This window comes from Ahaetulla prasina, chromosome 15 (genome assembly GCF_028640845.1).
Source record: "Ahaetulla prasina isolate Xishuangbanna chromosome 15, ASM2864084v1, whole genome shotgun sequence".
Taxonomy (NCBI): domain Eukaryota; kingdom Metazoa; phylum Chordata; class Lepidosauria; order Squamata; family Colubridae; genus Ahaetulla; species Ahaetulla prasina.
Genome location: NC_080553.1, coordinates 11,009,107 through 11,150,000, shown reverse-complemented (window position 1 = coordinate 11,150,000; position 140,894 = coordinate 11,009,107). Strand labels below are relative to the sequence as shown.

The 140,894-nt window shown below is 46.1% G+C and overlaps 7 protein-coding genes across 8 annotated transcripts in view; 4 read left to right on the top strand and 3 right to left on the bottom strand.

Annotated features, from left to right (window-relative positions):
* Positions 1 to 786, top strand: part of LOC131185851 (testis-specific serine/threonine-protein kinase 1-like) — a 1,029-nt gene extending 243 nt beyond the window's left edge. Inside the window, exon 1 of the mRNA XM_058158782.1 lies at positions 1 to 786. This exon is cut by the window's left edge and continues 243 nt beyond it. Coding sequence (XP_058014765.1) covers positions 1 to 786 — 786 coding nt within the window.
* A 6,742-nt stretch (positions 787 to 7,528) lies between these two features.
* Positions 7,529 to 8,555, top strand: LOC131185760 (testis-specific serine/threonine-protein kinase 1-like). Its single transcript, XM_058158598.1, has one exon. It carries the CDS (start codon positions 7,539 to 7,541, stop codon positions 8,553 to 8,555), a length of 1,017 nt encoding a protein of 338 aa, XP_058014581.1. The 5' UTR covers positions 7,529 to 7,538.
* Positions 8,556 to 13,005: 4,450 nt separating this feature from the next.
* Positions 13,006 to 16,621, top strand: LOC131185759 (testis-specific serine/threonine-protein kinase 1-like). Its single transcript, XM_058158597.1, has one exon. It carries the CDS (start codon positions 13,537 to 13,539, stop codon positions 14,695 to 14,697), a length of 1,161 nt encoding a protein of 386 aa, XP_058014580.1. The 5' UTR covers positions 13,006 to 13,536; the 3' UTR covers positions 14,698 to 16,621.
* Positions 16,622 to 19,466: 2,845 nt separating this feature from the next.
* On the bottom strand, positions 19,467 to 35,660 carry ESS2 (ess-2 splicing factor homolog). Its single transcript, XM_058158596.1, has 10 exons — positions 35,413 to 35,660; positions 33,298 to 33,466; positions 31,840 to 31,935; positions 30,080 to 30,249; positions 27,447 to 27,567; positions 26,338 to 26,471; positions 24,407 to 24,509; positions 22,701 to 22,810; positions 21,481 to 21,596; positions 19,467 to 20,147 (listed from the first exon to the last, which is right to left on the bottom strand). The coding sequence occupies exons 1-10, from the start codon at positions 35,566 to 35,568 to the stop codon at positions 19,862 to 19,864; spliced, it is 1,461 nt and encodes a 486-aa protein (XP_058014579.1). The 5' UTR covers positions 35,569 to 35,660; the 3' UTR covers positions 19,467 to 19,861.
* A 4,033-nt stretch (positions 35,661 to 39,693) lies between these two features.
* GSC2 (goosecoid homeobox 2) lies at positions 39,694 to 44,309 on the bottom strand. Its single transcript, XM_058158781.1, has 3 exons — positions 44,006 to 44,309; positions 41,037 to 41,287; positions 39,694 to 39,817 (listed from the first exon to the last, which is right to left on the bottom strand). Exons 1-3 carry the CDS (start codon positions 44,307 to 44,309, stop codon positions 39,713 to 39,715), a joined length of 660 nt encoding a protein of 219 aa, XP_058014764.1. The 3' UTR covers positions 39,694 to 39,712.
* Positions 44,310 to 49,920: 5,611 nt separating this feature from the next.
* On the top strand, positions 49,921 to 100,553 carry LOC131185770 (thyroid adenoma-associated protein homolog). Of its 2 annotated transcripts, none has more exons than XM_058158615.1 (31): positions 49,921 to 50,135; positions 53,335 to 53,515; positions 54,300 to 54,382; positions 54,926 to 54,953; positions 56,203 to 56,351; positions 57,269 to 57,391; positions 59,110 to 59,257; positions 60,229 to 60,374; positions 61,747 to 61,828; positions 64,127 to 64,263; positions 65,778 to 65,975; positions 67,277 to 67,985; positions 68,625 to 68,777; positions 69,904 to 70,013; positions 70,790 to 70,950; positions 71,919 to 72,076; positions 72,443 to 72,628; positions 75,717 to 75,871; positions 77,036 to 77,179; positions 78,086 to 78,190; positions 79,122 to 79,322; positions 80,750 to 80,900; positions 83,397 to 83,649; positions 84,935 to 85,171; positions 87,130 to 87,343; positions 89,187 to 89,393; positions 90,335 to 90,561; positions 92,422 to 92,598; positions 95,232 to 95,510; positions 96,585 to 96,790; positions 98,391 to 100,553. In XM_058158615.1, the coding sequence occupies exons 3-31, from the start codon at positions 54,356 to 54,358 to the stop codon at positions 98,657 to 98,659; spliced, it is 5,340 nt and encodes a 1,779-aa protein (XP_058014598.1). In that variant the 5' UTR covers positions 49,921 to 50,135; positions 53,335 to 53,515; positions 54,300 to 54,355; the 3' UTR covers positions 98,660 to 100,553. The 2 variants fall into 2 exon arrangements, with proteins under 2 accessions (XP_058014598.1, XP_058014597.1); XM_058158614.1 differs by having other exon boundaries at positions 54,296 to 54,382.
* Positions 100,554 to 103,692: 3,139 nt separating this feature from the next.
* Positions 103,693 to 137,135, bottom strand: SLC25A1 (solute carrier family 25 member 1). The gene is made up of 9 exons (XM_058158480.1): positions 136,877 to 137,135; positions 115,612 to 115,719; positions 114,733 to 114,832; positions 111,571 to 111,709; positions 110,985 to 111,069; positions 110,725 to 110,829; positions 109,347 to 109,462; positions 107,111 to 107,184; positions 103,693 to 105,734 (listed from the first exon to the last, which is right to left on the bottom strand). The coding sequence occupies exons 1-9, from the start codon at positions 136,995 to 136,997 to the stop codon at positions 105,620 to 105,622; spliced, it is 963 nt and encodes a 320-aa protein (XP_058014463.1). The 5' UTR covers positions 136,998 to 137,135; the 3' UTR covers positions 103,693 to 105,619.
* Positions 137,136 to 140,894: the final 3,759 nt, after the last annotated feature.

Below are 140,894 nucleotides of genomic sequence, written 5' to 3'. Positions count from 1 at the left end.
AGCTCCTTCGCCAAAGTGAAATCGGCTTACTCGGAGCGCCTGAAAATCAATGTGGCAGTGAAGATCACCGACAGGAGGAAAGTTCCCAACGAGTTCCTGGAGAAATTTCTCCCACGGGAGCTGGAGATCTTGTCGACCGTGAACCACTGCTCCATCATCAAAATCTACGAGATTTTCGAGACGGCTGGGAAAGTCTACATCGTGATGGAACTTGGTGTCCAGGGGGATTTATTAGAGTTTATTAAGAGCAACCGGGGACTGCCCGAGGAAGTGGCCTGCCGGATGTTCCGCCAGCTGTGTTGCGCCGTCAAATACTGCCACGACTTAGACGTGGTCCACCGCGACCTGAAGTGCGACAATATCCTGCTCGACAAGGACATGAACGTCAAGCTGTCGGATTTCGGCTTCTCCAAGCGGTGTTTCCGAGACGGGAACGGGAAAATCTTACCCAGCGAGACGTTCTGCGGCTCGGCGGCTTACGCCGCTCCGGAGGTCATCCAGGGGATTCCTTATCACCCCAAAGTTTACGACATGTGGAGCTTAGGGGTGATCCTCTACGTCATGGTCTCCGGGTTCATGCCGTACGACGATTCGAACGTCAAACGGATGCTCCGTCTGCAAAAGGAGCACCGGATCCTGTTCCCCGAATTTCTGAGCCTGGAATGCAAAGATCTCATTTTCCACATGCTCCAGCCGGATGTCTCTCACCGACTACGGGTCGAAGAAGTTCTGAACCACCCTTGGGTGCAAGGCAAACACCTGAAACCCTTCAAATTGCGAGATTAGCCAGATTGGTAAAATGCAAACCTAAAATGTTATCCGGAATACTTATCGCTTTGCAGAATGCAGTAAACCCGACAAATCTTTTTCCTTCAGCGGCCCTGGCGGTTATTCTCCTTATTACATCCTTTTCTCTCTTTATTTTATGCGCACAGCAGAGGTGGTATTTCAGCAGGTTCTGACCAGTTCTGGAGAACCGGTAGAGGAAATTTTGAGGAGTTCGGCCAACCGGTAAATGCCACTTCTGGCTGGCCCCACCCCCATCTATTCTCTACCTCCCGAGTTCCAGCTGATCGGGAGGAAATGGAGATTTTACAGTATCCTTCCCCTAGAGTGGGGTGGGAATGGAGATTTTGCAGTATCCTTCCCCTGGAGTAGGGAGGGAATGGGGATTTTGCAGTATCCTTCCCCTGGAGTGGGGTTGGAATGGAGATTTTACAGTATCCTTCCCCTAGAGTGGGGTGGGAATGGAGATTTTGCAGTATCCTTCCCCTGGAGTAGGGAGGGAATGGGGATTTTGCAGTATCCTTCCCCTGGAGTGGGGTTGGAATGGAGATTTTACAGTATCCTTCCCCTGCTAGGCCCATCAAGCCATAACCACAGAACCGGTAGTAAAAAAGATTTGAATCCCACCACTGGTGCATAGGTAGTCCTGGACTTACAAATGTTCGTTTAGTGAACGTTCAACATTACTAACAGACTTGGACACTGGGCCTGAGGGATGAGGGAATAGAAGGGGAACTTACCAAATTTTCAGATGATGCTAAACTGGCAGGAATAGCCAACCCCTAGACGATAGGCTCAAGATCCAGATGGACTTGAACACTGGGCCTTATCTAACAAAATGAAATTCAGTGTAGAGAAAAGTAAAGTGTTAGGCAAGAAAAACCAAAAGTACACCTAGAGACTGGGTGAAACCTGGCTTAATAGCAGTGACTGTGAGAGGGATTTTGGAGTCTTAGTGGACAACCAGCTAAATATGAGCCAGCAGTGTACGGCGGCAGTCAAAAAAGACAATGCGATCCTAAATTGCATTAACAGAGGGATACAATCAAGATCAAGTGAGGTACTAATCCACTGCCAGGAGAAGGGAATAGCTAAGGAACAAGGGTCGACTCAGAAGTAAAGCCACAGATGGATGGTGAATGGCCCTTCCCATAGGGAATAAAGATGAGTGAAGGGGAGGGGAGTTTGCAGGAGCCAATTAGTTCATTTGGGCGAAGATCAGTTCCTGCATTCTTGCCAAGTACTGTCTGTTACAGTGTGGAGTCTGAAAGATATCGGCCTGGCCACTCTCCAAGCCTGATAAAGGTCGGTCATTGTGAACTATCTTGAAAGACTGTGGGAGAGGAAAGACTTTGCTGGAGAGGAATTTAGAAGGTTGAGTCTTCTCAAGTTTGCATACCACACGAGTGACGATTCTCCTTGTTGCCGACTGCTTTTTGGAGAACCCCAAAATCCACGATAAATCACTCCAGTGGCGTGCATGTCTGCAGCTGGGTTTATGACGGCCCTCCTTTTAATCTAAGGTCCCTTCCGAATAATTTTGCAAAACTTAATGGAGAAGAAATGTCACCTTTAACGGGAGAGATTTAAGCATCTCCCTGCAGAGGCAGAGCAAATGTTCCTCATTATCTAAGACAGGTGGACATTTCAAAGCTCTCCTCCCAGGAGCTCTCAGAGACACCTCCTAGCTGAAATGGTTGCTTTCCCTAAAAAAGAATCGTTCCCCTCACAGGTTTGTTTATCAAAGCTTTGATGTACCCTCAAGGAGATGGGCTGTGTGCCTCATTGCTATGCAACTTTGGTTCCAACTGGGTGTATTCTCCTTGAAAGGGATCTTAAGGAAAGAAAACTATCAGGGCTAGTACGGGTTTTTGTTCCTGCATTCTCCAGGAAGTCCTTCAACTTACAACCATCGGTTTAGCGGCCGTTCAAAAGTTACAACGCTTGGGGGGGGAATTCTTACGACCACTTTTCACACACTTTTCAAGTTCCGATGGCCAGTTTTCACACATACAAACATTACGGCACCCCTACGATTGAAATTTGGATTCTTGTCAATGGGCATGGATTTGATGATGATGATGGAGCGTTTGTTACCTCATCAGTGTCAGACCTGGCCCGATCTGATGCCTTAGAAAAGAAAGACCCTCGACTCCCATTTGGCTAAAGCAAAGAGTTCTTTTACTAAGGATGTTGGTTGCACTACAGTCAAGCCAGCTCTGAAATCTACTGCGCTTGTTAGATATAAAAATAAGGTGTAGGTTTGCCCCCGGTCCATCCCTCCCCCCATGATCAGTATTTTTCCAGCCAACTGGAGCTCGCCAAGATGTTTTGAAAATGCCAAGATGTTCAGGGGTAATTTGCATATTTCTCATGAGATGCAAGTACAAACAGGATCCGGCTGTTCTGGTTCTTATCACCTGTCATTCCTCCCATCCTGATTTCCTATCATGTACACATAAAGCTTTATTGCTCTCTCATCCTTCCCCCTCCTTCTTGTTGTGGTCCACCAGCAGCCTCCAAGCTGGCAATGGAGTCAAACAGCAATGAGACTGAGGAAGAACACGGGCCAGCCCTGGAGGCTGGGAAAGGCCTGGATGAGGCTCTGCATCGGAGGCAGAAGTGGGGCCGGGGTCATCGGGGAATGAGGTGTGGACTCTGGAACCTCCAGAGGCTGACAGTAGTGAGGCAGAGGAACAGGAGGAGCCTGTTCCTAATGCATGCATGAGAAGAGCTGCCAGAAGGCAAGAGCAGCTCAAGCAAAGAGGACGACTCGGGAATAGGGCCAAGAGATGATTGGCCCCTCCCACAAGGCTTAAAAAGACCAGCAACGGCGTTTGGGCTCTTTGCCGGAAAACAACGTTGATAGCTTTGCCTTGTTGCATTTGTTTTGTATCGGTGTCTTCTGAAATTTTGCCAAGAAAGGCCTTTGGCAGTTTGCCTAATTGGACCAAGTTTTGCGATAGGACTGAGGAATTGTGTTGGGAGGAATTTGCTTTAATTTAGTTGGACTACGCTGAGAATGAAGTAATTCTCAGCTGTTCGAATAAAATTTGTTTGTTTTTACACTGACTGAGTTTCCTACTACCTACTTGGGCTTGGTTCACAACACTTCTTCCCTCTTTCATCCTTCTTTTTTTTCTGGCAGGATCCTGACACAAAGTCAATAGGGGACACCAGATTCCCTAATAACCACGTGACCAGTGGCGGTATTCAACCGGCTCGGACCAGTTTGGGCGAACCTGTGGGTGGGCGAGCCTGCCCACCCACTCACCCAGGCGCTATGCTGTCCCATTTAGCTACATTTTCTAAGCCACATGCATGCGCGCAAGCTGCGCATGAGAGCAAAGCACATGCACTGAAGACTATGCACCCATGTTCACATTTTCGGTGCGCGGCGAACCGGCGGAAAAATTATGTGAAACCCACCTCTGCACATGACTCACTTAAGTGGAGGGATTCCCTTAACAACCATGGTAAAAAGGTCAACATAAGGTCCAAGATTCTTTGTTAAGCGAGACCACCTTGGAATTCTGGTCCCAATTGTAGTCATAAGGGAAGGAGGCGCTGAACTGTGTTTGTGACAAAAGTGATGTGGAAAAACGAAGACCTATTAACCTCGTAAAATATTGACCAAGCCTTAAGTTCCTACCGTAATTGACCTTATATTCATACATTTCGTTCATACGGTATATAAATTCTTACTGGGTTTATAAAAGCTTGGTTGAGAATATGAAGTCAGAACCATGGACAGTTCTCTCCACAGCAAATTTTGGGTGATTTTACAGATTCTTTTTGGATTCAAACTCTCTTCTTCAATTCAGCAAAATTCCCCAGTGTAATTTACCAGTGGAATTTATAAGGTTGTGAGCATTTGCACAACCTCCATAAAAAGAACCTAAATGAGCCAAATGATAGAGGGGAAAAAAATTAACTGAGCTCTGAAAGACTGGGTTAACTGAGGACCACCAGAGAAACAAAATATAGACAGTCATTAAAACTTTTTTTAAAAAAGTGGAAATGGGTAGATTTCCCATTTTCCAAGCTCAGTTACATAAAAAGGTTCCCCTCGCACATATGTGCTAGTCATTCCCGACTCTACGGGACAGTGCTCATCTCCGTTTCAAAGCTGAAGAGCCAGCGCTGTCCGAAGATGTCTCCGTGGTCATGTGGCCAGCATCACTCAATGCCAAAGGCGCACAGAACGATGCTACCTTCCCACCAAAAGTGGCCTCTATTTTTCTACTTGCATTTTTTATGTGCTTTCGAACTGCTAGGTTGGCAGAACTGCTGGGACAGGTAACGGGAGCTCACCCCGTTACGCGGCACTAGGGATTCGAACTGCTGAACTGCCAACCTTTCAATCAACAAGCTCAGCGTCTTACCCACTAAGCCACCGCATCAGTTACATATCATCTATCTATTTTAAAAAAGCTTTAAAATCTATTCCATGTTGTAAGTACTATCAAAATGGCCCAAAGGTGCTTTTTTCAAGAGGCAACTGGACTTTCTTTGTTTTTCCTTGAAGACATTTCGCTTCTCATCCAAGAAGCTTCTTCAAAGACATTTTTTAAAGTTCAGTTGCCTCTTGAAAAAGGACCTTTGGGACAACTGTGACTTGGATGACTGAGAATCTCCAGAGACACGCAGTATCGAAATATTTCAATTCTTTTGTGTTTTGTGGCCCTCGTTTTTGTGTTACTATTTGTTATCCTACACATATACACACTATAAAGCCTTAGTAAGACCATACCTAGAACATTGCATCCAGGTTTGGTCACCACACTATAAACAAGATGTTGAGACTCTAGAAAGAGTGCAGAGAAGAGCAACCAAGATGATTAGGGGACTGGAGGCTAAAGCATACGATGAACGGTTGCAGGAACTGGGCATGGCTAGTCTAGTGAAGAGAAGGACCAGGGGAGACAGGATAACAGCCTTCCAATATTTGAGGGGCTGCCACAGAGAGGTGGGGGTCAAGATATTTTCCAAAGCACCTGAAGGCCACACAAGGAATAATGGATGGAAACTGAACAAGGAGAGATTTAACCTGGAAATGAGGAGAAATTTTCTGACAGAGAGCAATCAAGCAATGGAACAGAAGTTGCCTTCAGAAGTTGTGGGAGCTTCATCTCTGGAAGCTTTCAAGAAGAGACTGGACTGCCATCTGTCAGAAACAGTGTAGGGTCTCCTGCTTGGGCGGGGTTGGGGGGTTGGATTAGATGACCTACAAGGTCCCTTCCAACTCTTTATTAATCTGAATCTGACTTCCTTACATCACTCCCTCTAGTTCTTTGAATGCGATGCTTTAAACCAAGGGGTGTCCAAACTTGGCAACTTTTAAGACTCATGGACTTCAACTCCCAGAATTCCTCAGCCAGCTTTGCTCTGAGTTGAAGTCCACAAGTCTTAAAGTTGCCAAGTTTGGACACCCCTTGGTTTAAACTAAATATAGCTCTCAGCTCAATTTGGGTTCCAGTTTCTAAAACTCAAGTGAAGATGTATCTGTGCCATCCTTCCTTATATCTGCCAGCAGGAACAGATGCTGTTGTGCCTCGTCCTCCCTCCTCTCCTCAGCCGGGCCCCTCCCGTCTCCTCCCGGGCCTGCTATCAGACTCCGAGTCTGATAATGAAGATGAATGGCCTGTCATGCCTCCAGCCCCCAGTCCTGACCCCATGCCCGGACAGGATGTCAGGAATGAACAAACAAACCTCACTCATACAGGCGTGTGTTCCTTTGGCTCAGCCATCAGAGGAAGTCAGCCACGGATTGGAATTACTCGGGCCTATTCCTTCTGACCCCTCCCTTTCTCAAACAGCAGAAGACAATTCAAAGTGGGAGGATCCTCGCTTCCGGAGATCTGAGAGGTGACGCCAGCAGAAGGAAGGGAGGGGCAGGCCTGGATAAATGCTGAGTCATGAAGCCACACCCCACAGCCTATATAAAGGACCTGCTTTTGGCATTCCAACCTTGAGTCAAGCAAAGTCTCATCTAGTTTGCTGAAGTCACAACTTGGACTCCTGCCTGCCCTGAGAAACCTAGAAGGGATTTGGCAAAGCTGCAGAGGCTTCGTTGCCACGCTTGATACGGACTTCCTAGACCCGGTCGTCGGAGGGGGAGTGGGACACGACAGATGCTTTGGTCTTTTTCAGATCAAACCAATGCCATGCCCTATCTTGATATCAACGTGTCCTAAAATGTTTTTTTTAAAAAAAACACCCAAAGAAAAGTAAGATTATGTTGGATCGGTTACCCAGTTTGGTCCTCCCCAACTCTAGAGTTCTAAAACAAAAGTTTGGGGATGCAGACGACCGAGAACAGCAAAAGGAGATCAATGTGTCTGTGGACAATCAGGAGGTTGTGAGTTCAATCCTAGGTAGAGGCAGATGTAGGGTCTCCTGCTTGGGCAGGGGGTTGGATTAGATGACCTGCAAGGTCCCTTCCAACTCTGTTAATCTGTTAATCTGGTACATACCCTTGTCTGATCCTCTTAGGAAGTTCATCCCTTCTCCACCATGTCACCATGATGTAGGGTCTTCTCGTTTTGCTCCCAAGCTGACTAGTTTATCTTCAGTCAGGACCAAACGTGGCTTGGCTTTGTGACATCACGGAAGGAGGTTAAGAATTCTGCTGCCTTCAACTTAAGGAGAGAAACACCATTCTGAAACATATAGAAATCTGGACGGAAAGGGGGCAGCTGAGGGTAGGTTATGCCCGGTCAACTTGAAGCTCAGGGTTGCCTCCAGAGACGATGGATGACGCCGAGGTCCTTAAAAAGAGAGGCTACATTATGGGTATCAACCTCGGAGAAGGTTCGTACGCAAAAGTGAAATCCGCTTATTCAGAACGGTTGAAGTGTAACGTGGCAGTCAAGATCATCGATAAGAAGAAAGCTCCCCGAGACTTCTTGGAGAGGTTTCTCCCACGAGAGATTGAGATGTTGGCCAGGGTGAAGCATCACGCCATTGTCAAGACCTACGAAATCTTCGAGACCTCCGAAGGGAAAGTGTACATCGTCACCGAACTCGGGGTCCAAGGAGACCTGTTGGAGTTTATCAAGAAGAAAGGAGCCATTCCCGAAGAGATTGCCCGTAAGATGTTCAACCAATTAGCCAGTGCCATTAAATACTGCCACGAGTTGGACATCGTCCACCGGGACTTGAAATGTGAGAACTTGCTCCTGGATAAAGAATACAACATCAAATTGACGGATTTTGGCTTCTCCAAACGCCTGTCTCGGGACGACGACGGGCGGGTCATTCTTAGCAAAACCTTCTGCGGGTCTGCCGCCTACGCGTCTCCCGAAGTGCTCCAGGGCATCCCCTACCAGCCCAAGATTTACGACATCTGGAGCATGGGCGTCGTCTTGTTCATCATGGTTTGCGGCTCCATGCCTTACGACGAGTCCAACATTAAAAAAATGCTCAAGCTACAGAAGGAGCACAGAGTCCATTTTCCCCGGTCCAAAATCCTCTCGGTGGAATGCAAGGACCTCATCTACCACATGCTCCAGCCTGACGTGACTCGACGGCTGTGCATCGATGAGGTTTTGATGCACGTCTGGATGCAGGAACCCAAAGCCGCTTCGGACTCCATGCTGACCAAATCGGGCGAGAGCTCGCAACATCAGAACCAGATCCGATCCCTCTTCGGCAAGGAAAGCATTTCGCAGCCTTCGGATAACGAACAAGTGAAACAAGAAATACGACACGAGGATCTGGAGAATCTAGACAATATCTCTGACCAGATGCAAAGGACTTCCCTTTGAAAGGAAGACGTCCACTCGAGTTATCTCTCCCCTCCCCCCCACCTCCCAAAAAAAAAAAAAGATTTCCAAGTTCAATTTATTTCTTTTAAAGGGCTACGTCCTGGACAGTTTTGAAAAAAAAAAAGAGAGAGACAAAGGGTTGGATGGGGCAACAGGAATGTTTGGAGCCCTTTCACGTTATTTTGGAAAGATCCAGGACCTCGTAACATCTCTGTATTTCTATATTTCTTACTTGCACAAAATCAGAATGAGTTTCCTCCTCGGTTAAATCTTTTCTCCCTAGGGAAGATTATAGACAGACCCATGGATTGGAAATAGCGGGGGACGGGACGGGAGCAATCTGGACCGTGGTCTCTCTAAAATTCGTAACTGGTGTTTATGCTGCCATAAAAATCTACTGTATCACATCTGTGAGCCTGAAGACCCATCTTGTTATAGCATCGGCCAATGTCTTGTGCTCTTTATTTTTTTGGGGGGGTGGGAGGGTTTACACCTTTCATGTAGCAGCTTCTTTCAACAGCCCCCACCCAAAAAAAGCCTTGAGGTACGTAAATGGCCTCTGCGTGCTTGTTTTAAAACGTAAAATGGTCACGCCTCCCTCGAGTCCAGCTTGGCTCCTTGGAGACTTCATTGGTTGCTTCCTTACAGAAAAATGTGATGGTCCTGAGTTTTAATTTCCCAGTCTGGTTTCTGGAAATGTTTGGTACCCTGCTCGTTTTTTGACTCCATTAGCAGGCCATTATACAATTCCTCCTCCTCCTCCTCCACTTAGTCCCTCTCCCTCTCATCTTTCTCCTCCTCCTCTTCTTAGTCCTTCTGCTCCTCCTCCTTCCTTCTCATCCTCTCCTCTATCTCCTCCTTCTTTTTAGTCTTTCTCCTCCTTCCCCATCTCCTCCTCCTCTTCTTAGTCCTCCTCCATCTCTTCCTCATCTTTCTCCTCCTTCTCTTTAGCCCTTCTCCTCATCTCTTCTTTCTCCTTCTCTTCTTAGTCCTTCTGCTCATCTTTCCCCTCCTCCTCTTCCTCTCCTTTCTCCTCCTTCTCCATCTCCTCCTCCTCTTCCTCTTCTTAGTCCTTCTCCTCCTCCATCTCATCTTCTTTCTCCTTCTCTTCTTAGTCCTTCTCCTCCTTCTCCATCTCCTTCTCTTCCTCTTCCTCCTCATCCCTCCCCCTCTTCCTCATTATCAGTCAACAGCTCTCTGGCTACCCGTGCTTCTTTGCTCATGATCGTTATTATATTCTTATCCTGCCTTTTTAATAGATAAGCCAAGGTAGCAAATATAACTAATACTCCTATGGTGATAATGATGTCTTGTCTCAGAATTCAATAGAAATATGGGAAGCCAAAGAGATACCTAAGCTAGTATAAAGAGAATAAGGAAAAGCATCCAGCTTGGGGGTTTTGGGAGTTTGAAGTCCACAAGTTTTAAACTGGTCGTCCCAGAGGTGTTTATTCAAAAAACTGAGCTTTCCTTGTTTTTTCTTCAAGACATTTCACTTCTCATCCGAGAAGCTTCTTCAATTCTGACTGAACAGTGGAGGATGGATGACTTTATATTCTTTGCGGTCATCCGGTTGTTAGCACTCCCTCTGAGAGTCCTTCCATCCTCCACCATACAGTCAGAACTGAAGAAGCTTCTCGGATGAGAAGTGAAACCTTTTTCAAGAGGAAAAAAAAAACCCAAGGAAGTCCAGTTGCCTTTTTTGAAAAAAGCACTTTTGGGACCACCATGACCTGGGTGACTGAGAATCTCCAGAGACTTTTAAAGGGGTCAGTTTGGGAAGAACTGGATTAGGTACCCGTTCCTTCCAAACAGCATGTTGCTAATTTGAACAGTGGCTCCGTTGCCTGGAGAAATTCAGGGCTGAGCAAAGGGGAAATGAAGTTGATGTCAGAAAGATGATTTTGGCAAAACTGAAAGGCAATTTGTGAAGACACGATGCCACGCAAGATGACGCAAGTCCCGAGAAATTTTAAATGTATGCAATATAAGTGAAGTTTGTTTATTCTCATTTAAGGAGAAAGTCTCGCAAGGGCGAAAAATGGTCGTTAAGTCCCAGTAGTGGAATTCAGCCGGTTCTATCCGGTTCTAGCGAACCAGTAGGGGCGACTGCGGGAGGCTTTGCCCACACGCCCAGACGTAATCACACCCCATTTATCCACGTTTTTGACGCTCTGCGCATGTGCGGAAGGCCCTGTGCATGCACGTAGGTGGCGCGTGCGAGTGAGGCGAGCTTTTTCAATGCCATTGTAACTTTGGCCACTAAATGAACTGTTACAAGTCAAGGACTACTTGCATAACAGTCTGGCTGATCAGATGCAGTTTGAAAGTTCACGCACATTGCAAGCTAATCTTTCTCCTTCAGTGTTATTCGGCATTTAAAAGATGTTCCTTGTGATCCTGGAGATAGCCCAGAACCATGAATGCTGATGTCCATTGGAGGCTGACCCGCTGATCTACTCCTCTTTCAAAATCATCCGAATTCGTGGTCATCTCCCATAATGGCAGTCCCAACGATGCACATAAAAAAAATTCCTTTTATACTTTTATTTGTGTGGGTTCATGGCTCATGCAATCCATCCAGTGGTGGACTTCAGCCGGTTCGTACCAGTTCGGCGAACAGGTAGCGGCGACTTTGGGTGGGCCTGACCACCCGCCCGGACGTAATGCCATCCTATTTAACCACGTTTTCGAGGCCAGGCACATACATAGAAGGCACGCGCGCATGCAAAGTGCATGCGCAGAAGGCACGCATGCACGCAGGCAAGCAAAGCGCATGCGCAGAAGACCGGGCGCATGCGTGTGAATTGAGTGTATGTGCGATGAACTGGTGGTAAGAATATTGGAAGCCCACCATTGAATCTGCCCCTTCCCCCCCCCCCAAAAAAAAAACCCCAGGCAAGATTTATTTGCAATTTTAATGAAAGCAGAGACCCTTGGAAAAAGTAACTCAATGAGGATAATGTATTTCTTTCATCTTCACCTAAAAGAACAAAAGTTGCTTAAAGATAACAAGTGATGAAATGGTATTCTAGAGGATTCCCTGCTTGAGCACAGGGTTGGACTAGATTACAGGGGTTCCAACCTTGGCAACTTTAAGACTCGTGGACTTCAACTCCCAGAATCTGGGAGTTGAAGTCCATGAGTCTTAAAGTTGCGAAAGTTGGAGGCCTCTGGACTAGAAGACCTCCAAGGTCCCTTCTACCTGTCATGCTGTTCTGTTGTTAATGTTTGTCACAAATTCGAGAGAATTTTAAAATCTGTTGTGTTATTTCAGAATAACTTAACAATGAAGATTAGTGTTTATCTTGGACATATTTCATCAATTCTTCTCAGAATTTACAAGCAAGCTAAATTAAATCTTGAGAAGGTAATTCAGAATGTGAGCAACTAAGGTAAAGGTAAAGGTTCCCCTCGCACATATGAGCTAGTCGTTCTCGACTCTAAGGGGCGGTGCTCATCTCTGTTTCGAAGACGAAGAGCCAGCACTGTCCGAAGACAGCCTCCATGGTCATGTGGCCGGCATGACTCAATGCCAAAGGCGCACAGAACGTTGTTACCTTCCCACCAAAGGTGGTCCCTGTTTTTCTATTTGCATTTTTTACCTGCTTTCAAACTGCTAGGTTGGCAGAAGCTGGGACAAGTCACGGGAGCTCACTCCGGTACGCGGCACTAGGGATTCGAACCTCTGAACTGCCGACCTTTCAATCGACAAGTTCAGCATCTTAGCCACCGAGCTCCACATCATTATAAACCAACCAATTAAACAGTAAACTTTAAAAAGCCAATTTGCAGGAAATTCCAGATATTTTCACACAGGTCGTTGCAGTGCTGTTTTAAATTCTCAGCAGAATTTTAAAAGCAAGCAACAAAGCATAGAATGAGATCTTTAAAAACTCTGTGAACATTTAAAGATGGTTTATCTCAATGAGGCCGAGCAACAGTGCCCCTGCCATGGGCTTGGGAGGTTATATGGGTCCCAGCAGTGGAGCCCAATTCACCCAGTATTTCTCTCTGCTGTAACTATAACAGGCTATAACCAAATAACTGTTGGAAGGGACCTTGGAGGCCTTCTAGTCCAACCCCCTGCTCAGGCAGGAAACCCTACACCACTTCAGACAAATGGTTATCCAACATCTTCTTAAAAACTTCCAGTGTTAGAGCAGCCACAACTTCTGGAGGCAAGTTGTTCCACTGATTAATTGTTCTCACTGTCAGGAAATTTCTCCTTAGTTCTAGGTTGTTTCTCTCCTTGATTAGTTTCCATCCGTTACTTCTTGTCCTGCCCTCAGGTGCTTTGGAGACCAGCACCGGCGTTTGAGCTTTGCCGGAAAACAACGTTGTAGCTGCATCTTCTGCTTCGTCTACGTCTTTGTTTTTGCGGCTTCTGGACGAAGGGCCTTTGGTAGTTTGCCTAATTGGACTAAGGTTTGTTAGATAACTGAGGAATTTGTGTTGGGAGGCATTTGTTTTACTTTGAGTTGAACGACACTGGGAATGAAGTAATTCCCAGCTGTTTGAATAAAGTTTGTTTGTTTCTCCACGGACTAAGTTTATTACTACCTACCTGGGCCTGGGTCACAACAATACCTGTGCGTTTGGTTTTTCTTGCCTCAGTGTAAAACCTTACTTTTCTCTACACTGAATTTCATTTTGTTAGATAGGACCTGCTGTTCAAGCCTGCCGAGATCCTTCTGGATCTTGAGACTATTTTCTGGACTATTGGCGATTCCTGCCAGCTTGGCGTCATCTGGAAATCTCATGAGTCCCGCTTCTATCCCCTCGTCCCAATGAGGCCGAACAAGAATGCTCTTGCCATTGGCTTGGAGGTTCCCTGGCTCCAGGCAATGAAGATCCATTTGCCCAGTATTTCTCTCGGCTTTATGAGGTCACATGGAAACAGCATCTTTTAAACAATGCCCAAGGTTCCATTCCAATCAGCCTCTAAGAGCTTCCACAGCAGGAAACGGATCATCCCCCGATGACCACACGCCATGGAACAGACACTAAATGGCTGAACGCATACGTCAACCATGTGACCAAACTTCTCATAACCACGGCCTACAGCATCATGGACGATGCTGCTATCCTTAAAAAGAGAGGCTACATCATGGGCGGGAATTTAGGGGAAGGATCCTACGCCAAAGTGAAATCTGCCTACTCGGAACGGCTGAAGTTCGATGTAGCGATCAAAATCATCGACCGGAAGAAAGCGCCTCCAGATTTCCTGGAGCGGTTCCTGCCGAGAGAAATTGACATCTTGGCCAAAGTTAACCACCACTCCATCATCAAAACCTACGAGATCTTCGAGACCTCCAATGGCAAAGTCTACATCGTGATGGAGCTCGGCATCCAGGGCGACTTGCTGGAATTCATCAAGCTGAAAGGGGAGATGCCCGAAGACATCGCTCGCAAGATGTTCCGTCAACTGTGCACCGCCATTAAATATTGCCACGACAGCGATATCGTGCACCGGGATTTGAAATGCGAAAATCTTCTACTCGACAAAGATTACCACATTAAACTTTCAGACTTTGGTTTCGCCAAACGCCTGGTTCGGGACGAAGACGGCAAAGTTATTTACAGCAAAACATTCTGCGGTTCCGCTGCTTACGCCGCCCCGGAGGTCCTGCAGGGAATCCCTTACGAGCCCAAAATTTACGACATGTGGAGTCTGGGTGTTATCCTCTACATCATGGTCTGCGGCTCCATGCCTTACGACGACTCAAACATCCGGAAAATGTTACGGTTGCAGAAGGAGCACAGGGTGCATTTCCCCAAATCCAAAAACCTGACCATCGAATGCAAAGATCTCATTTATCGCATGCTTCAACCCGACGTGTCCCGACGGTTGCGCATCGAAGAGGTTTTAAGTCACATATGGATGCAGCCCGGCAAAATCAAAGCGCTGTCGGCCACGTCCATCGGAAAGAACGGAGAGAGCTCGCGGAGCACGGCCGAGCAAAAGACGGAGCACCGATCCGAACGGGAGAAGAACCCCAAAAGCGAATCGAAACAGACCATCGCCTCCACCGTGGCTCCTCGGCTGGAAGCGGTTGAAGAAGTGGAGGAAGTCATCGAAGGAGACAAGCGCGACGAAGAAGAGGAGAAGATTGCAGAAGAGTTTGAAAGGAACCTTTGACGTTCTTCCTTCGACAGACGCCCTCACCCCAAAGCAGCAAGACCCCTCGCATAAGAGGTAGCCTAGCTAACCGACTGGAGAGAGCGGTGTGTGGAATAAAGATAGGAGCTAAACCGGAGGACGCGATCTGAAACTAAAGGCCGCATACTGAACGAGTCTTTCTGAATCAGCACCTTATTGTAGGCTAAAAGGCCGTTTTATTAAATATTTTTTTAAATGGATAAAAACGCTGGGCTGTAGCTGGCAACTACGGATGAATCTTACCCAGACATGCAGAAAGGCAGGAAGATGTGGTTCAACTCCAGGAATGGGACAACTCTCCGTGGCCAACTCTCCGCGGCTAACTCGCCAGAGGATAATTCAATAATTCAATTTAACATTTAAAATATATATATATATTAAAACATATTTTAATGTTCGTCATTCACATTTCATTTTGTCCCTCCTTTGCCATCCTTGCTTTAATGATTCTATAGTCCCATTTCTTCGATATTTAGTGTAACTCTGGTCCTGCGGCGAGTTGGCCCGAGGAGAATTGGCCATGGTATTTTTAGGTGCTCCGTCACTGGAGGTTTTTAAGAAGAGATTGGACAGACACCTATCTGAAATGGTATACGGCCGTGATGGCGAACCTACGACACGTGTGGCAGGCTGCACATGTGTGCTGTTGCCAGCTGGTTTTCTGATTTCCGGCGCGCCAGCTGATCTTCACGTGTACCGGAGCACCGGAAACCCGAACACCAGCTAGCCGGGTGCATGCACGTGCCGGCACCTGGTCTTGGGGTTTCCGGCGGGCATGTTTCGCGTGCACCGGAGTGCTGGAAACCCAAAGACTAGCTGGCCAGCTGGTCTTCAGGTTTCCGGTGCTCCAGCACATGCATGCACATTCCGGTTTGGGCACTCAGTGCCGAAAAGTTCACCCTCACTGGTATAGGGTCTCCTGCTTGAGCATGTTGTGACCCAGACCCAAGTAGATAGTAATAAACTTAGTCCGTGGAGAAACAAACAAACTTTATTCGAATAGCTGGGAATTACTTCATTCCCAGCGTCGTTCAACTCAAAGTAAAACAAATGCCTCCCAACACAAATTCCTCAGTTATCTAACAAACCTTAGTCCAATTAGGCAAACTACCAAAGGCCCTTCGTCCAGAAGCCGCATAAACAAAGACGCAGATGAAGCAGAAGACGCAGCTACAACGTTGTTTTCCGGCAAAGGCCAAAACGCCAGTGGTGGTCTATTTTAAGCCTTACGGCCAATCATCTCTTGGCCCTATTCCTGAGTTGTCCTCTTTGCTTGAGCTGCTCTTGCCTTTGCAGCTCTTCTCATGCGTGCATTAGGAACAGGCTCCTCCTGTTCCTCTGCCTCACTACTCTCAGTCTCTGGAGGCTCTGGAGTCCGCACCTCACTTCCCGATGGCCCTGGCCTCACCTCAGCCTCATCGCTGTCCGACTCCGTTGCCAACTCCGTAGGCTGCTGACAGACCACAACAGAGCAGGGGGTTGGACTAGAAGACCTCCAAGGTTCCTTCCAGTTCTATTCTGATTGAAATACACTTTACCCACTTTGAAAGCCCCATTCACAAAAGAGACATGATCCTGTGACCTCTAACAGCAATTGCATAGAATTCCTTCCAGTTTCTAGCAAAAAAATAACCACCACCAACCATTGGGGAAAATGGTTCACTTAACGGCCAAAGTCGTTGCTTAATGCATGCTGCAAAAAAATGTCCCCATAAAAAAAAGGGGGTCTGGTCACATGAGGCCTTGGCTTACAATCACAATGACTTACAATCTTAATTCTGGGACTACTTGAGTAGTCCTTGATTTATGACCACCAATTGAGCCCAACATTTCTGTTGCCAGGCAACAGCTGTTCAGTGAGTTTGGCTCCATTTTATGACCTTCCTTGCTGCAGTTGTTAAGTTAGTAAGACGGCCGTTAAGTGAATCTGGCTTCTCCATTAACTTTGCTTGTCAGAAGGCCGCCAAAGGGAATAACATGACCCCAGCACACCGCAGCTGTCATAAATATCGAATCAGTGGCCAAGTGTCTGAATGTTGATCCCATGACCATGATGAACGCGGCAACAGTCATAAGTGTGAAAAACAAGTCATTTTTTTTCAGCGTCATTCAAATGGTCACCAAACAAACTATTGGTTAAGTTGAGGACTACCTGAACAGACAGACGTTCGAAAGGGATCTATCCCAATCCCTAGCTGCCGGAGTTTGTGTGCCACAAGAGCGGGGGATCGACTAAATTCACGCAGATTGGCTTCCAGGAAAATACGACAATCTGGAGTTAAAACGTACGAAGGATAGGTGTGCAATCTGCCGTTCGTAATTTTAATGCAGAGTGTTGTCTTTGTATGCTTCAACCAAGAGTCAAACGGGGACATTGTGCGACTCCTGTTTTAATTTGTTATATTAACGAACTTATCCAAGCCCTGATCAAATCTACAACAGCTCACAATTCTTTTCTGCTGTTTTATATTTACTGTAACCTGAAGACGCCCCCTAAGAGATCTTTGCCCATCAGAGCAAAATATCACAAAGCAACAACTCAAAAATTAAAATGTGGAATTTATTCAGTATAGCGTTAGTTGTTCTCATCCCTAGAATATCGGCCCCGTCCAAAAACGGAGTATGTTAAAAGTATTGTGGCCCACCAGCAGCCAGCAGAGCTGGCAGCAGATTCGGACAGTGAGGAGATTGGGGAGGAATGTGGGCCAGTCCTGGAGTCTGGGGAAGGCTCTGAGTTGGAGGCAGAGCGGGGGCCAAGGCCATGTGGTAGTTCTTTGCTGCCTCCGGAGTCTGACATCAGTGAGGCAGAAGAACAGCGTGAGCCTGTTCCCAGTGTGCACATGCGCAGAGCTGCCAGGAGATAGGAACAATTAAGGAAACAGGGTCGACTTGGGAGTAAGGCTTGGAGATGATTGGCCCCTCCCATAAGACATAAAAGAGAAGCGAACGGGACATGAGCTTTTGCAGGAAGCAATTAGTTCATCTGGCCGATTCAAGATTTGAAGCGTCTTTTTGTGACTCTGTGCCAAGTTTGGCTTTGCCCTGCGTCTGGAAACTAGCTCTCTGGCACCGTTCCACGTGAGATAGGTGAGGGTTGATAACCTTCCTCTGCAAGACTGCTTATCAAGCCTTGCGGACTGTAAAACGAAAGTAATTTACGTACGAATTAAAGAGGTTTGCAGGGACAACGTTTGTGCTGTTTAATTTCTAAGGAAGCTTAGGTCAGAACAAAAAGGCAGCTTTATACGTAGGTGTTTATTCTCGGTCCTTCCATCGAAGAAGTTCGATTTCTTATTTTTTAAGAGGCAGACATAAAAACGCTCTAATCTCGTAAGGAGGAGAATAAACAAATTATTCAAAGCCAAAGGACGGGAGTCTCCTGGAATGGCAACGATAGCTGCAAGAGTTCCACCTTGCTTGCGTTTTTCACCAACTGGACTATAGGAGTTTTTAGTACGTGTCATCCGTCCCCCCCTCCCCTTGCTGGGGTCAATCTTCAATAATTGCTGCCCCTTTTTCAGTATCTCAATTTGGCTTTGAAACTTTTTTAGCAGACTTTCAGAAATCTTGCCCGGCTTTAAATATCCTTTTTTATTATTATTTTTGTTTAAGGCTGGACTGGATCCAAATACAGGCAGACACCGATAAGCCTTCTCAACACAAGATAGACCTGATCAACAGGATTCCGACCCATGTTTTAGAGCCCGTAAGGTTAAGAAACCAGAGCTATCCCCCACTTTCGAGGCGCAAGCAAGCCTCTCAGGATCTCTGTAGGAGAGGAATGAAGGAATCTTGATACCTTTGCTTTCTATAAAGCAAATTCTTTCTCAGCTCCCAGGCCAAGAGAAATATTGCAGGCCTTTGGTCAGTCTCTAAGCCAAGAACCTGCTACCAAGCTTAACCAGGTGTGGATACGTTGCCAGCTGCACCAGGCCATGGGATTGCCAAGGCAGCAGCATACAACACCCCTACCTGGAAACTAGTTTGTTCGTTCTCTCTCTTCCCCCCCCCCTCTTTCTCCCCCACTTTTCTTTCTCTTTCTCCCACTCTTTCTTTTTCTCTCCTTCTCTCCCCTCTCATTCTTTTTCTTTCTCCTCCATTTCTTTTTTCCCCCTTCTCTCCCCTACTCTTTCTCCCCTTTCTTTTTCTCTCTCCCCTCTTTCTTTCTTTCCTTCCTTTTCTTTTCTCTCCTTTTCTTTCTCTCCTTTTCTTTTCTCTCATTCTTCCCCTCCCTTTCTCTCTCCCCCCACCTGAGTTTTTCACCTCGCAACAATGGGTGCCAGTTCTCTCATTCCGTTTTGTCTTTTGTCTCTTCCCACTCTCTCCCCTTTCTTTCTCTTTCTTTCTCTCCTCCACTTTCTCCCCTTTCTTTTTCTCACTCTCCCTTTCTTTCTCACTCTTCCCCCTCCCTTTCTTTTTCTCTCTTCCCACTCTTCCCCTTTCTCTCTCCCCTTTTTCTTTCTCCTTTTCTCTCTCTTTCTCTCCCTTTCTTTCGCCCCTTTCTCTCCCCCTTTCTTTTCTCTCACTCTCCCCTTTCTTTTCTCTCTTCCCACTCTTTCCTTTCTCCCTTTCTTTTCTCTCATTCTCTCCCTCTTTTCTTTCTCCCTTTCTTTCTCCCCCCTTTGCTCTTTATCTCATTCACTCTCTCCGCCCCTCTCTCTTTTTCTCTCACTCTCTCCCCTTTCTTTCTCTTTCTCTCATTCTCTCCCCCCTCTCTCCCTTTCTTCCCCCCCCCCCCAGTCTTTCACCTTGCAACAATAGGTGCCAAAGTCACACCACGATCCAGATTCCTGCCGGTCTTGAAGTGAAGTTTGTCTTTAATCAAGAGGAGAGCACCCCGATGCAAACCAGCAAACGGCCTTCAAAAGGGCCGGCGCAGCGCAAGCAGTTCAGGTTACCGTCTTCCTGGGCAATCGATCCAAAAGCTTGAACCAATTTTCAACTCCAAAACCTTAGTTTCCATCCGCTACCTTCTCACTGGCTAGCCAGGATTAGGGGCAACCCAGGAGTTCAAAGGCAGGAAGGAACCTGAGCAAACATCTCCTGGTGCTTTCGGCCAACGGTCGGCGTTATATCTTCGGCAGTCTTGGTATATTGGGCCACTTCTGAGTTTCCCCCCTCACCCCCAACAAAGAGCACAGGGTCAAAAGAAGTCCGACGCTTTACGCCTTTTGGGCAGCTGCAACAGGTTGTCCGTAATAGAGGTGGGATCCTGAGCCACGGGGGTCTGGGAGAGCGTCCTGGAGGTTGGGGTGACTGTGGGGGTCTGCAGGGCAGCAGAAGGGGTCTTGTAGCCGGGGGTTCTCACATGGGCAGGGGACGGGGTGTAACTGGCCCGGAGAGCTTTGTCCGTGAACTTGCTAGCAGTGCGGTTTACTAGGCGTTGCAAGGCGGGAGACATAGCCGGGCTGAGTCCTTTCGGAGTGAGGCTGGAAGGGGGAAAAAAAGGAAAAACAAAATTAAGCACTTCTGTTGTGTCTGCGCCCCTCGAGCCGGGCCTGCTGCCAGAAAGTGACTTGGACAGTGAGGGGGAAGGGCCGTCAGGACTTACCTTGGGAGCACCGGCTTCCCTGGCTCAGCTCCAGGAGCCAGAGGCAGGCCAGGTGGAGGAGATAACGAGGTGTCCGTCCCCTGACTCTTCCCCCCCCTGGCCACGCCTCCAGACCCAGCTGATGGCAATCAGGCCTGGCTGGACCCTAGGTTTCGTAGGCAGGAGAGGCGGGAACAACAGAAGCAGGGGTGGGGCAGGCCTAGGAAGTGCTGAATCATGGAGCCACACCCCACAGGATATAAAAGGCAGCCAGAGCTGCTGTGTCTCTTTGTAACAGGGAAATCCACTGATTAAGAGCTGAAGCTTGTTTCTAGGTGACTCACCAGCGTCGTGGAAGATAACGGAGGCTCTTGGCAGACGCTGGCTATTCTGCTGCCAGAGCTGATAGTGACAGCTAATTAAGCCATCATTCAGACGGAGACGAGGGAGGACAGAACAACTTCAGATAAGAGGTTCTATTAAGCATTGGTCTGCCCGCAGCTAGGATGGTGTGATGGTGCAGTGGTTAGAAATACAGTAGGGCAGGCGGACTTTACCCCACAGCCTGGAGTTCAATCCTGACCGGCTACAGGTTGACTCATCCTTCTATCCTTCCGAGGTTGGTAAAACAAAGACCCAGATTATTGGAGGCAAATATGTTGATACTGTAAAACCGCTTAGAGAGGGCTGGAAAGCACTGTGAAACGGTATATGTCTAAGGGCTATTGCTATTGTTCTTCCTTCCTTCCTTTCTTCCATCCATCCATCCATCCTCCCTCCATCCACCGTACACGGTGGTTAAAATGCAGCATTGCAGGCTAACTCTGCCCACAGCCAGGAGTTTGATCCTGACCGGCTCAAAGTTGACTCAGCCTTCCATCCTTCCGAGGGGGGTAAAATGAGGACCCAGATTGTTGGGGGCCATATGCCGATTCTGTAAACCACTTAGAGAGGGCTGTAAAGCACTGTGAAGTGGTATATAAGTCTAAGTGCTATTGCTATCCCCTCTCCTCCCCTCCTCTCCTCTCCTCTTTCCTTTCGTTAGAATATAGTACTGCAGGCTAACTCACTGCTCACTCCAGGAATTCGGTTCAAGGTTGACTCAGTTTTCCATCCTTCCCAGGTCAGTTAAATGATGACCCAGACTGTTGGGGGCAAGAGGCTGACTCTGTAAAACCGCTTAGAGAGGGCTGTCGAGAGCTGTGAGTGTGCTACCTTGACGGATCGCTTACCTGGCAAGGTTTTCTGTGACTCTCCTCAAGGCTTCTTGTTTCTTGGCTCTGTTTTTAGCAGCTGCCTCGTTGGCCATCTTAAGCCCCAGCCTCTCTCGGCGCCCGGGTTCCAGGATCTGTGGAAAAAAAACCCAGCTGATTGGGAGTCCGATCCTTCCGACCGTAGCTTAATCCTCCTTACCCTTTTCTCATTGGCTGAGAAAGCCGAAAAAGGAAGTCTGAAGCAGCTCTGGAACCTATTTTCCCAAACTCTTCCACAAAAAGCGCCATCCAAATCAGGGCGTATTAAGAGTCAGGTGTCGCTGCACCGACTCAACTATTTAAGTTAATGGGGAAGCCAGATTCGTTTAACAACCGTGTTACTAAACGAACAGTTGCGGTGATTCGCTTAGCGACTGTGGCAAAAAAGTAAAACAAGAGGCAAAACTCACTTAAACAAACATCTTGCTAAGCAACAAAATTTGGAGGGCTCATTTGTGGTTGCAATTTGACGGCTACCTGTATAGGGATAAGGTTCAAATGGTGTTCTGACCTAGGCTCCCTTAAAAAGCGGGAAGCAGAGTCTTGGTCCCGGCAAACCCCCTTTTATTTACAGGACTGTGAATGCCATTCATTCACAGTCAGCAAGGCTTCTCCGAACAGTTTTTCAAAGGAATATTTATCAACACAGACCTTATCTCGCTTGGCAGGCTGCCACGTAACTTGTTTTCAAATGCAGTACAAGGCAAAACTTGGCACAGAGAGTCATGAAGAAAAATTGCCACTCTTGAAATGACTGAACAAACTAATGGTTTCCTGCAAAAGCCCCCTCCCCATTCACTCCTCCTTTGTTTCCTATGGGAGGGGACAATCATCTCTAAGGTGTGGCTTTACTCCTGAGTTGACCCTGCTTTCTGAGTTGTTCTTGTCTTCTGGCAGCTCTGCGCATGAGCACACTGGGAAAGAGCTCCAGCTGTTTCTCTGCCTTGCTGCTGTCTAGCTCCCCCTCTGCCTCCGATGCAGAGCCCTCGTCCGAGCTTTCCCCAGCTTCCAGGACTGGCCCATGTTCCTCCCCAACCTCCTCACTGTCCAACTCTGCTGCCAGCTTTGCTAGCCGCCGCTGGCCACAACAGATGTCGCTGTACTGACTCAACTATTTTGGGGGCTCAATTGTGGTCATAATTTGATGGCTACCTGTATAGGGATAAGACTCCAATGGAATGTTTTAGAACTTGAAATACCTTAAAAGCCGGTCCTGGCGTCCGGTCAACATAGGGTGTGTCAGAGCCTTCCAGCCGCAAAGGGGTGCTTTCTATCTCCCCCCAGGTCATAAGAGGAGAGTCATTCACACCTAGAAAGACACATTGGCCAATCAGTGTACTTGATGTGGCAGAAAACCATTGGCTTGCCCGTCTAAACACTAGTGTGCTTGACTCAAATTATTTGGGGTGAGGGATCCCTCTCCTTACAGAGCAGTTGGAAGAGACATGATTACAAAAGAGAAGATATTGAATCCTAAAAATAAATAAATAAATAAAAGCAATCCTTTTGAGGAGCCCTTGGTGCTCTCTGAGCTTGGTTGTTTGCTTGCAGATGTTTCATTACCCAGACTAGGTAACATCATCAGTGCTAGAAGGGAGTGGAGTTTGTGGAGGAGGAGGAGGAGGAGGAGGAGGAAGAGGAGGAGGAGGAGAAGGACCACCACCATGGAGTCCTTGGTGCTCTCTGAGCTTGGTTGTTTTTTTGCAGACATTTCATGACCCAAATTAGGTAACATCATCAGTAGCAAACCCCACTCCCTTGTAGCACTGATGATGTTGCCTCGTTTGGGTCGTGAAACGTCTGCAAGAAAACCACCAAGCTCAGAGAGCACCAAGGAACTCCCGCGTCAACCCTGAGCTACAAATATTCTCCTTCATTAGTACAGTCCTTTTGTTCTCACATAGATATGAAAGAAGGCGAAAAAAACCCAGAGCTTAAATACAAGTTCTGTCAAAGGACATCCGGTAGTGTGTGTGTGTGTGTGTATATATGTATATGTATGTGGGTAGAGATACATTGATAGATAGATAGATAGATAGATAGATAGATAGATAGATAGATAGATAGATAGATAGATAGATAGATGATAGATAGATAGATAAGGTAGGTAGGTAGGTAGATTAGATAGATAGATAGATAGATAGAGATAGATAGATAGATAGATAGATAGATAGATAGATAGATAGATAGATAGATAGATAGATGATAGATAGATAGATAGATAGATAGATAGATAGATAGATAGATAGAGTAGGTAGGTAGGTAGTTTAGATAGATAGATAGATAGATAGATAGATAGATAGATAGATAGATAGATAGATAGATAGATAGATAGATAGATAGATAGATAGATAGATAGATAGATAGATAGATAGATAGAGTAGGTAGGTCGGTAGTTTAGATAGATAGATAGATAGATAGATAGATAGATAGATAGATAGATAGATAGATAGATAGATAGATAGACAGACAGACAGACAGACAGACAGACGGACGGATGGATAGATTAGTTAGGTAGGTAGGTAGATTGGATAGGTAGGTAGGTAGATAGATAGATAGATATAAATAGAGAGAGAGAGAGAGAGAGAGAGAGATGTGTGTATATGTACATATGGTATGTATGTATGTATTTAGCACATCATGAATCAAAAGGTAATGATTTACAGAGAGTCCTTGACTTAACAACCATTCGTTTAGGGACTGGTTACAAAGGCACAGGGAAAAAAAAGAAAGATTTATGCCAGCCTACATATTACAACTGCCACTGCATGCGATCAAAATTCAGGTGCATGTATTTATAACAGTTGCAGGATTGTAGGGTTACGGGATCACCATTTGCAACCCTGTGTGTATGTGTGTGTGTGTAAAAAAAAAATAACACAACAAAAAGGATTTTCTTACTTACCCGGAGCGGGGGAGGGCGTGGCCACAAATCCGTATCCGTTTACCTTCGGAGATTCCTGGGGAATAAGCTCCTTCCCGTCGGGCCCCACTTTGCCTTGTTTGTACTGGGATTAACAAGAGAGGAAATAACGCTTAGCGTTAATTATAGAGTGCGTTAAAAGGTGCAGCCTGCCACCCTGCAAAAGTGGGAGGAAAGAGCTGAAAAGGCTCCGACTGTTAAAAACACAAAACACATTTCGGTAAATGGAATTAAAGCAGAGGAACCAATTTCCCCCCCCCCAGGTAAACTAGAATGTTCAGAAACTCTTTCGTTCTTTCTTTCTCTCTTTCCTTTTTTTCCTTCCTTCTTTTTCCTCAACTATTTTCTCTCATCCCCTTCCTTCCTTCCTTCCAGCTTCTTCCCCTTCCTCATTTTACCATTTTCTCTCCTCCCCATCCTTCCTTCTTCTGCTTACCATTTTCCCTCCTCCATCTCCTTATTTCCTTCCTTGCTTCCTTCCTTTGCTCCTCCATCTCCTTCCTTCCTTTCTTCCATCTTCTTCTCCTTCCTCAGCTTACCATTTTCTCTCCTCCCATTCCTTCCTTCTTCTGCTTACCATTTCCCCTTCCTTCCTTCCTTCCTTCATTCATTCCCCTTCTCTTGTCTTCTGTCAGGAAATTGTAATTTGCCTAACTAGTCGGCCAGGCAATATATAAACTAACTATGTATGTTTGCAGTAAGAAAGGCATGATATTGCTTTAAGGCTATGCTGCATCACGCAAGCATCCTGATTGGTTGAGCTCTGTAGCCAATGTATAAAAGGACTACTAAATTATGACTTGTTGGGGATCTACAGAGATGCTACAGCATTGTAAGCTGATGACATGCTGCAACTGTTTATTTGAGCTTTATGATCGTTGCTTGATCATGGCTAGTTACTGATTCCTCAAGATACTGACTGTTGTGAATTGAACTGTGTTTTGCCGAACTGAAAGACCTCGTTTGTTGTGCAAGTCTACGTTGGTAAGAAAACTTGGTATTTGTAACATCCCTGACTGACTGACTGACTTTATATGGGTATGGCCTGGAATTGTTTTTGGACTATGACTTTGCCTCTTTCCCTAAAAGTAAAGGAATATCAAACTCCAGTTTGTCTGCAAATGACTGTTATTGTCTACAACCAGTCTCAAGTCATTTTCATGCGTAGGGTACTCTGCTCAACAGTCCACAACCTTGGCTGTGAACCCAGATTACCCTTAACATCTTCCCTTCGCATTCTGCCATTATTTCTTGTCTGATCCGATCTGTTTCCTTCGCCAGTTCGAAAGAGCAGAAACAGCCCTCTTACTGTTGTGCCTCGTCCTCCTCAGCCAGGCCCCTCCCGTCTCCTCCCGGGCCTGTTATCAGACTCCAGGAGTTTGATAATGATGATGAACGGCCTGTCATGCCTCCAGCCCCCGGCCCTGGCCCCATGCCCGGAGAGGAGTCAAGGAGTGAAAACAGAAATCCAATACAGCTCATTCATACTGTGTGTGTTCCTTCCACGCAGCCGTCAGAGCAGGAAGTCAGCCAAGTGGTGCAATTACCCGGACCTGCTCCCTCTGACCCCTCGCTTTCCCAGAAGCTGCCAGCAGATCCAGCTGAAGACAATTCAGAGTGGGAGGACCCTGGCTTCCGGCGATCTGAGAGGCGACGCCAGCAGAAGGAAGGGTGGAGCAGGCCTGGATAAATGCTGAGTCATGGAGCCACACCCCACAGCCTATATAAAGGACCTGCTTTTGGCATTCCAACCTTGAGTCAAGCAAAGTCTCATCTAGTTTGCTGAAGTCACAACTTGGACTCCTGCCTGCCCTGAGAAACCTCGAAGGAATTTGGCAAGGCTGCAGAGGCTTCGTTGCCACGCTTGATACGAACTTCCTAGACCTGGTCGTTGGAGGGGGAGGGGGACCCACCTGAGCATTGAGGGCTGCTGCCTGCTGAAGCTGGCTCTTGCTCACTGCCTGGCTGAAGGGATCCTTCAAGAAACGTGTGTTCCTATGAGCGACCTCGCGTGGCTTTTTAAACACCTCTTCCTCATCGGGAACTCCTGAAAAAGACGCAGCGCTTTCATTACTCACCATCCTGCCAATCAGGGGGGACGCGGCCTGACCCTTTTTCTCCAGCGGAAGGGCAGAAGTGAGCAAAGAGCGAGACAACCTCAAGCCCACAGAACAGAGACATAGCCCCTCATAGTTAAGACTGTCTGCTGGTGATCGACCCAAAGTCACTCGGCTAGCTTTCATAGCTTAGACAGGACTAGAATTCACCATCTCCTGGTGATTGACCCAAAGTCACACAGCCGGCTTTCATAGCTAAGGCAGGACTAGAACTCACCGTCTCCTGGTGATCGACCCTAAGTCACTCAGCTAGCTTTCATAGCTTAGGCAGGACTAGAATTCACCTTCTCCTGATGATTGACCCAAAGTCACTCGGCTAGCTTTCATAGCTTAGGCAGGACTAGAATTCACCTTTCCTCTGATAATTGACCATAAGTCACCCAGCCAGTTTTCATAGCTAAAGCAGGACGACAACTCGGGAGTAGGGCCAAGAGATGACTGGCCCCTCCCGTAAGGCTTAAAACAGACCAGCAACGGCGTTTGGGCTTTTTGCCGGAAAATAACGTTGGTAGCTTCGTCTACGTCTTGCCTTTATTTTTGTGACTTCTGAACGTTTGCCAAGAAAGGCCTTTGGCAGTTTGCCTAATTGGACCAAGGTTTGCGATAGGACTGAGGAATTTGTGTCGGGAGGCATTTGTTTTACTTTAGAGTTGAACGACGCTGGGAATGAAGTAATTCCCAGCTGTTCGAATAAAGTTTGTTTTTCCACGGATTAAGATTATTACTACCTACCTGGGGCCTGGGTCACAACACCTGGTGCCTTAACTACCAGACCAAACTTGGCTGTCTTAACAAGTAACAAAGAGTAAGCAATGTAAGCTTGGGGGTGGGGGGAACACCATTATTACCCAGCTCCCCTTTTTACAACAAACAGACCTTGTCAGGAGGAGCACAAGCAGCCTCACCTGGTGGATAATACATCAGCGAGTTCTTTGCTTTGTATTCCCACGTCTCTACTCCGGCTTTGCCACTCCCCAGGGCCTGCTGCTCCTCCAGCGACGGGAGAGCTAGCTGCTCCTGATGCCGCTGAAATGACAAGAGAAAAACACCATCAGCTGCAAGCACGAACGGAAGAGAGGATGCACGCCCAGTGATCTTGCCATGTATCTAGGAGTAAATTAATATTTTTAGCGTTTTGAGCCTTTCCAGCCGTCTCCTCCACAGAGCCCAACTGTGTATCCTGCGTGCAGTTAGGTCAGACAAGGAAAGCCTCAGGGCCTCCTCCCCCCCAGAGTGGGTTTACTTCTCGAAGGTAATTGCACACGGCTTTCGAGGGGCCAAGGGCTGTGAGATTAGAACTTCGAATTAGAACGGCAGAAAAAACTATGGCTACCAACCTGCCTTCCATTGAGGACCTGCACTACTCAAAAAGAGGGCTGTGAAAATATTTACAGACCCCTCGCATCTGGACATAAACTGTTTCAACTCCTACCCTCAAAACGACACTACAGAGCAGTGCACACCAGAACAACTAGACACAAGGACAGTTTTTTCTTGAACGCCATCACCCTGCTAAACAAATAATTCCCTCAACACTGTCAAACTAAGTCTGCACTACTATTAATCTTCTCATTGTTCCCACCACCTATCACCTTCCACTTATGACTGTATGACTGTAACTTTGCTGCTTGTATCCTTACGATTTATACTAATATTGATTGTCTCCTGATTGCTTATTTGTACCCTATGACAATCATTAAGTGTACCTTATGATTCTTGATAAACGTATCTTTTCTTTTATGTACACTGAGAGCATATGCACCAAGACTAATTCCTTGTGTGTCCAATCACACTTGGCCAATAAAAAAAATTCTATTTTTCTATTCTATTCTATGCAAAGTCAAAGGGATGATACAATGTGTGCAGGTAGTTTTCTCAGGCGCACGGGTTGGGCTGAGAATTGTCTAGGGCCTTGGGAGAAAATAGAATTTTCGGGGGGGGGGGTGGTGGTTGTTGGTTAATTGTTATTTATTAGTTGGAAAGGATTTGTTTGGGTAAACAGGGTGACAGGGAGCTGCACAAAAAGGCAGTCGGAAACCACAGGTTGTCTGTTGTGCAAAATAAGACGGTATTACTTTTCTACAACTTAAAACTCCACTTTTGAAAAGAAATGGTGTGGCGCTACTGTCATCTTGTCATCAAAGTGAGGAATAAAAGAAAAGCAAGTTGAGAAAGTCAGCTGGTGGTGAAGGCACCAAGCTAGAAACCAGGAAGCAGTGAGTTCTAGTCTCACTTTAGGCATGAAAGCCGGCTGGGTGACTTTGGACCAATCACCAGGAGACAGTGAGTTCTAGTCCCACCTTAGGCATGAAAGCCGGCTGGGTGACTTTGGACCAATCACCAGGAGACAGTGAGTTCTAGTCCCACCTTAGGCATGAAAGCCAGCTGGGTGACTTTGGACCAACCAGCAGGAGACAGTGAGTTCTAGTCCCATTTTAGGCATGAAAGCCGGCTGGGTGACTTTGGGCCATCTTTAATAAATGCAGAACAACAACAAAAATCTTATATAGAGAAAGCTGCTCCTTACCTGGGCGAATTCCTCTTCGGCTTCGTAAAGCCAATAATGCTTCGCTTTCTCCTTCTCTTTGGCCACTTCCATGATCTGCTCAAAGGAAGCATTATCCTCGCTGGTGTGTTTGGCCAAGAAGTTGTCCAAACAGGGCAGGGAGTCTTTGTTTTCTTCCTCCTCCGTTTCTCCTGAGAAATAAAGAAAATGCAATTGGGAAAGGAAAGAAAAGATCCGGACACGCTAAGAAGCTCAAGTTCTTTGAAAGATCAGATCCTCTAAACCAGGGATGTCCAAACTTGGCCCTTTGAAGAGTGGTGGACTTCAACTCCCACAATTCCCCAGCCAGCTTTGCTGGCTGAGGGACTCTGGGAGTTGAAGTCCACAAGTCTTAAAGGGACCAAGTTTGGACACCCCTGGTCTAGGGCCTTGGGAGAAAATAGAATTTTCGGGGGGGGGGGGTGTTGGTTAATTGTTATTTATTAGTTGGAAAGGATTTGTTTGGGTAAACAGGGAGCTGCACAAAAAGGCAGTCGGAAACCACAGGTTGTCTGTTGTGCAAAATAAGACGGTATTACTTTTCTACAACTTAAAACTGTCCACTTTTGAAAAGAAATGGTGTGGCGCTACTGTCATCTTGTCATCAAAGTGAAGAATAAAAGAAAAGCAAGTTTAGAGAGCCAGCTGGTGGTGAAGGCACCAAGCTAAAAACCAGGAAGCAGTGAGTTCTAGTCTCACTTTAGGCATGAAAGCCAGCTGGGTGACTTTGGACCGATCACCAGGAGACAGTGAGTTCTAGTCCCACCTTAGGCATGAAAGCCGGCTGGGTGACTTTGGACCAATCACCAGGACACAGTGAGTTCTAGTCCCACCTTAGGCATGAAAGCCAGCTGGGTGACTTTGGACCAACCAGCAGGAGACAGTGAGTTCTAGTCCCATTTTAGGCATGAAAGCCGGCTGGGTGACTTTGGGCCATCTTTAATAAATGCAGAACAACAACAAAAATCTTATATAGAGAAAGCTGCTCCTTACCTGGGCAAATTCCTCTTCGGCTTCATAAAGCCAATAATGCTTCGCTTTCTCCTTCTCTTTGGCCACTTCCATGATCTGCTCAAAGGAAGCATTATCCTCGCTGGTGTGTTTGGCCAAGAAGTTGTCCAAACAGGGCAGGGAGTCTTTGTTTTCTTCCTCCTCCGTTTCTCCTGAGAAATAAAGAAAATGCCATTGGGAAAGGAAAGAAAAGATCCGGACACGCTAAGAAACTCAAGTTCTTTGAAAGATCAGATCCTCTAAACCAGGGATGTCCAAACTTGGCCCTTTGAAGAGTGGTGGACTTCAACTCCCAGAATTCCCCAGCCAGCAACCTGCTCATATTTATAGCTCATGCTAGCTGGGGAATTCTGGGAGTTGAAATCCACCATTCTTCAAGGGGCCAAGTTTGGATAACCCTGCTCTAAGCTGTGGGAACATAAAGAAGTGTTGTGGTCCGCCAGCAGCCTGCGGACCTGGCAGCGGAGTCAGACAGTGAGGAGGTTGGGGAGGACAATGGGCCAGTCCTGGAGTCAGGGAAAGGCCCAGATGAGGGCTCTGCTTCGGAGGCAGAGACGGGGCCAGGGCCATCTGGAAGCAATGCGCGGACTCCAGAGCCTCCAGAGGCAGACAGCAGAGAGGCAGAGGAACAGGAGAAGCTTGTTCCTAGTGCACGCATGTGAAGAGCTGCCAGAAGGCAAGAACAGCTAAAGCAAAAAGGACAACTTGGGAGTAAGGCCAGGAGATTTATTTATTTATTTATTATTTATTATTTAGACTTTTATACCGCCCTTCTCCCGAAGGACTCAGGGCGGTGTACAGCCAAATTAAAATATACAATCTACAATATTAAAACAACAAATTAAAATAACATATTATATAACGGCCGAAAATTTTAAAAATTTAAATGTAAAACCGTCCAATTGACCCCAATAAAACACAGTACCCCAATTTAAAATCACCAAAATTCAGATTTCAAAATTTAAAAATTAAAAGTTAAAAATTAAGAATTATGATTTGTCCCTCCATAAGGCTTAAAAGAACAGCAATGAGCGTTGGGTTCTTCGTGGAAAAGCAACGTTGATTCCATTGCTTCTTGTCAGCGTCTCTTGAACTTTGTGGGGGTTTTGCCAAGAAAAGCCTCTGGCAGGTTGCCAAAGACAACAAAGGTTGGTGATACGGTCGAAGGACTATTTATGAAGAATTTGTTTTGGACTAAGCTGAGAATGGATTAATTCTCAGCTGCTTTAATAAAATAAGTTTATTCAGGACTAATTGTGTTTGGTAATCAATACTTGAGTCCCATGGGCTCAAGGTTGACTCAGCTTTCCATCCTTCCGCGGTCGGTAAAATGAGGACCCAGATTGTTGGGGGCAAGAGGCTGACTCTGTAAACCACTTAGAGAGGGCGGTAAAAGCATTGTGAAGCAGTATTTAAGTCTAAGTGATCTTCTTTCTCTCCCTCTCTCCAGTGGTTAGAATGCAGGATTGCAGGCTGATTCTACCCACAGCCAGGAGTTCGAGTCCCATGGGCTCAAGGTTGACTCAGCTTTCCATCCTTCCGAGGTGGGTAAAATGAGGACCCAGATTGTTGTGGGCCATAGGCTGACTCTGTAAACTGCTTAGAGGGGGCTGGAAAGCACTGTGAAGCGGTATAGAAGTCTAAGTGCTACTGATAATTTCTAGTCATTGGAACATCCCTCTCAAAGTCAAACCCAAAGGGCCGTACATGGAACAATCAAAGGTACTAATCAAATTACTTACCTTCATCAAGAGATTTCACGGTGAACTTGGGCTTACTCAACACGGAAGGATCACCGGGGTGAACTTCGGGGGTTTCAAAGGTTGCCGGGGTGACATCTGTCTCAAGGAACACAAAAACACAGATTTATAAAATATAGAAAGTTTATTGCTCTGAAACTTCTAATCCCCATTGAAAAAAATCCCAAAACACTCAATTTCGGCTCGCCTAATGATGTTTTGGGACTGAGGGCAGGCGAATTACCAGGCCAAGTTTCGTTTCTTGGTGGGAAAAAAAAATCAAGGTAGCACTCCAATAAATTGGTAATTAGTTATACATCGACTGGTGTCTTCAAATGACAATGTCCCTTCAAAGAAAAACTACGAGCAAATTTGATTTGCAGTAGGACACACACTATGGATCATCATTGTTCAGGATTGACTCTTTTTATGTTTGTTGAATTTATGTTCTGCCCTTTTTCAGGGGACTCAAGAAATGCATTGGGCTTAAAACCTAGGTCTCTCCAATCTTAAGCCAGTATACTGACCACTATATGGCAGTGGTTATCTTCTCTATTCTGATACACTGGATGTTATTTGCTCTATCACCCCTTTATTAATTGGAGTGGCCCATATTTTTTGGAGTATAAGATGCATCTTAGTTTTTGGGGAGGAAAATAAGAAAAAAGCTAATTGGCCTCCCGGAATACCCCGTCAGCTGTTCCCAGAGGTGAATTTTAGCAACAGGTTCCTTGGTTGGGAGCTCTGTGCCTTGCTTTTTTTTCCTGCCTGTGAAACTCCATTTCAGAAAAAACTTTTTTTTCTGCCTCTGAAAGCCTCCAAAACAGAACTTCAGAAAAAAAGCCTCTGAAGCTCTGTTTGGAGGCTTCTTTTCTGAAGCTCTGTTCGGGGGCTTCTTTTCTGAAGCTCTCTTTGGGGGCTTCTTTTCTGAAACTCTCTTTGGGGGCTTCTTTTCTGAAGCTTCTTTCAGCTTCTGAAACTTCCGTTTGAGAAGCTGTGTGGGCTACATTCGGCGTATAAGACGCACCCAGCTGCTCTTCCGGTTTCCGGCGCGTGCATGTGCACCAGCCAGCTGGTCTTCGCGCATGCATGTGTGCCAGTAACCGAAAGACCAGGTGGGCAGTGCGCATGCTCATGCCGGGAACCGGAAGAGGAGCCGCCCGATGCGCGCATGCGGGCGGTTGCTCTTCTGGTTTCCGACACATGGGTACGCACTCCCGTTTCGGCACTCAGTGCCGAAAACATTCACCAACACTGTCCTAGGAGGTCAAATATGGATCGGCCATCGGGACCAGAGGTGAACAGTCCCAGTTAAAAGGGCAACGAATGCACCCTTGGGAGACCTGAAGGCCAGGCGAGGGACAGATCCTCGTGGAGAAACTATGGAGTGGCTAGGAACCAAAAATGACTCGATGGCACAATGAATCGACTCCCATCAACCGATCGGGCATTCATATTTACAAGGTGCAGGAGTATCTCTGGCAGCTTTGCCCAGGGAGGAGCCAAACTTGATGGCTATCTGTCTCATCTTCTCCAAATCGCCGCTCTCTTCGGCCTCCAGGTATTCCTTCTGGGCACGCAGCTTCTCGACATCGGGGAAAAAATCCCTCTGGATGATTTTTTCCAGGCTCTGAAAAAAACCCAATAATGTTCCTCAGTAAATATTTAAAACAAGAGACATTTGGATGACACAGTTCTGAAGTCTTATCTTTTGACCCTTTAAGGTGTAAAAGGACCTCTGGTGGCTCAACAGACTAAGCAGTCTGTTATTAACACAGCTGCTTGCAATTACTGCAGGTTCAAGTCCCACCAGGCCCAAGGTTGACTCAGCCTTCCATCCTTTGTAAGGTAGGTAAAATGAGGACCCAGATTGTTGGGGGCAATAAATGTATATATTGTATATATATATATATAATATACAAATGGATGAAGACTATTGCTTAACACAGTGTAAGCTGCCCTGAGTCTTCGGAGAAGGGCGGGATATAAATTCAAATAAAATAAAATAAAATAAAATAAAATAAATAAAACCCTTTTTAAAAAAGAGGTTCAACAAGCAATATAAACTACAAAATATAAATATATTTTATAATTTATATATAGTATATAATTTATATATTTTATAAAATATAAATATTTAGTCTTTTGAATTTTGCACTACTTTAATCTTGGGAGATGTGTTAATCACTCTTAACTGCCATAAAAACAATCAGAAAAACATGGATGGAGACATGATCTAGACTAGTGCCCTTAAAAGCAGGGGGTTGGCCTAGATGACCTGAAGTTTGCAGAAGACACAACAGTGATTGGTCTCATTCAAGACAACGATGAATCTACATAAAGGCGGGAGGTTGAACAACTAGCCTTGCGGTGCAACCACAACAATCTTGAACTAAATACACTCAAAACTGTAGAAATTGTGGTGGATTTTAGAAGAAAACCTCCTATACTTCCACCTCTTACAATACTACACAACACAGTATCAACAGTAGAGAACTTCAAATTTCTAGGTTCTACCATATCTCAAGACTTAAAACGGACAGCGAACATCAAAAAAGCACAACAAAGAATGTTCTTTCTGCGCCAACTCAGAAAACTCAAACTGCCCACGGAGCTGCTGATCTAGTTCTACAGGGGAATGATTGAGTCTGTCATCTGCACCTCCATAACTGTCTGGTTTGGTTCTGCTACCCAGCAAGACAGACACAGACTTCAGAGGATAATCAGAACCGCAAAAAAAGCAGTTGCTACTAACCTGACTTCCATTGAGGACCTGGATGCTGCACGAGTCAAAAAGAGGGCTGTGAAAATATTTACAGACCCTTCACATCCTGGCCAATAATCTGTTTCAACTCCTACCCTCAAAACGATGCTATAGAGCACTGCACACCAGAACAACTAGACACAAGAACAGTTTCTTTCCGAACGCCATCACTCTGCTAAACAAATAATTCCCTCAACACTGTCAAACTATTCACTAAGTCTGCACTACTATTAATCTTCTCATTAGTAACCTTGACTATCACTAAGTGTATCTTTTTATTCTTGACGAATGTATTTTTTTTTATGTACGCTGAGAGCATATGCATCAAAGACAAATTCCTTGTGTGTCCAATCACACTTGGCCAATAAAAAATTCTATTCTATTCTATTCTGTTCTACTTAAAATATTTATTTATTTTATAAATATGTGTATGTGTATGTGTGTATATATATATTCAAGTCGTTTATAAATATTTATACCAATAACTCAAGTCCTCCGACTTGAATTGTTTTTATTTTAAAATGTTTATTTGCTTAACATTTATTTATTTGCTTGTATGTGCACTGAGAGCCTACGCACCAAAGACAAATTCCTTGTGTGTCCCATCACCCTTAGCCAATAAAAGAATTCTATCCTATTCATTTTCCTCCTCTCCCCCCTCTCCCGCCTCCGCACGACGACCCTGCGAGGTAGGCCAGGAGGGGGGAGAAAAAAAGAGCTCTGGGCCCCCAATCAGGCGGGAAAGCGCCCGAAGGCTGAGCGGCAACGGCCAGCCGGGTCCTTCGAAGGCCTGCCCGGCCTTGTCCCCTCACCTGAATGTAGGAATCCTCGTCCAGGACCCTCTTGGGGCACTTGGGGGCTTCCTGGGGCGCCTCCTTCCGCAGAGCTACGGCGGAAGCCTCGGCCTGGACGGGCACCAGCGCCTGGGCCGAACCGCCGCACCCCGCCGGGTCCCCCGGAGGCTCCATGACGCCCCGCGAATCGTCTCCCGTAGCAACGCAAGCGAGGCCCGGGCCGCCACGGGCTCTCACTTCCGGAAATACAGCCACTTCCGGAGGCACACCGGAAGCGCTTCCCCGTACGTACGCCGTTCCGGCGTGCGCACCGAGGCCGCGCCCCCGCCCGAAGGGGTGGCCAACGTAGCGTGTGGGACCGCCTCCTCGCGACGTCAGGACGTCCATGATATAGAGGTAAGGCAAAGGGGCAGCGCGCCGTCGATTCCGGTTCTGTTCGCAGCTGCAGCGGAGCGGGAAGGTGTGAGTGGCTTGGGACCGACTGACCGAGTCTACCCTGCAGGGTCGTCGTTTAGCTGATCTTAAAATCAGACCCCTAATTTCACCTCTTCCCCCCCCCAAAAAAAAAAGCCAAATGAGAGGGGGGGATTTGCGCCTCTGCCATCACTACACATCTCTTATTATTGATTGATCAATTTATTTCTATTTCTATTTTTTAAATATTTTTTTTTAATATATACATTTTCCTTTGTTATACATCACGTTTCCATTTCTGCAACGACGGTCCGTATCAAATCTCTTTTGAGTAGTCATAATATTATACACCCTAATTATAGCCATTATTCTCATAATATATACAATATAATATTCACTTCTGAAACCTCTATAGAATTTTATCAGTAATCAAATATAATCCAATAATAATATTGCTTATACTGTTACACTTAAACCCAGCTGCTGTGGCTTAGAATTTGAGCTCTTGCCTGAAAATCAGGAGGTTGTGAGTTTGATCCTAGGTAGAGGCAGATGTAGGGTCTCCAGCTTGGGCAGGGGGCTGGACTAGATGACCTGCAAGGTCCCTTTTAAATCTGTAAATATCTATATATACAATTAGCTCTATTTTATTAAGGTAAAGGTTCCCTTCGCGCATACATGCTAGTCATTCCCGACTCTAGGGGGTGGTGCTCATCTCCGTTTCAAAGCCAAAGAGCCGGCGCTGTCCGAAGACGTCTCTATCGTTATGTGGCCGGCAAAGCCAAAGGTGCACGGAACGCTGTTCCCTTCCCACCAAAGGTGGTTCCTATTTTTCTACTTGCATTTTTTACCTGCTTTCGAACTGCTAGGTTGGCAGAAGCTGGGACAAGTAACGGGAGCTCACCCCGTTACACGGCAGCACTAGGGATTCGAACCGCCGAACTGCCGACCTTTCAATTGTCAAGGTCAGCGTCTTAACCACTGAGCCACTGCGTCCCTATTTTATTAATGATCCTTAATTATAAATTTACTAACTTCTGCTTCTATTTTCTAACCATTTATCAAACAGGTCCCATGTTTTTCCTTACCCTCTTTATCCATAATTTTTATCGTTAAGCTGTCCATTTCGGCACAGCCTAATATTTTCTTTATTACATTTTCATCTATAGGTCTACTTTTGTTTTTCCAGTTTTGCGTATACGTAATTCTCCCTGCTGTTATTACATGTAATGTTAAATATATGATTCTTTTATTGTATTTTCCCAGTAGCATAGCTAGTAAGAACAATTCCGGTTGTTCATTTCTTCTAACCAATGATTTATTTCTATTCCTATTCCTATAAAGCGAGCAAGTCGGAAAGAAGCGGCAAGCAGGCAAGTGGGCGATTGGGTGGGCATTGGGCGGGGGGGCAAGTGGGCAATTGGGTGGGCATGGGCGGGGGGGCGGATCTCCGAACCACCCGCTGCCTTCGCTACCGGAATGGCCGATCTGGTCTGAACCGGTGTTGTGTCTTGCCCGCTCTCACAGCAGCCGGGGCCTTCTTATCTGCTCCCGAACACGGAGGAATGTATGCTCCCAGCCCCAGTCCTGGCTCCATGCCCAGACAAGCTGAAGAGGAGGGGGCACCTCCCGGTCCAAGCCCTGGCTCCATGCCCAAGCAGGCTGCAGAGGAGGGAGCATCCCCCGGCCCCAGCCCTGGCTCCATGCTCAGGCAAACGGAGCAGCTAGACCCCTCCCCCTCGCCCACAGCATGTGAGCCTGAGGAAAGTTTATTTCCAACAGCTGCTGATTGGAGTGACCCTCGCATCAGAAGACTGGATAGGCGGAGGCAACAGAGAGAAGGGAGGGGCAGGCCTTAATGAGTGCTGAGTCATGGAGCCACACCCCATGGCCTATATAAAGGATCTGCTTTCTGGCAGTCTCTGAGTCAGGCAAAGTCGAACTTATCTTGCTGAAGTCACTTTCTGGTCTCCTGCCTGCTCTGAGGACTTTGCTAGGACTTTGGGCAGAGCTGCAGAGGCACGCCTGATTTGGATTTCCCTGACCCAGCCGTCAGCGGAGGAGTGGGACACGACAACCGGGAACATTTCACCCTTGATCAAATCTGGACATCCAACAATTGAAAGAAGCTGTGATTGACAGGGGAACACGGAGAGGACTGGCCTAGAAAATCTCCAAGAATCACACACACCGCTAAATGGTTTAAAACAGCAACAAACGTACACGAAAGGAAAACAAAAGACAACGTTCATTTTTCTTTATTTTTTATTTGTCTGCCTGTGTAGCAATGGAGTGTTTTGTTTTTAAAGAGCTGGGCTGAAAACAGATAAAACTGAAGCTACATCGACTGGCGGGAAGCGTTAGCTAGAAACATCGACTTTGCAAAATATTTTGTGTTTAAACCTTACTCGGGGCTTTTGGGTTGGTTGGCTAGCAAAGCAACTACCGGTTCTCGACTTACAGCTACCCGTTTAGCGACTGTTGGAAGTTACAATGTCACTGAAAAAAAATAACAGAAGGGCAGAGTTGGAAAGGGACCCTGGAGGTCTTCTAGTCCAACCCCCTGCTCAAGCAGGAGCTCCTATCGCATTTCAGGCTGTTGAATCTCTTATGACTTATGACTGGTCCTTGCACTTATGACCATCACGTGATCACTATTCAAATGCTTGCATACGGCAAATATTTATAACAGACTCCAGTATCTTGTTTGTAACCTTCCCAACCTGCTCCCAACAAGCAAAGCCAACGGGGGAGGGTGGCTTCACTTAACAACTTCACGATCCACTTAACAACCACGGCATGAAAAAGGTTGTAAAATCAGGCGTGGCTCACTTAATGGCTGCCCTGCTTAGCAATGGAAATTCTGATCCCGGTTGTCGTCATAAGGACCTTTCGCCGGGAACTGAAAACTTATTTATTTATCCAAGCAGGACTGGCCTGATTTTTAAATTCTAAATTTTAAATTTTAAATTTTTCAATTGTAATTATTATATTGGGTATTTTATATGGTCAATTGGACGGTTTTAATTTCGGCCTTTTATTGAATAAGTTTTTTAATTGTTATTTTAGTGTGTATATAAAATCGTTTTAATGAAGGCTGTACACCGCCCTGAGTCCTTCGGGAGAAGGGCGGTATAAAAGTTTAATTAAATAAAATAAAATAAATAAATAAATAAGTAGAGGACAAGTATGTCAGGCAAGCAGGGAAGTGAATCGTAATTTAATCGTAATTCATGTCAATCGCTCGGGGTGATTGCTAACTGCTTACTAGAGAAGAAATAAATGCAGGTAATTGACTCAACTTACGACCACAACTGAGCCCAGAATTTATGTTGCTAAGTGAGACATTTGTTAAGTGAATTGGCCCCATTATATGAGCTTTCTGGCCACGGTCGTTAAGTGAATCCTTGCAGCTGATAAGGTAGTAACCTAGTTTTTAAGTGACTCCCCACTGACTTTGCTTTTCAGGAGGTCGCAAAAGGGGATCACGTGACCTTCCCCTCCCCCCCGGGACACTGCAACCGTCATAAATATGAGTCAATTGCCAAGCATCCGAATGTTGATCCTGTGACCATGACGGTTGTAAATCAAGGACTGTAATCTACTGAGCTATCATGGCATGGAACCCAACGGTCGTAAGTGTGATAAACCGACCTAAGTCACTTTTTTCAGTGCCATCGTAACATCGAACGGCCACTAAACGAACGGTTGTAAATCAAGGACTGTAATCTACTGAGCTATCATGGCACGGAACCCAACAATTACAAGTTAAATCATGTATAATGACTGAACATCTGATGGATCGATCAGTCGTGGTTAACCAAAAAGGACTCGGGTGGGATATGTGAACTCGGCTAACCTATAGCTTGTTCCCTTATTGATAACCTGGGTTCGAACCCGTCCGTTAACAGTTCTCTTCGGAAGACATCTTGGCTCCAGGAAGGATCAGGGACGAAGCCGTCGCTCTTTTCTGATGTCTCCATTTGGCTCGGCGGTTTTTAAACCAAACCTGTGTGTTGACAACAAGGAGAATGACATTATGCCATTCACCACATTTAATACGTTTTTATATGAATTCATTTTTAAAAAAAAACAAAACCAGAAAAGCATAAACTTAAGTACAAAGTGACTTTGTGGTGGCTCAGTGGCTAAGACGCTCAGCTTGTCGATCGAAAGGTCGGCAGTTCAGCGGTTCGAGTCCCTAGTGCTGCGTAACGGGGTGAGCTCCCGTGACTTGTCCCAGCTTCTGCCAACCTAGCCGTTTGAAAGCACGTAAAAAAATGCAAGTAGAAAAACAGGAACCACCTTTGCTGGGAAAGAAACAGCGTTCCGTGCGCCTTTGGTGTTGAGTCATGCCGGCCACATGACCACGGAGACATCTTCCGACAATGCTGGCTCTTCAGCTTTGAAACAGAGATGAGCAGTGCCCCGTAGAATCGGCAACGACTAGCACATATGTGCGAGGGGAACCTTTACCTTTAACTTATGATTTCATTTCAAAACTTGTATTGGTTTCTACTCAAAGTGAGATTTTGATGATTAATGTTAAACTAATGTGAATATAATGTAATATAATATGAATATAAGGGATGCGGTGGCTCAGAGTCTAAGACGCTGAGCTTGTCGATTGAAAGATTGGCAGTTCAGTGATTCGAATCCCTAGTGCCACGTAATGGGGTGAGCTCCCGTGACTTGTCCCAGCTTCTGCCAACCTAGCAGTTCAAAAGCAGGTAAAAAATGCAAGTAGAAAAATAGGGACCACCTTTGGTGGGAAGGGAACAGCGTTCCATGCGCTTTTGGCGGTTAGTCATGCCGGTCACATGACCACAGAGATACCTTTGGACAGCGCTGGCTCTTCGGCTTTGAGACAGAGATGAACACCGCCCCCTAGAGTCAGGAACGACTGCGAGGGGAACTTTTACCTTTTTAAGCACAAAGTGGAACCACATAACGGTTGTAAAATACGGAATCAATACACGTAGTCCTCAATTTATGACAGTTTGTTTAGTGATGGCACCAGGAAAAAGGGGCTTATTGGGCCACTTTTCACACGTGTGGGGACTCCTGGGTGGGGCTGGGCAGGGCGGGCGGGGCCAGCCAGGAGTGGGATTTGTGGGGGGGGCTCTCTGAACTGCACAGAATCTTAGCTAGAGGTTCTTCCGAACCCCTGCGTACCCTCAGCAGCCACACCCCTCCTTGTTGTCCCCGATCCCCACCCTGAAAGTTACCTCAACTCTCTCCTCCTTCAGGTGGATCTGGCTGGCTAAGTGTTCTCTGGTGATCACATCTGGATATTGATTCTTATGGAACAGGGTCTCCAAAGCCTGAAGCTGGTCCTCCGTGAAGATGGTCCGATGTCTCCGAGTCCGTCGCTGGATCTGCTGGAAGCTTTGAAGCTCACTCGGGCTGCCGCGGTGATTCCTGCAAGGCCTGGCCAGGGGGTAGAAGAGCCTCATGGGCCACGCGTACCTGGTGTCCCCTAGAAGGAAGGACGATCGGTTGGGTTGGTCTCCAGGGATGCTGTGAACCAGTCCATTGGTCTCAAGGTATGCGGAGAGAGAGGGCCATCTGCTTATCTGTGGAGTGTGGTCTTGGAGTGGTGGCGTGGCCTAGAGGTGCAGCTCTCGCCTCACAATCAGGAGGCTGTGAGTTCGATCCTAGGTAGAGGCAGATATTTCTCTCTCTGGGCACAATGAGAATATATCTGCCGAACAAAACTCCGCACTGGCAACAGGAAAGGTATCCGGCCATGAAAACATTCTGCTAGCTCTGTTCAGTTGCCCAGATGCCACCCCACAAGGGATTATGGGGTCGTTAAATGAAGATGAAGATGATGATGATGATGATATGGAGGGTAGTCTTCTCCCCAGCTCAAGAGAGATGCTTTCTCTGCTTATCTGTGGAGGGTGGTCTTGGAGTGGTGCGGTGGCCTAGTGGTGGAGCTCTCGCCTCAAAATCAGGAGGCTGTGAGTTCGATCCTAGGTAGAGGCAGATATTTTTCTCTCTGGGCACAATGAGAATATATCTGCCAAACAAAACTCTGCATTGGCGACAGGAAGGGCATCTGGCCATGAAAACACTCTGCTAGCTCCATTCAGTTGCCCAGACTCCACCCTACAAGGGATTATGGGGTCATTAAAAGATGATGATGATGATGATGATGATGATGATGATGATGTGGAGGGTGGTCTTCTTCCCAGCTCTGCTTATCTAGGGAGGGTGGTCTTCACATCAGCTCAAGAAGGAAAGATGATTTTACAGGTAGTCCTCGACTTACGGCCACAATTGACCCTAAAATTTCTGTTGCTGACCGAGACGTTCGTTAAATGAATCATGTCCTATTTTACGACCTTTCTTGCCAGAGTTTGTGAATCACTGCAGGTCATTAAGTTAGTCACACGGTTGTTAAGTGAATCTGGCATCCCCGTTTGACTTTGCTTGTCAGAAGGTCGCAAAAGGGGATCACAAGACCCCGTCGTAACTACGAGTCACTTGCCAAGCGTCCGAATTTTGATCACGTGACCATGGAGATGCTGCAATGGTCATAACTAGGAAAAACGGTCATCGGTCATTTTTTTTTCAATTCTGTCATAACTTCAAACTAAGTTGTAAGTTGAGGACTACCTGTACTAAGTCTGAAATATGACAAATTTTCCAGGAAGGCTACAGATGGGTGCCAAGAGATGAAATATGGACACAACCCAACAACTCTCTCATTTCCCCCCTATACACACACATATCAAAAAAACCCAAGGAAATTTGCTTGAATGAACTAAGGAAACAGAAAACACACACACACACACACCTTGGAAGAACAACAGCAAAGCCTCTCGATCTCACTCACTCATACACAGGCACACTCATTGATATATTGATCTGAGAGCCTATGCACCAAGACAAATTCCTTGTGTGTCCAATCACACTTGGCCAATAAAATTCTATTCTATTCTATTCTATTCTCACGCACACATAAAAAAAAAAAATCCCAAAGGAAATTCGTTTGAACGCACTAAAGAAACAGGCATCTTTGGACAAAAACTTTTAGGAAACTCCCAGACTGATTTTTGACCTCGGAGTCCTGATTCTCCGATAAAGTTGGGCTAGAGGGAGCTGTACCCCCAATGGCAGCCCCCTACCCTTACAGGGCCCCCCCCCTTGATCTCATTCACCCACATACACACACACTCACACACATCCCAAAACCCCAAGGAAATTCACTTTAAAGAAACTAAAACAAGACATCTTTGGAACAGACAAAAACTTTTAGGAAACTCCCAGACTGATTTTTGAGCCTCGGAGTCCTGAGTTCTCCAATAAAGTTGGGCTAGAGGAAGCTGGCCCCCCCCAATGGCAGCCCCCTACCCTCACAGCCCCCCCCCTTGATCTCATTCACACATACAGACACACGCACACACATAAAAAAAACCCAAGAAAATTCCCTTGAAAGAACTAAAGAAACAGACAAAGCTGTACACCAATGGCAGCCCCCTACCCTCACAGCCCCCCCTCCTTGATCTCATTCACAAATATACACACACATTCACACATATCCAAAAACCCCAAGTTGTAATTCACTTAAATGAACTAAACAAACAGACATCTTTGGACAAAAAACTTTTAGGAAACTCCCAGACTGATTTTTGAGCCTCGGAGTCCTGAGTTCTCCAATAAAGTTTTGGGGGTTTTTTTTGAATTTATATCCCGCCCTTCTCCGAAGACTCAGGGTGGCTTACATTGTGTTAAGGAATAGTCTTCATCCATTTGTATATTATATACAAAGTCAACTTTTATTGCCCCCAACAATCTGGGTCCTCATTTTACCTACCTTATAAAGGATGGAAGGCTGAGTCAACCAAGTTGGGCTAGAGGGAGCTGCCCCCCCCAAAGGAAGACCCCTACCCTCACAGCCCCACCACCACCACTCCTTGATCTTATTCACACATACAGACACACACACACATCAAAAAAAACAAAAACCCAAGGAAATTCCCTTGAAAGAACTAAAGAAACAGACATCTTTGGACAAAAACTTTTAGGAAACTTCAAGACTGATTTTTGACCTTGGAGCCTTGGTTCCCCAATAAAGTTGGCCTAGAGAGAGCTGGCCCCACAGTGGCAGCTCCCCACACGCAACCTCACAGCCTCCCCACCCACCCTCCAAATCTTTTGCACCTCACCCTCCAACCAAAATCCTCACCCAGCCAATTTGCGCCCTCTTGCCAGGTGCGGACTTGCTCCCTGGCGCAGCAGCAACAGCCGCACCACGACGACCCGACTGGTTCTGCTTCTTCCGTCTCCTCTTCCTCGCTGGTGGCCAGATTCCCCCAAAAGCACAAGGTTTTGGGGTCCTGCTGCTCCCAAATACCTCGGAAACAGAAGGGGAAGAGGACGGGGGCTCGGCTCTCCGCCGAGCCCGACAGGATGCTCTCGATGGTGAAAGAGCAGGGCTTCTTCTGGCGACTCTTCTCCAGCTCAGGCGCTGAAGGAACTTCGGTGGACATCTTTCTCCGTGGTATCACAGCTACATCTGAGGGACCGAAGGGGATACGGCTGCTGCTTTATCATCGGTTGGGAAATTTGCCACCCCCCCAAAAAATGGAAAGGGGAGACAAGGCATGGATGTTCATCGGAAGGGGAACTTGCCTCCTCTTTGAGGAGTCCCAACTGTCCTTTCCTCACCGCTTGTCTCTCCGTAATCTAGTTAGTTGCTTTATAAAAGAGTGGTAAATATATACACACACACACACATACACATCCTCGCTCATGGTCCTTTAATCCTTCTTGGATAGCCCCCAGCTCTGAAAAGCCGGAATAAAATAAATTCAAGCTAATCTTGACAGCTTTGTGAAGGGTTAGGGTGGATCTAAGATTTAGCTAATCCCGCAGGAATGACTGGGTGGAAATCTGATTTCTCAATCTCAAACAGCAGGATGAAGTTGGTTTATGATGTCCATTGTATGGCAAAGCTTGTCTTTTTTTTTTTTTTTAGAGGGGCGGGTGAGCGGACGAGAGAGAAAAGCTATTTCTCAGGCCCCAGAAATGGCCCTAGAAGGATTAGCGCCTTGGAGGAAAAAAAACAGGAAAGAAAAGAAGAAGAAGAGAAAAAGGGAAAGCAAATTATCTTTTTTTGTTGTTGTTTCTTTTGACCCTAGGAAAGGCTTTCTTGCCAAAAGACACAACCGTCATATCGCACAATATAAGGAGTCCGAGATTGGGGGCTGGGGCTGCAGGGGGTGGGGGGGAGAATTGGATAAATGAATTTAGCTTTACAAGAGGAAGCCGACAATATTAGCAGCAGCCAAGAACTTGCAAAATAGAAGTCGTCATTTTTGGGGTTTTTTTAATCTCTCTTGAAAGTCAACGTATTGGTGACTTGGACTTGGAACCCAGGCAAAAGTTGGATATTATCCGTGTTTCTGGCGGGGCATCAATTCCACTGATTTTTCTCCGTTTTGTAGACTAAACAGGAAGCCCCGTTAATGGGACATTAGGTTGGTTAGGAATTCCAGATTATGCTACTAGGCGTGTAGGCCTGGAGTAGAAGAAAAAAACATTAGGGAGAGGGCAAGAGAAAGGGATCTAGAGTTGAGATTAAGGGAGATAGAAGGAGGGGAGGATAGAAAATGAAAGGATGAATGGATGAAGACAGATAAGAGAGCACGTGCAAGAGAGATACGATGATAGAGAGAGAGAGAGAGAGACAGACAGACAGACAGGATGATAATGATGGATGGATGGATGGATAGATAGATAGATAGTGATAATGTGTATATGTGTACATATGAATACACACACACACACACACACACACACACATGTAACTGTGAGAGGGATCTTGGAGTCCTAGTGGACAACCACTTAAATATGAGCCAACAGTGTGCGGCAGCTGCCAAAAAAGCCAACACAGTTCTGGGCTGCATAAACAGAGGGATAGAATCAAGTTCATGTGAAGTGTTAATACCACTTTATAATGCCTTGGTAAGGCTACACTTGGAATACTGCATCCAGTTCTGGTCGCCACAATGTAAAAAAGACGTAGAGACTCTAGAACAATGGTTCTCAACCTTTATAGTGCTGTGACCCCTTTAATACAATTCCCCACGATGTGGCGACCCCAACCATAAAATTATTTTTGTTTTGAATTTATTGCGCCTGAAGCCGTAGTGGCTAGCGATCTGAACTGCTTGCGATTGCCTTGAGGACGGAGGCATTAAAGCGGAGACTCCTCCCATGTTAAGTTTATCGCGCCTGAAGCCAGATTAGGCTAGCGATTGGGAGTGATTGCAGCTGGCTTGAGAGGGAGACATCAGAGCAAAGATTTCTCTCTTTTTTAATTCATTGCGCCTGAAGCCGAATTCGGCTAGCGATTTGAAGAGCGTGCAGCTGGCTTGTGGAGTCAACCATTGGAGCGCGATTCTTCGACTCATAAGTATACTTCCCATATTTCCGATGGTCTTAGGCGACCCCTGGCAAATCATCATTCGACCCCCAATGGGGTCCCGACCCACAGGTTGAGAACCGCTGCTCTAGAAAGAGTGCAGAGAAGAGCAACCAAGTGGATTAGGGGACTGGAGGCTAAAACATACGAAGAACGGTTGCAAGAACTGGGTAGGTCTAGTTTAATGAAAAGAAGGACCAGGGGAGACATGATGGCAGTCTGAGTAGGGCATGCCCACCATGACCATGTCCACCCAGCAACCGAGCAGAGAACCGGTTGCTAACATTTTTGAATCCCATCCCTGCCTCCAGAGCCCCTTCCAACTCTGTTATTCTGAAGGGGCCAATTTCCTTCCCGGGGACAGACCAGGGGTGGGATTCAGCCAGTTCGCACCTATTCGGGAGAACCGGTTGTTAACTTTCTAAGCAGCTCGGAGAACCGGTTGTTGGAAGAAATCTTATTTTGGTTTTTTCCACTTTACAGGGCTAATCCTGTAAGGAATTACAACATTCTGGTGTTGTTTCTAGCCTAATCTTTATTGCCCTGCTTACAGAAACTGCCTCTCTGGTTAACCCTTATTACATTGTAACAGCTAAGGCGAAGTGCCCATCGACGTAAGTGACGTTGAGTTGGCCGCCACAGCCACACGGTCACATGACCACTGAGTCACGCCTACCCAGCCGGTCATTAGGGCAGAGAACCGGTTGTTAAATTGTTTGAATCCCACCACTGGGACAGACTAGATAGCTTCCTAGACCCCATGTCATCTCTGTCTTTCTGCGAGGGTCCCAAAATTGGCTTCAAAGGAGGGGAATTTTAGCAGCATTTCTCCCAAGTTCAGGCTGATCAATTCTCTCCACCACCACCACCACCCGCCCCCACCTGTCACCATGACGGCTACCGAGACCTCATTCAACCAATCTTCATGTGCGTCTCCCCACCTATCTCACCATCCGGGCCTGGCGCATTTAGCCTCTTAGTCTCCTGTCTGATTGCTTTCTTTGATTTTTCCCCACAGCTTTCACTTTGGGAAAAATAGACCGGTAATGCTTCTTTTATCAAAGAATTATGGGGTTTAAGACCCAGATTTCCAGCAAGAGGCGTTTCGATAAGGGCCCCGGTAATCAAATCTAAATCATCTAGGGCTGCTTTTGTATCCAGGTTCCTCGGGAGGTGGGCGGGATGGAGGGGGATGTATTGATGTGGTGTTTATGGAGATAAAGATCTCCCTGAGCCATTCCATGTGTTGTTGTTGTTTTTTAAAGGAGAAAAAGAATAAAGGAGGAAAAAAACAAAAAACGAGGAGAATGTATAGACATGCGACAGACAATGGTGAGATAGGGAAGGAGGGAATTGAAAAAGAGCCTTTATCGGTTCGGTAAGAGGCGCTTAAAACCATTATGAGGATTAACCACAGTCGGAGAGAAAAGCAGAGAGTTAATCTGCTTTAGCTATTCATTTGTGAAAAGTGAATTTTATAGGTTCGATTCCCACCTTCCTCCTCCAAATAAATACAATAGCAATGCTACCTTTCCCCTGCACTCTTGTTCTCTTTTCTTTCTTTCTTTTTTCTTTTTTAATCTGACACAAATATCCACGCTGCCTGCAAAGCAAAGACCTCCAATCTTTTGGGCACCCGGGGACCGGTTCCATGGATAGAGGTTTTTTCCATGACTGGAGGGGCTTGGCTTATTTGCACGCGTCGGTTTCTGGCATACCATGGACCAGGGGTTGGAGCCCCATGCTGTAAAGGATGGGCATTGGAATCCAATGCAGCGGTACAGACATGGCTCACCCCTTTAACAGATTAACAAGGGAGGGACCTTGCAGATCATCTAGTCCAACCCCCCTGCCCAAACAGGAGACCCTACATCTGCCTCTACCTAGGATCGAACTCACAACCTCCTGATTGTGAGGGAAGAGCTCCACCTCAGGGCCACCGCCCCGCTCCTTTAAAAGCCGTATTTCTCCACTTCAAGAACTTGAAGATGGAGGAACTTCCAACTCCCAGAATTCCCCAGCCAGGCACACTTACGTGTGGGGAAAAACTCAGGGGGAAAAAAACCCCTAAGTTAAAAGCATTGTTACATTTTTGTAGCTTTCGGATACCGGCATCCTTGATAACATCCATTTAATCTTTTAATCAAACTATATGCATATACATTTCATATATTGCTAACTAATTTCTATATTCATTATGCTTTATAGCTATCTGTTACACATTATCTATTTCATTCCTCTATATAATATCTTCGCTTATGTTTATACATTTATACATTAATTTTAGATTCTTTCTCAAACCAGTTATACCATCTATTCCATGTTTCGTAATATAGCGTTTCCTTTCGGTCTTTTAATTCCATTAATTTATCTGCTTCTGTGCATTCTAGCACCTTTTTAATTATCGACTTTGATGGAGCAGATTTTGGCTTCCAATTTTGCGCAAATGAAATTCTGGCAGCCGTAATTGTGCGTAGTATGAAGGAGTAAATTTCTTTTCTAATCTTTGGTTTGATAATTCCCAATAAAAATAATTCAGGTTTCATGGCAATTCTCTCCCCTGTCATTTCCTCTATCCCATTTTGGATCGTTAACCAGTATGGTTTTGCCTTGGGACATGTCCACCACATGTGGAAGTATGTCCCGTGTTGATAGTTGCATTTCCAGCAATTCGGTGTATTTTTGGGGGATCTTGGCCAATCTCGCCGGGGGTAAATGCTACCTATAAAACATTTTGTAAGTATTTTCTTTACAGGCGGCTGACAACGTCAACTTATAATTTGTTCCCCATAATTTTTCCCAATTCTCTAATTCAATATGGAGTCCTAGTGGACAGCCATTTAGATATGAGCCAGCAGTGTGCAGCAGCTGCCAAAAAAGCCAACACAGTTCTGGGCTGCATCAACAGAGGGATAGAATCAAGATCACGTGAAGTGTTAATACCACTTTATAATGCCTTGGTAAGGCCACACTTGGAATATTGTATTCAGTTTTGGTTGCCAGTATGTAAAAAGGATGTGGAGACTCTAGAAAGAGTGCAGAGAAGAGCAACAAAGATGATTAGGGGACTGGAGGCTAAAGCATGAAGAACAGTTGCAGGAATTCTGTATGTCTAGTTTAATGAAAAGAAGGACTAGGGGAGACATGATAGCAGTCTTCCAATATATTAGGGGCTGCCATAAAGAAGAGGGAGTCAAGCTCTTCTCCAAAGCACCTGAGGGTAGAACAAGAAGCAATGGGTGGAAACTAATCAAGGAGAGAAGCAACTTAGAACTAAGGAGAAATTTCCTGACAGTTAGACCAATTAATCAGTGGAACAACTTGCCTGCAGACAATGGGGGGAAAAAATATTATACCCAAAAAATTTTGCCCAAATTATCATCGTTTCTTTCACCGTTTTAAACTGAAGGAGGCATTTATATATTTCGGTGATTGTTTTCTCTTCAGTCCCAGTTAATATCTTATCCATTTCTTGTTGGCCAGTTTGGAATCCATATGATTCGACGTCTTTCGAATAACTCGGTGAGTCTTTTTCTGTTCTGCTCACATCATTCGCATGGCATTTGTGGCCAGCACTGTCTCCACTAGCTGGAGCTGTCGTGCATGGAAGTTCAGCTTTTTCCGGTGTGTTGTCTTCTCGTTCAGATTCCTGCCCCACTCGGTGGTTAAAGCCATGTTGTGTTTCCCTGCAGAAAGTTAGGCATCTCCTTCTGGGTTCTTAGGGTGATGATCCGAGAGTGAGTGGCCTCCTCTTGCAAAGGATGAACTTCGCAATGCAGGAGCTTGAACGATGCGCAGCTTTTTACCAAAGCCTGGAAGGGACAGATCAGCTGCGGGAAACCAGCCGTCAAATCCTCCTCTTGCTAGAGAGCCTGCAGCAGTTTGCAAAGTAAGTGGAGTAGTCAATGAATGAGGTGGGTGCACAGGTGGGTGCGCATTTCGTTTTATTTTATTTCAAAGTGGGTTTAAAAACTAGAAGAGTTCTTCGCTCCTCCGAAAACAACAAAATACCTTATACCACCAGGCTTGAAATCCTGGGATTAGAAAATTTACAACTCCGTCGACTTCGACATGACCTGTGTTTAACACACAAAATCATCTATTGCAATATCCTTCCTGTAAAAGACTACTTCAGCTTCAATCGCAATATTACAAGAGCAAAAAATAGATTCAAGCTTAATGTCAACCGCTTCAAACTTGATTGCAGAAAATATGACTTCTGTAACAGAGTTGTTAACGCTTGGAACTCATTACCTGACTCCATAGTCTCTACTCAAAATCCCATAATCTTCAACCAAAAACTGTCTACTATTGACCTCACCCCATTCCTAAGAGGACTATAAGGGGCGTGCATAAGAGCACAAAAGTGCCTACCGTTCCTGTCCTATTGTTCCCTTTATTATATCAAATTAATATAGTTGATGCATATTTTTTACTTATATATATATATTTTCTTCAAGATATGTTGTTTTATTTATGACAATGTTTGTGTATACTGTTGTGACAAAATGAAATAAAAAATATATATGTAGGGTCAGGATTTTCCGGAAGCCAAGTCTTGGGGGGGGGGGTGTTTCTGCGTGGAATGTTCTCCTTACTCGCTTTCTATCAACTCGTGGTTTATAATTTAGCAGAATGTCCAATTCTATACAGGTAGCCCTCGATTTATGATCACAACAAAGCTGCAAATCCCTGTTGTTTAAGGAGAGTATAAAGGGGACACAGTGGCTCAGTGCCTAAGACGCTGAGCTTGTCGATCGAAAGGTCGGCAGTTCAGCGGTTCGAATCCCTAGCGCCGTGTGACGGGGTGAGCTCCCGTGACTTGTCCCAGCTTCTGCCAACCTAGCAGTTCGAAAGCAGGTAAAAAATGCAAGTTGAAAAATAGGGATCACCTTTGGTGGGAAGGGAACAGCGTTCCGTGCGCCTTTGGCGTTGAGTCATGCCGGCCATATGACCACGGAGACGTCTTCGGACAGCGCTGGCTCTTCGGCTTTGAAACGGAGATGAGCACCGCCCCCTAGAGTCGGGAACGACTAGCACATATGTGCGAGGGGAACCTTTACTTTTAAATTAAAGGAGGCCTTTGTTGAGTTTCGCCCCATTTTACAACCTTTCTCTCATTAAGGGAATTGCTGCGGTTGCGGTGGTTAAGTGATTTTAGACTCCTTCGTAATTTGACAATTTTCTTATCTTTCCTCCTTTCCTTCTCTTATGGGTATCTATGATTTATCGCTTGTATCTTGCGATTTATGATCGATGATTAACCACTTTGTTCTTCGTATTGTACACTGAGAGCTAATACCCTGGAGAGAAATTTCTTGTGTGTCCGATCACACTTTTTTTTTTTTTTGCATTTATATCCCGCCCTTCTCCGAAGACTCAGGGCGGCTTACACTGTGTTAAGCAATAGTCTTCATCCATTTGTATATTATATACAAAGTCAACTTTTATTGCCCCCAACAATCTGGGTCCTCATTTTACCTACCTTATAAAGGATGGAAGGCTGAGTCAACCTTGGGCCTGGTGGGACTAGAACCTGCAGTAATTGCAGGCAGCTGTTGTTAATAACAGACTGTCTTAGCAGTCTGAGCCACAGAGGCCCAGTTGTTAAATTAGCAACACAGCGGTTAAGTGAACCTGCTTTTTTTTTAAAATTTGCATTTATATCCCGCCCTTCTCCGAAGACTCAGGGTGGCTTACACTATGTTAAGCAATAGTCTTCATCCATTTGTATATTATATACAAAGTCAACTTTTATTGCCCCCAACAATCTGGGTCCTCATTTTACCTACCTTATACTTGGCCAATAAGGAATATGTGTAGTCCTCGACTTACAACAATTCATTTAGTGACTGTTCGAAGTTACCACGGCAGGAGTCCGAAAGCTTGGAAGAGTAAATCTCTGGTCCCAGTGAACCGACCCAAATTCGATTTCACAATATTCCTATTCCTATATATATCAGTCTTCCTGTGATTTGTCTTTCAAATATCCCAGAATCCCTAGCCAGAAAGGCCAAATTATTCCAAGTTCTAAGAGTTGACATTTCAGTATACGGTATTTGAGCAATGTCCTAAAGGTCTTTTTTTCAAGAGGGAATTGTGACTTTCTGGTTTTTCTTTGAAGAGGTTTCGCATCTCATCTAAAAATCTTCTTCGCTTCTCATCCATATGGAATAGAATAGAATAGAATAGAATAGAATAGAATAGAATAGAATAGAATAGAATAGAATAGAGAATGGAATGGAATGGAATGAAATGGAATAAATAGAATAGAATAGAATAGAATAGAATAGAATAGAATAGAATAGAATAGAATAGAATAGAATAGAATAACATCTATCCTTCCTCTCCCACCCTCCCTCCCTCCTCCCTCCCTCTCTCTCTGTCTATCTATCTATCTATCTATCTATCTATCTATCTATCTATCTATCTATCTATCTTACAATAACAGAGTTGGAAGGGACCTTGGAGGTCTTCTAGTCCAACCCCCTGCTCAGACAGGAAACCCTGCACCACGTCAGACAAATGGTTATCCAATATCTCCTTAAAAACTTCCAGTGTTGGAGCATTCACAACTTCTGGAGGCAAGTCGTTCCACTGGTTAATTGTTCTCACTGTCAGGAAATTTCTCCTTAGTTCTAAGTTGCTTCTCTCCTGGATGAGTTTCCACCCATTGCTTCTCGTCCTGCCTTCAGGTGCTTTGGAGAATAGCTTGACTCCCTCTTCTTTGTGGCAGCCCCTGAGATCTTGGAAGACTTCTATCATGTCTCCCCTGGTCCTTCTTTTCATTAAACTAGACATACCCAGTTCCTGCAAGAAGCTTTCAGAGAGCTGAAGAAGCTTCTTGGAGGGGAAGCGAAATGTCTTCAAAGAAAAAGCCATGTCCAGTGGTCTCTTGAAAAAAAAAGCATCTTTGGGAAAACCATGACCTGGATGACTTGAGAATCTCCATAGATATTTGAGCAATGGATTGGTCTTCATTTGAAGTAAGATAGAAAAACGTGTTTTGGAGCAATTGTTGAAGCCAGATTTGATCCTTCATTGTGTTGACGAATTCTAACGGTGGGGTCGTTGTCTGCCTATCTTAGAGGCTCCATGAAGCGATGCAAAGAGAAAAACCTGGAGGAGGCTTCTCAGCTCTTGGCAAGACTGAGCAGAAGAAGACTGGGGGAATTGGATCGGGAGACCATGTTACCGTTGGTGCGTGGCGTGCTCAGGTGTCAAATGGAGACCACAACCAGCTCCAGCCTGTTCTGCCGACTTGAAAAGGTGCCCATATGCTCACTGAGGACATTGAGGTCATCTCATGAACACACTGGTGGGGCAGCGGGGTGGGGGGGGAGCAGCAAGAAGTGGGATTTGGGGGTTCTCCAAACTGCACAGAATCTTAGCTAGAGGTTCTCCTGAACCCCTGCAAACCCCCAACAGCCCACCTGTTGTGTCTGCACCCCCCGAGCCGGGGCCCCTGCCAGAAAGTGACTTGGAAAGTGAGGGGGAAGGGCTGTCAGGACTTACCTCGGGAGCACTGGCTTCCCTGGCTCAGCTCCAGGAGCCAGAGGCAGGCCAGGTGGAGGAGATAACAAGGCCTCCGTCCCCTGACTCTTTCCCCCCTCAGGCCATGCCTCCAGACCCGGCTGATGGCAATCAGGCCTGGCTGGACCCTAGGTTTCATAGGCAGGAGAGGCGGGAACAACAGAAGCAGGGGTGGGGCAGGCCTAGGAAGTGCTGAGTCATGGAGCCACACCCCACAGGATATAAAACCAGCTAGGGCTGCTATGCCTCTTCGTAGCAGGCAAATCAACTGCTTAACTAGAGCTGAAGTACTGTTTGTTCCTGGGTGACTCATCGGCATCAAGGGAGATAACAGAGTCACTTGGCAGACGCTCCCTAGTTTGCTACCAGAGCTGATAGTGCCGGCTAATTAAGCCATCACTCGGACGGAGGCGAGGGGGGACAGAACACCACCCCTGGTTGTATGGATGTGTGTGTGTGTGTGTGTGTGTATTCTAAGGTTGTGGTCCTTAGATTTTTTTTTCCCCTTCTCTGTAGATAGTTGGAAAACTATCGGAGCAGAACAAAACCTTGGTCTCTGAAGAGTTGAGGAGGCTGATGGATGGGCTGATTGAAGATGAAAAGGTAAAAATGGATGATGGGTTTTGGGTTCTGGTGCTTTGACCCTTCAATAGGTATCAGTTTCCCTTTGGACTTTTTATTTGGGCGATATAGTTTTCTTAGTTTCTCACCTTCTGTTTATGGGGTGCTCTCTGAGCTTGGTTGGTCTCTTGCAGATGTTTCGTAACCCAACTAGGTAACATCATCAGGGCTGGAAGAGAGGAGGAGGAGGAGGAGGGGGAAGGGCAGGGAGAAGACGATGACTATGGGATCTACGGGACTTGGAGCTCTCTGAGCTTGGTTGTTTTCTTGCAGACGTTTCATTACCGAACTAGGTATCATCATCAGTGCTAGAAAGGTGTGGGACATGGAGCAAAGTTAGAAAACAAGGCTATTTGAGCCTTGGTATCCTCTTGTTTTAGAAAAAGAAATAGCAAGGGAATCTTCTCCTTACCCAGAGCTTGCAAGAAGTTTAGGGCTGGGATGGTGAGAAAGAGATCTTGTGGCGACAAGTAATTTGAGTATGGAATCCCCTGAAAAATCTGATCCATTTTCTCTTCCTTTCAGCCGGCGTCTTCTGAGGTTCTCCAGACAGGTCAGTCTTCCAACACGTCCCTCTTTCCCAGTTACAAAATTTACGTCTGGCATTCCCAAGATGGATTAGAGTCAGTGTTTTCCTCCAAAGGAATGCAACTACGGATTGCAACCATTCGTTTAGACTCGCAGGGGTCTGCGACCTTAAACACTCAAAAGAGCCATTTGGACCCGTTTCCCACAGAAAAGAAAACACCGGGAGCCACAAAACCTGAGTGGGCATGGCCAACTCGATGTCACTCACTTCCACTGGTCACATGACCCCCCTCCCAGCCACGCCTACCCAGCCGGTCATTAGGGCAGAGAACCGGTTGTTAAAAAACACCGGGAACCATAAAAACTTTTTGATATCTCTCCCTCCCTCCCTCCCTCTCTATCCTCTCCCCCGCCCCACCCCGTATCTCTCTATCTCTGCCCTGGCCACTTCTCCATCCCCTGCTGTCACCCTTACCTTCTCAGGCCAGGCGAAGAGTGATTGCAAGGGGAGGGCAAGGGGCAGGGCTATGTCGTGTCCCACTCCTCCGCTGACGGCCGGGTCAGGGAAATCCGAATCAGGTGTGCCTCTGCAGCTCTGCCAAAGTCCTAGCAAAGTCCTCAAGGCAGGCAGGAGACCAGAAAGTGACTTCAGCAAGATATGTTTAGACTTTGCCTGACTCAGAGAATGCCAGAAAGCAGATCCTTTATATAGGCCATGGGGTGTGGCTCCATGACTCAGCACTTATCCAGGCCTGCCCCTCCCTTCCTTCTGTTGCCTCCGCCTATCAAGTCTTCTGACGCGAGGGTCACTCCAGTCGGCAGCTGTTGGTAATAAACCTTCCTCAGGCTCACATGCTGTGGAGGAGGGGGAGGGGTCTAGTTGCTCCGTTTGCCTGGGCATGGAGCCAGAGCTGGGGGCTGGAGGTATTTCTTCTTCCGTGTTCGGAAGCAGATAAGAAGACCCCGGCTGAGGTGAGATTGGACGAGACACAACAGGCTAGCCAATGGTGGGATTACCGACAGGGAGCCACAGCAGAGGGTCCAAGAGCCGCATGCGGCTCTGGAGCCGCAGGTTGCTGACACCCAATTTAGAGACTGATTAAAAGTTACAAAGACTCCTCTTTTAATAGACCCTCGGGCAACCTGAGGAGCATCCTTCATGGGTCAAAGTCTCCCACCTCCCTGGAGAGGTGTGTACTAATGCCAGCTCTTGCCCCGAGAAGGTGTGAATTCTTCTACAAAGCGGTAATCCAGCTTGTTCTTTGTTCCAATAGTAAGCCTCTTCATCGAAGAAAGTTCATTAGGACGCCAGTACTGGAAAAAGAATCTGATGAAACTCTTGAAAGCCATCGCTGCTACTTTTGATCTCCTTCTGCGCGATTCAAACTCCGGTCAGGTGGAGTGGCATTACGTCACAATAAAGGTAAAAAAAAAGGCAAGGTGTTATCACCTGGTTTGAAGATTTCTTATTTTTTTTAAAAAAACAAGTAGGGTCAGTGGTTGCCATTTGGCCCCTCCCAAAGTTAAAGTTTGAAGGGCAAGGTAGGCATTTAAATTTGGAACGCAGAACATAAAGTAATAAGGTTAGAAGGGACCCTGGAGGTCTTCTAGCCCAACCCGCTGCTCAAGCAGGAGACCTTATACCAGGGGTGAAATGCTCCCAGTTTGGATTGGATCAGCCAATCCGGTAGCGAGGGCAGCGGGTGGTTTGGAGAACTGGTAGCAAAAATCCCTGCCCCCCTGCCCATGCCCATCCAATGACCCGGTCGCCCACTTACCCGTTTGCCACTTCTTTTAAAAAATGCTTTTAAAAGGTAAAAAAAAAAAAAAGGCGCTGACGATCACAGCTGAGCTGTGATTGTCGATCCCCAAATTAAGTCCCGACTTTTGAGCACCCCTAAGGTTTGGAACGCAGTGGCTCAGTGGCTAAGACGCTAAGCTTGTTGATCGAATGGTCGGCAGTTCAGCGGTTCGAATCCCTGGTGTCGCGTAACAGGATGAGCTCCCGTGACTTGTCCCAGCTTCTGCCAACCTAGCAGCTCGAAAGCAGGTAAAAAATGCGAGTAGAAAAATAGGGACCACCTTTGGTAGGAAGGTAACAGTGTTCCGTGAGCCTTTGGCGTTTAATCATGCCGGCCACATGACCACGGAGACGTCTTCAGACAGCGCTGGCTCTTCAGCTTTGAAAAGGAGATGAGCACCGCCCCCTAGAGTCGGGAACCACTAGCACATAAGTGCGAAGGGAACATTTACCTTTAATGTTTGGAAATTGAACATTGAAAAAATTTGACACTCCCTACCTGTCCAATCTCCTTCTTTTTCTCCTCCTTGCTTCTTCAGCTTTGCCTGTATCTTTTCAAAGGGATGTCAGGGGAAATTCAGCCCCTTGTCTGGAATGAAACGGATGACAGAGAAATGCTGCAAAAGATCTTGAGATCCCTGGTGCATACCATCATGGATCAGGTGAGGATATCTGTCGGGTTAGGGATTTTTTTCTGTCTTCACTGTGAGTTGTATTGTGTTGGGGTGTGTATGTGTGCAGTGAGGGAGCTCAACCAATCTCATTGTACATATGCCCTGCACTGACAATAAAGATAAAGATTTGAATTTGACCAGGTCCACACATTAAGGTCCAAATAAATGGATTGATTGCTTATGTGCAGGAATCTTCTCAACTAAGCATTAGCACGTGTTAGGAGATAGATAATGGAATTCAATGGAATTCAATGGGTCAATGGAATTCAAGGGAGGTTGGACTTGGTTTGTGGCTACTACGGAATTCTAGGTTGATGCCTCTTTTAACGCCACCCCAGATTCTGCACGTTCTGTTTTAAACCCGTTCCAGGCTGCCAGGATCGCGACAGCGCATTGCCACCTCTGCCATTGTGTTTTCGACCTCTGCATGTCGCGTGTTTGGCCTCCTCGCACCACATTTTTGGCCTCTACGTGTCGCATTTTCAGCCTCCACACGCCCTGTTTTAGATCTGTTCCAGGCTGCGGGGATCACCACAGCACATCGCCATCTCTGTATGTCGTGTTTTTGGCCTCCGCACATCGCGTTTTCGGACGGTTTCAAGTGGCGGGGATCGGCCGAAAATGCGATGGGCAGAGGCCAAAAACGTGGCGCGAGGAAGCCAAAAACGTGATACACAGAGGCCGAAAACACAGAGCACAAAGCACAGAGGCGGCAATGTGCTGTGGTGATCCTGGCAGCCTGGAACGGGTCTAAAATAGAGCGTGCGGAGGCCAAAACGCAACACACAGAGGCCAAAAGCAATGCGCAGAGGCGGCAATGTGCTGTGGCGATCCTGGCAGCCTGGACGGGTCTAAAATAGGCGTGCGGAGGCCGGCGCAACACACAGAGTCCGAAAACACAATGCACAGAGGCGGCAATGTGCTGTGGTGATCCTGGCAGCCTGGAACGGGTCTAAAATAGAGCGTGCGGAGGCCGAAAACGCAACACACAGAGGCCAAAAACGCAATGCGCAGAGGCGGCAATGTGCTGTGGCGATCCTGGCAGCCTGGAACGGGTCTAAAATAGAGCGTGCGGAGGCCGAAAACGCAACACACAGAGGCCACAAACGCAATGCGCAGAGGCGGCAATGTGCTGGCGATCCTGGCAGCCTGGAACGGGTCTAAAATAGAGCGTGCGGAGGCCGAAAACGCAACACACAGAGGCCAAAAACGCAATGCGCAGAGGCGGCAATGTGCTGTGGCGATCCTGGCAGCCTGGAACGGGTCTAAAATAGAGCGTGCGGAGGCCGAAAACGCAACACACAGAGGCCAAAAACGCAATGCGCAGAGGCGGCAATGTGCTGTGGCGATCCTGGCAGCCTGGAACAGGTCTAAAACAGAGCGTGCGGAAGCCGAAAACGTGACATGCGGAGACCAAAAACACGACGCATGATGCAGGGAGATGGCGATGGGCTGTGGCGATCCCCCCAGCCTGGAACAGCTGGTTGGCGGTATTCCGGGAGGCCGATCCAACCGCTGCTTCATGTTGAATCAGGCTGCGATAACTGACCAGGCTTCTTGGCTGCAAAGACGCTAGCCAGATGAACACCAATGGATGCTGGTAGGCAGAGGCAGAATTTTTTCTCTCTCTTTTGCTCCCCAAAAACTAACGTGCATGTTATACTCTGAAAAATACGGTAGGTTGACCTCTTGGGTATTGGTTGTAGACCGCCTGCAAGGACAACCGTCTCCTGGCTGGAACTACGGTGAGCATGATGGTGAACACAGCCCCAGATGTGGAAGCAGGAGCCAAAGCCATCTGGGCGTTTTACCTCCTGATGAATTTGAGTGCCCAAAAAACAGAGGAACACAAAGGTATGCTCAGGTTCTTCTCCCTTTCCTCGGCACACATGGCCAGCTCTGTTTCTTGCCTGTTCAATTCTTAAGGGAGGGGACATCGTTTTGATTGCAAATATTGCGTAGCTTATGCCTCTTTGAGAAATACCTTTGAGAAAACTCACAAGATATTTATTTTTCTAACTGTCAGTAAATCTCAGGTGGTTCTGATCTGATAAGAAGGTCTTATCTCCTCATTTTCTTCTCCTTCTCTTCCTTTTCATCTACTTTTCATCTTCTTCTCCTTATCTTTCTCTTCCTCCTCCTCATCTTCTTCTCCTCCTTCTCTTCCTTGTCCTTCTCTTCCTCTTTCTCCTCATATCATCTCCTCATCTTCTCCTTCTCTCCCTCTTCCTCCTCATCTCATCTCTTTCCCCTTGTCCTTCTCTTCCTCCAGCTCCTCCTCATCTCATTTTTTCCTCCTTCTCTTCCTCATCATCTCCTTCTCAGCATCTTCTCCTTCTCTTCCTCTTCTTCCTCCTCATCTCTTCTCCTTCTTCTCCTCTTCCTTGTCCTTCTCTTCCTCAACATCTCCTTCTCATCATTTTCTTCTCCTTTTCTTCCTCTTCCTCATTTCCTCCTCATCTTCTCCTTCTTCTCCTCTTTGTCTTTATCTTCCTCTTCCTCATCATCTCCTTCTCATCATCTTCTCTTCCTCCTCCTCATCTCCTCCCCATCTTCTCCTTCTTCGTCTTTTCCTTGTCCTTCTCTTCCTCATCATCTCCTTCTCATCATCTCCTTCTTCTTTTCCTCGTCCTCCTCATCTCCTCCTCATTTTCTCCTTCTCCTCGACTTTCTTCCCCTCTCCTCCTCATTTCCCCATCTTCTTCTCCTTCTTTTCCTCATCTTTCTTCCTCCACTCCTCCTCTTCTTCCTGAGCCAACTAAATGACGGAATTGATATTGATAGCATGTTTGGATTTTTTAAATTATTTTTTTATTTTTGCCCAGAGGGGTGCCAATTTGGGGCACTTTCGATCCCCACTTCCATCCTGAACCCAGGCGGTTTGGAGAAGCTGGTGCTGACCCATGGCTTACTAACCTGTTGCAAGAAAGAGATCTTGAGCTGTCTTCTGGATGGTGGTACCCCACAAAAGGTACCCTTCAACATTATGATTTTTAAAATACCGTAAACACAATTATTCCAGCATAGCATGAACCAGGAGTGTCCAAACTTGGCAAATTTTAAGACTTGTGGACTTCAACTCCCAGAATTCCTCAGCCAGCTTTCCCAGGAATTCTGGGAGTTGAAGTCCACAAGTCTTAAAGTTGCCAAGTTTGGACACCCCTGGCATAAACCATTACACAATGGTTTATGGATGAACATCAGGGCCCAAGTCATGAATGACCAGTTCATTAACCTGAAGAGCAATTGATTGGTCAAGGTTCCAAGTAACATCCCCAACCAAGTAAGGCTCTGAGGCAAGCAATTCCTCAAAGATCCATTTTATTAAGAGATATCCTATTGGTAATCTGGGAAAACCCAAATCTGAAAGCTCCCAGGTTTTCCCCACCCAAAAGAAAGTCAAATTCCCTTCCTTCTGCACCCACATGTCCATCACGTGGTCCAATCAATCCACCGTCTCCAGTTGGAGATGCCTCCCAGTGACACCACTCCAGGTGCAGGCTGAACGTCCTTGACTCTCAGAGAAAAGAATGTTGTTATGGCTAAATAACTCTACCAACTCCATGCAAACCCCCCTCCCACTTTCCCACAGCACTAAGTGTGGCAGCGTTGTGGTCTGCCAGCAGCCTGCAGAACTGGCAGTGAAGTCGGACAGTGAGGAGGCTGGGGAGGATAATGGGTCAGTCCTGGAGTCAGGGAAAGGCCCAGACGAGGGCTCTGTGTCGGAGGCAGAGATGGGGCCAGGGCCATCTGGGAGTGATGCGCAGACTATGGACTCTCCAGAGGCGGACAGTAGAGAGACAGAGGAACAAGAGGAGCCTGTTCCTAGTGCACGCATGTGAAGAGCTGTCAGAAGGCAAGAGCAGTTGAAGCAATAAGGAGGAAGGCCAGGAGATGATTGGCCCCTCCCATAAGGTTTAAAAGAGCAGCAACAGCTCTAGGGCTCTTTGTAGGAAAGCAACGTTGCTATGTTTGTTTCTAGTCAGTGTCTCTTGTTTCTGAAGTTCATGGAGCTTTGCCAAGAAAAGCCTTTGGCAGGGCGCCAAAGAAGACAAAAGTTTGTGATAAGGCCAAAGGATTTTTTCTGAAGGACTTCGTTTTGGACTTAATTTGGACTAAGCTGAGAACGAAGTAATTCTCAGGTGTTCTAATAAAATATGTACAAGTTTAAAAACTATTTTAAAAGTTGAGTCTTTGTGGATTGGCATTCCCCGTTTCCCTAAAGAAGTTCCTTTATTTACAAAACAAGCCTTCCTAAATTCATTTTTTTTTTAAAAAATATCTCGACGTGTTTGCAATTTCCCCGGTTTTTCCTTAACTTCATTGTTTTTGCTTTCCCTCAGTGCTTGTTGCTGGATGTCCTGTTTCCAGCTGTTTTAGATGTGATAGAAGAGCCAACAAGCTGCCCATATTACTCCTTCCAAGGTAGGCAAAAACCACATGGGCCGCATCCCATTCAGACAGCAAGTCCTGGCCATCTTCTCTTCTCCCTTCAAGTAGAATCATTCTTTTAAGTGTGTCGCATCCAATGTTACGATTTTTATTGGCCACAGTTGTTAAACGAATCTCTGCCAGGAATGGGTTGCTGGGGGTTCACAGGGGTTCAGGAGAACCTCTGGCTAAAATTCTGTGCAGTTTGGAGAACCTCCAAATCCCACTCCTGGATGGCCCCGCTCCACCCACCCCTCCCAGGAGTTCCCAACTCTGCTCTCAATATGAACTGAGAGCAAACCCCACTAGCACTGATGAGATTACCTAGTTTGGCTAATGAAACATCTGCAAGAAAATGAACCCAGCTCAGAGAGCACCAAGGGACCTCTCATGACCAGAAAATTTGGAGAAGACCAAGTTTGCAGATAGACCAGTGGTGAAATCCAGATTTTTTTTTACTACCGGTTCTGTGGGCGTGGCTTGGTGGGCTTGGTGGGCGTGGCTTGGTGGGCATGGCAGGGGAATGATACTGCAAAGTCTCCATTCTCACCCCATTCCTGGGGCCAGCCAGAGGTGGTATTTGCCGGTTCTCCAAACTGCTCAAAATTTCCACTACCGGTTCTCCAAACTGCTCAAAATTTCCACTACCAGTTCTCCAAACTGCTTAAAATTTCCACTATCGATTCTCTGAACTGCTCAAAATTTCTGCTACTGATTCTCCAAATTGCTTAAAATTTCTGCTACCGGTTCTCCAAACTGCTCAAAATTTCCACTACCGGTTCTCCGAACTACTCAAAATTTCCACTACCGGTTCTCCGAACTGCTCAAAATTTCCACTACCAGTTCTCCAAACTGCTTAAAATTTCCACTATCGATTCTCTGAACTGCTCAAAATTTCTGCTACTGATTCTCCAAATTGCTTAAAATTTCTGCTACCGGTTCTCCAAATTGCTCAAAATTTCCGCTACCGGTTCTCCAAACTGCTTAAAATTTCCACTACCGGTTCTCCGAACTGCTCAAAATTTCCACTACCAGTTCTCCAAACTGCTTAAAATTTCCACTATCGATTCTCTGAACTGCTCAAAATTTCTGCTACTGATTCTCCAAATTGCTTAAAATTTCTGCTACCGGTTCTCCAAATTGCTCAAAATTTCCGCTACCGGTTCTCCAAACTGCTTAAAATTTCCACTACCGGTTCTCCAAACTACTCAAAATTTCCACTACCGGTTCTCCGAACTGCTCAAAATTTCCACTACCAGTTCTCCAAACTGCTTAAAATTTCCACTATCGATTCTCTGAACTGCTCAAAATTTCTGCTACTGATTCTCCAAATTGCTTAAAATTTCTGCTACCGGTTCTCCAAATTGCTCAAAATTTCCACTACCGGTTCTCCAAACTACTCAAAATTTCCACTACCAGTTCTCTGAACTGCTCAAAATTTCTGCTACTGGTTTTCCAAACTACTCAAAGTTTCCACTATTGATTCTCTGAACTGCTCAAAATTTCTGCTACCGGTTCTCCAAACTGCTCAAAATTTCCACTACCGGTTCTCCAAACTGCTCAAAATTTCCACTACCAGTTCTCCAAACTGCTTAAAATTTCCACTATCGATTCTCTGAACTGCTCAAAATTTCTGCTACTGATTCTCCAAATTGCTTAAAATTTCTGCTACCGGTTCTCCAAACTGCTCAAAATTTCCACTACCGGTTCTCCGAACTACTCAAAATTTCCACTACCGGTTCTCCAAACTGCTCAAAATTTCCACTACCGGTTCTCCAAACTACTTAAAATTTCCACTATCGATTCTCTGAACTGCTCAAAATTTCTGCTACTGGTTCTCCAAACTGCTCAAAATTTCTGCTACTGGTTCTCCAAACTACTCAAAATTTCCACTACCGGTTCTCCGAACTGCTCAAAATTTCCACTACCAGTTCTCTGAACTGCTCAAAATTTCTGCTACTGGTTTTCCAAACTGCTCAAAGTTTCCACTATCGATTCTCTGAACTGCTCAAAATTTCTGCTACCGGTTCTCCAAACTGCTCAAAATTTCCACTACCGGTTCTCCAAACTGCTCAAAATTTCCACTACCGGTTCTCCAAACTACTCAAAATTTCCACTACTGTTTCTCCAAGCAGCTCAACATTTCCACTACGGGTTCTCCAGAACCTGTCAGAACTTCCTGGATTTCACCCCTGAGATAGACCAAACTTAAAGAAAAATGACTAAGTAACTAAGAGAATCGTTTCAACGTTTACCTTTAATCGCCTAATAGATTCCTTATTGCTTTCCCAGTTTTTTCTCTGTGGCTTCAATGTGTCCGAGAAAATTTAGAGGACCTCTGGAAAGTCAAGGAGAGTTTGTTGCTGGGTGACAATTCAGGACTTCTCCAAAGGCTAAGCAAGATTGTTTGGAACAATGCAGAAAGCCCAGTAAGGCATCGTATTTATTTTATTTAAAGGGAGGTGGGGAAGGCTTCGTTCTTTTTGCTTTCCAAATGTCACCCCGTAAAACTTAGAATGAGCCACACAAGAATGAGCTGCACAAAAGCTTTCTTAAATCTAGGAAGAATTGACATGGTTTGAAATTCCGTCAGTATTTTCTATAATTTGGTTGCTTTGATTGTTGAAAACTTGGTGGTTTACCTTGGAGCCAGGGGTCTCCAACCTTGGTCCCTTTAAGACTTGTGGACTTCAACTCCCAGAGTCCCTCAGCCAGCAAAGCTGGCTGAGGAACTCTGGGAGTTGAAGTCCACAAGTCTTAAAGGGACCAAGGTTGGCGATGCCTACTTTGAGCAATGCCTTTGATCTTCCAATGCCGAATGATATTGAAGTGAATAAATACTCTTTGTACATGATAATATGATATACAAACAAAAGAGCCAGTTTGGTGTATTGGTTAGTTAAGCCATTAAGCTAGAAACTGGGTGACTGGAAAGTCTAGTTCTGCCTTTGATTGAAAGCCAGCTGGGTGACTTCTCTCTCAGCCAAAGAAGGAAAAATAGAAACTAATCAAGGAGAGAAGGAGAAATTTCCTGAGAACAATTGATCAGGGGAACAACTTGCCTGCAGAAGTTGTGAATGCTCCAACACTGGAAGTTTTTAAGAAGAGGTTGGATAACCATTTGTCTGAAGTGATGTAGGGTTTCCTGCCTAAGCAGGGGGGGTTGGACTAGAAGACCTCCAAGGTCCCTTCTCATTGAAGAAAATCTTTTCTAATAATCTTGCACGAAAATTTCTGATAATCTTGCACGAACACCGCAGACCCCAGAAATCAAGTCAAGGCGATTCAAAACACACACACACAAAGTAATTAAATGGTAAAGAGTGAATAGCATGGGAGAAGATGCAAATAACACGCTGAATCAACTAAAAAAATAAATCTTAAATTTTAAAAAGAGGCCTTGACTGGATAACAATAGAGAGAGAGAAAATGAGGTCCAAAATGTTCATGGTTAATTGGTCCCAAGTTCGTCTCATCGTCTTTTAGCCTTGAAATGGAGTGATTTTTGTCTCTTTCCATGTATATAGTTAGTCCTCGACTTACGACCGCAATGGAGCCCAAAATTTTTGTCGCTAAAGGAAACATTTTTGCCCCATTTTAGGACCTTTCTTGCCACAGTTGTTAAACGAATCATTGCAATTGTTCAATTAGTACCACGGTTATTAAGTGAACCTGGCTTCCCCATTGACTCTGCTTGTCAGAAGGTCGCAAAAGGGGACACTGTGGACCGTCATAAATGTGAGTCAGTTGCCAAGGGTCCAAGTTTTGAACATGTGACTATGGGGGAAATACTGCAATGGTCGTAAGTGTGAAAAACGGTCCTAAGTCAGTTTCAGTGCTGTTGTAACTTTGGTCACTAAATGAACTGTTGAGGACTCCCTGAAATAACTTCCATTTATGCCTCTTTTATTTCTTGATCGACTTCTCTCCCATCCTGATCCAGGCAGAAGGAGTGAGCGATTTTGTCCACAGCTCCTTTCGAATTCTTTTAGAGATCTACAGCCTGGAATGTGATCGCTTTGGGGATCTGGAGAGAATCCTATTTAGAGAGTACCTGCAAAGGGTTATTTTCATGCCTTGGGAAGCAAGAGCAAGATATTTTGCACTCAGTGCAATTCTTCCCTACTTGGGCCCCCAAAAGGTAAGTATCTCTTTTGCTATAATCTATCTATCCATCCATCCATCTATCTATCTATCTATCTATCTATCTATCTATCTATCTATCTATGTATAAATGTCTGTCTGTCTGTCTGTATGTATGTATGTTCCAGCATAACTCTGGAACGCCTCGAGCAATTTCAACCAAACTTGGTACACAGATGACTTACTCTCTGGAAAGAAATACTGGGTGTGTGTCTGTGTGTGTATGTTCCAGCATAACTCTGGAACACCTGGGCCACTGAAATGAATTATATCTATAGTGTCAAATCACAGTACCTTTGACTGTGATAGTGTGCATTTTGGATTCACGTTCTGTTAAGATACAGCCTGTTGTGCCTTAAAATGGCTTCTACTGTACAGCACAGTGGAGTTGCCATGGTAACAGCTTCACAGTACTCCACAAGGCGGCTCCCTCTGGCATACCCGGGAAACGCTGGGTTAAAAAGCTAGTCATAGTATAAAATTGGCCATCTGGATTGTTCTTGAAATGATACTTTCAATTTTTAGAATTGCCTGACTGGGTCATATTTGACAATGATAGTTGAGATCATGTGCAGATAGAAAGATACCAGACTGTACAGAGATGGATAAATTGACATTAAAAATAAAGGACAAGGAAGAAAAGAATATTTTTTAAATATGAGACTTGTTTTATCAATGGCTAGTCAACAGAAGTAGAACTTAGAAAATAAAAAAGGTTACCAATATGTATAAGTAAATGATGAAAGAGTAATATTATGTATAAGTAAGCAATATATTATTATGATTGACTATTACTATGTATAAGCAAAGAATTTATGATGATGATGATGATGATGACAACTAGGGGAGACATAACAGCAGTGTTCCAATATCTCAGGGGCTGCTCCAAAGAAGAGGGAGTCAAGCTATTCTCCGAAGTACTGGAGGGTAGAACAAGAAGCAATGGGTGGAAACTAATCAAGGAGAGAAAGCAACTTAGAACTAAGGAGAAATTTCCTGACAGTTAGAACAATTAATCAGCAAGGAAAGTTGTGAAATGGGGCAAAACTCACTTAACAACTATCTCACTTAGCAACAGAGATTTTGGGCTCAGTTATGGACTACCTGTAACTGTCACTGTAGGCTCAACTACGGTCGTAAGTCAAGGACCACCTGTATATGCTATCAGTACATTTCCGATCTTAATCTTTGTTCTTCCCAAAGTTCCTCCCCAACCTGTCCAGATATTAAATAGGTCGGGTAAAAGAATCATGGTGTTATGAATTCTGATGACATTGCTTTGTGGATCTTTCCACCAAGGTTCTGGAGATCTACACGGATCTCCCTCAACATCTCTTCAACTGCTTGTCCACCAACCGTCTGTGTCCCGTCGCTTCGGATTTGTACAAAACTCTCCTACGACTGCAGCGCAAAGCCTGGATGGAGATGGAGGACGAGGTCTCAGAAGAACAGCTGGCTCACAAGTGGTCCAGTTGTTGGTTATCGACCCTGTCTCGTGCCTTGACCTCCTCTGACCCATTCCTTCAGAGCAACGCCTCCAGCCACCTTCTTGGGTGGACTTTGAGAGTCTTTCCTGCTTCTTACGCGCCGCTAGCCACAAGATTTGGGGGCAGGGAGGCTTCTCAGCTCCGAGCGTGGGTCTCCTTGTTGAACGTTCAGAAGACCCTTGCGGGAGACTTGCTCACAGATGAGGAGACCTTGAAGAGACTCACCTGCTGCCTCTTCTCCAAAGAAGAAACTGTCCGCCTGGCAGCCTTGGGCTTCCTCTGCTCAGCTCCCAAGACCAGTCAAGCCTTATCGGAGAGGGAGATCCAACTCTTGAAAGAATTCCTGCCCTTGAATTTGAGTTGCGATTCCTCTTCTTTTCGGCAACTTCTTCAAGCCATGGTGAAGAAGGCTTTGGCCAGAATGAGGGACAGTTCTCTAGCTGCACTTCGGCAACAGAAGGTCAGCCAGAAGGAACGCTTGGTCAGAAAGGATCAAGAAAGGAGTGTCCTCCAAGCTGTAGGTGAGTTACCTCCTAACCATGCTTAGAGAGGCTGGGCCAGAAACAATGGGTCGAGTTTAGGTAGTCTTCAAATGAAGATTGGATGTGGTATGCGAGGATTGTCATTGACAAACACTGGAAAGAAAAAGAAACTGTTGAAGTGTGGATTTTGAAATTGACTGAATTAGAACAGATAGTGAAATTAACTGGTTTGATTAGCGGTAATGGACTAAACAGCTTTGTAAGAGACTGGAAACCGTTTATGGACTTTCTGCGCGCTAAATATAATAACAGATGGTTAACAGAGGGATTTGAAGATTAGTGAAGCTTTCCTTTCTTTCTTTTCTTTCTTTCTTTCTTTCTTTTTTCTTTCTTTCTCTTTCTCTTTCATTCTCTATTCTTTCTCTTTCTTTCATTCCTTCTTTCTATATGTACACACACATCTATCTATCTATCTATCTATCTATCTATCTATCTATCTATCTATCTATCTATCTATCTATCTATCTATCTATATCTCCTCAAATTATGACCTAATTTGGGACCAATCCTCAAATTATGACCAGAATCCGCTCCTCACAGAGAACAGAACAGAAATCGTTCTCCACCCACTCATCCACCTTTGTGTAGATCATGCAAAATAGATCTTTCTTTATCTAGAGTTTGTGGATTGGCTGCTGCAGCTCTGCACGGCGTCTCTGATGTCAGGTTCCAACTACCAAAGGAGGAAAACTGCTCTTCTTCTCCTGGCGGCCATCTTGGAGACCTTCACAGACACTTGGAGACCCGAGAGAAAGAAGGGGCAGCCTCCACGTAAGTGGCTTTATCCCACCTTCTCCAGCCCAGTGCTGTAAACAAGGGTTGGCCTTCAAATCTCAGATTTCTTCAGTCAGCGCAAGCCCACATGGTGATGTAGCCTTTAAAAATAGGGATCCAATAAAGACAGTGATGGAATCTCCACCAAGACCGGAGGGGGGGGTTAAGAAGGGGCTAAGCTTAGAGTCCATGCACTGCAGAAAACAGCACAGGAATTCCCGAAGCCTTAACTGACCGTTCCCAAGGGAATGGAATAAGCTGTCAGCGTTCCAGAAAACCCCCCAACTCCGAGTGGGGAAGGAATGGGGATTTTTCAGTATCCTTCTCCTGGAGTGGGAAGGGAATGGAGACTTTGCAGCATCCTTCCCCTGGAGTGGAGAGGGAATGGAGATTTTACAGTATCCTTCCCCTGGAGTGGGGAGGGAATGGAGATTTTGCAGTATCCTTCCCCTGGAGTGGGGAGGGAATGGAGATTTTGCAGTATCCTTCCCCTGGCATGCCCACCAAGCCACACCCACAGAACCGGTAGTAAAAAAAATTGAATCCCACTACTGTTATGGGTGCTTCATCACTGGAGGTTTTATTTTTATTTGCATTTATATCCCGCCCTTCTCCAAAGACTCAGGGCGGCTTACACTATGTCAAGCAATAGTCTTCATCCTATTTGTATATTTATATACAAAGTCAACTTATTGCCCCCAACAATCTGGGTCCTCATTTTACCTACCTTATAAAGGATGGAAGGCTGAGTCAACCTTGGGCCTGGTGGGACTTGAACCTCCAGTAATTGCAAGCAGCTGCTGTTAATAACAGACTGTCTTACCAGTCTGAGCCACCAGAGGCCCCCTCTTTTAAGAAGAGACTGGACAGCCACTTGTCTGAAATGGTATAGGCTCTCCTGCTTGAGCAGGGGGTTGGACTAGAAGACCTCTGAGATCCCTCCATTCTGATTGATTGATAATTGGAGGGTGGGTGGGATGTACAGAAGAGATGGACCAGAATCATTTGGAAAAGGATTGAGAGGGTCTTCCCCCGTACAATTTCCCATGTACACTCTAGTTCACCAGATGCCCTTCAGAAATGCTTCTTCCTTCTTTCCAACTTACGTTTGCTGTCTCTCCAGGCAACATGGCTACCTTATTATGCTGGTCCACGAATAAAGGCTACTGGGACTTTTTTTCTACTGGGAACACATTGGCGCTGTTGAGCTGCTTGCAGGATGGCACGAATGAGGTATGGCGGTCCACCTAGCCTTCGCTAATGTTGGAAGAAATGTCCATCTGGGTTCAGTTCCAAGTGGGGAGAAAGACACTGGAAACACGGAGGCTGATTGGAAAGATGATCTAATGGTGAAGCAGAACCACCAAGCACATGTGATTCTGGGTAGCTGAACACATGGAGTGGAGAGCGAGAGGTATTTATACCCTCTCTTAGGCTTTGAACTTGAGCTTCCTGTTCCTGTGGCAAGGACATGTATTCTATTGGTTGAAGTCAGGCTCCCATGTAGAGTCGTGTTTGTCTGAATCAAGTTTGGTGGAACCTTGCTGGGTGATGTAATGAAGGGGCTTGGTTGTGCCATGTGGTGAGCTCCGCTGATAGATAATCCTATTGTCAGACCTGGAAGCCATCTCGAGACCTCTTGAGTCATCTTGAGTGTAGATGATATGTAGTCAAAATAACATTCCTTTCTCAGAGAATCAAGGACGCATTGCCCTGGCACCTGGAGTCGGATGACTGGGAGGTGTCTCCAGTTTGGATGGTGGATGATTGGACCACATGATGGACATGAGGGTGCTGGGCAGGGACTTGACACCTATTATGTCTTGGAGGGTCATGTCTTAATCCCATCACTCTGGAGCTGAGGTCTTTTGTCTTGTAGATAGGCTGGCCCAGTCTTTGTTAATGTGCACCAAATATCTGCTGAGGGGAGGCAGTTTTAGGGAGCTGCTCTTTGTCTTTGAAAACTTGAGATCTTCTCCTTATGGAGTCTTTCTTCTGTCTCCACCCAGATCCGTGAGTTGGCCTCAGAGTTGCTGATCTCTTACTTCCCACCAGATTTGCTGGGCTCTGCTGCCGGAACTCTCTTTGGATGGGCCCTAGAAGCCATAAGCAGTCCCCGGGTTCAAGAGAGCGAAGCAGGAGCAACAGTGATGAAGACTCTCCTTCCCAAGTAAGGCTTTGCTGCCTAGTTTGCTTGGTCTTTAAGGTCAGTTGCTGAAATAAAGAGGGAGGGAGGGAGGGAGGGAAGGAAGGAAGGAAGGAAGAGGGAAGGAAAATGGGTGGGAGGGAGGAAAGAAAGAAGGAAGGAAGGAAGGAAAATGGGAGGGAGGGAGGAAGGAAAGAAAGAAGAAAAGAGGGAAAGAAGGAAGGAAAATGGGAGGGAGAAAAATGGTAGGAAGGAAGGGAGGGAGGGAGGAAAATGGGAGGGAGGAAGGGAGGAGGAGGAAAGAAAGAAGGAAAGAAGGAAAATGGGAGGAAGGAAGGAAGGAAGGAAGGAAGGAAGGAAGGAAGGAAGGAAGGAAGGAAAATGGGAGAGAGGGAGAGGGGAGGAAGGAAAGAAGGAAGGAAGGAAAATGGGAGAGAGGGAGAAGGGAGGAAGGAAAGAAGGAAGGAAGGAAGAGGGAAGGAAAATGGGTGGGAGGAGGAAAGAAAGAAGGAAAATGGGAGGAGGAAGGAAGGAAAATGGGAGGGAGGGAGGAAGGAAAGAAAGAGAAGAAAAGAGGGAAAGAAGGAAGGAAAATGGGAGGGAGAAAATGGTAGGAAGGAAGGGAGGAGGAGGAAAATGGGAGGAGGAAGGAGGAGGAGGAAAATGGGAGGGAGGAAGGGAGGGAGGGAGGGAGGAAAGAAAGAAGGAAAGAAGGAAAATGGGAGGAAGAGAGGGAGGAAGGAAAGAAAGAAAGAAAAGGAAAGAGGGAAAGAAGGAAGGAAAATGGGAGGGAGGAAAATGGAAGGGAGGGAGGAAGGAAGGAAAGAAGGAAAGAAGGAAAATGGGAGGGAGGCAGGCAGGCAGGCAGGCAGGAAGGAAGGCAAGTCAGAATAACAGAAATAACAGAGTTAGACTTGTTCCATCAACCCAACAGCGACTGTGTTCAGGATCGAGTCTGTTGGGCTATGTTGACCTCTGCTTAACTCCATCAGGTTGGATTGTCATATCTTGACGCCGTCATTGACTGAGGAGCCATCTATGCCATGCAAATATCTCTCTTTTCTTGAACATTTGCTCAACATGCTACGGAACCATTTTGTCACGGCTTCTCGTGACTTATTGTTGGCAGCTCACACAACCCCAATACATGGTCAGTACCTCGTTTTTTTTTTCTCCTTCCTCCTGACCCCACATAATTTACAGCCCAGACTTGACCCTGTTTCTCCCCACTCCCCCCAGGGTGTGTCATCAGTCACATTCGCCAACAGAGCAATTTCACGGGTTGTAGAGATCACTCCCCTCCAGCCGCTGTGGGTAATCCTGGGAGACAGCCTTGAGAGAGATATGTCTGGAATGCGCTTTTGTTTTTAGCTGCTGTGCTGCTTTGCTGTTTTCCCACCCCACACCCTTGCTTATGGCAACTCAAGAGCCGGCCAGGGATGCTTCGAGAGTTGGATTCCTTAATTTTTAGCGGGTATGAGATGATGGTCCCAGGTCTTCTGTTGGTTTCTTGAAGGGGTGATTTTGGCGTTACGGAGATGCCTGCTTGAAGAACCGGAGGTTGTGTCATCTATGTTAGAAGCCCAGAAGATGCACCGCTGGAGGTTATTCTTTCAGCGTTTGGTGAGGACAGTGAGAGACATCAGCGATTTACTCTTGAGCGTGTTGCAAAGTCATCAAGCATCAAGCACAGACCAACACGGTAAGCCCAAGCCAGCAGGGGGGAAAAAAATCTGTAATCAAGATCTTTTAACCAGATGTTTCTTAACCTTGGCAGTTTTAAGATGGGTGGACTTCCAACTCCCAGAATTCTGGGAATTGAAGTCTGAACAACAAAGATGATTAGGGGACTGGAGGCTAAAACATACAAAGAATGGTTGCAGGAACTGGGTATGTGTAATTTAATGAAAAGAAGGACCAGGGGAGACATGATAGCAGCGTTCCAATATCTCAGGGGTTGCCACAAAGAAGAGGGAGTCAAGCTATTCTCCAAAGCACCTGAGGGCAGGACAAGAAGCAACGGATAGAAACTGATCAAGGAGAGAAGCAATCTAGAACTAAGGAGGAATTTCCTGACAGTGAGAACAATTAATCAGTGGAACAACTTGCCTCCAGAAGTTGTGGATGTTCCAACACTGGAAGTTTTAAGAAGATAATAATAATAATAATAATATTTTAATTTGTATACCGCCCTTCTCCCGAAGGACTCAGGGCGGTGCACAGCCAAAATAAAATACAAAAAGAACAGTACATATAATATTAAGAACACCCCTTAAAAAACTTATTCAAGTGGCCAAAAATTTAAAATACAGTAACACCCTATAAAAATTTACAAAAATTTAAAACCCATAAAAGCAAATTAAAATTTTTTAAATCAAGCCAGTCCAGCTAAACGGAATAAATAGGTTTTAAATTTGCGGCGAAAGGTCCGAAGGTCGGATAGTTGACGAAGTCCAGGGGGAAGTTCGTTCCAAAGGGTAGGAGCCCCCACAGAGAAGGCCCTCCCCCTGGGGGCCGCCAGTTGACATTGTTTGGCTGACGGCACCCTAAGGAGTCCCTCTCTGTGAGAACGCACCGGTCGCTGGGAGATAGAAGATGGCAGTAGACTGTCCCGTAAATGTTGGATAACCATTTGTCTGAAGTGGTGTAGGGTTTCCTGCCTAAGCAGGGGGTTGGACTAGAAGACCTCCAAGGTCCCTTTCAACTCTGTGAATCTAAAAGTTGCCAAGGTTGAGAATCACTGCTTTTTAAGCTATCTAAAGAAATAGTCAGGCCTCAGAGAGGCAAGAGATTCTTGTTAATGATGACCAGGTTCGAATAAATAGCTCCATCACGGCACCGTTTTTCTAAAAAAAAATTTAGTTCATTTATCAGCCGAAACAATTTCCCATCCTTTGGAATCACACCAGTATTGTTTAGAACATAGAATCATTGGTTTGGAAGGGACCTTGGAGGTCTTCCAGTCGAACTCCCTGCTCAAGTATGAGAGCCTATGGCGGCCTTTCCCCCGTCCCCCCTTATTTCGAGAATCACCCTGAGTCCTGTTTAGCGAGATAGGTGGCTCTCGAAATCAATTTCCATTAAAAAAAGGAGTCAGTGGTCTGTTTTAGTTGTCTAGTGAAATGTGATGTAATACACCACTTAACTGCAGAAATTTAATTAACATCTTGATTACGTTAATCTCTTAGAAAATATGGACCACAAACTAATTATAGAAGAGAGTATTTGTAGTTGTTGTCCATGGGGGTCGCGATGGGTCGGACACGACTTCGCAACTAACAATGGCAAAAATTTGTAGTTCAGAGTTAAACTTGGTCCTAGGTGCTCTCTGAGCTTGGTGGTTTTCTTACAGACGTCTCATTACCCAACTAGGTAACACCATCAGGGCAAATGTGGAATTCCTTGCAACAAATTCTGGGCTCGTTTCGTCTGGAAGGTTCCAGTTATGAGAGCACGAATCAGGGTTAACTAATAACATGCGGTTATTATTTTATTATTTATTATTTTTATATTATTATTATTATTATTATTATTATTATTATTATTATTATTATTATTATTATTATTATTATTATTTTAATTATAGTTAATAGGGACGCGGTGGCTCAGGGGCTAGGACATTGAGCTTGTTGATTGAAAGGTCGGCAGCTCAGCGGTTCGAATCCCTAGTGCTGCCGTGTAACGGAGTGAGCTCCCGTTACTAGTCCCAGCTTCTGCCAACCTAGCAGTTTTGAAAGCATGTAAAAATGCAAGTAGAAAAAATAGGGACCACCTTTGGTGGGAAGGTCACTGCGTTCCATGCGCCTTTGGCGTTGAGTCATGCCGGCTACATGACCACGTAGACGTCTTCGGACAGCGCTGGCTCTTCGGCTTTGAAACGGAGATGAGCACTGCCCCCTAGAGTCAGCAACAACTAGCACGTATGTGTGAGGGGAACCTTTACCTTTATCTAATAACATGCTGCCAGGCAAAATGGTCACATATAACATTTGGCTTATAAATGTCTAATTTACATAATTTAAAATGTAAATTATGTCTAATTTACATTGACGAGCAAAAGGCCATTTCTGGGTGATATTCATGCTCGATTCTTTTTTTCTTTTTTTTAATAAATTGTATTAAATATACAATTTAAAAACATTAGACATGGTGCAACTTGTCTGGTACATACTTTTCTAACACTTTTTCTTTCATGTAGATTACAATATAACGTTATGCATATTCCATATATACTTTTTGTACATTCAATCACACTTCAGTTACATGCATATTCCCTTCATATCTATTCAAATCCTGTTTACTCCTATCTAATATTTCTTACATTATTATTTTTTTTTCTCCCCTTTTCCTCACTTTGTTTCTAATTCTCTATCCCTACATTCCTCCTTTTCTCTAGCCATTTATAAAATGTAGTCCAGGTTATACAGAATTCCGATTCATCTTTATCTTTGAGCTCCATTGTTAACCTGTCCATTTCTGCACAGGTCAATATTTTGTTGATTATTTCTGCCTCCTGTGGGTTCTCTCTGCATTTCCAATTTTGTGCGAATATCAACCTCGCTGCCGTTAGTTACTTTGTGTACCATAGGATATATTTCTTCTTTTTTTTTGTAATTATCCCTTACTATACCCAGAAGGAAAAGTTCTGGCGTCATATCTATCGTCTGGTTTAACATCTCTTCTAGCCACTGTTTTATCTGGAATTCATGCTCGATTCTTGACGCCTGGCTGAAATTGTTTGGCAAAGAATTATGCCAACTGAATGTTGTTGTTTTTCCGGGTGGGGGCAGCTTCTTCGCCCTCCTTTGCAGACATGGGAAATGCCATTGGCAGTCTCATCCGGCTAGGAAAAGGCTTGGAGGAGGAAGAGGAGGAAGAAGAAGATATGATTCTCCTCTCTGAGGAACACAGCCTCATTCTGACCTGCTGTTGGGTCTCGGTTAAAGTGAGTAGTTTGCTAATACTTTGAGTTTCTCGCGTGCAAGATTTAATCCAGTCTTCTGTGCTCAAAAGGGGTGAAATGTAAAATTTGTTACTACTGGTTCTGTGGACGTGGCTTGGGGGGGTTAATGGGCGTGGCCAACTTTTTTTTTTTCTTTTAAAAGCATTTTTTTTACAACCTCTTCGGCCTCCGGACCCTGGGGGAAGCTGTTTTTGCCCTCCCGGAGGCTCGAGGAAAGCCTCCAGAGCCTGGAGAGGGTGAAAAACAGGCCTCCTGGAAGTTCCAGAAATCCAGAAATGGGCCTGTTTCCGGCCTCCGGGGGAAGCTTTTTTTGCCCAGACTCCAGAGGAAAGGCTGTTTCCCAGGGTTACCCACAGCGGACGGAGGGGAGCGATGTCTACAACCCGTGAAATTGCTCCGTTGGTGAATGTGACTGCTGCCACACCCTGGAGAGAGAGGGGAAACCGAGTCATGTCTGGGCCGTAAATTACGTGGGGTCAGAGTTGGCTTCACTTGGAGCGTGTCGACATGAAGCTCCTAATAAATAACTGGATTTCTTTTGAAGCTTGGCTCGAGGCTCATGATTTTGTTAGGGCATCGGTAGGAACCCTGACATCTTTTTAATTAGTATAGGTTCAGTACGATGTGCAGACTCGGAAAAATGCATTAGTTCAGCTACCAACTTAAGCTCAGTCAGTAGGCGATGGAATCAAACTCTTTCATGGACTTTTCAAGATTGCACCACTTCACGGACTGGAGATAGGATAGCATCACGAAGCATTAGATATTTCCGAAACCTCTGTAGCATCGAAGATGAGAGAAAATCATCTCACAGAAAAAATCACAGAAGGGGCCTCTGGTGGCTCAGACTGGTAAGACAGTCTGTTATTAACAGCAGCTGCTTGCAATTACTGCAGGTTCAAGTCCCACCAGGCCCAAGGTTGATTCAGCCTTCCATCCTTTATAAGGTAGGTAAAATGAGGACCCAGATTGTTGGGGGCAATAAGTTGACTTTGTATATAATATACAAATGGATGAAGACTATTGCTTGACATAGTGTAAGCCGCCCTGAGTCTTCGGAGAAGGGCGGGATATAAATGCAAAAAAAAATAAAAAATGGCCTTACTCCACGTAACTTTTTCTCACCTTTTACTTTTAACTGTCAAGGAAATTGGGATGCTCTTGGGAGGCCTTGCGGAGAAAGTTCTACCTCAGCCGCTCTCGGCAGGATGTGAGCCTCTCCTACCTCTTCAAGTTGTCCACACGGCTTCCAAGGTGTTCCAAGACATCTTGCTGAAGTGCCGGCATTGGGTAAGAGATCCGTTGTGCATCAAACCAAAACAGGCTGGTGAAGGAACTTTTGATCCTGGTGGGTTGCCATCAATGAAATATTGAGCTTGATTCACGATTCAAGCCATGGGTGGAAACTAATAAGCAATGGATGGAAACTAGTCAAGGAGAGAAGAAACTGTGTGGGCCTCTGTGGCTCAGACTGCTAATGCAGTCTGTTATTAACAGCAGCTGCTTGCAGTTACTGCAGGTTCAATCCCCACCAGGCCCAAGGCTGACTCAGCCTTCCATCCTTTATAAAGGTAGGTAAAATGAGGACCCAGATTGTTGGGGGCAATAAGTTGACTTTGTATATAAATATACAAATAGGATGAAGACTATTGCTAACATAGTGTGAGTCTTCGGAGAAGGGCGGGATATAAATGCAAAAAAACCAAACACTTGGAACTAAGGAGAAATTTCCCGACAGTGAGAACAGTGAATCAGTGGAACAACTTGCCTCCAGAAGTTGTGGATGCTCCAACACTGGAAGTTTTTAAGAAGATGTTGGATCTAACCATTTATCTGGTATAGGGTTTCCTGGGTTGGATTAGAAGTTCCTTCCAACTCTGTTGTTCTGTTATTCATGATTTGGTGGAAGAGAATTAGACTTGGGCAGGAAGGATTTGTTTTTTATACCGGAGTCATCAAGATTGCTTGATGATTAAAGCTAATCTCCCGCTCTCAGCCACTTCCCCCCCGAGTACAAAATAGGTTGTGGAGTGAAGTATAGAATCAGCTACAGGGAGTTCTTAACTTATGACCGGAATTGAGGACTGGAGTTTTTTCCCCCTCTCCCATCCACAAATCTGATCTTTGGTGGTTGAACTTTGAGAAGAACTTTGATCAATTCTCTTTTTTTCTCCCCTCCTTTTTGTCTTCTCGTAGGGAGCTGTGGAAGGCTGTAGCGTGGGCTTCACCAAGTTTTGTACCACTCTGCTAAGTCACCCCAGCCCAGAGCTACGAAACATCCCAGGGACTATGCTCACCAAGGTAGGATATCTCATGTAGCCATTGCCAGTAGGTATTTATTGATTTAAGAAAAATTTATATCGCCGCCCACTCACTCTTGGTGACCCTGAGGGGATTTAAAAAAAAAAAATGAACGTATTACAAGTGTGCCTCCAAAATACAGGTAGTCCTCAATTTATGGCGGTAGCGGAGCCTGCCCATCACGATCATAAGTTGCAATGGTTGTAAAGCAAGTCGCTCAGGCATCTGATTTTATGGCTTGCGTTGCAGTGGTCATAAAGTGAATGCTGTGGTCATTAATGTGAACCAGTGTTGCGCTAAGATGGGCAGCCAATAAATTTGAGGGGGAGTGAGAGGGAGAGCGAGGGAGGGAGAGAAAGAATGAGAGATAAAGAGAGACTGGGAGAGAATATGAGAGAAAGAGAGAGAGAGAGAGAGAGAGAAAGAAAGAAAGAAAGAAAGAAAGAAAGAAAGAAAGAAAGAAAGAAAGAGAGGGGGAGAAAGAATGAGAGAATGAGAGAGGGGAGAGAAGAAGAGAGAATGAGAAAGAAAAAGAGAGAAAGGAAGAAAGAAAGAAAGAGAGAAAGAAAGAAAAAGAAAGAGAGAGAAAGGAAGAAAGAAAGAAAGAGAAAGAGAGAAAGAAAAAGAAAGAAAAGGAGAAAGAAAGGAAGGAAGAAAGAAAGAGAAAGGAAGAGAGAAAGAGAGAGAAAGAGAGGGGGAGGGAGAATGAATGAGAAAGAAAAAGAGGGGGAGAGAATAAGAGAAAGAAAGAGAGAAAGAGAGAAAGAGGAGAGGGAGGGAGAGATAAGCTCACCATCTCCTGGTGATTGGCCCAAAGTCCCCCAGCTGGCTTTTATGTCTAAGGCGGGACTTGAACTCACGTCCTCTTGCTTTCTAACCCAATTCCTTAACCACTAAACCAAACCAGGCCATTTTTAATATCTCTTTCAAGGGTCTGGCTTTGTTAAGCAGCCCCAGAGGAAGCTCCATCACTCGGAGGGCGGCCGGTTTCCCAATGCTCTTCCTATGCATTGCGACAGGGGAAGATCCCGCCAAGTCCCGGCCCCTTCTGACTCACTGCATTCAGATGTTGCTCACCTTGGCCAACCGACCAATCTCCCACAGCTCAGACCAGACACTGGATTTGCCCCAGGTAAGGACGCAGCTGCCAGATGCAGGCAACCAGAGCCACCGGTGAATAACAAAAGTCAGTAACTTTATTGCTTACCACCTATGCTGCAAGAATCCGCCCAGCCGGCTTGCCTTCCCCTGGGAACAACCAGAGAGGACTTCATGGGTTTTGAGGGGAGGTTAGTCTTAGGCCACTTGCAACTGTGTAAGGACTCCATGCTGGACCCTCACTTGATGCCTTCCTTCCAACCTGGCTCACAACAACGGCAAAATTGAGCAACAGTATTATCTTATAGGAGAAATTGGCAGCCTTAAAAATGTAATAAATACAATAAGATCATGAGGCAGGGCCACTTTGTAAGTCCATCAAATAAGAATAGAAGAGAATAGGGAATAGAATAGAATAGAATAGAATAGAATAGAATAGAATAGAATAGAATAGAATAGAATACAATACAATACAATACAATACAATACAATACAATACAATACAATACAATACAATACAATACTATACAATACAATACAATTTAGAATTTAGAATTGAACAGAATTGAATTTAGAATTTAGAGAAAGGATAGGATAGGACGGGACGGGACAGAATGGAGAATAGAATAGAATAGAATAGAATAGAATAGAATAGAATAGAATAGAATAGAATAGAATAGAATAGAATAGAATCTAGAATTGAACAGAATTTAGAGAATAGGATAGGATAGGATAGGATAGGATAGGATAGGATAGGATAGGGTAGAATTTAGAATTTAACAGAATTTAGAAATTAGAGAATAGGATAGTATCGAATAGAACAGAACAGAACAGAATAGAACAGGACCTGGAAGGGACCTTGGAGGTCTTCTAGTCCAGCCCCCTGCTCAAGCAGGAGAACCTATACCATCTCAGACAAGTGACTGTCCAGCCTCTTCTTAAAAGCCTCCTTAAAAATCTAAGGTGGGGGATCATATTTCAGTAGAGTTCTGTTGGCAATAAAGGAGAATATTTGTAGGTCAGGGTTGAAAGGAGGGATCCTTGATGCTCTCTGAGCTTGGTTGTTTTCTTGCAGTCATTTCCTAACGTAATGCTGATGATGTTACCTAGTTGGGTAATGAAACGTCTGCAAGAAAACAAGCAAGCTCAGCGAGCACCAAGGACCCCTCAGTTCGGTCAGCTTTGCCTTCAGCTATCCTGTTAAGCCTTCAGGTTTGTTGTGTGAATTCAAATCGTTGGAGTTCACCCTACTGTCTGCTTGGGCAGAGGAGAGGGTTGGACTAGATGACCTACCAGGTCCCTTCCAACTCTGTTAATCTGTATCTGTACTTTACAATCCAGCAGAGGTGTGAACGACTGAACCCCTGAAGAAGACAAACCAGGATGTCCGCACCAAGTCCTAATATTCTGATCAGTTCTGGCCCATATGTAAATTGATTTCTTTTCCTTTATCGTCTGTAGGTTTCTGCCATCCACGTGCTTCAAACGTTAGTCCGTGGTTCCAACCTTGGACCTGCTCTCCAGCAACACATCACACCCCTGATGGTGCTAGTTCTCAAGGCGCTGAGCTCCCCTAGTTGGGCTATGAGAAACGCAGCCAACCAACTTTTTGGTAAATCCGTTAACGGTCTTCCTTTGGAAGCTTAGATTGTTGTGATCCAGACCCAAGTGGGTAGTAATGAACTTAGTCCGTGGAAAAACAAACTTTATTCGAACAGCTGGGAGTTACTTCATTCCCAGTGTTGTTCAACTCAAAGTAAAACAAATGCCTCCCAACACAAATTCCTGAGTTATCTCACAAACCTTAGTCCAATTAGGCAAACTGCCAAAGGCCCTTCCTGGCAAATGTCCAGAAGCCACAAAAACAAAGAAGTAGACGAAGCAGAAGACAGAGCAGAAGACGTAGCTACTAACGTTGTTTTCCGGCAAAGCTGGTGCTGGTCTGTTTTAAGCCTTATGGGAGGGGCCAATCATCTCTTGGCCTTACTCCTGAGTTGTCCTCTCTGCTTGAGCTCCTCTTGCCTTCTGGCAGCTCTTCACATGCGTGCATTAGGAACAGGCTCCTCCTGTTTCTCTGCCTCACTACTATCAGGCTCTGGAGGCTCTGGAGTCCGCACCTCACTCCCTGATGGCCCTGGCCTCACCTCAGCCTCATCGCTGTCCAACTCCGTTGCCAGCTCCGTAGGCTGCTGACGGACCACAACATAGATCTGTTTGATTGCCAAGATGTCTTCAATCCACAGTCTCGACTTTTTTGGCACAAACTGGAACATGCGTGTGCAAGGGCACCTGAAACGTGAAGATCAGCTGACCGGCATGTGTGTGCCTGTATTTTGGCCATTTTGGGGGTGTTTTCTGGGCCATTTTCAGGCTGTTTTTCGGGCCATTTTTGAACTGTTTTCTGGGCCATTTCCAGGCCTCTTTTTGGGGCCTGAAAATTTTTTGGAAAATGGCCTGAAAATGTCCCGAAAAACAGTCTGAAAATGGCCAAAAACGGCTTGTTTTTTTGCCATCTTTGGCTGTTTCCAGGCTGTTTCCAGGCTGTTTCCAGGCTGTTTTTAGGCCATTTTCCGGTGCTCCGGCACCCACAAAGACGTGCCGTAAACCAGAAAAGCAGCTGGCGATGGCACGCGTGCCCACAGAAAGGGATCTGTGTGCCACCTCTGGCACGGGTGCCATCGGTTTGCCGTTACGGTTCTAGGAGATCTCCAATATTTTTGAACTGTTGGGCTCACGTCCTGGGCATAAGAAAAGACTTACAACTACAATTGAGGCCAAAATTTCTGTTGGCTTAAGCTTAAGTGAGTTTTGTCTCCTTTTATGACCTTTCTTGCCATAGTTGTTAAGTGACTCATGGCAGGTGTTAAACGAATCTTGATTGACTTTGTTCGTCAGAAGGTCTCAAAAGGGGATCGCATGACCCCGGGACGTTACAACCGTCATAAATGCATGCCAGTTGCCACAAGCTTCCAAATTTTGATCACGCGACTTCCAGGATGTTGCAATGGTTACAGGAGTGAAAAAAGCCGTAAGTCGCATTTTTTCAGTGCCATTATTAACTTTGAACTGTCAGTAAACTAACTGTCGTAAGTTGAGGACTACTTGTACTGCCAGCTCTGTGTCGTGGTTTGTGCAAATGATAACTGGAAACTCTTGTTTCCATCAGACCTCTCAACCAGATCCATCGAGCTCAACCGGATGTGCACAAATACAACTATTTTATCTCTCAGGAATCAGGTCTGCTTCCATCCCCAATACATTTGGACATAGACCTTTGCACGTAGAGGCAGTCCTCGTTTAGCGACGGCCACGTTTAGTGACCATTCACAGTTAGGGCAGTGAGGGAAAACGTAACTTTGCAATCCGTTCTCGCATTGATGGCCTCGGCAGGCCTTTAAAGCACAAGGAAAACTGAAGTTAGATCATAAGCAGAGTTATGGTTCCGTTTAGCAATCGCTTTGCTTAATGACTGAGTTGCCGGTTACAATTGTGGCCTCTAAACAAGGATTTAACACCGCGGTGGCGCAGTGGTTAGGGTGCAGCACTGTGGGGTACTTCTGCTGCCTGCCGGCTGCCTGCAATTTGGCAGTTCAAATCTCACCAGGCTCAAGGTTGACTCAGCCTTCTGTCCTTTGGAAGTCGGTAAAATGAGGACCCAAATTACTGAGGGGCAAGAGACTGACTCTAAACCGCTTAGAGAGGGCTGTAAAGCAGTATATAAGTATAAGGACAATTGCTATTTCTATTGCTATTGCTGTTCCTTTTCCTTCCTTCCTTGCATCCTTCCTTCCTTCCTTCCAGCCATGCCTGCACAGTGATTAGAACGTAGCATTCCAGGCTGACTCTGCCCATAGCCTGGAGTTCGATCCTGGCCAGCTCAAGGTTGACTCAGCCTTCCATCCTTCCGAGGTCGGTAAAATGAGAACCCAGATTGTTGTGGGGCAAGATGCTGATTCTGTAAACCGCTTAGAGGGGGCTGTAAAAGCACTGTAAAGCGGTATATAAGTCTAAGGGCTATTGCTATTGCTATTACCTGTACATTAATTTGTTTTTTTTTTGTTTTTTTGGAAGGCAGTTCTTTCTAACTTCCGATCTTGCTTTCCTCTAGGCGCCTTGACCGTTCGCCTCCTCGGGCAGAAATGGAGTCCAGAGGATGGCCGTGCCAAAGATGGAATAAGCCCCAAAGCTCTTTTTGGCCGATATGTCCATTTGAGAAGCATCCTACTTGGAGAATTGTCCCTGGCTGTGGAAGTGTCCATATCCGAAGGACCGAAAAGAGGGAAATTCCACCTCTGCCCTTCCCTGTATGCTGTCCTTACTTTTCTGGCCAAGCTGCAGCCCAGCGGAGACACTCAGGATAGGTAAGTTGAGAAATGGTGGAAGACTCTTCGGTGGGACCTCAAAACCAAGATGAGCCGGCTGTGTGCAGCAGCTGCTGAAAAAGCCAACACAGTTCTGGGCTGCATAAACAGAGGGATAGAATCAAGATCACGTGAAGTGTTAGTGCCACTTTATAATGCCTTGGTAAGGCCACACTTGGAATATTGCATCCAGTTTTGGTCGCCACGATGTAAAAAAGATGTTGAGACTCTAGAAAGAGTGCAGAGAAGAGCAACAAAGATGATTAGGGGACTGGAGGCTAAAACATATGAAGAACGGTTGCAGGAACTGGGTATGTCTAGTTTAATAAAAAGAAGGACTAGGGGAGACATGATAGCAGTGTTCCAATATCTCAGGGGTTGCCACAAAGAAGAGGGAGTCAGGCTGTTCTCCAAAGCACCTGAGGGTAGAACAAGAAGCAATGGGTGGAAACTGATCAAGGAAAGAAGCAACTTAGAACTAAGGAGAAATTTCCTGACAGTTAGAACAATTAATAAGTGGAACGACTTGCCTGCAGAAGTTGTGAATGCTCCAACACTGGAAATTTTTAAGAAAATGTTGGATAACCATCTGTCTGAGATGGTGTAGGGTTTCCTACCTGGGCAGGGGGTTGGGCTAGAAGGCCTCCAAGGTCCCTTCCAACTCTGTTGTTATTATTATTATTACTGAAATCACCAAGGCGGAGTCACCGAGTCATTTAAAGTTAGTAAAACGATGAAGACTCTTGAGTTCAAGGCCATTCAGTGTGCAGGAGAACCATCTCAACGGTTGCGCTGGCTAGCTAACATCTCCAGCACTGATGAGGTTACCTAGTTTGGGTCATGAAATGTCTTCAAGAGAACCATCAAGCTCAGAGAGGACCAAGGATCGCATAGCTGTCCTCCTCCCCCCTCCCTCCCTCTCTTCCTCTCCTCCTCTCCACAAATCCCACTCCCTTCTAGCACTGATGATGTTACCTAGTTGGGTCATGAAATGTCTGCAAGAGAACAACCAAGCTCAGAGAGACCAAGGACCCCACAGTCCTCCTCCCTCCCTCTCCCCCTCCTCTCCGCAAACCCCACCAAAATGGGGCCGTGAAACTCACTTAACGAATGTTTCATTTAGCAGTATACATTGTGGGCTCCCTTGTGGTCCTAACTCAAGGATTGCCCATACTTTGGAGGCTTCCGTTCTCGAGATTGTCATTCGAGTTTCTCGATTGCCATTGGACGTCCTACCCAAATGTGACCAATTTTCCTCCTCTTTTGCTTGTTTCATTCTCTCCAGCGCTCTCACCTGCTTCCTGGAGCCCCTGATCCAACTGTCGGGAAACCCCATTTATGCCGTTCGGGCAATGGCCGCCAAAGCTTTGGTGCCTTTCATCCCGGTGACGGACTACGGAAAGATCCTCTTGCGGTTGGCAGCCAGATTCCCGCAGCCGGAGGCCGCTCTGTCCCATAATGCATTGCACGGATGCCTGCTGCAAATCCAGGCTGTGTTGACTCATGCTTTGGAGGTCAAACGGTACGTTGGCCTTCCAACAATTGCAAAATATATTACGGGTAGTCCTCGGCTTACGACCGCAATGGAGCCCAGCGTCTCTGTTGCTGAGAGAGACAAGCGGTCGAGTGAGTTTGGTCTACCTTTCTTGACGCAGCTGGTAAGCGAATCACTGCCAATGGATGCTGCAGTGGTTGTAAGTGGGAATGGTTTTATTGAAAAGTTTTACAAAAAGCTTCCCCATTTCCCCTCCCTCCTTCAAAAAACCCCCTTCCCCCCACCCCTGACTTCCCGGAACAAACACAAGGTATAGTTAAAAATAAAACAAACATATGCTAAAAATTTTCCCTCCTAACTCAGTTATACTCCTGCATTTCTCATCAAATCCTAACCTCCCCCAGTGCAATCAGAAATAATACATCCCAATCATTCAAAGGCAGTCTGATATCTCTTAGTCTGATATCTGTTTTGGATATAGTCAATCCATTTTTTCCATTCATTTAAGTATCATTCTTGCGTATTGTCTTTCAAAAAGGCTGAGATTTTTGCCATCTCAGCCAAATTGCCAACTTTCAATATCCATTCTTCTAATTGTAGGTAACCCTTTTTTCTTCCAATACTGTCCTATCAGTCATCTTGCCGCTGTTATTAGATTTAAAATCAATTTAGTCTCAATTACTGTACAGTCCGTGATAATTCCCAGTAAAAAAAAAAAATTGCGGCAAGAACTTTACCTTCTTTTTCAAAACATTTTGTAAAATCCACCAAAGTAAGTCACTTTTTTCCCCGTGACATCGTAACTTTGAACGGTCACTAAACAAATGGTTATAAGTTGAGGACGACCTGTGTTTACTTAATGGTCAAAGCCAAAGTAAACAAGACTGAAGACAGCCTCTGTTTCCGCCACGCTGTTTCTCCCGATTTTCTGCCCTTCCTGTTTGTCTATTCCAACCGTACGCTTGCTCTTCCTTCACTGTGTGAACTGAATGCAAAGTATTTTGTTCATGGTCTGTCAAGTTCAGACAGAAATTAAAAACATGAGCAGGATCCACCTGTCATATCCAAGCAGGGCGAAAGGGCACCAAGAATTTGGGACATTTGTTCAGTATTTTCTTTTTTCTCCATTTCATTTTCTGAGACTCTGGAAAGAATGCAGAGAAGAGCAACAAAAAAAAATTGGGGTTCGGGGGGGCGGGCTGGAGGCTAAAATATACGAAGCACGGCTTCAGGAATTGGGTATGTCTAGAGTGGCTCAGTGGCTAAGACGCTGAGCTTGTCAATCGAAATGTCGGCAGTTCAGCGGTTCGAATCCTTAGCGCTGCGTAATGGAGTGAGCTCCTGTTACTTGTCCCAGCTTCTGCCAACCTCGCAGTTCGAAAGCAGGTAAAAAAAATGCAAGCAGAAAAATAGGGACCACCTTTGGTGGGAAGGGAACAGCATTCCGTGGGCCTTTGGCGTTGAGTCATGCCGGCCACATGACCACGGAGACGTCTTCGGACAGTGCTGGCTCTTCGGCTTTGAAACAGAGATGAGCACTGCCCCCTAGAGTCTGGAACCACTAGCACATATGTGCGAGGGGAACCTTTACCTTTAATGCAGACTTAGTGAATAGTTTGACAGTGTTGCGGGAATTATTTGTTTAGCAGAGTGATGGCATTCGGGAAAAAACTGTCGCCGTGTCTAGTTGTTCTGGTGTGCCGTGCTCTATAGCATCGTTTTGAGAGTAGGAGTTGAAACAGTTTATGTCCAGGATGCGAGGGGTCTGTAAATATTTTCACAGCCCTCTTATTGACTCGTGCAGTATACAGGTCCTTAATGGAAGGCAGGTTGGTAGCCATTGTTTTTTCTGCAGTTCTAATGATCCTCTGAAGTCTGTGTCTGTCTTGTTGGGTTGCAGAACCCAAACCAGACAGTTATAGAAGTGCAGATGACAGACTCAGTAATTCCTCTGTAGAACTGATGTTTCAACCTCTGCTTTTCAGGCTGCATCCTGAGTTGCTGCGGTCCGTGGCCTGCATGATGGAAAGCCACATCTGGTTGCTGATGGACATACGACGGTGCCCGTTAATCTGTGCCGTTTACCTCCAAGTTGTGTCCTTGCTGCTAGGAAGCTGTTCTCCAGGTTTTGTGCAGAAAGTCTGGAATCTATTGTACGGGGAACTGGCCAGTCCGAAACCTGGTTTCTCCCTTATCCAGGTATCCAGGATTGTCAGGGCTGAGAGCCAACACAAAGGATCGAAACAAAAGTCCCTAGTTTTGCTAAAAAGGCTGTGCTTTTAATCCCAAAAAAATTTTTAGGAGGGAGGGAAGACATTCTCAACATGCTTCTTCACTCTTGAGTCGTGTGGAACTACCACTTCCATCCTCCCCATCCAGGTTGCTCAATGTGAGTGAAGGGGATGTAGGTAGTGGTGGGATTCAAATAATTTAACAATCAGTTCTCTGCTCTAATGACCGGCTGGGTAGGCGTGGCTCAGTGGTCATGTGACCGTGTGGGTGTGGTGGCCAACTCAACGTCACTTACGTCGATGGGCGCTTCGCCTTAGCTGTTACAATGTAATAAGGGTTAACCAGAGAGGCAGTTTCTGTAAGCAGGACAATAAAGATTAGGCTAGAAACACCACCAGAATGTTCCTTCCTGCCTTCCTTACAGGATTAGCCCTGTAAAGTGGGAAAAAACAAAATAAGATTTCTTCCAACAACTGGTTCTCTGAACTGCTTAGAAAGTTAACAACCGGTTCTCCCGAATAGGTGCGAACCGGCTGAATCCCACCACTGGATGTAGGTCACAGGTTGAGGAAGGTGGGTTCAGGAGAAATCTGGGCGTAAAGCAATGTCTGAAGATGGGTTATCACTTTGTGAAAAAAAAGACACAGACCGACGGCGCATTTTTTTTTGGAAAAGTTTTTTATTATTTTTTCTCATAAACTGTACAGTTTCTTATCTAAGATACATATTTTCTTTCAGCTTTCACACTAATACCATCTTCATCCTAAACAATTTAAGGGTATTCGGGGTTGCTCTTCTACCATTTCATCTCCCTTGTTTTACAACAATCCTTCTTCTCCCTCTCCTCTCTTTCCTTTCCCTCCCTTCTTCCATCTACTCTTCTACTTACTTTCCTCCTCCCCTTCTCCTCTCCTTCCCCTTCCTTTCCCCCATACTTCCCTTCTTCCTCCCTTCTAACCTTCTCTCCTACTCTTGTTTCCCCTCTCTTTCTTCCTCTCCTTTTCCCTTCCTCTCCTTTCCCTTCCTTTCCCCCAAACCTCCCTTCTTCCTCCCTTCTAATCTTCTCTCCTACTCGTTTCCCCTTCCTTCCTCTCCTTTTCCCTTTCTTCTTTCCCTCTCTCTCCCTTCCTCTCTCCTCTCCTCTATCCCTCTCCATTCTCTCTCTATTGTTGTATTCATTTTCAGTTTCGTATTTTCCAAAGTGGTATTTGAGCAATCCTGATTTTTATTTTCTTTTCAATTGCTTTTTCATTGTACTAAATTCACATGTATCATCGTAAATGTACATTTATATACCGTGTTTCCCTGAAAATAAGACACAAGAAGAGTCCTGTCTTGCTCCACGCGTCCCAAAATAATAAGACCTCCCCCAAAATAAGGCCAAGCACTTATTTTAGGGTCTTAAAAAATATAAGACAGGGTCTTATTTTCGGGGAAACACGATAATAACATTTTCTTTCTCCCCCCACCTTTCTCCTTCTCCATTTACACAGGTGTCTTCTGGGTTTCTATTTCTTTTTCATCCTCTCTCTCATTTACTCATACCTTAACTAATCTATTTCTCTGTAATCTCTTATTCCTATTTCTTTTCTAACCATACATAAAATCGTCCCCATGTCTTGAAATACATCGATTCCTCTTTGTCTTTTATTCTCAATGTTAACCTATTCATTTCTGCACATTCTAAAATCTTCTTCATTACCTCTCCTTCCGATGGGATTTTTTTTCTGCCTTCCACTTTTGTGCAAATACAATTCTTGCTGCTGTTATTATGTACCAATGGCTTTTTTTTTTTTTGATCTTCTTCAAGCTTGGTTCTTCCATCTTCTGCCAACGGGCTGTCAGCTTCCTCAGCCAAGAAGCCACAAGACGGGAATCTCCGGAAAGAATCCATGATCTGAGCTTGCTTCTGGAAAGGGGAAATCCTGACGTGCAAGTCGCCATTCTAACTTGGTTGATGGACAATGAGGAAAGGAAAGGTCTTAAGTCCAACCAGGATCTGCAGTTGATATTCATGGTAAGATCTGAATTTTACCCCAGCGTGGATACGTAGAATTGGAAATGTTGTACCTGAACCACTGGTCCATAATACGTGGTTGGCAAAAATGCTGAAGTCTTCTAAGGAAATGTAGAGAATATTCCTGGGTCAAACTGGGGTCTACAAATGTTAGGGATTATGTCAGAGTTTGAAGCAGCAATCACATCCAGAAAGCAGACACAGGTAACTGATTCAGCAGGATTCATTAACTTCTCTTTACATATAATATAACACATGAAATAAATATACAATACCAATGGCAGGTTCTTCCAACATGGTAGCAACTACCAGCAAACACAGGCAGAGGAGAGAACAGTTTTTAGTTTCAGTTCAAAGCAGCAGACTAGGTTGGGTTTTTTTTTGTTTTTTTGGTTTTTTTTTGCTTTAGCACAGACTCAGAGCTCAGCACAGCTAAGCCACGCCCAGGCTCCTTGCTGTCTCGTTGCTCACACAGCAAAATACTGTTTCGGTTTCCAAACAGTCCCCATTGGCTGACTTAGTTGTTATGCCTATTCATTGGCTGACCTTGTTACCCTGCCTCTACCAGTCATGAACTCTCATACACACCAACAGTTTAGTTAGATGTTCTCCAGAAGGACTTCTGGTTCCAGCGTTGACCAGTGTTGATCAACATTCCTTTAACATTCCGGGAGTCAAGGGCCATGTTCATAATGGGTGGGGCCCCACATTGCCATAACGTGATCAATTTAGCTTAGGGTTTGATGTCATGTGTGAACCTAGGTATTGTGGCTTGCAAGCCGTAGCGTGGTATGAAATGTCAACCAGATCTTCTTCTACAAACCAAGGTTTAGCATGATATATTATTTCTCTTTCTCCTTTGAGGAGCATTTTATATTCTTAATTCTTTTACAGGGGCATTTATTTTGGACACAAAATATATTTCCCTTTCTTTGCCTTAGGAAAAATTCAAGGAGATCCTGACGAATACAGGAGACCCCACAGTCCTAAAGCTGTACTTGAAAGTTTTTGTCCACTTGTTTGGCAACGTTGCTCAAAGACAGCCTTTCCCAGAGAAATTAGCTTTGGAGTGTGGTGAAATCCTGTTCTCTATGGTAGAGGGTGACCACGAAGGTCCTGGGCTCCGGGATCATGCGTTTTGTGCAGCCACATTGTTCCTGAGTCAACAGTAAGTAGAAGACTGAGGTCAAGAACCAACAATTAGCAATAGCACTTACACTTATATAGCACTTCATAGTGCTTTACAGGCCTCTCTAAGCGGTTTACAGAGTTAGTTATTGCCCCCAACAATCTGGGTCCTCATTTTACCCACCTCGGAAGGACAGAAGGCTGAGTCAACAGGAAGGAAGGAAGGAAGGAAGGAAGGAAGGAAGGAAGGAAGGAAGGAAGGAAGGAAGGAAGGAAGGAAGGAAGGAAGGAAGGACAATAGCACTTAGACTTATATACCGCTTCACGGTGCTTTTACAGCCCTCTTGCCCCCAACAATCTGGGTCCTCATTTTACCTACCTCAGAAGGATGGAAGGCTGATGATAGATAGATGATAGGTAGGTAGGTAGGTAGATAGATAGATAGATAGATAGATAGATAGATAGATAGATAGATAGATAGATAGATAGCAATAGCATATACCACTTTGCAGAGCTTTACAGCCCTCTCTAAGCGGTTTACCGAGTCAGCCTCTTGCCCCAACAATCTGGGTCCTCATTTTACCTACCTCGGAAGGATGGAAGGCTGAGTCAGCCTTGAGAGATTCGAACTGCCAAATTGCAGGCAGCCGGCGATCAGCAGAAGTAGCCTGCAGTACTGCACTCTAACCACTGCGCCACCGCGGCTCAACTGATGAACAATTGAGGGAACTAGGTATGTCTAGTCTAACAAGGAGAAGGGCTAGGGGTGATATGACCAGGAGACGTCTAGTACTTGAGGGGCCATCACAGAGAAGATGGGGTCCACCTGTTCTTCAAAGCCCCTGAGGCCAGGACAACAAGCAATGGATGGAAATTAACCAAGGAGAGATCCAAGTTAGAACTAAGGAGAAATTTCCTGACAGAACAATTCATCAGTGGAACGGGTTGCCTCCAGAAGTCGTGGGTGCTCCATCACTAGAAGTTTTCAAAATGAGACTGAACAGCCATTTGCCCGGAATGGTCTAGGGTCCCCTGCTTGACTAGAAGACCTCCAGATCCTGTCCAACTATTATTCTATGTTCTAAAATTTCTTGCAAGCAGGGTTGTCCCATCGGGTATGGTCAATTAATGACCATGTTAATGCAGTTTAGGATTGCATTGGCTTTTTCGGCTGCCGCCGCACACTGGTGGCTCATATTTAGCTGGTTGTCCACTAAGACTGCCTTTCACAGTCACTGCTATTAAGCTAGGTTTCACCTAGTCTATAGGTATACGTTTGTCGTGGTCCCACTCCCCCTCCGACGCCCGGGTCTGGGAAGTCTGTATCAAGCGTGGCCACGAAGCCTCTGCAACTTTGCTAAATTTCTTTCAGATTTCTTAGGCAGGCAGGAATCCAAGGTGTGACTTCAGCAAACCAGATGAGACTTTGCTTGACTCAAATTGCTTGACTCAAGCTGGTCTTTTATATAGGCCAAGGGGTGTGGCTCCATGACTCAGCACTTATCCAGGCCTGCCCCTCCCTTCCTTTTGCTGACGTTGCCTCTCAATTCTCCGGAAGCGGGGATCCGTTCACTGTGAACTCCCTTCCTCCTGATCTGCTGCCGGCAATTCTAGCACATGGCTGGCTTCATGCTCACACGCTGTAGGAGTGAGGTTTGTTTGTTCATTCCTGACATTCTCCCCACAGCTGGGGGCTGGAGGCATGCCAGGCCGTTCCTCTTCATTATCAGACTCTGAATCGGATAGCAGGAGATGGGAGGGGTCTGGCTGAGGAGAGGAGGGAGGACAAGGCACAACAACGTTTGGTTTCTCTTGCCTAAGTAAAAGAGGATCCGGTTGGAATCCAAAGAAGCAAATCCGTAACTATTCTTGCAGTGTAATTGTCTCTCTTTTGGGACAGCCCCGAAGGCGATCCTTCATGGGAACGATGGATTGCAGCGATAGAGAAGTGGAGCGACTCCCTTTCAGACGGGTTGCTCAGGATGGCTGCAGCCAAAGCCGTCAAAACAGGTGGCCCAGCTTGGATTTGGAGAGTCCAGAAATCGTCCGACTTCCTCCTTCGTTCCCAAGTTCTACGGTACGTCCAAACAACACGAGCACGGACACCTAACATTTCAGAAAAGTTGCTGGGGGTCCCCAGGTTCTCCAGAATACACCCAGTTGCAATTGAACCATCTTTTCCCACAATTGTCCTACCAGTTATGTTATTTTATGTTATTTTTACCTTTATATCCCGCCCTTCTCCGAAGACTCAGGGCGGCTTACAGTGTATAAGGCAATAGTCTCATTCTATTTGTATATTTACAAAGTCAACTTATTGCCCCCCCAACAATCTGGGTCCTCATTTTACCTACCTTATAAAGGATGGAAGGCTGAGTCAACCTTGGGCCGGGCTTGAACCTGCAGTAATTGCAGGCTGCTGTGTTTTAATAACAGGCTTCTTACAGCCTGAGCTACCACGGCCCCTGTTGGGAGTGTTGGGAGACTGGGTCATTTCCCACAATGCTCCGACATGCAAATGTTCTGGGGCAGGGGTGGGGCTGCTGGGGGTTCGTAGGGGTTCGGGAGAACCTCTAGCTAAGATTCTATGCAGTTTGGAGAATCCCCAAATCCCACTCCTGGCTGACCCCGCCCGTCCCTCCCCTCCCCAGAATCCCCATGCGGCCCGTTTTGGATGCAGATAATTGCAGGGTGCATGCGGAGGCTCGGGGAGGGCGAAAAACAGACCCAAGTTTAGGAAGGCCAGAAATGGGCCTGTTTCCAGCCTCCGGAACCTGGGGAGACAATTTTTACCCTCCCGGAGGCTTGAAGAAAGTCTCCAGAGCCCGGGGAGGGCAAAAACGCCCCCCACCCCTCCGTGGTGCAGGAGGCTGACTAGGCCACGCCCACCATGGCCACACCCACCCAGCAACTGGGCAGAGAACCCCTTGCTAAAATTTTTGAAGCCCACCCCTGGTCCTGGGGCATTATGGGTAACTAAGTAAGAAGTAGCCGGGCGGGGTTGGAATCTGCCAACCTGGGCTGCTTGGTGTATGTACCACTAGGAATGAAGAGCCCCTCAATAGTGTTTCTTTTCAAATAAATGGAGGGTCATCTCCTTCATCACAGTGATATAAAGCAGGGGTCTCCAACCTTGGCCACTTTAAGCCAGGAGGTCTTCAACTCCCAGAATGCCCCAGCCAGCTTTGCTGGCTGGGGCATTCTGGGAGTTGAAGTCCTCCAGGCTTAAAGTTGCCAAGGTTGGAGACCCCTGATATAAAGGCCAGGAGGCGACTGAAATCGAAGAGAAAACGTTAAAAGGAAAGAGGAAAATTGCAACGATTCATTGGAGAAATTCAATATTTTTCCCATTGTTCTGAAGTTGTTCACCTGCGCAGCTCACACCTTCCTTATTATTATTAGGACCTGGATTTAAAGGTATCTCATCCCATCTTAACTTCAACTGTTTTCCTTGCCACCATTCATTTTTTACTAATGAACAACACTTGGATTATGACGTTCACCTTCGCCTCTCTTCCTGTTATGGTCCGCCAGCAGTCTGCGGAGCTGGCAGCGGAGTTGGACAGTGATGAGACTGAGGAAGAACATGGGCCAGTCCTGGATTCGGGGGAAGGCTCAGACGAGGGCTCTGCGTTGGAGGCAGAGAAAGGGCCATCTGGGAAATACATGCTGCCTCTGGAGCAGTTGGACTGCAGTGATGCACAGGAACAGAGGGACCCTGTTTCTTGTGCATGCATGCGCAGAGCTGCCAGAAGGCAAGAACAGTTAAAACTAAAGGAATTGTCGTGTCCCACTCCTCCGCTGACGGCTGGGTCCGGGAAATCCGAATCAGGCTTGCCTCTGCAGCTCTGCCCAAAGTCCTAGCAAAGTCCTCAGAGCAGGCAGGCAGACCAGTAAGTGACTTCAGCAAGATAAGTTTGACTTTTGCCTGACTCAGAGACTGCCAGAAAGTAGCTCCTTTATATAGGCCATGGGGTGTGGCTCCATGACTCAGCACTCATTAAGGCCTGCCCCTCCCTTCCCTCTGTTGCCTCCGCCTCTCCAATCTTCTGATGCGAGGGTCACTCCAATCAGCTGTTCTTGGGAGTAAACCCTCCTCAGGCTCACCTGCTGTGGATGAGGGGGAGGGGTCTAGCTGCTCCGTTTGCCTGGGCATGGAGTCAGGGCTGGGGCAGGGAGATGCTCCTTCTTCTGCAGTTTGTGGGGGCATGGAGCCAGGACTTGGGCCGGAAGGCATACATTCCTCAGTGTTGGGGAGCAGGTAAGAAGGCCCCGGCTGCTCTGAGGGCGGGCAAGACACAACAGGAATGACTCAGGAGTAAGGCCTGGAGATTTGGTCCCTCCCATAAGGCTTAAAAGAGGAGCAAAGGCACGTGGGCACTTTGCAGGAAAGCCACGTTGTTAATTCTGTTCCCGGTCGGCATCTCTGTTTGATCCTGGACTCCATGTGGCTTTGCCAAGTAGGTCTTTGGCAGTGTGTCAAGGGAGATAAAGGTTGGGGATTATCTCGCAGGACTTCTCCTGAAGGACTTTTTGCAACTAATTGGGATTCCTCTGTGAATGAACGTAATTCACAGCTGTTGCAATAAAAGAGGTTTTTGGGACTACTCATCTGTTTTAATGACTCAGGAAGCCTAGGTCACAACACTTCCTTACCCACCAACACCCCAAAACTCATGTGAATTTCTTTCCTTCTTACCCCTCCTTCAGGTTGATCGAGGCAGCGATCCATCTCCTCCAAGACGAAGACCAAGAAGTGCGTCATGAAGCTGCTTCCTTCGTCAGCTGTTTGGTGCAGACGCCGTCACCCATCCAGCAGGTTCAACCTCACCACAGTTGCCTTCAGCTCCAGAGCTCCAAGGCTCTGCTCAGCCTGCTGCAGTACCTGCTCGAAAATTTTGGGGACCATCCCTCAACATTTGCATCGTTGATGCACCTCCTCCCCATGGTAGACCTCAGTGAGACCTTGATGGAGCTGGAAAGCCAGGGGTAAGCAAAGAGAAGAATGTAAGCAACCAAAGCAGGGGCTCCTTTTTTGACTAAGTGTGATGGATACTTCCCCAACTTCAATTAGAAGCACTGGGATCTGTCAGACCCAACAACCTGCCAATGGTAGGTTCTTGGGTCAAGCTAGTTGAGTCATCTTTTCTTTTATGTACACTGAGATCTTTTCTTTTATGTACACCGAGATCTTTGCTTTTATATACACCGAGATCTTTGCTTTTATGTACACCGAGATCTTTGCTTTTATGTACACCGAGATCTTTGCTTTTATGTACACCGAGATCTTTGCTTTTGTGTACACCAAGATCTTTGCTTTTATGTACACCGAGATCTTTGCTTTTATGTACACTGAGAGCATATGCACCAAGACAAATTCTTTGTGTGTCCAATCACACTTGGCCAATAAAAAAATCTATTCTATTCTATCCTGTTCTATTTTATTCATTGAATCCTGGCTGATCCCTCTTCCCTGGGCTTTGGAGCAGTTCAAATTTCAGCTCAAACCTGATTCCATCACAATGCTTTCATTGGGAAGTTCTTAATTAGAGCGCTACACTCAAGCTTTCCTCCAATCCTGGTGCCCCCTTGAGATCATGCGAGATGATCAAAATCAAATTCTCTGAGGAATTATGGGAATTGAAGTCCCAACAGGCTCCAAGATGGGAGATATTGCTGGAGACATTCAACCTAGAAATAAGGAGAAATTTTCTGGCAGTGACAACAATCAACCAATGGAACAGAAGTTGCCTTCAGAAGTTGTGGGAGCTTCATCACTGGAGGCTTTCAAGAAGAGACTGGACTGCCATCTGTCAGAAATGGTGTAGGGTCTCCTGCTTGAGTGAGGGGTTGATGACCTACAAAGTCCCTTCCAACTCTGTTAATCTGTAATCTGATTAGATCAATTAATTCCTCATGAGATGCATTCAACTTCCTTCTCCTTTGCTTTGTTTGCCTCCTTATTAACCCATGTGGGCTGAGTTCACACAACACCTTAGACCTAAACTGCGGTTAATTGTTTATGGTCCAGATGTTGCACGGATGTTGTTTTTCTCTTTTCAGAGTGGTCAGCCTCTACAAGGAAGATGAACCCAATGTTTACACCGAACCAGCAGTCTTCTCTCAGATGTTATTACCTTTTCTACTCCAACTGGTGGAGAACGCGCCCACCTCTCAAAAACTTTGGGAGTCAATACAATCCTGGCTGGAAACCACCGTAGCTGGAACCATCTGTACCGTAGAATTCTGTAGACAGTGGTGGAGTCGAGGTGAGTTGGATAAGACAGAGGTGTTTTCAACCAGGAGATGGTGAGTTCTAGTCCCGCCTTAGGCACGAAACCTGGCTGGGTGACTTCAGGCCAATCACCAGGAGACAGTGAGTTCTAGTCTTGCCTTAGGTATGAAAGCCGGATGGGTGACTTCAGGCCAATCACCAGGAGACGGTGAGTTCTAATCCCACCTTAGGTATGAAAGCTGGATGGGTGACTTCAGGCCAATCACCAGGAGACGGTGAGTTCTAGTCCCGCCTTAGGCATGAAAGCTGACTGGGTGACTTCAGGCCAATCACCAGGAGACAGTGAGTTCTAGTCCCGCCTTAGGCATGAAAACTGGCTGGGTGACTTCAGGCCAATCACCAGGTGACGGTCAGTTCTAGTCTCGCCTTAGGCATGAAAGCTGGCTGGGTGACTGCAAGCCAATCACCAGGAGACAGTGAGTTCTAGTCCCGCCTTAGGCATGAAAGCTGGCTGGGTGACTTCAGGCCAATCACCAGGAGACAGTGAGTTCTAGTCCCGCCTTAGGCATGAAAGCTGGCTGGGTGACTTCAGGCCAATCACCAGGAGATGGTGAGTTCTAGTCCCGCCTTAGGCATGAAAGCTGACTGGGTGACTTCAGGCCAATCACCAGGAGACAGTGAGTTCTAGTCCCGCCTTAGGCATGAAAACTGGCTGGGTGACTTCAGGCCAATCACCAGGAGATGTTGAGTTCTAGTTCCACCTTAGGCATGAAAGCTGGCTGGGTGACTTCAGGTGAATCACCAGGAGACGAGTTCTAGTCCCTCCTTAGGCATGAAAGCTGCCTGTTCAGGCCAATCACTAGGAGACGGTGAGTTCTAGTCCTGCCTTAGGTATGAAACCTGGCATGAAGATTTTGGGCCAGTCCCTCTCTTTCACCTCATAGGATTGTTGTTGTGGGGAAAACAAGACGAAGGTATTGGTCACATTCACCACCTTATTTATAAAAATAATAAAGGCATAAATAAAACTTTAAAAAAAAGAGGGTGTCCTGGTTATCAGACCAAGATTTAGTATGTTGGGCAAACAACACAACCAGGGGCCTTGAACTGACCCAGTTATACATGGTGTGCAAGGGGGTGAAATCCTCTGAAGTCTGCGATCGGTTCTGTGAGTCTGCTACTGAGCGCGTGTTTCGCAGGCGTACTTGCGCAGCGCTAAACACAGAACATGTTGAAGCCTTCCGAGTCTGCAAAGGTAAGTATTACAGCAAGGGTGGGGGAATCTGCTGTGCCACACGATTTAGATTAGCTAGAAAGCAAGAAATTCGACGATTCTAGCTAATACAAATCACGCGTCACAGCTGATCGTCGCCAAGCTGATCGTCGGAAATACCGGTTCGCTTGAACCAGCAGCATTTTTTTTTTTACTACCGGTTCGTTTGAACTGGTCCGAACCGGTGGTATTTCACCCCTGGTGTTGCAAATACTATGTCCATATGGTGGCCTCTCTGTTCACCTAAACTCAAACCTCTGGATTACTGGCTTGCTCCATCTGAAGCCGGAGACAAATTCCTTGGGTGTGTCCAATCACACTTGGCCAATAAAAGAAATCCTGTCCTATTTGTGTGTTTCAGAGGACATCCCTTGCCTGCAGCTTAAAGCTTTGTCGTGTCCTCACATACATTCTGCTATCACGGCACTGTTGGTTAAAGCCGTCCTTGTGGACCATGTTCTGAAGATCTTGGAAACCCAGAACCAGCTCAACTGCACCCCAGGAATTACAGTCTCTTTCCAGGAGCTGAGCTGCGCCATCCATTCCTTGAAGGACCTGCTCCATCAGCGTGGAATAGCTGTTACGGTTGAGATGGAAAAACAGCAAGCAGGACTACAGGAAACTAGTTAAACATCAAGGACTTTTAATAAAAGTTTTTATTTTTATTTTGGGTAGCTCCCAAAAATCAATCCATTCCTTACAGGAATAACAGAATAACAAGAGTTGGAAGGGACCTTGGAGGTCTTCTAGTCCAACCACCTGCTCAGGCAGGCACAGTGGTTAGCATGCAGTATTGCAGGATAATTCTGTTGACTGCCAACTGCCGCCAGTTCAGCAGTTCGATCCTGACTGACTCAAGGTTGACTCAGCTTTCCATCCTTCCGAGGTGGGTAAAATGAGGACCCAGATTGTTGTGTGGGCAAGAGGCTGACTGTGTAAACTGCTTAGAGAGGGTTGTAAAGCACTGAGAAGCGGTATATAAATCTGCTGTTTCTATTGCTATTGACTCAGCCTTCCATCCTTCCGAGTTCGGTAAAATGAGGAGCCAGATTGTTGGAGGCAAGGTGCTGACTCTACAATATGCAATATGCCGACTCTGTAAACCGTTTAGAGAGGGCTGTAAAGCACTGTGAAGCGGAATATAAAGTCCCAAGTGCTATTTCTATTCCTGACAAATGGAACTTACAACATTTCATGACCATTCAAAATGAGGACAGCCCTGGAAAAGTGGCCTTGCGGCCGGTCCTTGCCGTTATGACCATGTCTCTTGTCAAGTCGCATGAATTAATATTTGAATGCTTGGCAACCAATATATATATTTATGATGGACGCAGCATCTTGGGCTCATGCGACCACCATCTGCAATCTTCCCAGGGGGTTTCGAGAAACAAAGTTAATGGAGGGTTTTTGTTTAATGACCACAACAAGGAAGATTGCAAAATCAGGAATGACTCACTCCTTGAGGGGCGGGGGCAGGGGGGAGAGTTCTTTGCTAGAAACCTTACTGTGAATGAAATAAATAACAAAAAGTTAGACTAGGAACAAATAAACCCCACTTTAAAACCTGCTGGGGAGTCAACAGCGTCTTGATTAATTTTCTTTTTGCTCTTAGTTCGTGTTCTCTTGCTGAGATGATTGATTTCAAGGAGATAATAGCTTCATTTTTAAACTGGCTTTTGTTATTGCAGACCGAGGAGGTTGATTATTATTATTTTTTTTAGGGCAGGGGTCTCCAAGCTTGACAACTTTTAAGACTTGCGGACTTCAACTCCCAGAATTCCTCAGCCAGCTTTGGTATTCTGGGAGTTGAAGTCCACAAGTCTTAAAGTTGCCAAGGTTGGAGACCCCTGTTTTAAGGGATGCATATAAAATAAATCACAGAACCCAATCCTCCATAATTCAGAAAAACTAGTTCTTACGATGCATCTAGCCCTGGGATGGCGAACCTATGGCGCGCATGCCAAAGTTGGCATGCTGAACCCTCTCTGTGGGCACACGCGCCAACTAGCTGGTCTTTATGGGCGCTGGAGCACCAAAAAACAGCCTGAAAATGACCCTAAACCAGCTGAAAAAACGGCCCAAAACACAGCCCAAAAATGCCCAAAAAACAGCCAAAAAATGCCCAAAAAACAGGCACGCGCGCACCGGCCAGCTGGTTTTTGGGTTTCTGTATGCATGCACATTCCAATTTGGGCAGTCGGTGCCTTAAAGTTTCGCCATCGCTCATCTAGCCTCTTTTTTAAAAATATCCAGATATGGAAGAACTTCCTTTTTTCCAACCCATCATACAAAAGAAATTAAAATAATAAATTATATTGTTAGATTGTTAATCTAAGTTGGAATTAGGAAATGTAAATTATTGGATTGGTAAATAGAATGTAAATATAAGTATGTATAAGATTGAGTAAAAAAAAAGAACGGAGAATATATACCGTTGCCGATACGACGAGCTGTAAAATATGTAACGCTATGTTTGTGATGTGTTTTTAATCTGTTTTTGTTTTTTTTGTGTTGTGTTTTTTCTTCATTTTGTTTTTAAGGGTGAAAAGCTTAATGATTTTTTTTTTTTAAAAAAGGAAGAGCTTCCACCTGCTGCTGAAGCAGGAACCATTTCAGGCAGGTGGCTTTTGTATGTGCGTCATCACTGGAGGTTTTTAAAGAAAAGACTGCTTTTCTTAAAAAACCTCCAGATGGAGCATCCAGAACTTCTGGAGGCAAGTCGTTCCACCGATTAATTGTTCTCACTGTCAGGAAATTTCTCCTTAGTTCTAAGTTGCTTCTCTCCTTGGTTAGTTAGTTTCCACGCGTTGCTTCTTGTCCTGCCTTCAGGTGCTTTGGAGAATAGCTTGACTCCCTCTTCTTTGTGGCAGCCCCTGAGATATTGGAAGACTGCTATCATGTCTCCCTTAGTCCTTCTTTTCATTAAACTAGACATACCCAGTTCCTGCAACCGTTCATGTTTTTGTCTTCAGGCCTTTAATTGTCTTAGTTGCTCTTCTTTGCACTTTTTCCTCTATAGATAGTCCTCGATTTAGCGACCACAATAGACTCAGCCTTCCATCCTTCTGAGGTTGGTAAAATGAGAACCCAGATTGTTCAAATCAACTTAGAATGTAGAACTTAGAATAACAAGAGTTGGAAGGGACCTTGGAGGTCTTCTAAGACCCTCTGCTTAAGCAGGAAACCCCACACCACTTCAGACAAATGGTTATCCAATCTCTTCTTAAAAACTTCCAGTGTTGGAGTATTTACAACTTCTGGAGGCAAGTTGTTCCACTGATTAATTGTTCTGTCAGGAAATTCCTCCTTACAGTAGTGGCGAAAATTGTGGAAACCTTTTGGGAAAAGTGTATTTTTTAGGTTTGATTGCTAATAACACCACTTTTTTGGAGGAGTTTCAAGATAATCTTGTTCCACTGCTGGAATGACCTGGGAATAGCCCAGACCTTCACCCAATTGAAAATCTAGGGAGCCGACTAAAGAAACTTGTTAGTCAGAAGCGACCCAGCAATAAAACCCAGTTAATCGAAGCCATCATTCAATCTTGGTTTCACATTATAACAGCTGCAGAACTAAGACTTGGTTCACTCCAAGGGAAGATGTTGTAAGGCCGTCTTTCATGCTAAAGGTTACCCAACTAAGTATTAACTGACATGGTGATCATTTTTGCATAGCTCGTTTTTTCTATGGTGATAATTTTTGTGTATCTTATTTTTTCTACGTTTCACTTTTCTTCTTTATACTGTAACTGCTTTTCTAATAGCAAATCCTTCATAAATGTTATTGTATGTATATTCTTGATTAAGTTATCTTTCCATTGATATATAATTTTATGGTATTACTCCAAAAAAAGCTAGTTTTAGAAAATACACTTTTCCCAAAAGGTTTCCATTATTTTGGCCACTACTGTAGTTCTAGGTTGCTTCTTTCCCGGATTAGTTTCCACCTGTTGCTTCTTGTCCTGCCTTCAGGTGCTTTGGAGAATAGCTTGACTCCCTCTTCTTTGGGGCAGCCCCTGAGATATTGGAAGACTGCTATCAAATCTCTCCTAGTCCTTCTTTTCATCATACCCGATTCCAGCAATCGTTCTTCATATGTTTTAGCCTCCAGCTCCCTCATCATCTTTGTCACTCAGCGTTGTTTAAATGAAACCAAGAGACAAGTGACTTAACAAGCAGGCAACATTGGTTTTATTGTCAGCATCCATGCCGGAGAGCTGAGGAATTCCAAAAACCAGACTACTCTTGGGGCCAGGGCGTAACAGCGAGACATTTAAAACATTTAATTTATATTTTCCATCGAAGAAAAACGCCGGATCCTGTAAAAATACAAGCAACAACCCCCCTACATCCTGGCCACCTCTGCGTTAACTTTTAGCACATAGATCTGGGGTGTTGCCACATCCTGGGCAATTTTAAGGCTAGTGGACTTCAACTCCCAGAATTCCCCAGTCAGCGTGGGGGATGAGGTCCACAGGTCTTAAAAAGGTCACCAAAAGTGGAGACCCCTGATATAGATAGCATAAGAAGGAATCTCGAGAATCAACAGCTCGCAGGGAGAGAAATCCATCTATATCGACATTCAGAAAGGAGAAAGGGAGAAATCGTTATCGCCTCCATCTGGACCTTAAGTTCTCCCTTCCTGCTGCTACCACCGGGTGTCTCTGGACCGAAATTCTTCTGGGCCAGCTGTTGCCCAACAGCAGCAGCCAACCAGAGGTGCCTGGACCTCTGTCCCTCCGCCAACCCCTTTTACCACAAAGCGCGGGTTTGTTATTTTGCAGGTTAAATTTGGAAAACGGGGGGAGCAGGCAGGAGAGGAGTAAGACCAGGGGTGGGCTGCTAGGGGTTCGGGAGAACCTCTAGCTAAGATTCTGTGCAGTTCGGAGAACCCCCCAATCCCACTCCTGGCTGGCCCTGCCCACTCCTCCCCTCCCCGGAGTCCCCACGCAGCCCGTTTTGGATGTAGGTAAGTGCAGAGTGTGTGCGGAGGCTCGGGGAGGGCGAAAAACGGGCAGACCAGAAGTTCGGGAAGGCCAGAAAGAGGCCTGTTTCTGGCCTCCAGAGTCTGGGGAGGCTGTTTTCGCCCTTCCGGAGGAAAGCCTCCGGAGCCCGGGGAGAGCAAAAACGCCGCCCCCCCAGCTGTGGTGCAGGAGGCCAACTAGGCCACGCCCACCCAGCAACCAGGCAGAGAACCCCTTGCTCAAATTTTAGAAGCCCACCCCTGAGTACTACCATCCCCGAGAATGAGAGAGAGACGCACGATACAAAACCTTTGGCACTGATTAGTGGAAATGTCCCCGACTTGGCACCAGGGCAGAGAGACAAAGGGGCTGCCGTCCCCCTTTCTTAATACAGTACAAGAATCGGTCAATGAGTGTCGCCTTTGCCAGTTCCTGGTTCAAGGACTTCTGGTTCTTCTCAAACTAAGGCAGTGTCTAAGGAGAACAAAGACCCTTTGAAAAGGATGAATGGGGAAGGGTCTTCTCTCCATCAGATGTCCCCAAGGAGCATGGTCTGAAAGAAGGATCATGTCGACGGCTCCCAGACTACGGAATGAGTTTCAACGGGACACCGTAAGGCAGGTTCTGTCCAACCAACGTGAAGGTTGGAACATCCCTATTGGTTCCAGATAGAGACCAAGGGGAAAAAAGAAGTCCCCAATATATATATATATTTATATTTAAAAATAAAAATACATTCATCTGAACATAAAACCCAAAATGAAAAGCACAAAGGTAGGGAGGCACATAAAATTCAAAGCTTGGGGAAGAAGACCGCGATTTCCAGAGGAGCTGATTTAGCGGGGAAATCCTCCGTGGATTGCCACCAGTTCGCTACCTGTGCCTGCGCAGTTCATGCCAAACGCAGCTGCTTCGTGCGGAAAAAGATGACTTCACTAGGTAAGTAGAACGCATGGGGGAGGGGGAAACAGCTGCGCTGCGCGATTTAGCTTCACTAGAAAGCAGGATTTCCTGCGAATATAAACTGCGTGGCACAGCTGATCATTGGAAATACTGGTTCGGATGAACCGGTAGCTTTTTTTAAACTACCGGTTTGCCCAAACTGGTATGTTTTTAACTACCAGTTCGACTGAACCGGTAGTTGTTGTTTTTTTTACTACCGGTTCGCCTGAACAGGAGCGAACCGGTAGCATTTCACCCCTGAGCTGATCCTACTTACCAACGCTTATAGCATCTCCATCGTAGAAGATCAGTGGTCACTACTATTTCTCTAGGGAGAAGATACACAAAGTCCCTCCTGGATTCCCTGCATTAGGGCGATGTGAATATGTCTAGAAGGCCTACGTGGAGAATGTTTCTCTTGCTCTGGAGAGACCTGTCTATGCCAGAAGCCTAGGATGTCCCAGCAGCTCAGAAGGGATGGACTTCATCATATGAAGAACTGCAAGTTGCCAAAAGAAAACTATGGAAGGAATGAATTTTTGGAATGTATTCAGAGTTTTGGTTACTGCTTCCAGAAGTGAATGAATGCCAGTTTTCCACCAGAGTAGTGGGTTCCAAAGAAAGATATGGACCATATCTCCTTTGGGTGGAGATATTTTTAATGGAGTCTTCTGTTAAGTTTTGGGATTTGTCTTTCCTAACCTAATGCCCTGAAAGAGTGTTGGACCACAAAACCCAGATATCCTAACTCAGGGGTCTCCAACTTTGGCAACTTTTAAGACTTGCGGACTTCCAAGTCCCAGAATTCCTCAGCCAGCTTTGCTTTGTTGGCTGAGGAATTCTGGGAGTTGAAGTCCAGAAGTCTGAAAAGTTGCCAAGGTTGGAGACCCCTGTCCTAAAAGATCCAGCCATTGGTCCTACGGACCTGGGAAGCAACAGGTTGGGGAAAATTCTTCAGACCCCCCCCCCTTATGTATCACCTTAAAACTGCTTGAAATCCCTTTTCTTATTGAAGATCTCCTTGCGTTTCCATCTCTTATCTTTCCAAAGTGCTCTTTGGTGGCAAAAATATCAAATAAAAATGGCACTAGAAAAGCAAATCGGCCCCTACAAACACACACACACACACACACACCCATCCCAGCTATCTGCACCATCCTCAATCTGGGTTTTTTTGGGGGGGGGGAAGGAAGGGCGTGTCTAGAACTTGTCTTCCATGAGTGAACAAGTGAGAAAGCCAATGAGAATGTGTATTGTCAAGAGCACCAAAGAAAACCACTCGACCCGCCCCCACCCACTGGTCATTCGTTGACCCTCCACCGGAAGAAAACTATTTGATGATGACCCATGAATTCATTTCCGTGACCCGTTCGTGATGACCCTCCTCCAGTGGTCTCGCGTCATTAAGGTGAAACCTTACAGAGAGAAGGATCCATCCATCCATCCGCAGTCCGTTCTGATAAATAAGTACCACGAAAGGTGACAAGTGATTGGGGTGGGGGGGAGACTGGAATCGGGTCCTCTGGCCAAGAGGCACCGCTCCCAGTGAGAAGAAAAAAAAAAAGAATGAAGAAGCACACACCACCCTTCCAAATGTCTTCTGCAGTTGGTCGCCCCTTTGTCCCAGCTGTTGCCTGATGCGGGTGGGGGCGGATGACCCACCCAGCTCACTTGCTGCAACCCTCTCAATCCGTTTTCCATACTTTGTTGAGTGCTTTGACCACTTCATCGTAGATGATGAACACAATGGCTACGTCTAAGCAGACCCTTCCCAAGCGAGGAATGGTGCCCTTGTAAAACCTAGAAAGGAAGAATAAAACAGAACAGAATAACACGAGTTGGAAGGGACCTTGGAGGTCTTCTTGTCCAGGGGTCGGCAACCTGTGGCTCCAGAGCCGCATGCGGCTCTTGGGGCCCTCTGATGTGTCGTGTCCCACTCCTCCGCTGACAGCCGGGTCAGGGAAATCCGAATCAGGCGTGCCTCTGCAGCTCTGCCAAAGTCCTAGCAAAGTCCTCAGGGCAGGCAGGAGACCAGAAAGTGACTTCAGCAAGATATGTTTAGACTTTGCCTGACTCAGAGAATGCCAGAAAGCAGGTCCTTTATATAGGCCATGGGGTGTGGCTCCATGACTCAGCACTTATCCAGGCCTGCCCCTCCCTTCCTTCTGTTGCCTCCGTCTATCAAGTCTTCTGATGAGAGGGTCACTCCAGTCTGCAGCTGTTGGCAATTGACCTCCCTCAGGCTCACATGCTGTGGAGGAGGGGGAGGGGTCTAGTTGCTCCGTTTGCCTGGGCATGGAGCCAGAGCTGGGGGCTGGAGATACTTCCTCCTCTTCAGCCTGTCTGGGCATGGAGCCAGGGCTGGGGCCAGGAGGCATACTAGGACATTCCTCCGTGTTTGGAAGCAGATAAGAAGGCCCCGGCTGTGGTGAGATCGGATGAGACACAACATGATGTGGCTCCCTGTCAGGTGATCCCACCACTGGCTGGACCTCCCTTCCCAGTCACTCCTCGCCTGGCCCGAGAAGGTAAGAGGCAACGGTGGGAGATCGAGAAGCAGCCAGGGCAGAGAGATACAGAGGGGGTGGGGGGGAGAGACACACATAGAGAAATACACAGAGGGAGAGGGAAAGGAGGGGGGAAAGAGGGAGGGAAGAGAGATATATGTCAAAAGGATTTTGTGGTTCCCGGTGTTTCTTAACAACTGGTTCTCTGCCCTAATGACCGGCTGGGTAGGCGTGGCTAGGGAGGTGTCATGTGACTAGTGGAAGTGAGTGACATCGAGTTGGCCACACCCACCTAGGTTTTCTGACTCCCAGTGTTTTCTTTTCTGTGGGAAACGGGTCCAAATGGCTCTTTTGAGTGTTTAAGGTTGCAGTCCCCTGTTTTAGTCCAACTCGTTGCTTAGGCAGGAAACCCTACACCACTTCAGACAAATGGTTGTCCAACATCTCCTTAAAAACTTCCAGTGTTGGAGCATTCACAACTTCTGGAAGTTTTTACGAAGATGCTGGATAACCGTTTGTCTGAAGAGGAACCGGAGATGTATCCACTATGAACCCAAGAAGAGTCAAGTGGATTGTGGGTTGCCCACACCTCTTGTGGGTGTGTGTGTGTGTAAGCCTCCCCGTGCAACCCACCACCCTTGTTATCTTTCAAAGCCATGCCAAACTCACGCCAGAGGTCCTTCGTATTTCATAATCTGGTAGGCGCAATTGAAGGTGCTCTTGTACTTGTGCGCTTCAAGGCCCTATGAAGAGAAAGATGGGAGAAGAAAAGGGAGCTTGGATTAGCAATGGTGAGAAAACGTTGGGCATGGCACAATTCAACGGCTTGCCTCACTTGGGGCTCAAGCTGGAATATCCATTTCACTTCTGCTTCTGGTCTAAACTCAATGAGAAACCTAACTGAATGTCCCTTCCGTTTGTTGACGGCATTCCCAATGTATCCTATTCTATCCTATTCTATCCTATTCTATCCTATTCTATTCTATTCTATTCCATTCCATTCCATTTCTATTCTATTCATATTCTATTCTTCCTTCTTTCCTCCTCCTCCACCTATTCTACTCTACTCTATTCATATTCAATTCTATTCTTCTTCCTTCTTCCTCCTCTTCCTCCCCATTCTACTCTATTCTTCCTTACTTCCTCCTCCTCCTCCATTCTGTTCTATTCTATTCTATTCTATTCTATTCTATTCTATTCTATTCTATTCTATTCTATTCTATTCTATTCTATTCTATTCTATTCTTCCTCATCCCATCCCATCCCATCCCATCCCAATTCTAGGACACTGATATTGTCACTTGTCAGATGAGCAGAAGGAGTAAGAGGCACAAGAGCATTCTTCTCTTCATTTGACAAGTGACAATATCAGTGTCTTTATGCACACACCCAACACAAAGACTAATTCTACTTTATTGTAAGACTATATTAACAGAATCTTGCAAGTCTGAAAGTACAAATCTCCCACTGCCACTTTTTACAGCCTGAGAAGAATCAGAATCAGAATAAGAGCTGGAAGGGACCTTGGAGGTCTTCTAGTCCAGCCCCCTGCTCAAGCAGGAGATCCTAGGAAGCTAGGAAGAAACTATGGAGTCCCATCTCAGCTTCTTAAAAGGTAAAGGTTCCCCTCGCACATATGTGCTACTCGTTCCCTAGGGGGTGGTGCTGATCTCCGTTTCAAAGCCAAAGAGCCAGTGCTGTCCGAAGACGTCTCCGTGGTCATGTGGCCGGTATGACTCAAGGCCAAAGGCGCATGGAACGCTGTTCCCACCAAAGGTGGTCTCTATTTTTCTACTTGCATTTTTTACCTGCTTTCGAACTGCTAGGTTGGCAGAAGCTGGGACAAGTAATGGGAGCTCATCCCGTTACCCAGAGCTAGGGATTCGAACCGCTGAACTGCTGACCTTTCAATCGACAAGCTCAGCGTTAGAGGCTTTAGAGGCTCTCTAATTCATGTACTCCTAACTAGGCAAAAGGCCTTACGTCTGCAGAAAAACAGTTTAGCTAATCCAAGAGATGTCTGGAGTTTGACCTTCTCATTGTTGGATCTAGGGAAAGGCCCGTCGAGGTCAAAGATCAACCCTCTGCAAAGAATTTCTGCAAAGGCAGCTCGGTCCTAAAACTCACAGCTATGGGCTACACAGATTTGGGGATCCATAGCTAAGAGTTGCTAAAACCCCATCCTAACTGCATTCTCGTTGATTAATTTTTATTAAGCAGGTTTTTTCCCCATTTTATATCACAATTTTCATCATCCTTGCAATACTTCAATATCGGTATATATCCGGTATAAATACATTTCCCCCCTATATCTATGTAGTTACATACATGTGGTTCCCTTATATATACTAATATACTAATATGTTCATTTATATACAGTACATAGTTATTACTCTAAGTATTTTATAACATTTAGCATTTTATATCACATCTTATCCTACTATAATACTGCATGTTCTTCGTTTATCTTTATCTCTATACTTTTACTATTTTCTAGCTCCTTAATCCTCTGTCTTGGTTAATTTCCTAATCTTTACATCTATTGTCTAACCAGTTATACCACAGACTCCATATCAAACAGTATTCCGTTTGTCCTCTTATCTTTTATTTCCATTAATTTATCCATCTTGGCACACTTCAACACTTTCTTGATCACACTTTCCTCTGATGGTATGTTTCTATTTCTCCAATTTTGTGCATAGACTATCCTGGCCACAGTTATTACGTGTAGTATTAGATATTGAGGGTTTTTTTGTCATAGTTTCCTGTAAGTTTGCCTAATAGGAATAGCTCTGGCTTTAGCTCTATTCGTTGTTTAGTTGTTTCCTCTAACTACATTCTTATTCTTATCCAGTATTTTTTTTGCTGCTGCACACGTCCACCACATGTGGTAGTAGGTTCCTACCTGCATTCTCGTCTTCACAACATCTAGCGGGGTGTTACCGAAGACGCTGGCAGCTCCGGCGAGCGCCCCGAATAATCCCGTCACAAGTGGGTTAATCTCTTTGCTAGGATTGTCCCCTGAAAGGACACAAACATGGATAAGAAGGAAGGAAGGAAGGAAGGAAGAAAGGAGAGGGAGGGAGAAGGAGAGAAAAAGAGAGAGAAAAAGGAAGGAAGAGAGAGAGAGAGAATGGAAGGGAGGGAGAGAGAAGGAGAGAGAGAAAGAAAGGAAGGCAAGAAAGGAAGGAAGGAAAGAAGGAAGGAAAAGGAAAAAGAAAGGGAGGGAGGGAAGGAAAGAAGGAAGGAAGGAAGGAAGGAAGGAAAAGAGAGAAAGAAAGAAAGGGAGGGAGAGAGGGATAAGGAGAGAGAGAGAAAAGGAAGGAAGAGAGAGAAAGAGAATGGAAGGGAAGGAGAGAGAAGGAAAGAGAAGGAGAGAGAAAGAAAGGAAGGCAAGAAAGGAAGGAAGGAAGGAAGGGAAGGAAGGAAGGGGAGAGAGGAAGGAAGGAAGGGAGGAAGGGAAAGAGAAAGAAAGAAAGGGAGGGAGGGAGAAGGAGAGAGAAAGAGAGAGAAAACGGAAGGAAGGAAGAGAGAGAGAATGGAAGGGAGGGAGAGAGGAAGGAAGGAAGGAAGAGAAAGAAAGAAAGGGAGGGAGGGAGGGAGGGAGAAGGAAAGAGAAAGGAAGGAAGGAAGACAAAGAGAGGAAGGGAGGGAGGGAGGGAGAGGTATTCCTTCAATGAACAAATCTGGTTTCTTTCATTACATTGTATTTCCGCTGATTTAAGGTTGTCCATCTTCTCAAATAGAACAGAGAAGAAACACAACCCAATGAGCTACCTGTACAGGTAGTCCTCGATTTACAACAGCTTATTTAATGACCGTTCAAAGAGTGGCCTAGAGGTGGAGCTCTCGCATCACAATCAGGAGGCTGTGAGTTCGATCCTAGGTAGGGGCAGATATTTCTCTCTCTGGGCACCATGAGAATATATCTGCTGAACAAAACTCCGCACTGGCGACAGGAAAGGCATCCGGCCAGTAAACACTCAGCTCCATTCAGACTCCACCCCGCAAGGGATTATGGGGTTCGTTAAAAGAAGGTGATGATTTAATGACCATTCAAAGTTACAACAGCTTAGAGGAGAAAAGCTGTTGTTGACTTTTAGGAATATCAGCAAAAGGAACATCCAAAGTCCTGCTTGGGTGTGTTGTAATCATGGCTTGGTTCCAGAAACCGTTTTCCGAGGTTAAAATTGTGTATTATTCAGGACATAAGAGGGCAAATTGGAAGGCTATCAGGGGAAAAAGGGACAGAAATTGAGTTTTAAAAGAGGGACGTAACTTACCTTTGTACCAGTTCCTAAGAGCCGTCATGACGAAGAAGCGGATGGCTTGGTTAGATCCTTGTTTGAGGACCGTGGCGGTTAAACCTTGATAGGTTCCTTTCAACCCTACAAGACAAGAGACGGGGGAAGGCAAGAGATGGCAGAAGAGTTAAAGAAAGTCCGGCATTGTTAAAATGAAATTATTTCCTGGTCAAAAAAACACAAGACAGAAAAAAGAAGATAAGACGCTGTCGCGATAACCAACCATCCCCGTTTCTCACCTTGTTCCCGAACGATCTCCCGCACGCCGTGAAAAAAACCCCGGTATTTTGGATTGGGAGAACATTGGTCGTGGATGAACTTCACCTGCAGAAGAAGGGCAGCAGAGAAGACAACAGTTAAGTGTGACTCCAGAGAAGGATGTTAGATGGTTCTTGGCCAGGGGTCTTAAACACCCAGAGCCATTTGGACCCGTTTCCCACAGAAAAGAAAATACCGGGAGCCACAAAACCCTTTCCCGTGCTTGACTATTTCTTGAGCGGCCACAAAACTAGCATATGTAGTTGAATTAAACATTGTTTTCTTCTGGAACTTTTCTTTTCTTGGATTTATCCATGGTTGGCCTACCGGGAGTTGAAAAACGCAATAAATTGTATGCCGGCAGTTGTCACACATTGGTGGTTGTGACTCATATTTTGAGCGACAGGGAGCCGCAACAGAGGGATGAAAGAGCCACATGCGGCTCCAGAGCCCCAGATTGCTGACCCCTGTTCCCGACGCTCCAGATTTGAAAATAAGGTTCTTCTCAAGGAACAAGGATTCCACAAATACGTGTCCTCTTTCTTTTCAAGGTTGTTTTTTTTTTACCTTGATGGTTTCCATGGGGCAGACCACGACCACGGCTTCAGCCACGCCGGCCCCCAAACCGGCAAGAAGGCCCCGCGTGCTGTCCAGCTTTCCATCGGCATCTCTCATGTGGTTGCTCAGGAACTCAAACATGCCAAACCTGTGTAAGGGGGAAAAGAGGAGGCTGGTGGGCCCAAGGTAGAACGATGAAGATCCCCTACTAAAAGAACACCGTTGCACACCGTGCAGTTATCATTCCGCCAATAGAGAGAGAACTTCCTCGTTTTCATTCATTCATTCTCTATTCTATTCTATTCTATTCTATTCTATTCTATTCATTCTCTACTCTACTCTACTCTACTCTATTCTTATTTACTCTACTCTACTCTACTCTACTCTACTCTACTCTGCTGAGTACATAGACTGTTGTGTCTCGTCCGCTTTCATCACAGCCGGGGCCTTCTTATCTGCTTCCGAACACGGAGGAATGTCCTAGTATGCCTCCCGGCCCCAGCCCTGGCTCCATGCCCAGACAGGCTGAGGAGGAAGAAGTACCTCCAGCCCCCAGCTCTGGCTCCATGCCCAGGCAAACGGAGCAACTAGAACCCTCCCTCCCCACAGCATGAGCCTGAGGAAGGTCAATTACCAACAGCTGCAGACTGGAGTGACCCTCGCTTCAGAAGAATTGATAGGCGGCGGCGACAGAAGGAAGGGAGGGGCAGGCCTGGATAAGTGCTGAGTCATGGAGCCACACCCCATGGCCTATATAAAGGATCTGCTTTCTGGCATTCTCTGAGTCAGGCAAAGTCTAAACATATCTTGCTGAAGTCACTTTCTGGTCTCCTGCCTGCCTTGAGAACTTTGCTAGGACTTTGGCAGAGCTGCAGAGGCACGCCTGATTCGGATTTCCCTGACCCGGCCGTCAGCGGAGGAGTGGGACACGACAATAGACCAATACCCATCCTCCCCATCTCCCCTTCCCCACTGGAGCCAAATTCTGTCCCCCGCCCCCCAAAAATCTGGGGGATGAATTGCTCTACTTGAGAATATGGGGAACAATTTCTCTCCCATCCCCAACTACAATCTGGGGCCAAATTCTGACTCTTTTCTAAAAACCTGAAATTTGGGGACCAAATCCCCCCCCTCTCCATTTGAGAATGCAGGCCTGAAATCCAACCCCCCACCCCATCCCCAAGCCAAATATTTCTAAATATTCCTGACTTATCTCCCGCTCTCTTCCCTCCTGACTTTATTCAAATAAATCCTCATTACACAACCAGGTTGTCCCTTCTCCAGCACCCCCCTGCCTCCCATCGCTAGGTACACGCACAGAAAATCTGGCGTGTTTGAACTTTGAACAGGGAATGGGGTAAAAGAGACAGGTAAGTCACAAAGTGCAGGTAAAAGCTATTATTTGTTCCCTCTAAGGGGAAAATAAAAAGAATGAAAACAGCGACTGCTGGGTTTTTTTAAGAGGAATAATTTTATTAATAATTTTATTCAAAATTTTTAAATTCTCAGCTTATTGAATTTAGATTTTTAATGGTTATTGTATTTTAAACTGAGTCTTTGGAGAAGGGCGGTATAAAAATACAAATAATCAATCAATCAAGATTCAAAGGACCACCCCCAACTTGGGTCTGTTCCACCTTGGCCATTCCAATCATTGCAGATCGCCGAGCAAAGCTAAGATTGGCTTAAACCTGGTTTGTTGAATTCAACCACAGCTGGATAACCTAGATAACCCACAAATCAAACCTTTGTGAGGATTATAGCCCAGCATAAAACAGACTAAGCTATCAATCTCTGCTTAGGTCATCACCCTAGGCCAAATTAAGCAATAAATCAATGAATTCCTTTATCCAGGCAGAGACCAGCAAATCGTAAACGGAATTAAAGGCATCGAATAAAACCAATTAAGGGATATTGAGTGCCCCAAAATGTTTATGATCCAGGAAACATAATAAGAATAACATTCCTTTAAATTACAAAACTCTCAGCTAAAATATGCAATACAGGTGGTCCTTGACTTATGGCCACAATGGAGCCCAAAATTTCTGTTCTTCAGTGAGACATTTGTGAAGTGAGTTTTGCCCCATTTTACGCCATTTCTTGCCACGGGTGTTAAGTGAATCACTGTAGTTGTTAAGTGAGCAACCTGGTTGTTAAGTAAATCTGGCTTCCCCATTGATTTTGCTTGTCAGAAGGTCGCAAAAGGGGATCACGTGACCCTGGGACACTACAACCGTCATAATTAGGAGTCAGATGCTGCACCGGTCGTAAGTGTGGAAAACGATCCTAAGTCACTTTTTCTCAGTGTTGTTAAGTCAAGGACTATCTGTAGGGAAGAAATCTTGATAAACCTAAAACTGACCCATATCTAGAAACAGCAAAACTAATTTTTCAAGCCTGGAACATTTTCAACTCCAAAGATTCTGCACTCTCCTTGCATGTATCACACACCTGTCTGCGGCAGTTATTCTGAAGAAAGTTTGGAGAAGAAAATTTCCAAAAGCCTTCTGAAATTCCAGATTTAACAGTTGGAAGGGACCTTGTAGGCCATCTAGTCCAACCCCTCCACCCAAGCAGAAGACCCTACACCAGTTCTGACAGATGGCAATTCAATCTCTTCTTGAAAGCCTCCAGGGGTGAAGCTCCCACAACTTCTGAAGGCAACTTCTGTTCCATTGGTTGATTGTTCTCACTGTCAGAAAATCCCCCCTTATTTCCAGGTTGAATCTCTCCTTGGTCAGTTTCCATCCATTATTCCTTTTCTGGCCTTCAGGTGCCTTGGAAAATAGCTTGACCCCCACCTCTCTGTGGCAGCCCCTCAAATATTGGAAGACTGCTATCCTGTGTCCCCTGGTCCTTCTCTTCACTAGACTAGCCAGGCCCAGTTCCTGCAACCGTTCATCGTATGTTTTAGTCAACAGGCCTTTGATCATCTTAGATAGATTAACAGAGTTGGAAGGGACCCTATAGGTCATCTAGTCCAACCCCCCCCCTGCCCAAGCAGGAGACCCTACACCATTTCTGACAGATGGCAGCCCAGTCTTTTCTAGAAAGCCTCCAGTGGTGAAGCTCCCACAACTTCCGAAGGCAACTTCTGTTCCATGGGTCGATTGTCCTCACATCTGTGTCCTCACATCACACCTGACCCCTTACCCACTAGTAGATGTTTACCTCACGGCAGCTTTTGGGATGGAACCATACACCAACGAGCTGAGGCCTCGGTAAAGGCCTTTGACCCCATGGTCCCTGACCGTCACTCGGACGCAGTCCACTGCGCATAAAGAAAAAAAGAATGAAAAATACCTGCATTAATAAGAAAAAAAATACAACTTGCTCCAAACAGAAAAACTAGAAAGAAACAGAGAGACAAAACGAAAGGATATCTTATTTTTTACAAGCAACTAAGTTTGACTAAAGGGACGCGGTGCCTCAGTGGCTAAGACACTGAGCTTGTCGATCAAACGGTTGGCAGTTCAGCGGTTCGAATCCCTAGCACCACATAACGGAGTGAGCTCCCATTACTTGTCCCAGTTTCTGCCAACCTAGCAGTTCGAAAGCATATAAAAAATGCAAGTGGAAAAAATAGGGACCACTTTTGGTAGGAAGGGAACAGCGTTCCGTGCATCTTTGGTGTTGAGTCATGCCGGCCAGTAAAATGAGGACCCAGATTGTTGGGGGCCAAAGGCTGACTCTGTAAACTGCTTAGAGAGGGCTGTAAAGCACTGTGAAGCGGTATATAAATCTAAGTTCTATTGCTACTGTCCTTCCTTCCTTCCTTCCATCCATCAATCCATCGTGCACAGAGGTTAGAATACAGTATTGCAGGCTAACTCTGCCCAGTGCCAGGAGTTCGATCCTGACCAGATCAAGGTTGACTCAGCCTTCCATCCTTTTGAAGTGGGTAAAATGAGGACCCAGATTGTTGGGGGCCAATAGGCTGACTCTGCAAACCGCTTAGAGTAGGGCTGTAAAACACTGTAAAATGGCATATAAGTCTAAGTGCTATTGCTATTGGTGAGTTGATGGAAACTCTGGGCTGCCCAGCCTTACCGATGCCTTTATAGCGTGGCGGGTTGGCCTTTTCATCCAGCTGCAGCTGGGTTTTCACGTATTCGGTGGGGAAGGTGATGCAGATTTCAATACCTCCGGCGATGCCACCTGGAAAGGTAAGCGAGAGAAGAATGATGTATCCATCTGCAGATACCCAAGAAAGAAAAATATATTACAGGGAGTTCTCGATCTACGACCACAACCCAGCCCAATATTTATATGGTTTAGTGAGACATTTCTTAAGTGAGGTTTTGTTTCATTTTACGACCTTTCTCGCCTCGGTCGTTAAGTGCAAATAAATGCAAATAAAATTTTAAAAAAAGTGCTTCTCCACTCTTCCAGGCAGGCTCGGCTCTCCTCTCGGCTCTTCTCTTCCTCTCGGGTGAAGTCAAGCGGCGTCTCTCCTCCCTCTCGCGCTCCCTTCTCTGCCACTCCCCCTTCTCCGCCTCCGCCTCTTGCGTTGCCACTTCCCATTTTCAGAATTGGAGTGAAACAAAAAAAAAAAAATCGGGACTTTTTGGAATTGCCGCGGGACGCGGGACAAATTATTAAAAAGCGGAACTGTCCCGCCAAAAGCGGGACGTCTGGTCACTATAGTTAAAAAAAAAAGAAGAATGAAAGAGAATGAAGACGAATAAAAAGGGAGAAATTAGAACTTGAGGGCGAAAGAAGATTTGACTTAATAAAACGAGCAAGGTTTTCTTCCAACTGTGCCAGTTTACCAATGCTAGTAAAAGAACTTTAAAAGATGTTGGTTTCGGAGTCTTTTCTGCAGGAGGGGTTTTCTGGAACGCTGACATTAAACCGAAACCAACATCTGACATCTTAACTGCTACCTATCTCTTCCCACTTGTTGCTTGTATATTTACGATTTATAGTGTTTTATTTAGTTTCCCAGTATGATTTCATTACTTATTTAGTATCCTATGACTATCACGTTTTTTTTAATTTGCATTTATATCCCGCCCTTCTCCGAAGACTCAGGCCGGCTTACACTATGTTAGCAATAGTCTTCATTCTATTTGTATATTTATATACAAAGTCAACTTATAGACCCCAACAATCTGGGTCCTCATTTTACCTACCTTATAAAGGATGGAAGGCTGAGTCAACCTTGGGCCTGGTGGGACTAGAACCTGCAGTAATTGCAGGCAGCTGTGTTAATAACAGACTGTTGTTGTTGTTTTTTTGTTTACATTTATATCCCGCCCTTCTCCGAAGACTCAGGGCGGCTTACAGTGTATAAGGCAATAGTCTCATTCTATTTGTATATTTTTTTTTACAAAGTCAACTTATTGCCCCCCCAACAATCTGGGTCCTCATTTTACCTACCTTATAAAGGATGGAAGGCTGAGTCAACCTTGGGCCGGGCTTGAACCTGCAGTAATTGCAGGCTACTGTGTTCTAATAACAGGCTTCTTAACAGCCTGAGCTATCCCGGCCCCAGTCAGTTTTACCAGTCTGAGCCACAGAGGCCCTATCACTAAGTGTTGTATCTTATGATTCGTGACGAATGTGTTTTTTATGTACACTGAGAGCTTATGCACCGAAGACAAATCCCTTGTGTGTCCAATCACACTTGGCCAATAAAGAATTCTTCAGAGTCCTAGCTCAGCATGACTGTGCAAAGGAAACACACTCTCGGCGTCATTGGCTGGCTGGAGACACAACCCAGGGAACACCCACAAGGAGGATCTACAAGGAAACTAGATCCGGATGTCGACAACATGACAAAGTACTTGGTGAAAGAAGGGGGGGGGGAGTGGATTTCTCTCCTGCCCACTGCAGGGATGAAAAAAACGATCTATTCGGCATTCAACGAAGCAGATTATTCTTGCCCTCATCATAACAAAAGTTGTCGCTTTGAATTTTGTTGTGGTTGTTGTTGGAAGGGAAACTAATGCATTTCGGGGGGAAAAAGAAAGAAACAAAAAATAAATTCTGCACGCTTGGAAAAAACGCCTGTCTGCCAGAACCAATTTAGTCTAGTGGTTATGGCACCTGGTTAGAAAGTGGGAGATGGTGAGTTCTAGTCTCACTTTAGGCATGGAAGCCAGCTGGGTGACTTTGGACCAGTCCCCAGGAGATGGTGAGTTCTAGTTCCGCTTTAGGCATTAAAACTAGCTTGGTGACTCTGGCCCAATCACCAGGAGACAAGGAGTCCTAGTTCCGACTCCTGCTTTAGGCATGGAAGCCAGCTGGGTGACTTTGGGCCAGTCTCCAGGAGATGGTGAGTTCTAGTTCCACTTTAGACATGAAAACCAAGCTGGGTGACTCTGGCCCAATCATCAGGAGATGGTGTGTTCTAGTTCCACCTTAGGCATTAAAACTAGCTTGGTGACTCTGGGCTAATCACTAGGAGACAGTGAGTTCTAGTCCCACGTTAGGTATGGAAGCCAGCTGGATGACTTTGGGCCAATCACTAGGAGATGGTGAGTTCTAGTCTCGCTTTGGACATGAAAGGAGGCTGGGTGACTTTGGTCCAGTCACTCTCTCTCAGCCCAACCCAAGTCACAGGGCTGTTGTTGAAAAAATAGGAGGAAGAAGGTACGTTGCGTATTTTCAGCACCTTGAGTTATGGGTAAAAAAAAATAATAAAGGCACTGATACAAATAAATAGGTAAAAGTAAAGGTTCCTGTCGTGTCCCACTCCTCCGCTGACGGCCGGGTCATGGAAATCCGAATCAGGCGTGCCTCTGCAGCTCTGCCCAAAGTCCTAGCAAAGTCCTCAGAGCAGGCAGGAGACCAGTAAGTGACTTCAGCAAGATATGTTTAGACTTTGCCTGACTCAGAGACTGCCAGAAAGCAGATCCTTTATATAGGCCATGGGGTGTGGCTCCATGACTCAGCACTCATCCAGGCCTGCCCCTCCCTTCCTTCTGTTGCCTCCGCCTATCCAGTCTTCTGATGCGAGGGTCACACCAATCAGCAGCTGTTGGAAATAAACTTTCCTCAGGCTCACATGCTGTGGAGGAGGGGGAGGGGTCTAGCTGCTCCGTTTGCCTGGGCATGGAGCCAGGGCTGGGGCCGGGAGATGCCCCCTCCTCAGCCTGTCTGGGCATGGAGCCAGGGCTGGGGCTGGGAGATGCCCCCTCCTCAGCCTGTCTGGGCATGGAGCCAAGGCTGGGGCTGGGAGATGCCCCCTCCTCAGCCTGTCTGGGCATGGAGCCAGGGCTGGGGCCGGGAGGACATTCTTCAGCGTTCGGAAGCAGATAAGCAGACCCCGGCTGCGGTGAGAGCGGGCAAGACACAACAGTTCCCTTTGCACGTATGTGCTAGTCATTCCTGACTTTAGGGGGCGGTGCTCATCTTCGTTTCTTCAGCGCTGAAGAGCCAACGCTGTCCGAAGACGTCTCCATGATCATGTGGCCGGCATGACTCAACGCCAAAGGCGCACGGAACGCTGTTCCCTTCCCACCACAAGTGCTTCCTATTTTTCTACTTGCATTTTTTACCTGCTTTCGAACTGCTAGGTTGGCAGAAGCTGGGACAAGTCACGGGAGCTCACGTTATGCAGCACTCAAACCGCTGAACTGCCGACCTTTCGATCGACAAGCTCAGCGTCTTAGCCACTGAGCCAACACATCCCTCACAAATAAATAAATAACTATATAACTCAAGATAAGCAACCTTTTGCCGCAAATAGAAAGAAAGTGAAAAAGGTCAAGATAAGAGACATCCGGAGGCATGAGATAAAGGAAGGCAAAAAAATTGTTACTAAATGGAATCTAAAGGGAGTCCTCAAATTACAACCATTCATTTAGGGACCGAAGTTCGAAGTTAAACTGGCCCTGAAAAAAATAGACTTACAACCGTCGCACCATTCCCAATGCCACGCGATCAAAAGTTGGCTGCTTGGAAACCACGGTGTATTGGTGTCAACTGCAGGGTCCCAAGGTTACGTGAAGGGACACGGCGGCTGAGTGGCTAAGACGCTGAGCTTGTCGATCGAAATGTCGGCAGTTCAGCGGTTCGAGTCCCTAGTGCCACGTTACGGGGCAAGCTCCCATGACTTGTCCCAGCTTCTGCCAACCTAGCAGTTCGAAAGCAGGTAAAAAAGGCAAGTAGAAAAATAGGGACCACCTTTGGTGGGAAGGGAACAGCGTTCCGTGCGCCTTTGGTGTTGAGTCATGCCGGCCACATGACCGCAGAGACGTCTTCAGACAGCGCTGGCTCTTCGGCTTTGAAACGGAGATAAGCACCGCCCCCTAGAGTCGGGAACGACTAGCACATATGTGCGAGGGGAACCTTTACTTTTACTGTTACGTGATGGCCCTATTTGTGACCTTCGCAGTCAGCGTTCTTCTCATTTTTCTTTTCCTTTTCGCAGTTTTTAATCCCATCTAAAATTCTTCCTCGCTAACATTGCATGATTAAAAAAAAAGAAAACGCTCCGTTTTTTAACAGGGGAGCAGGGAGGAACTGAGCGACTGAACCTCGCCCCTAAAATAACTTGGGCTCCAGCACTAAGAAAATATAGAACTCGGGAACTTTCTCAGTATGACTCAAGTTGACAGCTGGCCTTTCTATCTATGTCATATTTCACCCTTCTGACACCGGAAGATTAGAAACTGTCTGGAGCGCTTCTCAAAGATGCATTGCTCGAAGACCGTTATGGAGAAGACAAGATGCCTTAGGAAGGAGGAGAAGATCCTTCAAACTCTCCAAGCAAATGCAAAATGGGAATCCAGGTCGTCCTCGGACTTACGACCACCATTCAGCCCAAAATTCCCGTTGCTACAAAAGAAATATTTCTTAAGGGAATTTTGCCCCGTTTTATTCCCTTTCTTGAGGGAATCACTGCACGTATGACGCTAGCAGCACGGCTGTTAAGTGCATCTTGGTTTTTGCTGCACAGAAGGTTACGAAAAAGGGATCCTATGACCAAGGGTGAAATGCTCCCAGTTCGGACCGGATTGCCCGATCTGGTAGCGATGGCGGTGGGTAGTTTGGAGAACTGGTAGCAAAAGCCCTGCCCACCACCCCCATGCCCAGCTGAGCCACGCAATCATCAGAGTTTTTTTTTTTTTTACTTTTAGAAGTATTTTTTCTTCGGCCGAAAAAAATGCTTTTAAAAGTAAAAAAAAAAAAGCCTCTGGTGATTGTTCAGCTCAGCTGGGATCATCACAGCCTTTTAAAAGCATTTTTTTCTATAACCTCTTCAGCCAAAGAGGTTGTAAAAATGCTTTTAAAAGGTTCTGACGATCAGGCAACTCAGCTGGGATTGTCAGAGCCTTTTAAAAGCATTTTTTTTACAACCTCTTCGGCCAAAGAGGTTGTAGGAAAAATGCTTTTAAAAGTGAAAAAAAAAAAGTTGGCTACACCTACCCAGTCACATTACTCCCCCACCAAGCCATGCCCAAAGAACCAGTAGCAACAAATTTCCCATTTCACCACTGCCTATGACCCATTTATGCGACCATCATTTATGCGACTTCCCAAGTGTCTGGATTTTTGATCGTGTGATGCCGCAGCAGTCCTAAGCGATCGTAAATCGCCTGTTTTCAGTGTCACTGTAACTTTGAATGGTCACTAAATGATCTGTTGTATGTCAAGGACTGCTTTTTCTGTCTTCTCACCGTCTTCCGAAGCAACCACGAATTTCTTATCCAACATAATACTTTTCCTCTGCCCTCCCCTGCGCTCGTTCCTCTCCTGCCATTCCTCAAAATGAAAAAAGCTGCAATAAAGTCCTTGTTGTACGCTTCTCTCTCTCTAATCTACTTTTGAGATGCTTTCTGGCTAAAATGCATATAAGATGCCAAGTTCAAAGCGCACTTATGCTGTTGCAACCACTATGGCTTCTCAGCTGGCCAATGACGAACTGGGGTGGGGGGAGTGAAGGGTGAAATGGTATGTAGGCTCAAACATCAAGAAGACAAGCCGTGAGAGCCAAGGCCACCTCAGCAAGGTGTTTGAAAAACCCGAAGACACTTTCTCATAACAATACAATGACACTCAATTGGACAATGTGACCGGCACTAACAGGGGGAGGGAAAATTCTATACTTTGATTATGTGTGATTGCGCGGGAATTAGCTAGAGATGGTTTTGCCTTAAAGCAGTGCCAAAATGATGTACTCAATAAAGTTTTGCATAAAGAGATTGGATCGTCTCCACCGTCCTTGCTTGGTTGGGTTAGTCAGTCAGTTGACAATAGATATGAATCATCTTCTTTTAAAGACCCCATCATCCATTGTGAGGTGTAGTCTTGGGCAACAGAATGGAGTGAGTGTTTACTGGCCAGATGTCTTTCCTGTCGCCAATGTGGAGTTTTGTTCAGTAGGTATATTTTCATTTGTGTCCAGAGAGAGAAATATCTGCCTCTATCTAGGATCGAACTCACAGCCTCCTGATTGTGAGGCGAGAGCTACACCTCTAGGCCACTCGATAATAGATATGAATGCTTTAAATAATAAAATCACACTGTTAGGTTTGGAGCCAACATCATTTCAATTGGGTGGAAGGAAAGCACCCAAGCCTGTTGGTTTAAAATTTAAATGAGCACAAATCCACAGTTCTAAAGACATAATCGTGCTATTTGGCCACTCAAAGCCAAAATTATGTCTTTCCCACCAAAAAGAAAGGAAAAACGTTCAAGTCATGAGCTTCCAATTCAACGTGACTCCAATTTCCAACATTTTGGATTTTAACCAATTGAACAATCTCTGTTTGTTTGTCCGTTTGAACTCCAGCATTACAAGAAGAAGCTGTTGGGATTCCTGTTTCTTCCAATGTTCCTTGCTGATTAAATTATGCCTGTTCCTGCACAGCTATTAAAAGTCCTACTTCATATCCCTCGGTGATGAAAGCTAATTTATAACTAAATCCTTTTTTTGGGACGATGTTCAAACTTCCTCTTGTTCTTCCTGAATTTTTCCGGCTCCCAAAGTCGGAACCAAACACAGAGGATAAAAGCTAATTTTATCTTCCCTTGCAACGTTTCTCCTTTCCATGTCACTTCAAGTAGTCTTCGATTCCCAACCATTCCTTTTAGTGACCGTCCTAAGTTGCAACAGCACTGGGGGGGGGAAAACAATGACATCAATCGGGACCAGAATTTTTGCCCGCTAAGCAAGGCGGTCGCTGGTTTATATTTCACATTCCTTAAATCGGTTGTGCCGGTTTTCACCCTTTCTGGCCACGGTTGTTAAGTGAATCACACGGTCGTTAAGCGAATCCAGATCCCCTCCCTTTGACTTTGCTTATCGGAAGCCGGCTGGGAAGGTCACAAATGATGATCAGTGACCTCAGGATGCTGCGACCATCATAAATCCATGCCGGTTGCTAAAGGCCTGAATTTTGTTCACATGCGATGGGGATGCTGCAGTAGTCGTAAGTATGAGGACCGATCTTAAGTCACACTTTCAGTGCCATTGTAACTCTGAAGAGTCACTAAACAAATGGATGTAAGTCGAGGTCGAGCCGTATTCTATATACATTCCACCTATTTTATATTAACATTATTATAATATTTATTTATAAGAGAGGTGCGGTAGCCTAGAAGAGGAGCTCTCGCCTCACAGTCAGGAGGCTAGGAGTTCGATCCTAGGGAGAGGCAGATATTTCTCTCTCTGGGCACAATGAGAATCTCTCTGCTGAACAAAACTCCGCACTGGCGACAGGAAGGGCATCCGGCCACTCTTGCTTGCTCCATTCAGTTGCCCAGTCTCCACCCCGCAAGAGGTCATTAAAAGAAGATGATGATTATATTTATATTTTATATTAAGTAACCTTTTTAAAATCCGACTTTCAGAGGCTTCTGTTCTCCAGATGGTTGATTCGAGTATTATCACTTTTTTTTTTTACTTTGAACGGTCACTAAACAAAATGGTTGTACGTCGAGGGTTACCGACACGTACCATGAACTCAGCTGTGCCGCTATTCAAACCATCTTTGGTTGCTTAGCCCCGTGCACAAATTCTGCTCATTGTGGCTTCTTCCACAGACCGGGTTAAACATACCAGTGGTGGGTTGCTCCCGGTTCGCCCCGGTTTGGGCGAACTGGTAGCGACGGTTCCTCCCACCCGCCCGAACGTCTTTGCGCATGTGCAGAACCGTGAGCACCTGGGAGGAAACCGGTAGCGACTGAAATTGAAACCCACAACGGCTCAGCATCAAACCTATGGGTTGGAAGTGTAGGGATTTTTGCTTGCGTATTTTCTGTCTGATTCTGGGAATCACCCGTAGAGCTGATTGATGACTGCGGCAAGAGAGAAATGCATTTACCGGATAAATAAACAAAGAACGAAGCATCAATCTGTCCTTACAGCAGCAAAGGATTGAGAGAAATCCATCAACCCTGACCCATTTCTCTTTGTTTAAGCAAGCAAAAGCCAATTTTTTTTCCCCAGGGCAATTGCAAACTTCAAAGCATATATTGTTGTCTTGTTTGCAATATATAGATACACACACACACACATTTGTTTTCGTAGGTTTTCACGGGTATATGTATGCAGGTTTTGGTATGTTCGGGTCTTTTCCCGTGTAAGATTGAAAGTATTTAGGCAATGTTTCGATGAGATCTCACTCATCATCTTCAGGCTGGAGTTTTTGGCTTTGTTCTTATGTGCCATAATGTGACATACATACATACATACATACATACATACATACATATATGTTTTCTGAGGTTTTCGCGGGTGTTTGTATGTAGGTCTTTGGTTATTCGCACATTGCTCCTAGAAGTACGAAGCTGTAAACACCAGCCTGAAGATGACGAATGAGACTTCGCCGAAACGTCGCCAAGACACTTCCAATTTTACGCGAGAGAAAACCCGAATAACCAAAGACATATATATATATATATATATATATATATATACACACACACATATACATACATATATATATACACACACATGTATATATATATTTTCAAGAAAGAACAAAGCCAGAAACTTTTAGAGTTCCTGCTTTTTCCCAATACGGTCCTGAATCCAAGCTGAAATGTACTTTGCAGAACCATCTGGTAGATGAAAAGATAAATGCGCCTTCGGGGTTAGATTAGGCTGGGCCTCCCTCCTATTCAACTGGCCGTGTCTAATCTGCCTACTTTGGCACCGAGCTGGCTATTTAGCAAACTCAAGAAAGAGACAGGGCGAACTATTCAGCATGGAAAAATAGAAGAAGAAAAAAAAAAGACACAGCAAAAGCCACCATTAAACTTCTGAGCACGTTTCCAAATCTTCTAGCCAGAAAACCCAGCCTTGCTTCCGTCCTTCGCCAGGAGTGCCCCTAAGGACTAGCAACTTAACAGAATCAGAGTTGGAAGGGACCTTGGAGGTCTTCTAGTCCCGACCCCCTGCTCAAGCAGGAAACCCTACACCACTTCAGACAAATGGTTGTACAATTTTTTCTTAAAAACCTCCAGCACCCACAACTTCTAGAGGCAAGCAGTTCCACTGGTTAACTGTTCTCACTGTTAGGAAATTTCTCCTTAATTCTACATTGCTTCTCTCCTTGATAATTGTCCATCCATTGTTTCTTGTCCTGCCTTCTGGAAAATAGGTTGACCGCTTCTTCTTTGTGGCAGCCCCTCAAATATTGGAACACTGCTATTGTCATTCTTTGGGGAAGGATGGGGAATTCTGGGAGTTGAAGCCCACCCATCTTAAAGAAAGCTGGCTCGGGAATTCTGGGAGTTGAAGTCCACCCATCTTAAAGCATGCTGGCTGGGGAATTCTGGGAGTTGAAGTCCACCCATCTTAAAGCATGCTAGCTGGGGAATTCTGGGAGTTGAAGTCCACCCATCTTAAAGCCTGCTAGCTGGGGAATTCCGGGAGCTGAAGTCCATCTCAAAAGTTGCTAAACACGGCTTCGAAGTGTTCAAGCAGCTTATAAACCACAAGAACAATCCATTCGCGGAACGATGGAGCAATTTCCGCCTCCCCAAAAAGTGCACGGCTGAACATGCCCTGCAAAATCCACCTCCTTTGCCTTCGAGGGCCTTAACGTTTGGCTCCAGTTTCCTGGCCCAATGCAGCCAACCATGGTTTGTTGTTTTTTTCCCCCAACCTCCTCAACTCTCCCACCCAACAAGCCACGGCTACGTTGCCATGTGAGAACTTGGAGCCAGAATTTGGAATGGTGTCAGAAGGGTAGGCGTGCAATTCGCCACAGTTGGGTTGAGCGAAGCAAAACCCCTCCGAAGGTAGAGTTGACAGCCGACTCTCCAGGTAGGGCAAAGGAGAAATCAATAGGACCCCCCGCCCCCGCCTTTTTTTCCCTACTTCCAAGAGTGACCGCTGGTAGTGACCTTCAGCAAGGAATGTTTGGCAACTCCCTCTTGGCTGAGGCTGAAGGCTGAAACGCCAGATATAAACGTCATTCTTTTCCTCTAACTGCAGAAGAAGGTTTTAATCTGGGAGGGGACAGAGGGTAGCCCCAGGGGGAGGTGTGTGTGGGAGGGAATATATCAAGCTATGGGTTTGAGGTCCTTGCCACCATCCTGGACTCTCCTTGCTTAAAACCATGGAAAGGAGGAACAGTTGCTCTAATTACAGGTACCGTATTTTTCAGAGCATAAGACACACCAAACCCCCCCCCCACAAAAGAGGGTGAAAATTTGGGTAAGTCTTATACACCAAATGTACCACCCCCCCTTTGGCCTCTGCCTCCCAGCAATTCACCTCCTTGCAGCAAGCAGCAAGGAGTTTCATTTTCATTTCAACTTGAGTTTCATGTTTAATGAATAAAGTATATAATAACCGTTATTGTCATTGTACATCTATACAACGAACATGTTCCAAAAAAGCTCCGCAGACGTGTTTTTCCCCATGCAAACATCCAACTTTAGAGCAGTGGTGAAATACAATTTTTTTTACTACCGGTTCTGTAGGTGTGGCTTGGTGGGCGTGGTGTGGCTTGGTGGGCGTGGCAGGGGAAAGATACTGCAAAATCTCCATTCCCTCCCCACTCCTGGGGGAAGGGTACTGCAAAATCTCCATTCCCTCCCCACTCCAGGGGAAGGATACTGCAAAATCTCCATTCCCATCCCACTTCTGGGGGAAGGATACTGCAAAATCCCCATTCCCTCCCCACTCCTGGGGGAAGGATACTGCAAAATCTCCATTCCCTCCCCACTCCTGGGGAAAGGGTACTGCAAAATCTCTATTCCCACCCCACTCCAGGGGAAAGATACTGCAAAATCTCCATTCCCTCCCCACTCCTGGGGGAAGGATATTGCAAAATCTCCATTCCCATCCCACTTCTGGGGGAAGGATACTGCAAAATCCCCATTCCCTCCCCACTCCTGGGGGAAGGATACTGCAAAATCTCCATTCCCACCCCACTCTGGGGCCAGCCAGAGGTGATATTTGCCGCTTCTCCAAACTACTCAAAATTTCCGCTACCGGTTCTCCCGAACCTCTCAGAACCTGCTGGATTTCACCACTGCTTTAGAGCCAATCTAAAACATTGATTTTTTTAAAATTTGCATTTATATCCCACCTTTCTCCGAAGACTCAGGGCGGCTTACACTATGTCAAGCAATAGTCTTCATCCTATTTGTATATTATATACAAAGTCAACTTATTGCCCTCAACAAGCTGGGTCCTCATTTTACCTACCTTATAAAGGATGGAAGGCTGAGTCAACCTTGGGCCTGGTGGGGCTTGAACCTGCAGTAATTGCAAGCAGCTGCTGTTAATAACAGACTGTCTTAGCAGTCTGAGCCACCAGAGGCTCAGAGGATTGAGTTGCATGCTGAGAAAAGTGCCAAGAACAGCAGGACAAAATCTCTTCCCCCCCCCCCCCCCGCCCGCTTTCTCTTCTTTGCAGAGTCATTTCTCCAAGGGGCAAATCAAGAACTGGAAAGAGAATTTACAAAGGCAATAAAGCGCCCTGCTGTCCACAAGAACACAATAGAAAAAGGAGGTGGGGTTTTTTTTGTACGCACAAAGATGGAAACGTTCAGCGTTCGCCACAATGAGGAAAGGAGGGTGAAGATGCTGGAACTCACCGAGATGGCTAAACTGACTTCTTTGATCAGAGGGAAAAAACCAAACACCAATGTATCTGCCTTTATTGCTGATTGGAAATCTCTTATGCACTTTTTTGCAGAAACAAGGGGAAAAAATTGAACTTACGAGTTATGGTTTAATGATTAGACAAGATAGATGGTAAAAAGAGGAGTGTTAGGTTGTTAACCACAGAGTAAGAGGTAAATGTGTAATTGTATCTACAAAGACGATTGAAAGTTACTACTTCTTGCTTTTGTTCTTTCTTTTCTATTTTTCTCTCCTTTCTTGCAATTCTAGTTTTCTCTCCGATTTTGATTTTTTTCCTCTTAGTTTGCATTCCTTTTCATAGGTAAAGGTTCCCCTCGCACATACGTGCTAGTCGTTCCCGACTCTAGGGGGCGGTGCTCATCTCTGTTTCAAAGCTGAAGAGCCAGCGCTGTCTGAAGACGTCTCCATGGTCATGTGGCCAGAATGACTCAACGCCAAAGGCGCACGGAACGCTGTTACCTTCCCACCAAAGGTGGTCCCTATTTTTCTACTTGCATTTTTTATCTGCTTTCGAACTGCTAGGTTGGCAGAAGCTGAGACAAGTCACGGGAGCTCCCCCCGTTACGCGGCACTACAGATTCGAACCCCTGAACTGCCGACCTTTTGATCAACAAGCTCAGCATCTTAGCCACTTAACCACCACGTCCCTTTCCTTTTTATCTTCCTAATTAAAATAAAACTTGAATAAAATCGATACGCACACAAGACACAAATAGCCAGAGTTGCGCTATGTGGGAGAGATGGCACAATTTCTAGATGTTGTATAATTTATAATAAATAAAATAAATGCATACACAGTAGAAAAACAGGTTACCAGAGCTTCTATACCGCACACAAAATGTGCTTAACAATGCTTCATTAACGTTTCCTGGGTTCACGCAACCCACTACGATAATAAACCAAGTTTTGAAAAGCACAGGAGCCGAGATCAGATTTTGCCAGAGACCTGAATGCAGTTTAGCAGCTTAGGGCTTCTGAGCTCTACAAACAGCTTGGTCCACAACCTTCTGAAGATCATTAGGAATGATTTTAAGATCTCTCACCATATTGAATACAACAATTAATCAGTGGAACAATTAATGAGTGGAACAACTTGCCACCAGAAGTTGTAAATGCTCCAACATTGGAAGCTTTTAAGGAGATGTTGGATAACCGTTTGTCTGAAGTAGTGTAAGCTTTCCTGGCTAAGCAGAGGGTGGAACTAGAAGACCTCTAAAGGTCCCTTCCAACTCTGTTATATTCTATTATTCTTTTATTCATCCTTAGGAAGAGACCAAGTTTTGGTCTAACGAGCAGTCTCGGTTGAAATCCGGAGTATTTTTATTTACAGAAAAGTTAACAGCGGATGGATGGGCTTTTACTCTTCACCTCCCTCCTCGATGGTTGTGGCTGCTCTGGGCCCATAAAAATCATATTTTCTGGAGGATGAAAGAGCCTCCTGCTTTCCATTTGATGCTTCAATGAGAACAGTAAATGGGAAAAGCTTCGGGCCTCCAGGGCATGTAGTCAGGCCGGTAAACACTCTATGTCAACAACCGTTGCAGATAAAAGCCTGAAACGAAGAGAGTGAAGCAACACACTGTCCTTCATTTTACAAGAACAGGTTCTTTCACACACACACACACGTCTTTCACAATCCTACAAGCGTCAGTTAACACTCCCCTCAAAAAATCTGCTTTTGGAGCATGACGAGGTGTTATTTCAGGGCTATCCGAGTCACGGCCAACGGTGCCTCTTTGGAGCAAGGGTTTCCATCCACCCAAGAGAGAAATGCTTGGTAAAGGTAAAGGTTCCCCTCGCACATATGTGCTAGTCGTTCCCGACTCTAGGGGGCAGAGCTCATCTCCGTTTCAAAGCCGAAGAGCCAGCGCTGTCCGAAGACATCTGGCCATCTGGCCGCCGTGACTCAACGCCAAAGGCGCACGGAACCCTCTTCCCTTCCCACCAAAGGTGGTCCCTATTTTTCTATTCGCATTTTTTTTTACGTGCTTTCGAACTGCTAGGTTGGCAGAAGCTGGGACAAGTCACGGGAGTTCACCCCATCACGCGGCGCTAGGGATTCGAACCGCTGAACTGCCGACCTTTCGATCGACAAGCTCAGTGTCTTAGCCACTGAGTCACCGCATCCCTTTTAATTTAACCAGTGTAAATTACCCCCAACTGAGTAAAAGTAATTTCTCTTTGGCGAGTGACTTATGAACCTATTACCATCACAAAAGGTACATGGGCTTAAAGTCTACTACATGTATTAAAATATATTTGAAAAACTTCCAAGGTTTTCCTATTAAGATAAAAATAGATGAAATTACAGCGGCGATTTATTGAAAAGATATGAAAACTAGTCAAAGATATAAAAGGTAAAGGTTCCCCTCGCACATATGTGCTAGTCGTTCCCTACTCTAGGGGGCGGTGCTCATCTCCGTTTCAAAGCCGAAGAGCCAGCGCTGTCCGAAGACGTATCCGTGGTCACGTGGCCGGCATGACTTAATGCCAAAGGTGCACGGAACGCTATTCCCTTCTCACCAAAGGTGGTCCCTATTTTTCTACTTGCATTTTTTACCTACTTTCGAACTGCTAGGTTGGCAGAAGCTGGGACAAGGAACGGGAGCTCACCCCGTTACGCGGCAGCACTAGGGACTCGAACCGCTGAATTGCTGACCCTTTCGATCGACAAACTTGGTAGAAATCTGAAATTTTGCAAGGGATTTCAAAATCTTTTCTCTTTCCATTGCAACTGCAACAAAAACAGGGAATAAAGCTCCCAGGGATTGGAGCCAAGTCCTTGGGGTTTGGGTGGAAAGTCGGTGAATAATCATCCCAAGTGGTCCTCGACTTACAACAGTTCATTTAGTGACCGCTCGCAGTTACGACGGGCCTGGAAAAAAAGTGACTGATCACTGTTTTTCACACTTCATGACCGCTGTAGCATCCCCATGGTCCCATGATCAAAATTCAGACGCTCGGGAGCCGACTCGTATTTACGACGGTTGCCGTGTCCCCGGGGTCATCACATGATCCCCTTTGGTGACCTCCTGATTAGCAAAGTCAACGGAGAAGCCGGGTTCATTTAACAACCGTGTTAACCCACTTAACAACGGCAGCGATTCACTTTAACAGTTGCGGCAAGAAAAGTCGTAAGGTGGACAAATCTCACTTAATGAATGTTTCACTTAACAACAGTAATGTTGGGGTCAATTGTGGTCGTAAGTCGAGGTCTACCTGTATTACATCATCTTCCATTAATATGTACGGGTAGGAAGATTCCATTCGTGATGTTCTTTCGTGGTTTCTGCTTAAGATGATGTCTCAACTTGATTATCATCGTCTGTAAACAGTGGTTTGCAGCTTACAATGGTAGATGAGCTAACAATTAAGTTTTGTTGAAGAAAGAAGGGGTGGAACCACTTTAAACAGAAGTGCACAGGAGAATCCAGTCTGCTGGAAAGGCGTGTCTTGCTAATTCCTCATTTAGAAGAGAATACCCTGTTTCCCCGAAAATAAGACCCAACTGGAAAATAAGTCCTAGCATCATTTTTCAGGATGCTCGTAATATAAGCCCTACCCCCAAAATAAGCCCCAGTTAAGATTGTCAGCCAGATGGATGCATTTAGTACCGTATTTCCCCCAAAATAAGACCTAACCAGAAAATAAGCCCCAATGTGTCTTTTGGAGCAAAAGTTAATATAAGACCCGGTCTTATTTTTGGGGAAACACGCTATTTGTAGCTCAGGGTTGAACTGTGAGGTCCTTGGTCCTCTGAGAGCTGGGTGGCTTTTTTGAAGACGTTTTATGACCTAAACTAGGTAAGTATCAGTGCTAGAAAGGTGTTGTGACCCAGGCCCAAGTAGTTATTACCAGACACAATCAGTCCTAAACAAACATATTTTATTAGAACAGCTGAGAATTACTTCATTCTCAGCTTAGTCCAAATTAAGTCCAAAACAAAGTCCTTCAGAAAAAGTCCTTCAACCTTATCACAAACCTTTGTCTTCTTTGGCACCCTGCTGAAGGCTTTTCTTGGCAAAGCCCCACAAAGTTCAGAAACAAGAGAGGCAGACTAGAACAAATGTAGCAACATTGCTTTCCTACAAAGAGCCCAAGAACTGTTTCTACTCTTTTAAGCCTTATGGGAAGGGCCAATCATTTCCTGGCCTTACTCCCGAGTCGTCCTTTTTGCTTTAGCTGCTCTTGCCTTCTGGCAGCTCTTTGCATGCGTGCACTAGGAACAGGCTCCTCCTGTTCCTCTGTCTCTCTGCTGTCCGCCTCTGGAGGCTCCGGAGTCCGCGCATCGCTCCCAGATGGCCCTGGCCCCATCTCTGCCTCCGATGCAGAATTCTCATCTGGGCCTTCCCCAGAGTCCAGGACTGGCCCATGGTCCTCCCCAACTTCCTGACTGTCCGACTCCACTACTAGCTCCACATGCTGCTGGCGGACCACAACAAAGGGTGGGAGTTTGGGAGGAGGAGGAAGGTGAGAACGGAGGGTGTGAGAGGAGGAGGAGGGTGGGGTCCTTGGTGCTCTCTAAGCTTGGCTGTTTTCTTGCAGATGTTTCATGACCCGACTAGGAAACATCATCAGTGCTAGAAGAGAGTTGGGTTTGCTCTGTCGCTTATGTACTTTATGGTCTGCCCTGTCAGTTCTTTAGTCGGTCCTTGATCAGACGGATTAGTTGGTAGTTCCTTGATTAGGATATTGTTCGCTAGACTGCTGGTCTAGTACTAACACCAAGATTGGTAGAGGATGGTAGAGGACAGGGAGGCCTGGAGGAATGTTGTCCATGGGGTTGCGATGGGTCGGACACAACTTTGCAACTAACAACAACAACACCATGAGACTTGGAGGTAGCTTCCCAGCCTCCCAACTATATCTGGAGAGGAACTGATGGGATCCAAGGATTTGGGGGATGCAAAACTGGTTTGTCGTTGAGCGACAGTTCTTCCTGTTTTTAAGGCCCTGAAAAACCAGCCTCCTTTTTAACATGCACAGCGCAAGACCTGTCAGCGGGAGGAAAAACGAAGTGCACTTGTAACATCAGCCAGCTGTCAGCATGAGGTTCCCAGAGAGCAACTGCACTGGAGGAGAACAGCTCAGCAGCGAGATCTTCAGGCACGGAAAGGATAACGTACCAGCCACAGAATCCGGAGGGAGCAAAATGGCCGATTCCCAAGACAATGAACCACAGAATAACAGAGTTAGAAGGGACCCTCACAGCCTTCCTCCTCTCCACAAACCCCATTCTCTTCTAGCACTGATGATGTTACCTAGTTGGGACATGAAACGTCTTCAAGAAAACCACCAAGCTCAGAGAGCACCAAGGGACTACCTCACCGTCTTCCTGCTCTCTGCAAACCCCATTCTCTTCTAGCACTGATGATGTTACTTAGTTGGGTCGTGAAACATCTACAAGAAAACCACCAAGCTCAGAGAGCACCAAGGGACTACCTCACAATCTTCCTCCTCTCTGCGAACCCCATTCTCTTCTAGCACTGATGATGTTACCTAGTTGGGTCATGAAACGTCTTCAAGAAAACCACCAAGCTCAGAGAGTCCCATGGATCCCATATACCTTGGTTTTTCCAGGGAATGTTTACCATGGACAAATCAGCCCTGGTTTGACCGAACAGAGATCTACATTTCTGGGCTTGCAAAACCCCAGAAAAGTGTAAAATAACGACATGGGTTAGCGTGCAAAACTCAGCTCCACTCAATCTAAGGTCAGGAAAATTAAATTGCATCACGTATTTTGAAGTACCAAGGAGCCTTTGTTCTGGAAGAAATCACTCTAAGAGGATTGATGACTCTGTGGTACCTAAATAGCCGCTTATTAAAGATGCCATACAAAATCCATTTCTTTAATGCAATTAAGGTCAGGGGAAGATGCTAAGCAGGCTCATTCTGGAAATGTATTAATTTTTTTTCCTTTTTTTTTTTTTTTGAAATTTGCTATCTGCCAAAAACAAAGTCTTCATTCATTAACATTCCTGTCCAAACAAACTTGCAAGATACTTTTTTGCTACAGGCAAGACCGGAGTAACAACCACAGCCAGCACAGGAGCAACAACAGGCAAGACCGGAACAACCGCAAGCAACAACAGGCGTGGCTGACTGCGGATCCAATTTTGCTAGATTCTAAGGTCCAACGCAAGGGTGAAATGCTACCGGTTCGGGCCGGTTCGGCTGATCCGGTAGCGATGGTGGTGGGTGGTTCGGAGAACCGATAGCGATGGTGGCGCGAGGCTCTGCCCACCCACCTGGTCATTGTTACTTCCTGGTTAAAACCAAGAAGGAAGTAACCTGTTTTTTAACCTGTCCACACATGCATGTGATGTGCACGCACAAGTGAGCAAAGTGATTGCGTGCACGCAGCACATACACTTCCAAACCAGTAGGGAAGGTAAGTAGATTTCACCCCTTGTCCAACGCCAAAGAATCCTGAATTTTTTCCAAAAAAACAAAAAGTAAGAAAAGAAAGAAATGTATTCCTTCCTTGCTAACACGGGCAGAAACCGAACCAAACTTGGTTTGTGGGACCACCAAACCAAGGATACATGTTGCGTTACTCTTCCAGATTTACCTGGTGAAAGAATCCAACCGATGGCCGTGTAAAACTAAACAAGCCATTCCGTGTGTGTTTGTGTGTGTGTGTGTTTGTGTGTGTGTTTACATCGCAGTTCAAGTTGCAGTCCTCAATTTATGACCATCCAATTGGGACCGGAATTTCCTCCTTTGCCTAGCAAGGCCGTCCTTAAATGAGTCACGGCCAATTTTTAGAAGCTTTTTGCCACTATCGTTAATGGAATCAGTGCAGTCGTTAAGCGAACCACAGAGTCGTAAAGTGACTCTGGTTTCTCCCATAGATTTTGATTTGTCGGAACTGGCCGGGAGGTCACAAATGGCGATCATGTGACCTTAGGACGCTCCAACAGTCATAAGCGTGAGGATTGGATTTAAGTGGCTAAAACACTTCTATTCTATTCTGTTCTGTTCTATTAAAACTAAGGAGAAATTTCCTGACAGTTAGAACAATTAATCAGTGGAACAACTTGCCTCCAGAAGTTGTGGATGCTCCAACACTGGAAGTTTTTAAGAAGATGTTGGACAACCATTAGTCTGAAGTGGTGCAGGGTTTCCTGCCTAAGCAGTGGGCTGGACTAGAAGACCTCCAAGGTCCCTTCCAACTCTGTTGTTCTATTCTAAATCAGATCCCCTCTTAATATGGCATCTCACAAATCATTCCATTGAAGGTTGTAAGAGAATCTGCAGTTAAGAGTAAGGGGTGGGATTAAGAGTTTGGCTAGCTTGAAATCCCTGCAGGAGAGGAAGCGACGGAGACCTCACACCCCTAACTCTAAAACCCTTGGAGCCTTGTTCTCAAGAGATGCTAGCCTGATGAGATTCTTGTTAACAAAGCCAGCAACAAGAAAACGAAACTTTTCGGATCAGCTCATGCTGTTGTTTTGGTTCCTTGTGCCTAACAGCATATGAAAGAAAACAAAAACAAAAAAAAATCTTATGTCATCCCATTCTAATGGTTGTCCAATCTCTTCTTGAAAGCCTCCAGCGATGGAGCACCCACAACTTCTGGAGGCAAGTCGTTTCACTGGTTAATTGTCCTCAACTGTTAGGAAGTTTCTCCTTAATTCCAGATTGCTTCTCTGCTTGATAAGTTTCCATCTGTTGCTTCGTGTCCTGCCTTCAGGTGCTTTGGGAAATAATTTGACCCCCCTCTCTTCTCTGGGGCAGCCCCTCAAATATTGGGAGACCGCTATCATGTCTCCCCTAGTCCTTCTTTTCATTAAATTAGACATACCCAGATCCTGCAACAGTTCTTCATATGTTTTTGTCTTCAGGCCTTTAATCATCTTAAGTTGCTTTTCTTTGCACTTTTTCCTCTATAGATAGTCCTCGATTTAACAACCACAATTGGCTCAGGTTTCCATCCTTCCGAGGTTGGTAAAATGAGGGCCCAGATTGTTCAAATCATCTTAGAATTTAGAACTTAGAATAACAGAGTTGGAAGGGATCTTGGAGGTCTTCTAGTCCAACCCTCTGCTTAAGCAGGAAACCCTACACCACTTCAGACAAATGGTTATCCAACCTCTTCTTAAAAATTTCCAGTGTTGGAGCATTCACAACTTCTGGAGGAAAGTCGTTCCACTGATTAATTGTTCCGACTGTCAGGAAATTTCTCCTTAGTTCTAAGTTGCTTCTCTCCTTGGTTAGTTTCCACCCATTGCTTCTTGTCTTGCCTTCAGGTGCTTTGGAGAATAGTTTGACCCCCTCTTCTTTGGGGCAGCCCCTGAGATATTGGAAGACTTCTGTCATGTCTCCCCTAGTCCCTCTTTTCATCAAACTAGACATTCCCAATTCCAGTCCCCTCATCCTCTTTGTTGCTCTTCTCTGCACTCTTTCTAGAGTCTCTACATCTTTTTTTAAAATCTTTGTCACTTTAATCGACCACGATCAAAGACCCCATCTTTGATATCACTCACTATATGGCACTATTATTAAATCGCTCTTCTCACTTGCCAGTGGATTTAAAGGAGCCGCCAAAGAAGCAGTGTCAAAACAGCCTCCCCCCTCCCCTCCAACGCCTCGTGACGACAAACCCCAGGGACTAGAAACTTGGAACTCTTCAGTTCCAACCGAAAGCCAATGATCTCCGGCCACAAAAAAGGAGGGATGATGCCAGCCTGCCAATCCCAAAGCTGCAGCTGATGGCGAGAGAAGGGAGGGTGGGGGGGGGGAAGGGAGGAGTTGTTTGAATCGCCAGCCTCTTTTTTCTTTCTTTCCCCACTTTACTACCGGTTGCAAACCGAAAAGAAAGAAAGAAAGAAAGAAAGAAAGAAAGAAAGAAAGAAAGAAAGAAAGAAAGAAAGAAAGGGTTGGAGGCGGAAGTAGAGCGCTGTCCAAGCGTTGCATGGGTGGGTAGGTGTGGAGGGGGGAAATGGAGGAAGAATCCCCCCCCCCATTCTCCAGTAAAACACCCAGGCGGAGTTAAATCAAACGTGGGACCAGCCAAGCAAAGACTTTCCACGCGTGTTTTTTCTCTCTCTCTCTCTTTTCTTTTTGTTGCAACCGGAAAAGTTGCAACCCCGGTGCACGGAGGGAGGGAGGTGGTGGTGGAGGGGGGGGGGGGAAAGCAGCAGCCAAGCAGCCCCGCCCATGCATCCATGCAACCCGCAGCCTTTTTTTGAGGGGGGGTGGGGGTGGGGTTCCCAAAGCCAAAAGTCGCAAGCGCCACGCCATCCTCACCTGCTAGGATCGCCTTGCCCGGGTGCGTCAGCTTGACTTTGCCGGCCGGGGCTGCGGCGGCCAGGCAGCGGGGTCGGGCGAAGGGGCTGACGAAGCCCGCGGCCGGTGGCGTGGAAGACATCGCGGTTGCGGGAGGAGGAAGAAGAAGAGGAGGAGGAGGAGGAAGAAGAGGCGGCTGGTGGCAAAGCAAGCGGCCCGCTGGTCGGATATACCCCTCCGGGGGGCGTGATCGCCAACCCAGCCCAGCCCAGCCAAGCCAACCCTTCCCAGCCGGCCGCCGCCCCCTTCCTTTCTTCCTTCCCTCCCTCTCTTCCTTCCACTCCCACGGGCGGGCGGGGCCAAGCAGGCGTCACGGCTCGGCCGGGCTCTGCGCTCGGCTTGGAAGGCGCGGCTAGCTGGGGAGAAGGTGGAGCCGGCTGGCTGTAGGGAGCCGAATGAGCGACCTCCTCTCCCCCTTCCTGGGAAGCGTGCACGGGAGTTGGAGTGAGTTGCATTCACACGACTCCCACCTTTGCACGCAGGGGAAAGCTGGTGTGGAGGCTAGCTTGGCTGCATAGAGCGGAGTTGGGCACCGTTCCCACCCACCTCCCGCAGCATGCACAGGGTTGGAGGGGTTGCATTCACACGACCCCCCACTTTGCAGGCAGGGGAAAGCTGGTGTGGAAGCCAGCCTGTTCTTGGCTGCACAGAGCGGAGTTGGGCACCGTTCCCCACCCCCCCCAGCAGCATGCACAGGGTTGGAGGGGTTGCATTCACACGACACCTCCCCCCCCCCAGCTTTAGATGGAGGGGAAAGCTGGTGGCTTGGAGGCTAGCCTGTTCCTGGCTGCGTGGAGTCGAGTGGGCGCCACTCCCAGCCCCTGGGAAGCGTGCACGGGAATGGGGGGGTTGCATTCACATGACCGACCCTCCCCCCATTTTTGCACGGAGGGAGAAGCGGGTGGTTTGGAGGCCAGCCTGTGTGAAACCGAGTGGGCACCGCCCCCTAGCCCCTGGGAAGCGTGCACGGGAGTTGGAGGGGTTGCATTCACACAACTCCCCCCCCCAACTTTGCACAGAGGGGAAACGTGATGGCGTGGACACCTGCCTGCGAGCTTGTCGATCAGAAAGGCAAGGGGTTCAAATCCCCAGTGTAGGCCTCCTGCAGGGGGTTGGGCTACATGACCTCCAAGGTCCCTTCCAACTCTGTTACAGTTACTTCCTGGCTGCGTGGAGCAGAGTGGGCACCGCCCCGCCCCTTGGCAGTGTGCCGGGGTGGTGGTGGAGTGGTTGCATTCACACAACCCCCACTTTGCAGGCAGGGGAAAGCTGGTGTGGAGGCCAGCCTGTTCTTGGCTGCACACAGGGAAGTGGGCACTACTTCTCCCCCCTTCCCCCACCCCTGGCAGCGTGCATGGTTTGGAGGGGTTGCATTCACACATCCCCCCCTCCCAGCTTTGCGCGTGGAGGCCAGCCTGTTCCTGGCTGTGTGGAGCCGAGAGCGTGCCACTCCCCAACCCCTGGGAAGCGTGCACGGGAGTGGAGGAGTTGCATTCACACGATAGACACACACCCGCGATTTGCACGGAAGGGAAAGTTGGTGGCCAGCCTGCTTCCTGCTTTGTGTGGGTTTTCTCCTGCCCCCTTACATGGGGAAGGTCTCTGCGCCCAGCACTTCCTGTGTACTACAGACTACCCAATGGAGTTATTTGGGGATGGGGTCGTCTCAACCCGAGGTACAAGTTCAAAGGAAGCCCAGTTTAGCAGCGAGGAAGGGGGGGGGTTGCTCTCTGGTTCCTCCCCGCTGCAAGGCGAGGGTACCTGTGCACAGGACAGGTGCATCCCCTAGTGGTGACCAAGGGGATTTCAGAGGCTGAGGTTTTAAGGGCATAGGGCCCTCTAGCGGTCCTTAAGAGAATGTCACCTGGGACTTCCCCAGTCCACCTGAGGGTTTACCTGGTCCCTGTTCGCCAGGGGGGACCCGAAGACTAGATATCTGGGGGGAGGGTGATCTCAGGTGCAGGTAGTCCTCGACGTACGACCGCAGTTGAGCCCAGAATTGAGGTTGCAAAGCGAGAAAATTGTTAAGGGCTCCTTTTTACGGCTTTTCTCGCCGAGTTTGTGAAGTGAATCACTGCAGTTGTTAAACGGGGAAACATGGCCGTTAAGCGAACCTGGCTTCCCTGCTTTGCTTGTTAGTAGGTCACCAAAGGGGATCATGTGACCCACACACACGGGACACTGGAACCGTCGTAAATATGAACCAGTTATCCAGCATCCGAATGTAAATCGCTTGACCCTGGCGATGCTGGCAAGAGTCACTAAGGGTGAAACAATGGTCATGCCACTTTTTTTCAGTGCTGTTGTAACTTCGAACGGTCGCTAAACGGAACGGCTGTAAGTTGAGGGCTACCTATACAAGGACGTTGGGGGCACGTTTGGAAGACCGGAAGAACCAAAATCGGGCAAAATCCATCTAGGCAGTTGATAGAGAGTTGGAACGCTTGAAGATGCACCATCAATGAGCAGAAAGCTTCAACTCTTTGGGAAGTCCACAACGTTGGGAAAAGATGCGGTATCCTTCCCCTGCCACGCCCACCAAGCCACGCCCACAGAACCGGTAGTAAAAAAAAAAGTTTGGATTTCACCACTGCTCGCATTGTTCAATTTTTCACGGGCGTCAGTGGCTTGGTCTACTTCAAGGACCATTTTCCACTTTTTTTTTTTTGCTGTGTCCCCAACGGGATGGAGTATGCGATGTTGGCTGGCTGGTGCAGAGATCTTCTCGGCTCCAGAACCAATGCGTGAATTGCAACCAGACCAGAGGTGGAGTTTCAACAGGTTCTGACCAGTTCTGAAGAACCTGTAGTGGAAATTTTGAGCAGTTCGGAGAACCGGTAGTAAAAATTCTGACTGGCCCCGCCCCACCATCTATTCCCTGCCTCCCGAGTCCCAGCTGACCGGGAGGAAATGGGGATTTTGCAGTATCCTTCCCCTGGAGTGGGGTGGGAACGGAGATTTTGCACTAACCTTCCCCTGCCACGCCTAGAACCGGTAGTAAAAATTTTTGAAACCCACCACTGAACCAAACTTGCAGAAACAGCTTGCTTGCATGCGGAAGCTTAAATCAGACACTGCATTTCAAGCTTGGTTCTACGCCACGTTGGCACAATTTAAGGACAACCTGTCCTTAAAAAACAAAAAAAACAACACCCAAGAACCAAGAGGCTGCGGAAAAAGAAATACAATTACATCTAACTATCTCTCCGGTTTCTTGGCAAAATTTCAGAAGCTGTTTTTTCCTTGGGTTGAGAGGACTGGCCTAAGAGGTCAAGCCAATTGGCTTTGTGCCGAAGGCGGGACTAGAACTCACGGTCGCCTGGTTTTTAGCCTGATGTCTTAAGCGTTAAACTGGTGCTGTCTAACACTAGAACGGGGGAAAAAATTAACCTAAGTAGAATCAGAAAGAAAAGATTCCATCAGCTTCAGATCAGTTCACATACTGTATATAAAAGGCATTTTTTTTAAAGAGTTGGAAGGGACCTTAGAGGTCTTCTAGTCCAACCTCCTGCTCACCTGGCCTATACCATTTTGGAAAACCATTTGTCTGAAATGGTATAGGGCAGGGGTCATCAACCTTTCGGACCTCTGGGACCACTAATTCATAATTTAAATCCCGGGGACCACTAATATGATCTGCCTAATGACCTCCTAGGTCAGCGGTTCTCAACCTGTGGGTCGGGACCCCATTGGGGGTCGAATGACGATTTGCCAGGGGTCACCTAAGACCATCGGAAATATGGGAAGTATACTTGCGAGTCGAAGAATCGCGCTCCAATGGTTGACTCCACAAGCCAGCTGCAGGCTCTTCAAATCGCTAGCCGAATTCGGCTTCAGGCGCGATGAATTAAAAAAGAGAGAAATCTTTGCTCTGATGTCTCCCTCTCAAGCCAGCTGCAATCACTCCCAATCGCTAGCCTAATCTGGCTTCAGGCGCCATAAACTTAATAGGGGAGGAGTCTCCGCTTTAATGCCTCCG

Excerpts from the sequence above, each read along its gene's own strand:
- LOC131185760 (XM_058158598.1), top strand. The coding sequence starts at position 7,539 with ATGGATGACGCCGAGGTCCTTAAAAAGAGAGGCTACATTATGGGTATC.
- LOC131185759 (XM_058158597.1), top strand. The coding sequence starts at position 13,537 with ATGACCACACGCCATGGAACAGACACTAAATGGCTGAACGCATACGTC.
- ESS2 (XM_058158596.1), bottom strand. The coding sequence starts at position 35,568 with ATGGAGCCTCCGGGGGACCCGGCGGGGTGCGGCGGTTCGGCCCAGGCG. Across the intron at positions 22,811-24,406 it reads CACGCCCTCCCCCGCTCCGG|GTGTGAATGACTCTCCTCTT; the intron begins GTAAGTAAGAAA and ends GTGTCTTTCTAG. Across the intron at positions 20,148-21,480 it reads GTCACAGAAAACCTTGCCAG|CCTCACTCCGAAAGGACTCA; the intron begins GTAAGCGATCCG and ends TCCCCCTTCCAG.
- GSC2 (XM_058158781.1), bottom strand. The coding sequence starts at position 44,309 with ATGTCCACCGAAGTTCCTTCAGCGCCTGAGCTGGAGAAGAGTCGCCAG. Across the intron at positions 41,288-44,005 it reads AGAGGGCGCAAATTGGCTGG|GGGACACCAGGTACGCGTGG; the intron begins GTGAGGATTTTG and ends CCTTCCTTCTAG. Across the intron at positions 39,818-41,036 it reads TGAAGGAGGAGAGAGTTGAG|GTTTGGTTTAAAAACCGCCG; the intron begins GTAACTTTCAGG and ends GTCAACACACAG.
- LOC131185770 (XM_058158614.1), top strand. The coding sequence starts at position 50,008 with ATGAACTTCGCAATGCAGGAGCTTGAACGATGCGCAGCTTTTTACCAA. Across the intron at positions 70,014-70,789 it reads TGCAGGATGGCACGAATGAG|ATCCGTGAGTTGGCCTCAGA; the intron begins GTATGGCGGTCC and ends GTCTCCACCCAG. Across the intron at positions 85,172-87,129 it reads CATGCTTTGGAGGTCAAACG|GCTGCATCCTGAGTTGCTGC; the intron begins GTACGTTGGCCT and ends TCTGCTTTTCAG.
- SLC25A1 (XM_058158480.1), bottom strand. The coding sequence starts at position 136,997 with ATGTCTTCCACGCCACCGGCCGCGGGCTTCGTCAGCCCCTTCGCCCGA. Across the intron at positions 109,463-110,724 it reads TCTTAGGAACTGGTACAAAG|GGGACAATCCTAGCAAAGAG; the intron begins GTAAGTTACGTC and ends GTGTCCTTTCAG. Across the intron at positions 105,735-107,110 it reads AAATACGAAGGACCTCTGGC|GTTTTACAAGGGCACCATTC; the intron begins GTGAGTTTGGCA and ends CTTCCTTTCTAG.